General features: G+C 42.3%; 1 long non-coding RNA gene across 4 annotated transcripts; it reads left to right on the top strand.

The window, feature by feature from the left end:
• The first annotated feature begins 64,164 nt into the window (after positions 1-64,164).
• Positions 64,165-141,653, top strand: LOC139160417 (uncharacterized). 4 transcript variants are annotated; one of them, XR_011557940.1, is made up of 11 exons: positions 64,165-64,375; positions 85,555-85,606; positions 86,557-86,679; positions 88,166-88,287; positions 90,097-90,231; positions 92,119-92,243; positions 93,558-95,976; positions 100,004-100,177; positions 115,775-116,004; positions 139,966-140,101; positions 141,447-141,653. It is a non-coding gene; the product is annotated as an uncharacterized lncRNA (long non-coding RNA). The 4 variants fall into 4 exon arrangements; XR_011557939.1 differs by having other exon boundaries at positions 90,097-90,243; XR_011557942.1 differs by having other exon boundaries at positions 90,097-90,243; positions 139,966-140,110.
• Positions 141,654-144,179: the final 2,526 nt, after the last annotated feature.

Raw genomic sequence — 144,179 nt, 5'->3', positions numbered from 1 at the left:
AGAGAACTATGGGGGGGGGGTCAAATCTGAAACATATTCCCAAATTAATTTTACTTTGGGTTCAGATTTCTCTTACTGAAGATTGTCTTCCTTTTTCTTCAAACCAAACACATCATCCCTGTCTCAATGAGCAAACAGCACAAAATGCACCCAGATACGTATGACCCTGGCTATTTGAAAGATCTAGGAGGATTTGGATTCACTAAACCAGTGGCCAAACTAACAGAACAGAGAACTCTTTTATATTTTTCCACTGACTCAAATTCATCTCACATTATGAGACTGAGACCCAGCCACAACAGTTTAATCCTTTTCTTTGTGGTTGATATTGAGAGCTAGTCAGGTGCTCAATTTTAGTTGCCTCTTTATTTTCAAATAATAATGACTTTGTGGTGCAAGTTAAACTATAATAGGCTTCACCCCTTCAACATTTACATTATTTGTTAATATTTGTAATCATAAAGCTGTCTGGCCTGCTGCTGTACATTATTTTGGAATTCATTTAGCATAATTTGTGCTTCTCTTTCAAGTGTGTGTTTCAGAGCATAGACTGATTTTCACATATGACTCATTTAGGTCTATGTAAAAATTAATCTTGCAGCTGATCAAAGTTCTTCTCAAAAGAATGTAGTTATGAAGGTTGAATAATAAATGCAATTTGTCAGCATAAATAAATGTTGACATTTTCCTTCTTTCATATTAATTGCTCTCTCCCATCTGTAGGATCATGTTTCTTTAATAAAAACAAAGAATTCAGCAACTCTTTCAGGTGTAAGTCTGTTAAGTACATATGTTTATGTTCAGTTGAGCTAAAACAGATTGACAATGGAAATAGTTGTGTGTATGTAGTAGGTATCTCTACCTCATTACAATTTAGAAGAGACACTATGAAACAGCTAGAGAGAGATGAAAAGGAAATTTCATGTATTCAAATCATCTTTACACACACACACACACACACACACACATATGAGTGAATTTTTTGTTGAGTCATCATGGTATATTGAAGGATCATCACAGTTCCTTTTTTGCCTCTCGGCCCCACCAGGGGCCATATTCCAAGGCAGATAATTTTTTTTTATAGCCAACGACTATAATCTATAGGTATAACATATTTTTGCTGATAATGAAAAGGAAGGGAGACTACTATAGATCTATTTCAGGCTTATTTGCCTTCATCAGGTAGCCATACCCTTTTTACTGGGATTTGAACCCAGGGCATCTGCCTTGTAAGGCAGAGTCTTAGCCATTAGGCTACAGGGTCAATTCCTGTATCACATTGTACCAGGGAAGGGCTATGAGTGATTTATTTTTTTTTGTCAAGTCACCCTGCTATATTGAAGGAATATCACAGCTCCTTTTTTTTGCCTCTCGGCCCCACTAAGGGCCATATTCCAAGGCAGATAAGTTTTTTATAGCTGACAACTATAATCTATATGTGTAACATAGTTTTGCTGATAATGAAAACCAAAGGGAGCTTTAAATAAAAATAAATAAATAAATGTTGATATTTTTAAAAGTTTTAAATCATAATATTATCTCAATGCAGTATATAAATGTTAATAATGAAACCTAGTTGTGATCATGATCAGGGGTGCATTCTAACCTCACTGCCTCTTCACTTCTTCCTGCCCTCCCACTCCCCCCAAAAATGGCAAAAACAAAATGGTGATGCATTCTCAGTGCCAGAAACTTGGCTTCTGTGCATGCTCAGAAGAAAAAAAAGAAAGAAAAACCAAATAAGAAATAAAAAATAAAAAGATGGCAGTGCCCATGGACTGGCACTGACCAAACAGGTTCCGTGATGTCATTATGAAATCACCGGTGGGTCACTACCTATTCAGGTGAACTGGTCCAAACTGGGAGGAACGTACCTCTGATCATGATTATCATTACAATATATCATTAAAGAAATAAATATCATCAGTTTCACTGTTATAGAAACCACCTTAAAAAAAAAAACATCTCCGGATAGGAACAGGAGCTATTGCTGAAATTACACAGTTGGGTAATAAAACATGTTCAAGTGCACAGAACATCAACAACTTCATTGTTCAACCTCAAGCTATGCAAATTGTCTTATCTTAAGAATAGCTATTCTGTCTAGCATACTTTTATAAGTGTTCATTTCACAAGGAGTAATTTTTTTAGAAATGTTTCTACTGAAATTGATGAAGTTAGGAGTTGTAAAAGTGCTTATTTATAGCTGGACAAGCTAAATACCTGAGATCCGCTATGGAACTATATGACTGGACTTGACAAATTTATTTATTTATTTATTTATTTATTTATTTATTTATTTATTTATTTATTTACTTACTTACTTACTTACTTACTTACTTACTTACTTACTTACTTACTTACTTACTTACTTACTTATTTATTGGATTTGTATACCACCCCTCTCCGTAGACTCGGGATGGCTAACAACAGTAATAAAAAACATCATATAAATCCAATACTAAAACAACTAAAAAACCCTTATTGTAAAACCAAACATCCCTACAAACAAACATAGCATGCATAAATTGTAAAGGCCTAGGGGGAAAGAATATCTCAGTTCCCCCATGCCTGACGGCAGAGGTGGGTTTTAAGGAGCTTACGAAAGGCAAGGAGGGTGGGGGCAATTCTAATCTCCGGGGGGAGTTGGTTCCAGAGGGTGGGGGCCACCAGAGAGAAGGCTTTTCCCCTGGGCCCCGCCAAACGACATTGTTTTGTTGACAGGACCCGGAGAAGGCCCACTCTGTGGGACCTAACCGGTTGCTGGGATTCATGCGGCAGAAGGTGGTCTCTTAGATACCCTGGTCCGGTGCCATGAAGGGCTTTATAGGTGATGGCCAACACTTTGAATTGTGACCAGAAACTGATCAGCAACCAATGCAGACTGCAGAGTGTTGGCGTTACATGGGCATTTTGGGGAAAGCCCATGATAGCTCTCACAGCTGCATTCTGCACGATCTGAAGTTTCCGAACACTTTAAATGGAGACTTATAGCTTGAAAATTAATGAGTAGTTAAGAAAGTGACTGTATCATTTCATTAGAAACCTTATACTAAGCTTCTGTTAGAGACAAAGACATTGTAAGTGTAACAACAATGAAATAGATGGGTCTAAGGCCTTTAGCTGTCATTACAGAAGAAGGAACAGATTCATCTCAACTGAGGAAAATAAAGGGGGGGGAATCTGCCTCTGCCTACCAGCATCAATTGGTATTCATCTGGCTAGTCTCCCTCAGTGTGTGAGAGAGTTGAGGGGTGTTTGCTGTGTGAGGAAGAAAGAGATAGGACGGAGTCTGTGATTGGCGTAGCTCAACAGTTCTGTAGTAAAGCTGTTTGTTGCTGTGAAAGCAAAAGCAAAAGCGAAACTCCTGTGCTTCTGTTTTGCATTGGGATCAGATTTCTTTTCAGGTGAGGAGGGAGAAAGTAGAATTCCTTAGCATCAGAGCTTGTTAATAATAAAATAAGAAAAATAAATTAAGAAATATTCATGCTGTGATGGTCATTTAAAAAAAAAATTCTTAGTGAGCATCTAGATACCAAGAGGAACATACGTGGCAAATTTCAGGTTTATAGACTCTGCGGTTCTGGAGATTTCATAATTAATGCATGAGTGGGTTTCACTTTTATATATATGGATTAGCAGTAGTGGGTTTCACTTACCTTCACTGCCGGTTTGGAAATGTGGATGAACATGTTGCGCTTCTGTGCATGCGCAGAACATTCTGCACATGTGCAGATCATCAGTGATGATTTCCGGGTGAGTGGCAGAGCTTCCTGAACTGGGGTGAACTGGTAGCAACCAACCACTGTGGATTAGGTTTAGTATCACTATAATACAAATACATGCATACATATATACATGCAAATAGACACAGGAAAGGATTATATATCTGGGTCAGTAAACAACATGAAGAACTAATGAAAGAGGGAGATAAATTCATTGCAGTGCTACTAAATGAAGTTATTACTGAACAACACAATCTTTTGCCCCATTAGATAGACTGGGGTGACTACACCTGGAAGCTGATTTGGGATGATGTGAAAGAGATGCATATAGTTATTTGATTAATTTAAATCTTTATTTGTTTCAGCAATTAAATAATTGGGTAATTGAGTATTTGGGGTGGCTTTAGATATTATACATTATTATAGATATTATACACTGTTATATATATTATACACATTCTTATAGACATTATAGATATATTGTTTTGGGAAGATTTGGGTTTCATTTCACTTGTTGCACCTCTAGCAACCAAAAGTTCTGGCTTTACACTCCATAAAGATTCTTAATCTGATTCTTTTAGCTGGTTGCTAATTTTCATAAGTTGAATTTTTTAACCTCTCACTAAACACATTGCCATTGTTTCTAACTGCACAAGCTTTTCAGCTGGCAGTAGCTGGTTATTCTTCTCATAAGAGAAGAATGAGGAGACAAACAAAGAAAAAAAAATGACAGGAGCTCTAAAGTTCACATAATTTTGTTTCAATGTACCACAAGGGAATTCAAAGATACCACTGCCTATTCATCTTTCAGCTAATCAGTTTGGTTTATGAAAGGCCAGGCCAGAGTTTAGAAAAGAAACATACTGCACTTCAATTGGCATGACTATTTATTCAACTAGCCACATATTTAGACTTGAGTCTGTGTATTTATTTTAGACACATAGATACTATTTCTTCCAAGGCTCAGGTTAGATCGCATTATACAATAACAATAAAATAGAAAACTAATAAAGCTGTGCCATGTTTTCTTCAGTCAAATGATTTCTGAGTTTTTAGAGTTCAGTCTCCACAAAATGTCCAAAGCATCATTGTTTTTTTAAAATTCCCCCTGGAAATCATGGACATCATGTAATAATCTGAGACTTGGGGCAAAGGGGAAGTAATCATATTAATTTATTTGATTTATGTAGCTGCCCATCTCAAATATATAACTCTTACAGCAATTAAAATGATATTAAATTATATTAAAAACTTCTTTAGCTGTTCTGAATGTGTAATGTAGAAGATGTAGCCCTGACACTACCAAAGTGAGGAATCAAGGAGAGGTAAAAAGCAATAAAGTTCAGATCAGAGGTTTTCTTTATTAACGCCCCCCCTCCATCTTCTCCAATCCTGAATATTTGTTTTGGCTAAAATATTCAGCACTAACATTTATTGCTTATAAAAGGGCTGCCACAAAGAAGAGGGAGTCAATATATTTTCCAAAGCACCAGAAGGCAAGATAAGAAGCAATGGATAGAAACTAATTAAGGAGAGGAGCAACCTAGAACTAAAGAAAAAAATTCTGACAATTAGAAGAATTTATCAGTGAAATTACTTGCCTTTAGAATAGAATAGAACAGAACAGAATAGAATTCTTTATTGGCCAAGTGTGATTGGACACACAAGGAATTTGTCTTGGTGCATATGCTCTCAGTGTACATAAAATAAAATATAGATTTATTTATTTATTTATTTATTTTATTTATTTGTCAAACAATTATAGGGTGATAATTTGTACATATGAAACATTAGATAAGTAATGATAAAAAGTAGACAATAGGACAGGGATGGTAGGCACAATGGTGCACTTATGCACGCCCCATACCATACATGAATTGTACAGGCCTGGGAGAGATGTCTCAATTCCCCCATGCCTGACGGCAGAGGTAGGTTTTAAGGAGGATATTTATATTGTTCTACATATAGCTATGTAAATGCTATGGATTTTAGAATTTTCCTTGTTTAGACTGGCAAAAGGAAAGTCTTTTCTTTGAGTATATAATATTTAAATGCAACAGCAGTTGGCTGAGCCAGATTTTCATATAAATTAATATCACTATAGTATTTTAATAAATCCACAGTGTTTTTGAAATTATGGAAGCATCAATCACTTAACACAATTATTGACTTCATGCATCATCTGTCTCATTTTCTTGACAAAGTTGTTTGGAATTTCATAAACATAATATATCAACGAGCTATAAAATTCCCTGTGAGCTAGTCCTAAACTTTCCCAGGGACCACTGTTCGAAGACCTCATTGTTTTTCTGATATGCCACAGTGTAATTAAAATGTTGACATATGCAAAGATTTGTAAAGTAGATAAAAACAGTGTGTTGTGCATAGAACTTTAAAGGAGAGGAGCAGATGTCTTCATATCCAAAGATATATGAAAAGTGCCAATAAAGAGCAAGCAGACACCTTACCTATGAAGGATAGACAGGAAGAGACATTGTCAAAAGAAAATGGACAAATTTGGGGAAATGTTCACTCAGAATAGGGCTGAGGAAGATATTGTTGTAGTTCGCATTCTAATGCAAACCTAAATTATTTATTAAGTTATATTTTGAATCCACTAACAGATGTTGTGCAGCTGAAACCTATATGCAACTGGAACATAAAACTCCATCTGACTGAGATATTTAATAAAATGTATATATTTGAAAAAATAGGTAAAAATGTGACTACTGAGATAAGTACAAGTACTCCTTGAGTTATGACTTTAATGGAGCCTGCTCATTACAGCTGCAAGACATGACAGTCATTATGTGAGCACCCATGTGATCTCTCACTTAATGATCCCCAACCACGTTTTCACCAAGGTGGTTATTAAGCAAACATGCAGATCATTAAGTGGAACATGGAGTTTAATCCTAATCCTAGTGCAGTCCTAGACTTGCCTGCCCTGGGCCTCCCCAAGCTTCCCCAGCCATTTCCCAGCCTCTAAGGCATTCTGTATAATATGATTTACCCCTCTCACACTGAATTCATTCAGAGGATCTTCCCAAATTTCTCATATTCATTATTCTTATACTCCAGGTTTTAGTCCATGATAGCAGTATACAGGTACTTGAAGGGTTGCCACAAAGAGGATGGGGTCACACAAGAGGGCCAGATGAGGAACAACAGTTGGAAGCTGACCAAGGAGAGATTCAACCTACATGGCATAGGACCAGATTATCTCCGAGACTGCCTTCTGCCGCATGAATCCCAGCGCCCGGTGAGGTCCCACAAAGTTGGCCTCCTCAGGGTCCTGTCAACCAGACAATGTTGTCTGGCAGGGCCTAGGGGAAGAGCCTTCTCTGTGAAGGGCCCAGCCCACTGGAACCAGCTCCCCCCAGAGATTTGCACCGCCCCCACCCTCCTTGCTTTCCGAAAAAGTTTGAAGACTCATCTTTGCCGCCAGGCCTGGGGTCATTACATCTTTCCCCCTGACCAATGGATGTGTTTAGAATAAATTATTGAACCCTAGGCTATGGTAGATTTGTATATGGTATGACTGAGCTGTATGGTTTTAATAATAGGTTTTTATGTGCTTTTTTAACATATTGGATTTGTGATATTGTATTCTGTTGTGAGCTGCTCTAAAACTAAACTAAACTAAACTAAACTAAACTAAACTAAACTAAACTAAACTAAACTAAACTAAATTATTAAATAATGGTGTCATGAACACTGAATTTGCCAATGCAAGAAATAACTTTAGTCCGTAGTATTTTGTGTTTTTTGTTTAAATCTCCTGGACCACTAAAGGCCTTGTTCTTGGTATAATTTATTTATAATTTGTTTGTTTGTTCAATTTCTAGGCATACTCTGGGCATTCTCTGGGCATGCTATCTCAAGATTCATGGTTCATGCTTTCTGGAAACATTTCCTGCAACAAATTGCAATGGTTTTCTGGCTGGAAGTTGTGCATATTGGTGTCCAATATATCAAGACAACACAAGCAAAAATGGTTTTGAGTGAAACTATTGAAGGCAGCTTTTCCCAAATTAAGTGAGAAAATCTGCCTTCAATCGTTTCACTCAAAATTACTTTGCTTTTATGCATACCTTAAATCATCTCTGATTTCCTTGTGCCATATTTGTTGCAAACAATGTTCTTACCATCTGTGTGGCTTCTCCATGTCTGAATTTTAAATAAGAGATTGAAATGCCACCCACTTCTTTGGATGCTTCTCAAAGTTAACATGCTATGCAAATTCTCTATGGATAATATGAGCTGTTGCGGTGATTGTATTTCTTTGAAAAAAATAGTAAATTACTGTTTGACAAGGAATAAAAATCTAATGTATACAGAAACTGCTACATCATCAACAGGGTGGGGGGGAAATGCTTATAAAGTGCCTGTAATTGTCTGACCTGGAAGATATCTCTGAGCTTAGAGATCTTCTGAAGAATTTGGCAGTTGAGAAGCATGCGATATATTCTTATGGCAAAGATATTAAGATTAGAGATCTTCTGCCCTGGATTTAAGATTTATTGCAATATAAATGAATAATTCAACTTAGTTTTCCTGTTGGAGACAAGCTTCACTTTTGCTTTCCTCTATGTCAGCTGTATGAGTGTGTACAGGGGTGGGTTCCACTTACTTTTGCCACTGATTTGCATTGCAACATTTTGTGAGCACAACCTCTCGTTTAATTCTGCTTCGGCACATGCTCAGTAGCTATAATCAGCCCTAAGCATGGCTGAGGAGCTGATCAGCTGTTCTTCCGGCAAGGGATTAAAGGTAAGTATAAACATTATACTTCCTGGGGAGGGCAGGAGGGCCCTTTTTCAAGCAGCAGCAGAGGAAAAAAACCTTCCAAATAGTAAAACATTCAGAAAAAAATCCACAAAAAAAAAAGGGCGGCATCCCCAGACCAGCACCAACCAAACTGGATCCATGATGCCATCATGACATCACCAATGGGTCACTACCAGTTCAGACGATCTGGTCCGAACTGGGAAGAACCCACACCTGAGTGTGTGTGTGTATGTGGGGAAGAGATATCTGATGGGGACATCAATTTTCTTAGTGGGGAAGAAATGCATCAGATGCTCAATAGTGTAATGATGTAAACTTTCTTCATCCGGCCCTTCAACTATTCTTTCCCACTCAGCATGGTCCTCTTTCCTTCCTCCTCATAACAAAAACAAGATATTAATTGTTCCTTGTCTAGAACCTAAGTAGAAACTGTCATACCTGATTAACCAGGACTACCTACACTGCATCATTAGACTGATGGACAATTGTTTGGTTAATTGATTTTTGCAGGTAGTGTAAGCATTTAAAAAGTGGGCCACTTTGCTGAGCCCTAAATCCTGATGCCCTTCAAAAAAATTTCCAACTCAATATGATCCCTTTTCCTTCCACTCTCAAAACAACAGTAAGATAGTAATTGTTGCTCATGTAGAATTGACTTTTTCAGATAATGTAAGCATTAAATAGTGGGACACTTTGCTGAACCTGGAATCCTGGATGGCAGTTTGTGGCAGTTTGTTGTGCCATTATTCCTGTTACTACTGATTATTAGTGTACTCTCACAACAGTTGCCATTTTCAATCTCACAAAGGCAATTTGAAAGCAACCCATAATTACTTTCAAAACTGCTAGCTCAAAGCACTGAGAAGAATCAAAATCACTGCCTCATCCCAAGATGACACAGGTCAAAAGTCTCTTCACAAATGCTTGTTTGTATATATAAACACAAACACTGTCTTAGAGTGGGGGTGGACTTCAAAAATACCGGTCTAGAAGTTGAACTTAAGCTATCTTTACACTTGAAATTCCTCAAATCCAGAATCTGTTTGAGGCAGTATTTTATGAAGGCAGAGAAATGAACCATCCAAAAGCTCCATAGAGCTAGTTTTAGAGATGCTGCTTTACTGTAGTTAACAAGTACAAGTACAATCAGAATAAATTGGCTCAGCTCTCAAATAGAGCTAATAGCACTGTGTGGTGGAAGTCAGAAACTGAATTTGAACTGATATACGTCATTGTATGGAAGTACTATTACTGAGATGCAAACATCTGGAAAACTTCTAGATTGCAGGGAAAAGGTGACCTCTTATTTGCTATCTACTGATCATCCAGATACAATGATACCTCGTCTTACAAACGCCTCATCATACAAACTTTTCAAGATACAAACCCGGGATTTAAGATTTTTTTGCCTCTTCTTACAAACTATTTTCACCTTAGAAACCCACCGCCGCCGCTGGGATGCCCTGCCTCCGGACTTCCATTGCCAGCAAAGCACCCGTTTTTGCGCTGCTGGGCTTCCCATGAGGCTCCCCTCTATGGGAAACCCCACCTCCGGACTTCTGTGTTTTTTTGATGCTGCAGGGGAACCCCAGCAGGGGAATCCCAGCAGCTGAAAAACGGGTGCTTTGCTGGCAACGGAAGTCCAGAGGTGGAGTTTCCCAGCAAGGGGAGCCTCAGTGAAATCGCAGCATAACAAAAACACAGAGGTCCGGAGGTGGGGTTTCCCATAGAGGGGAGCCTCAGGGAAATCCCAGCAGCCCAAAATGAGCACTTCGGCTGGCAAAAGGGGTAAATTTTGAGCTTGCACGCATTAATTGCTTTTCCATTGATTCCTATGGGAAACATTGTTTCATCTTACAAACGTTTCACCTTAAGAACCTTATCCCAGAACCAATTAAGTTTGTAAGACAAGGTATCACTTTATTCACAGGACAGTTTTGGTAATCGTATCTTAGTTGACTGATGGTGGAATCCTGGGGGAGATATTTTCCTACTGTATAAGACCGCATAATGGCTTAGTAGTTAAATTTATAAATATAATTTTAAGTCCAACTCGTATAAATAAAAGCACTGAGCTTGGGTGGAAACAGACAGCCTGGGTTTGAGACTCAAGTGCCACACAACATGGTGAACTCCCATTACTTTCCCAGCTCTTGGTCACCTAGTAGTTTGAAAGCATGCAAATGTGAGTAGATGAATAGTTTCCACTTCAGTGGGAAGGTAACAGTGTTCCACGTACCACGCATACAGTCATGTTGGCCATATAACCATATAAGAGAAATTTGGACAATGTTGACTCCTTCGACTTAGAAATGGAGATGAGCAGTGCCCCACTGAGTCAAAAAAGGGGGAACTGGACAGGGAAAACCTTTACCCTTATACCACTGTACAATGCATTAACGAACTAAACAAATGCATGTTGCCCACTTTGCTCAGGCCAAATGACCATCTCAATTTGCTTAGGTCACATTCTTCAGTATTGAGCCTGGCACTAAAGGAATATTTTGTGGAAAATATTTCTTATCCCTGAAAAAAATAAATATAGAAATACATATCTTATTCCATATGGTAGCTAAATCAATAAGTAAATATTAGAAATATAAATCATGCTGTGTATTAATAAGCTATGATAAGCTAAACACTTTCTATCTTGCCTTCTTCCTGTAAGGAATAAACAAAGTAATTCCCTCTGCTGTTCCCTTAAAAGGATAGGTTAATTTCTCCATCCTCCATTGCTTCCTAGGAGGATGCAACTTGCCGATAAAAGAATCAATGTTGACGTTTTGTTTTAAAGGACATTGCTTACAGAAACACTTTCTGCCTAAGTCAGTTACAGTAGAATCAATACTTAGTGTGCAGCAAGCGGCACTTTTATGATAGTTTGAATGACACTTTCCCCAGATAAGTGAAAATGAGCAGCACTTGCCTCTGAACATCCCCTTTGACAGATTCACTGAAGCATTCCCCATATGACCTCTTCCAACTTTGAAATGAAAATGAACACCTACTAGAGGTGATCAGACTCACAACTCCCTTTCAAATAGAAAACCTTCAAATTAACCAGCATTAGAAAGTCATCCTGAGTATGTTTGCAATTCTCTAAAAGTTGTTATTTTCCATCATAGAAACAAAGAAACATAGAAACATAGAAACATAGAAGTCTGACGGCAGAAAAAGACCTCCTGGTCCATCTAGTCTGCCCTTATACTATTTTCTGTATTTTATCTTAGGATGGATATGTGTTTATCCCAGGCATGTTTAAATTCAGTTACTGTGGATTTATCTACCACGTCTGCTGGAAGTTTGTTCCAAGGATCTACTACTCTTTCAGTAAAATAATATTTTCTCATGTTGCTTTTGATCCTTCCCCCAACTGACTTCAGATTGTGTCCCCTTGTTCTTGTGTTCACTTTCCTATTAAAAACACTTCCCTCCTGAACCTTATTTAACCCTTTAATATATTTAAATGTTTCGATCATGTCCCCCCTTTTCCTTCTGTCCTCCAGAGTATACAGATTGAGTTCATTAAGTCTTTCTAAAGAAAAATATAAAAAAATGTTTTCTCAAACAATTGTTATTTTAGGAACAGACAAAATCTTGAGTACATGTGATTTTTTTAAGGATCCTGGTTTTCAAGCCTAGGATTTTGTGAGGGATGATGAAAAAAATGAGACTCATTTACTACAATAAACTACTATGATCCTTCTTTGGCCACCTTTTGGAAACAAGGTCACCATTTACCATCCTGTAATTGACATTTTACTGAGTTTCTAGGACTTCTCAAAGATTTCTCAAAGAAACTCATGACAGGGCATTATGAATCAAGATTACAGTTACTACATGAGTATTGTATCATCTGCATGTTCCATTCCCCAATTTGTTTAATGAAACTGGTTCATAAGTATGCCTTATTCAAACCTTTGTCAAAGTAAAGCGTTCCTTCAAAAATCTATATGGTCAAAAATCTATATTCACATTCCCGTTTCATTAAAAAAAATATTTCTAGGGTATAGCTAGATTTTCTGATGTGGCATGAACCAAACATAACTAGCAGCTTTACTACTACTACTCTGCATCAGCATTGAGGTATTCTGACTAATATAATACTGGCATATAAACAATCAAATAAATAATCATAAGATACGGTAGCCGATATGTGCAAAATTGCCAAAGATTTGAGCCTGATTTGTTTAAGTCAGAGGTATTCATATACCCAATGCAATATAGTACCAGTCTTCAAAATATCTCAAATGCACTTCCTCCATACCCCCCCTTCCAAAAATAAAAAATAAAAAAAATACTAGACTTTAGAATAAAGTGTAAAACTATCCATAGAAGAATCCTTGGAAGGCATTACAAAAAACTTTGGTAGTGGTATAAAGAACTTTCTGAGTTAATTGTTTAAAGTCAATTTAAATTGGGCCATATGGTACATTAAGTAGAATGAGACTTTGGTGTATTAAAAACATTTCTAAACCAGTAGTTGTCTATCCGCATTTGTCAAGAAAACAAATTTTAGGCATAGCAGAACATTACTGGCTACAGGGTGGGGGGAAATGGGATACTGCTATCTGGAGGCTATAAAGGACTTACATCTGGACTCTGACACTATACCAAGATGAAAACAAAGTAATTGGGTCTCTGCAATGGCATGAAAAGACATTTTGTCTGAGCACAGTGCTCAGTCTAATCACTGGCCATATGAGTTCATAGAGGTTTGTTCTGAATACATTGATTAGCATAGTGGTATAATTGGAAAATGAATCAGTGGTAAATGGGCTGGCAATGCTTGTTTCTGAATGGCCATAAAGAGCCTAAAATGCTGTTGAAATTGAATTAAAATTATTTTAGTTTCCCTTCCTATTAGAAAACCTTAGACTGTTTTGGCTAAACATGAGTGGCGGGGCTGCAAATGGCAGTCTTCACAACAATTGTGGTCCTCTTCGGATTTGCTGGTTTGAAAGCAAGGTAAGTGATGGAAGGTTGATGGCAGAAAGCCCAGGGTTTTGAAGCCTGGCAGTGAATGTCTGGTCCCCCACCTCCAGCATTGGGGTGGGGTTTTTTTGGCTGCTCTGGTCCCCACTAATTCAATAATACTAGTCTTTTTTAGTATCCCCATGTCAACAATTCAGGTTCTGAAGATCAAGAAGACTAAGTGACAATGCTAGTGTAGCATTATAATAGAAATACCGTCAGTGTTGTAAAATGCATGTAGTCATAAAAATTGGTTAACCTGTGTGTTCTTGGGATGATTTCCCTTCTCCTTTTTACTTTTTTGAATGGATATTCTTGTTGCAAACTGAAGAAAGGTTTCTGATTTTTCTGATTCTCCTTTGCCTTTTTCTATAGAGGGCATTTACCAAGAAAGGATAAATCCATGAAAGGGTAGGTGAATAGCTAATTCAAACAGCATTCTACTAGTTGAAAAAGCATGAATGTATGTTGCCTGGGACTGAGAAAAATTTGGCAGCAAAGTACCTAGAAGGAAGTCATAAAGAGGGTGGAGCTATATTACCTAAGTGGTGCCAATGTGAGGATTTATGCAAGAGATTTTCCAATTATACAACCACAAAATATTAGCAAATTATTTTCATTTCCTGCACTCATTACTGGAGAGTTCTCTGATATATAAACATGTATATGAGTCGTGGTGGCACAGCAGGTAGAGTGCTGTACTGCAGGCCACTGAAACTGACTGTAGATCTGTAGGTCAGCGGTTCAAATCTCATCACCGGCTCAAGGTTGACTCAGTCTTCCATCCTTCTGAGGTGGGTAAAATGAGGATCCAGTTTGTGGGGGCAATATGCTGGCTCTGTTAAAAAGTGCTATTGCTAACATTTTGTAAGCCACCCTGAGTCTAAGGAGAAGGGTGGCATAAAAATCAAATAAATAAATAAAAATAAATAAAATAAATAAATATTTATTCATTCATTGTTTTAACTACTTAATTAGACTGTTAATATCTAAACTTCATTCAACTCTTATAATTTCTCAATTGGTTTTACAATTTTATACTTTAGATCATAATTAGTACACTGTAATACTCCCATATGTTTAAAGTTGAACTATGACATAAATTTGTAGCAATTAAGGAAAAACAAGGTAAAAATAATGAAGATAGTTTAAGCTTCTTTTCAGAAATCTCCTTTCATCTATACATCTCTATCTATATCTGCTTCCTGAATCTAATTTTTGTATCTGCAATGAAATAAACATCTACAAAATGGTAGCTATGCATTTTCAACTCAAAACAGAATTGTCCAGGGCATGATGCTTCCTCCTGTTCCATGAATTAATCCAATGCTACTCAATCTAGTGCTATCTATTCCCATTGGATTTTAACTCCATACTTTTTAGTCAATTTATTTATATTAAAATTGAAAAACTGTGAAAAGAACAGTTAGATCTACTTATATTCATTTCACTATTAATGTGGTGGTGGTGGCAAGTTGAAATGTTTAGACCAGGGCTTCAAACCTGATTTCATTGAGGGTTGCATCATCAGGCTTGTGTTAGACCTTAGCAGGCTAGAGTGGGAATGGCCAGCTCAACATCACTCATGTCAGTAATGGCTGTGCTGACATGAGCACTCTGCCAGCAAAAACAAGTCCCTAAGCTCCATTTTCAGCTGTGATGGCCTCCTGCAACCCTCTGCCAGTCAAACAGAGCTCAGGATGGCTGCCTGGGGCCCTCACAAGCTCCATTTTCACTGGTAGAGGCACTATGGGGCAGTCCTTTGCTTTTTCCAAGGTGGCCAGATCTGAACATCCATGGGCTGGATCTGATCCCTGGGCTTTGAGTTTGACATCCCTGGTTTAGACCGTCATACATGTCATATTTTTTAATCATACTGAAGTTTATTATTCTTTAAATGAGACTATTCCAAAGATTGTTCCATTCCTTAATCTTGGTTAACTTGTACTTCTTGATAAAGAAAACATGCAACTCAATTCAAAGATGAGAAAACTAAGACATCCATTTACACAAATAACAAACAAACAAACAACCCAAAATAAGAAGAAAAACACAATTTAGTTCTTGTGAAGTCCTCATTTTAAAGCACCCTTTCTGTAATACTGTATCTAGGAAAGTGAACACAAGAACAAGGGGACACAATCTGAAGTTAGTTGGGGGGAAGATCAAAAGCAACATGAGAAAATATTACTTTACTGAAAGAGTAGTAGATCCTTGGAACAAACTTCCAGAAGACGTGGTAGATAAATCCACAGTAACTGAATTTAAACATGCCTGGGATAAACGTATATCCATCCTAAGATAAAATACAGAAAAAAGTATAAGGGCAGGCTAGATGGACCATGAGGTCTTTTTCTGCCGTCAGACTTCTATGTTTCTATGTTTCTATCTTTTGTGATTACTTCTTAAAAGATTCAAGCATTGTTTGCAATTCATAAACATTCCTCCGAGTCTACGGAGAGGGCGGCATACAAATCTAATAATAATTAATTATTATTAATTATTATTATTATTATTATTAATTTATAAGCTCTATTTCTTTATATATGAATTTTGCTTTGGGGTCTATAATTGAAAAATGTTTTGAAGGAGGTTTATCTGATTTTTTAGAAATCTTTTATCAAAACCGCAATCTGCTCAAGGTAAACATACCTGAATTCATAATTATATTATAGGGCAGCAATAGAGTCATCCAGCTACTTAGCCCTAAAAAAATATCTACTCAAAATAGGACATATAGAAACATAGAAACATAGAAGTCTGACGGCAGAAAAAGACCTCATGGTCCATCGAGTCTGCCCTTATACTATTTTCTGTATTTTATCTTAGGATGGATATATGTTTATCCCAGGCATGTTTAAATTCAGTTACTGTGGATTTATCTACCACGTCTGCTGGAAGTTTGTTCCAAGGATCTACTACTCTTTCAGTAAAATAATATTTTCTCACGTTGCTTTTGATCTTTCCCCCAACTAACTTCAGATTGTGTCCCCTTGTTCTTGTGTATACTTTCCTATTAAAAGCACTTTCCTCCTGGACCTTATTTAACCCTTTAATATATTTAAATGTTTCGATCATGTCCCCCCTTTTCCTTCTGTCCTCCAGACTATACAGATTGAGTTCATTAAGTCTTTCCTGATACGTTTTATGCTTAAGGCCTTCCACCATTCTTGTAGCCCGTCTTTGGACCCGTTCAATTTTGTCAATATCTTTTTGTAGGTGAGGTCTCCAGAACTGAACACAGTATTCCAAATGTGGTCTCACCAGCATTCTATATAGCGGGATCATAATCTCCCTCTTCCTGCTTGTTATATCTCTAGCTATGCAGCCAAGCATCCTACTTGCTTTCCCTACCGCCTGACTGCACTGTTCACCCATTTTGAGACTGTCAGAAATCACTACCCCTAAATCCTTTTCTTTTGAAGTATTTGCTAACACAGAACTGCCAATACAATACTCAGATTGAGGATTCCTTTCCCCCAAGTGCATTATTTTACATTTGGAAACATTAAACTGCAGTTTCCATTGCTTTGACCATTTATCTAGTAAAGCTAAATCATTTACCATATTACAGACGCCTCCAGGAATATCAACCCTATTGCACACTTTAGAGTCATCGGCAAATAGGCAAACCTTCCCTACCAAACCTTCCCCTATGTCACTCACAAACATATTAAAAAGAATAGGACCCAGAACAGACCCTTGTGGCACACCGCTTGTAACCTGACTCTGCTCAGAATACTCACCATTAACATTAACTCTTTGATGTCTACGCTTCAGCCAGCTGCAAATCCATTGAACTATCCAGGGATTAAGTCCAATCTTCACTAATTTATCTATCAGCTCTTTATGTGGAACCGTATCAAAGGCTTTGCTGAAGTCCAGGTAGGCAATATCCACGGCACCACCTTCATCCAACACCTTTGTGACATAGTCAAAGAAATCAATAAGATTAGTCTGACATGATTTGCCTTCAGTAAAGCCATGCTGATTTGGGTCCAATAAGTTATTGTTTTTTAGGTGCTGATTTATCCTCTTTTTGAGTAGAGTCTCCATCATTTTAACTACAACTGATGTCAAGCTAACTGGCCTGTAGTTACCAGCTTCTTCTCTACTGCCCTTCTTGTGAATAGGCACAACACTGGCCATTCTCCAATCCTCAGGAACTTCTCCTGTTAACAACGATTGGTTAAACAAATCAGTCAGGGGGGTAGTAATGACAGATCTGAGTTCTTTAAGAACTCTGGGGTGGATGCCATCTGGACCCATTGCCTTATTTATCTTTAATTGTTCAAGTTCTTCTAAGACATCGGCTTCTAAGATCACTGGAGCTGAATCCGTACAGCTGGAAGCAATGCTATATCCCTCTATAGTATTATTTTGTAAGGTGTCTTTTGAGAAAACTGAACAGAAGTAGCTATTGAAATGGTCAGCAATCTCCTTATTCCCATTAATGCATGTTTTATTCCCAGTACTAAGCTTCGTGATGCCGCAGTTTTTCTTCTTCTTATCACTAATATATCTGAAGAAGGTTTTATCCCCCTTCTTTACAGATTTTGCAATTTCTTCCTCTTTTGAGGCTTTAGCAGCATATATTATCTGTTTCGCTTCCTTCTGTCTCATTTTATACACCTCCCTATCAGCTATACTTCCAGACTCTTTATACCTCCTATAGGCAGCCTTTTTTTCATTGACTATAGCCCTTACATCATTGCTAAACCATAGCGGTTTCTTCTCCCTTTTACCTTTAGTTATTTGTCTTACATACAGTCCAGTGGCTTTTAAGATGGCCTTTTTTAATACAGTCCACTGGGTGCTCGCTCCTGCCATTTTATCCCTCCCCTTTAATTCATTATCTAAATATTCCCCCATTGCATTAAAATTTGTTTTTCTGAAATCCAGTACTTTGGTTGCATTATAGGATTGCTCACAATGAGTTTTTACATCAAACCACAAACATAGATGGTCACTGCAACCTAAATTTTCTCCCACCTTGACCTCTGAAACCCAATTCCCATTCGTAAAAACTAAATCTAGAATATTCTCCCCTCTAGTTGGTGTCTTAACCAGCTGTGCCAGAGCTGCTCCTGTAAAGGCCTCTACTATATTCTTACTTTTGCATGTAAGGGCACTGGGGATATTCCAGTCAACATCAGGCATGTTGAAATCACCCATAACCACAATATCTCCCTTTACTGCCATTTGGGTAATTTCATCCACCATCTTGTTGTCATATTCCTCGGATTGCCCTGGAGGCCTATAGATCACCCCAATTCTAATGACAGAACCTTCTTTATTTTGCATGCAAATCCAGAGAGTCTCTAGATCTTGACATGTATTTTGAATTAGTGTTGTAATATCTCATCTAAATGCTTCTATTATAATTTCAGGACTCCCAGGTTGTAATATCATATGTCTTGGAGAGGGGCGGCATACAAATCTAATAAATTATTATTATTAAATTATTAATTATTATATGTAATATGTGCATACCATCCTAGAAATCTCATATCTAGTTTGATGAACACTATCAAGTTTATTATTTTCAACCACAATCATTATTGCCTGTGCAAATCAACTGGCTATCATCATTCTTTTGTTACAATGTCTATTGAATAAGTTTCCCTGTTTCTTTTTAAGGAGGGATCATATGAAAGCATAACAACATCCGAACAGTCTAACCAAAAGCCTAAACTGGATTGCAACAATTCAACAATTTCCAGGCTCTAACTTTAAATTTTGTTATTTTGGGGGGGGGGGAGTGTTAGAAAGCAGACATTTTGGGAGGATGTGGGTGACAGGAAAGACAAGCTAAGCATGATGCTAAAGCATAGCTATTAATTGTCCATATGAAGTGAGCAGCTTTGCAATTTCTGTCGCTGGACAATTTTGACCATCCTGGAAGACACTCCCTGATCAGGAGCAAGACTCGACTCTATTAGAAAAACAGTTTGTGGAAATACTAGCCAAGAAGCTGTCAGGCATAATAAAACATAATGGCACAGAGATAGACAGACCATGAGAAAGTGTCTGGCACATAGCAGCAGTATTCATACGTTGCCTATTCCTAAAACAATAAATGATTATGCATCTGGGGGTGGGGGGAGGACTCAAAATGACAAGATGATAATTGTGACCAAGCAGCTGATGCCCAGCCTCTTTATATCTGTGAATGATGCTGACACATGTAAAAAAAGATTAGGCTTCTATCATGCAATCATGATTGCCATCTTGAGTGTTTTGATCTTTACTGCATATGTCCTTGTTATTCAGTCAGTCATTAATTTATGGCAGGGAGACTTATGTCTGCCCAACTTTTTCAAAATTTAAAAGTAAAGTTTGACCCAAGACTGTGTATCAGACTGGTCAGCCTGAGCTATTTCGTACTGCTGAGAACTGAGCTAAAATCTCAGATGGGCTACAACACAGATGTCTGCATCCCATTAGTGCAAGAGGGAGGAAAGTTCAAGTTTATGTCTGGCTATGGTAAGGAAACAGAAAAATGAAACTACAAAAAAGAATGTAAAGATAGCTGAATTTGAAGAAATGGCTAAACTAATTTGGTTGTTAGGGAAAGAACTATTATTACTTCAACAACAACAACCACAGGGTTGTGAGGAACCTTGGAAGTCTTCTAGTCTAACCCTCCCTCCTACTTATGCAGGAAACTGTACACTATTTAAGAAAATAGCGCCGGTGGTCTTTACTCACCGGCGCCTTTTGCTGGAGGCTCGGGGAGACAGGGTCACATGGCGTAGCCGCCATCTTGGTTTCGGCCAAAGTCTTGTGAGATTTTGCGAGATTTCGGCCGATAATCAGGCCAGGGTGGCCTGATCTATGACGTGTCCGGGCGGGGCTTGCCAGCCCTATATAAGGGCGGACAGGCCCGGAGCTCAGCCTTTTCCATTCACAATTTCTGGAGGAAAACTGTTCCACTGATTAATTGTTCTAACTGGCAGGAAAGTTCTCCTTCGTTCTAAGTTACCAGCCCTTTCCCTCTTCAGAATAATGACCTTTGCACAGGGAAATGGTTGGGGCTATATTAAAACTAACTAGGGAGGGAGGGAGGGAGTCAAGCCTGCCTCCTCTCGGCTGCCATCAGTTCAGTGGACCACCTTCATTGCCTTCCGCTCCAGTTTTCCAAACAGCTTCTAACAGTCTGCACAGTTCCCCTTCGCAACCAGTGTGAGCTCAATCTGCTTCCCTTGGGGCACCTGAATCAGTTGCCCTAGGCTGACCTATGTCATCCCCCCCACTTCTCTGGGGCTGCCACAGCTGGACCTCTGCCTGATTGGTGCTCAAGACCCCCCCCACTCTTTTCTCAGCTACTGCAGTGGGAAGATCCCTGGGTTTTTTCACCTGGGCTTTTCTTCCCACAACTTTCATAGGACATGTGATGTTAAAGTAAAAAAAAAAAATCAGCAACTCCTGTTTTCCTATTTCAGGCTATTCTTTCAAGTTTTTGTAGATTTTCACGGGTACAGGTATGACGGTCTGGGTATATTCGGGTTTCTTCCCGTGTAGGATTTGGAAATTTCTGGCGACGTTTCGACGAGGTCTCACTCGTCATCTTCAGGCTGGTGTTTCTGTCCTTGTTCTAAGGCAAACAATGCGAGACCTGAGCTGCCTTCCTTCTATAAATACTGGTGGCTGGGTGTGGTGAGCCATCAAACCACACCCAGCCACCAGTATTTATAGAAGGAAGGCAGCTCAGGTCTCGCAGTGTTCGCCTTAGAACAAGGACAGAAACACCAGCCTGAAGATGACGAGTGAGACCTCGTCGAAACGTCGCCAGAAATTTCCAAATCCTACATGGGAAGAAACCCGAATATACCCAGACCCGTCATTATATATATACAGTGGTACCTCAAGATACGAACCCCTCGTCTTACGAACAACCCGAGATACGAACCCGGGGTTCAGAAAAATTTTGCCTCTTCTTACGAACTTTTTTCGTGTTACGAACGGCAAACCCGAACTTCCGGGTTTGGCATTCCGGAGGCTGCTGGGAAGCCCCGCAGCCCGGCTGTCACCTTTTAAAACAGCCAGGGGGCTTCCCAGTTGCCTCCCGGAGCCAAACCCGGAAGTTCGGGTTTGGCGTTCGGCTTGGAGAGGCTGCTGGGAAGCCACCCGGCTGTTTTAAAATATGACAGCCGGGCTGCGGGGCTTCTCGGCGGCAGCGGCAGGTACGTAAGACGGAAAACGTTCAGGAGGCCGCTTTGGGTTTTTGGTTGGGAGGGAGGGCAGGAGGTCTGACGCTGGGTGAGGGAGTCAGGAAGGTCCTCCTGCTCCCCCCCTCAGCGAAAAACACAAAGACGGTCTGCCATCGCATGACAGGCAGGGCGGAGCAGCGTGGAGCAAAGGGAGTCTGAAACCGCCAGCAGCTTCAGTTTCCCATTGCTCCGCGGAAGGCGGTAGACCGCCTTTGTATTTTTGGCTGGGGGGGAAAGCAGGAGGCGCAGGATCAGGCCGGCGGCGGGCACGGGAGAGGCAGCAGGTCTGCATCCTGGCCGGGTGGGCGGGCCGCGGGCGAGGAGGCGCGACCGAGCGGGCCGGCTCAGGCTCTGGCTAGGACGGGGTGGGCAGCGGCTGGGCGCGGCAGCGAGGGTGCGTCTGACTCGGGGCTTGCGGCGCCTGACGCAGCGGGGAACAACAGCGTGGGAGGCAGGAGAGGACCAGGCAACCGGAGCAGCGTTGCCGCTGCTCCCGACTTGGCTTCCCTGGCCGCCTTGGCTTCCCTGGCCGCCTGGCGCTGCGATCTTCCAATCTTCCCTTTGCGATCTTCTGATCTTCCCTGGCTTCCCTGGTCGCCTGGTGCTGCGATCAGAAGATCGCAGCGCCAGGCGGCCAGGGAAGTGGCCAGGGAAGTGGCCAGGGAAGCGGCCAGGGAAGCCAAGGGAACATCGGAAGATCGCAGCGCCAGGCAGCCAGGGAAGCCAAGGGAAGATCGCCAAGGAAAATGCCCAGCCCAGCCCCCCCCCCCCCCCCGAGGCGTTTTCCTGGAAGGAATGCCATCCACCACCGAGCTTTTCGTAATCTGTTTAAATTTCCTTCACTCCCCCAACATTCCCCGCCTTGCCTCGCTTGACTGGCCAGAGGACATGACATTCACCGCCTCCCGTGCCTCCTTTGGCTTTGCGATTGGACGCGCCTCCCGCCGCTCTGCCCAATCGCAAAGCCAAACGAGGCACGGGAGGCGGTGAATGTCATGTCCTCTGGCCAGTCAAGCGAGGCAAGGCGGGGAATGTTGGGGGAGTGAAGGAAATTTAAACAGATTACGAAAAGCTCGGTGGTGGTGATTGCACTCCTTTTAGAAAAACGCCTCCACGGGGGCTGGGCTGGGCATTTTCCTGGAAGGAATGCCATCCACCACCGAGCTTTTCGTAATCTGTTTAAATTTCCTTCACTCCCCCAACATTCCCCGCCTTGCCTCGCTTGACTGGCCAGAGGACATGACATTCACCGCCTCCCGTGCCTTGTTTGGCTTTGCGATTGGACGCGCCTCCCGCCTCTCTGCCCAATCGCAAAGCCAAACGAGGCACGGGAGGCGGTGAATGTCATGTCCTCTGGCCAGTCAAGCAAGGCAAGGCGGGGAATGTTGGGGGAGTGAAGGAAATTTAAACAGATTACGAAAAGCTCAGTGGTGGATGGCATTCCTTCCAGGAAAACGCCCAGCCCAGCCCCCGTGACTGGCCAGAGGACATGACATTCACCGCCTCCCGTGCCTCCTTTGGCTTTGCGATTGGGCAGAGCGGCAGGAGGTGCGTCCATAGGCTTGGTCGGGTCGCCGCAGCACCCTCCCTTCGCCAACCCTTTGGCGGTCACCGGTGGGCTTAGGGTGCCTCGGCACCGACTTCGCTGCCCCTTCCCGAGCCCAGCCCCGTGACATTCGCTTTCCTCCCACCCGCAGCCGAGACTGATCGTGGGCTCCTTCGCAACCTCGGAGAGCTTCCAGGGCATGAAAGCTCACGAAAACCAGGAAGCTCCCCGAGGTTGCGAAGGAGCCCACGATCAGTCAACTGCGGGCGGGAGGAAAGCAAATGCCAAGGGGCTGGGCTCGGCTCCCCCCTCGGCTCCCCCCCTTACCAGCCCCGCCGCGGAAGGCTCCATTCTGTTCCCTGCCGGCCCGATTGAGCGGCCGGCGGTCTCCATTCAGTGGCATTTGCTTTCCTCCCGCCCGCAGTTGACTGATCGTGGGCTCCTTCGCAACCTCGGAGAGCTTCCTGGTTTTCGTGAGCTTTCATGCCCTGGAAGCTCTCCGAGGTTGCGAAGGAGCCCACGATCAGTCGGCTGCGGGTGGAAGGAAGGCGAATCCCCCGTGGGCTCCGTTACATCTTCCGCTGCCAGCCAGGCCATGCTGGCGGCAGCGGAACAATCGCCTTCCTCCCGCCCGCAGCCGACTGACCATGGGCTCCTTCCCGAGCTCCCTTCCTGAGCCTCCCGTTCTCTCTCCCCCCCCCCTCGCCCCTTCGCCTCCGTGTGTTCCTAGGAGAAGTGCTGGGGATTGAGGCAAGACAGACCTTCTGCTCCTCACCAGCACTTCTCCTAGGAACACAGGGGGGCGAAGGGGCGAGGGGGCAGAGAGAGAATGGGAAGCTCAGCATTCCGTCAGCCGCAGCGCTGGCTGTCAACTTTTCTTTTTAAAACTGGGCAGGAGCTGACTTGCCTCCCCAGTGCTAAAAAGAAAAGTTGACAGCCAGCGCTGCGACTGACGGAATGCTGAGCCTCCTGTTCTCCCCCCCCCACCTTGCCCCTTCCGGTTTCGGCATTCGGGAGACCGCTGGGTTCCCAGCTGTCTCTGAACGCCAAACACCAAAGCCGAACTTCCGCGGGCTTCAGGAGACAGCTGGGAAGCGGCGCGGCTCTTTTAAAAGATGACAGCCGGCCTGGGGGGCTTCCCAGCACCCCCGAACCCTGTGCTGGGAAGCCCCCCAGGCCGGCTGTCATCTTTTAAAAGAGCCGCGCCGCTTCCCAGCAGTCGCGGAAAGCCGTTTTTTTGCGGGGGTTTTTTTGGTTGCACGGATTAATTGACTTTACATTGTTTCCTATGGGAAACAATGTTTCGTCTTATGAACCTTTCGTCTTACGAACCTCCCCCCGGCACCAATTAAGTTCGTATCTTAAGGTACCACTGTATATATATATTGCAGCAGCAGTTATATGATCCCATCATAGAGAAACCTCTGCATCTCCAATTTCAATTTTGCAAACAATAGCCACCACAAACCCATTTGCCTGAGAAAAGTGCCCCAATAAACTTTGCTTATCAATATTAAGGAAAGGACTGAAAGGACATCCCTTTACTAGCTTAAAAGAGAGCCCAGAAATGTAGCTAATTCTATAGCACAATTGTAAGCTCTCTTGTCTTTGAATCTGCGGACTGGGGTTCAAACTGGGAAAGAATCAGTAATCAAAGTCACAGATGTGCACAACTATGTGAGAAGCAAACAATGGTTTTAGGGATAGTAAGAGAATAATAACTGACTCAAATGAATGGGAAAAGTAAAATACAAATCTAGGGAACACCACTAACATTTTAATAAACCATTAAAATGGTGTTTAATGCTCCCTTTGGCTGCGATCTATGTTTTTAGAACTCTTTAGCCTTCCTTCCTTCCTTCCTTCCTTCCTTCCTTCCTTCCTTCCTTCCTTCCTTCCTTCCTTCCTCAGAAACAGATGAAACTATCATCCCTTAATCATTTCCAAATGTTCACTTTTTAAATAATTTTTTACAGAACCCCAAATGCTTATTTAGCCTGAAAATTTGTCTTGCCTAACAAAAACATGAAGCAGCTTACATTAACAAACCAATAATTGCCCTTTTATAAGTCCTCTATGCCATTTCCAATACTTTGGTTGATCATTATCTAATCTCTTTGAAGGAAATGTTCACAAATCCAAGGCCATGTCCAAAACATTTTGTTCATTATACATGTTTTTTTTTTCCTTTTCAGGCCATTGAAAAGCTATTTAATTTCATAACTGACATAAAATCATCCCTCATTTTATACTTCAGCTGCGAAATAGGTGTCAAGGGAGCTAGTTTTAATTCAAGTTTCATGAAGTTACTTGCTAATGTTAAGAATATTATACTGTGAATATTCCCTCTGGAAGCATTCATGAGGCAGAGTTTCAAATAGGAGAGGTTACTGAACTTTGAAAGCTGGAGATTTATAAAATGCCTATCAAGAACTGTTACCAAGGTTCTTGCTGAGTATAATATCTTACTTTGGGTTAAATGGGTTTATTTTTTGAAGAGGATAACCCACAATGATATCATTGAACAGCCAAAGACTTCTTTATCCCTTTTGGATAAAATTCAAGATTACTAATGTCACCTAATTTTTTTAAAGGGTGTTTTTTTTAGGAACCTGGTCTGAGAAGAGGTCAGTATAGGGGTCCATTTCTGATCACAATATTGTCAGAAATATGTGCTTTATGTTTTCACAATTAAAGTTCCATTCTTTGTATGTATGCATTATATAGAAATATAAAACTATCACATAATTCATTATGAAAGCTTATGGGGTGATTCTTTTTTTCAAATCCTTCAAAAAATTTCAGTCCAAAACACTAACTAATGGAGAATTGGCATCAAACAGAAGTAAAAATATGTACTGTACATGGCTGAGTGAGGCTACTGTGGTTAGGGCCCTCTTTTGACATGGGGCCAGGCCAGGTTAATCAAGCTGATGTTTTGGGGTCGCTGGCCTGGCCCATATGTGCCGCCTCTGCCAGGCAATTACAACAAATGGTTTGGAAGGAGGCTTTAGGGTACAGTTTGAAGCTTTTATCCAGCTGCAGAGGATGTTTCTCCTTGTCCAGCAGCAGGTTCACCATGCTGTTTATGGCTACCATGGCACCTGCCAAGAACAACAAGAACCCATGCATCTGCCCTGTCCCCCTGGCCGCCTTCTCTTCCAGGCTCTGAGCATCATGCAACTGAGACAACAATCCCCATCTGGAAGAATTGATAGAGAGGGACCACACATGTTTCCCGGGGTCATACATGCCTCCCCTGGCATCACTCCATGCTGCACCACTATTTGAGAAGGACTAGAGCAAGAAACCCCAGCTTTGAATTTGTTAATTTATGACGAATGTAACTCTGATAATTATGGTGACTTTGGGAAACTAGTCTTGTCATCCTATTTCACAGGTTTGTTGTGAGAGGAAAAATAATCAATGGGTTTTTTAAGCTCCTGAAATAATGATATGCTTTATAAACTGATTTATATCTACAAGGACATATTGCTGCTTTCATAGAGTTTAGAGTCTCATCTTTTTAAAAGAATATTTTTAATCTCTATATGAAAGTTATATTGCTATTAAAATATTGTAATTGTTTATTCAGAAAAATATATTTTGACTACCTTTTCTTTTAGGATTTCTTCTTTTAAGTAAGATTAATAAATAAATATGCCATTTTCATTTTTTTTCTCTCCTGATGTTTCTCCTGATCAAAACTGCAACAGTAATATTTATGTAATCCTTAATCAGAGCAAATTATTCAGTTATGTTTGAGTCCAATGTAATTGCATTTTAGCATAATTACAGTGAGTAACTTCAGGACATGCTTACAGGGCATTACGAAATGATAAATCCTCCTTAATAATATTTGGATTTTGGTACTTCTCCTTTGAAACAACAAAGCTAGGATACATGAATCCCATGCAATATTTCATCTGTCATCAACTTCTGATTGTACATTTTACTGAATTACAGCTTGCCTAAAAATGTTGAACCAAGTCATATTTCACACTTCTGTTAAAAATATATCACTAGTTATTTTGCAGTCCATTAATTCTTCTAAGTTTGTATTGTCAATTTGATTTATAAATGTGTATATCTTATTTTTTGTTTTTACAATCATTTTATCCAATATCCTTTTCAGTGTTTTATTTTGTGATCAATTTATTACAAATTGTAATATTATCACACAAAGTTTGAATTTGTTAATTTTAAAATCCCTCCATCTTTGGAGACAATCCCAAGGGAAAGTTACTGCACATGACCTACCTTAGCCATAACAAGAATTAACACTAGCATCACAAATATATTTGAAAAACTGGACAGAAACATTGTGGAGGTGATGGAGATGCTTCAGTACAGGGAATTTATTATTATTATTATTATTATTATTATTATTATTATTATTATTATTTAGATTTGTATGCCGCCCCTCTCCGTAGACTCGGAGCTTGTATTGTAGAATACAAGCTGTATCTAAGATATGGATTTTGATGCCTGTAATGATTGCAGTTTTATTGTTGTGAGCCAAACATAGTGTGAACTAAAAGAAGAAAAGCAACTCAGTTGTGGCCTTAAATGGTATTTGGAGTTGACCTAACTGTTAGACAGTGTTGGTTTGGGGAGACCTTAAGTGTGTAGTCTCATTGAGAGTGAAGTTGTGATGGTTGCAGCACCTGACAGTGACAGTGATGAGGAGCCAGGGCCTTCAGCACTTCCTGTCAGGAATGACATAGCATTTCCTGTCAGGAATGATACAGCATATCCAAGACTCAGAGAATCGGGGAAGAACACAGCATGTCTAGGGCTCAACCAATCAGAGAATGACACAGCATGTCCAGAGATGGAACCTGTTCTGGGTGTCAGAATGTGAAGACCAAGGAAGAAACATGCCTGATTGGCTAGGAGAAGAGTCACTCATAGATAATGCTGCTGGGTCATTGGGTCAAACCCACACACTATTTAAGGGTGAGGCATGTCCCACCTCTGCAATACATCCTACAACATATTGAATCTCCAAAGACCTACGCTAGGATCCTTTTTGTAGACTTTAGTTCAGTATTCAACACCATCTTACTGGACATTCTTTTAACTAAACTAATTCAGTTAGTGGTACCTAAACACACTTGTAAGTGGATCACAAGCTTCCTAACAGACAGAAGGTGAAGCAGGCAAAATCACATCAGATACCTGTACAATTAGCACAGCCCCCCCCCCAAGACTGTGTACTCTCACAACTTCTCTTCTCTCTATACACCAACGACTGCATCTCAAACGATCCATCTATTAAACTACTAAAGTTTGCACACAACAGTGATAGGTTTCCTTCGAGACAACAGTGAAACCACATACAGAAGGGAGGTTGAAGAACTAGCCTTGTGGTGCGATCAGAACAACCTAGAATTGAACACACTCAAAACAGTAGAAATGTTGGTAGACTTAAGAGAAACCCTCACATCCTACCACCTCTCACAATACTAGATAACACAGTATCAATAGAAAAGACCTTCAAATTTCTAGGCTCTATCACCTAACATTAAAAAACATAATCAAAAACACAAAAAGGAATATTCTTTCTGCGCCAACTCAGGAAACTCAAACTGCCCAAGGAGCTGCTGATACAGTTCTACAGAGGAATCAGTCTATCATCTGCACCTCTATAATGGTTTGGTTCTGAAACCCAACAAGACCGACACGGACTTCAGAGGATAATCAGAACTGCAGAAAGAACAATTGCCACCAATCTACCTTCGACTGAAGACTTGTATACTGCACGAGTAAAAAAGAAGGCTGTGAAAATATTTACTGACCTCTCGCATCCTGGACACAAACTGTTTCAACTCCTACCCTCTAGTAGTCACTACAGAGCACTGCACACCAAGACAATTAGACACAAGAACAGTTTTCCGGAATGCCATCACCCTGCTAAACAAATAATTTCTTCAATACTGTCAAACTATTTACTAAGTTTGAACTACTATTACTACTACTTTTTTCTCATCATTCCTATCACCCATTTGTTCCCACTTATGACAGTATGACTGTAACATATTGCTTGTATCCATAAGATTTTTATTAATATTCATTTCTTTGACCCCTATGACAATCATTAAGTATTGTAACTCATGATTCTTGACAAATGTATCTTTTTAATGTACACTGAGAGCCTTATCTGTGGCAGCCCCAGCCCTCTGGAACCAACTCCCCCCGGATATTAAAACTGCCTTCACCCTCCTTGCCTTTCTTAAGCTATTAAAGACCCACCTATGTTGTCAGGCATGGGGAAGCTGAGCCCCTGGGTTATATTTTTTATGTATGGTATGAGTGTGTTGTATGGTTTTTAAATAAAGATTTCTTGTTTTAGATTTCTTGTAATGTATTAGATTTGTTACATTGTTGTTATTGTTGTGAGCCGCCCTGAGTCTTCTTAGACGGGCGGCATACAAATCTAATAAATAAAATAATAATAATAATAATAATAATAATAATAATAATAATAATAATAATAATGGCTTCAGTCTGCTATTTAAAGTGACAGCCGTATATCTCCATGAAGCAACTTTGAATGAATGATTCACTGGAAGTATTACTGAAGCAACACATTTTTTTAAAGCTTTGCACAGATCCAAAGTACAACTGGTATTAATTTTGTGAATGGGAGTTTCTGTTTTGGAAATTAAAATGGGTAGTAGTATTGGAGAAAATGTTTAAACATCCCTCTATATAAGACTTCTGATTATTCTCCTCTCTGTACCATCTATTACTTTTTCAGACTAATATTTAATATCTTCCATAATACCTAGCCCTAGACCAAAAACTGTTCATGCAGAGAAAATGGGAAAGAAAGGGGAGGGAAGGGGGGAGGGGGAGGGAAGGAGGGAGAGAGAGAAAGTTACCCTCTTTTTCAAGGAGAGTTCCCTCTCTTAAAAAAAGCAACCCTAAGAAAATATGCCTTGCATATTTTAAAGTTTAATCAAGATTATTAATTCATGTAGATTTCCTTTCTGTGTCCTATCATTGCACCTGTGCTAATAATGTTGATCTCCTGCCCTAGAACTGTCTTCTAATTTTAGCTCTCATCTTGATGTAGAGAATCTTGCTGTAGTTTGCCACCTGCTGTCTGGACATTATTTTGGATAAGAAACCATCTGATCTAATAAATGTTGCATATCCAGGTCAAGGATCTTACCTGTACAAGATCAGGCAAAACAGAGAATCAACAGATCCGCCACTCAAGAATTACTGACTCTCCAGCTTTTCTAAATCCTCATAGTCCCATTGTGAGGAATTGAAGACAACAGCATCAAAGGGCTACAACAGAGGTCTTCAAACTTGGCAACTTTAAGACTTGCGTTTGTCAACTCCCAGAATTCTGGGAGATGAAGTCCACAAGTCTTAAAATTGCCAAGTTTGGGGATTCCTGGGTCACAATCTCTCCATTCATCCTGGGAAGTTCTGTCTATGGCTTCCCTTGCCTTGCTATGGATTTGTGCCAGTTTATTGTGACATGGTAGACATCTGCAGGGACATCCAACTTAGATATAACAAGTAAAACTGAATTGCTATGTATATGATTTGTAATCTCTTGTTTGAGCTTGTTTGTATCTCTTCCCCTCCCCATCCACAATATATTTGTACTGTGTTTGGGCTAGTGTTGATAAATATTGTAAAATAAATCAACTTACTAAATCCTTTTGGACTCACACATTGCAAATAAAGACAAGTAAATAATCAATTGAAATAGAATCAACTATCTTTGTTCAGCGTGGATCATCCAAAGGGCTCAATGATCAATTTGGTTATTGGTAATATTTTTTAATCCTTTCATACCATGGTGCTACTATAGTATGTTTTTGAAACTATACCATTACTATAGTGTTTTACAATTTCAAGGGCAGGATGCTTTCTATTTTCCATGTACAGTGATCCCTCGAGTTTCGCGATCTCGATCTTCGCGAAAACGCTATATCGCGATTTTTCAGCAATTGTTACCATCTCGATCTTCGCTAACACTATATCGCGATTTTCCCCACCTTTCTCTTCCTTCCTTTCTCATCTTTCTCTCTCTCTATGTTGCTTCTTCCTCTCTCACACTCTCTTCCTCCCTCTCTCATCTCTTTCTTTCCTTCTCTCTCTTTCTCTCCCCCTCTTGCTCTCGAGCGGCCGCCTAGCAGCTGATCTGCTCGGCAGCGCAGCAGCAGCGAGGAGCCGAAGATCTTCGGCTCCTCGCTGGTGCTGCGCTGCCGAGCAGATCAGCTGCTAGGCGGCCGAAGGAACGTTCCCTGGGTCTTCCCCGCCACCTCAGATCCTCGCTGATGCCCGCCCGCCGTTTGCCGCTCGCCCCGTTCGGCGGCCGCACGTCCCGTTCGCCCGCCGCTCGCCCCGTTCGCCCGCCGCTATCGAACTTGCTATCGAGCCTGCTAATGAAATCCAACCCGCAGCGGCCCTTTCCCTCTCCAGGCTGCGGGAGGGGTCCGGAGAACAATGCCTGGCACCGCGCTCCCGGCTGGGCTTTTTCCCCCATTTCCCCTCGGGTGGAATTTCAGACCCTCCGCCGGTTGGATTTCATTAGCAGGCTCGATAGCAAGTTCTTCCTCCCTTTAGAAAGCCCCGCAGCCTCCTCCGCCCGGCGAGGCCGCCAGCGAGGACCCGCAAAGCCGCCGCCGCCGCAGCGAGGCCAAGCCGCCCGCTCCCACGGCACGGGCTCCCAACACAGCGCCGCTCAGCCCGCCCTCGGCGATGCCTCCGCGGATCTGCAAGCCCAGCCGAGCGACGCCTCTGGTCTGGGCGAAGGCAGTGGGCAGGCCCCGCCGCAGCAGTCCCCGCGGGCACCGCGCGCCAAGGGCCGGCCAGGCCGCCGGCCAACAAAGGGGCTCCCTCGCCTCCCTCGGGCAGGTTTACAAAGGCAGCGTGGCAACTTGGAGCCCGGCACGCCCCGCAGCCCTCGCCTCGCCCGCCCCTGCCTGGCCGGCGCTCCGGCTACCCCCGGCTGAGGAAGAACCGAGTAGCCCCCGCCATCCCCCGCCCGGCTCCCTTCAGCCCCCCGGGGCCAAGCGGGTGGGGGGCGGGCGGGACTTCGCCTGTCTCCGCCGCCCGCATCGCCCCTCCGGCGGGCCGGCCTCCCCCGCCCGCCTCTGCTGCAGCCGCCGCCGCCTCCCCGACTGGCACAAAAGGGCCCCGCCCGCCCCGCCCCGAAGCTTACCTTGCGAGTTTTTGGCTGCGGGGGGAGAAGTAGGACTTTCCTAAGTCCCTCCCCCCAGTCGCCGTTTGCTGCTCGCCCGTTCACCTGCCCGCCATCAGGACCGCCGCGCACTAACTTGATGACGGCCAAGCCGTCCCAGATCGTGGGGAGGGGAGCTCTTCTCCAGCCAGGGGACGGCGAGGCCCTCCCAATGCCCCGCGCTTGGAGCCGGAGTGAGGCCACTTCCGCCTCCGGATGAAGGAATCTCCTCAAACTCAAAGCCTGTATCCTGCCGCCCGGTTTACCCAGGACACGAGCGGCGAAGTGACTTGGAGGAATGGAAAGTCCAAACCGCCCGCCCGGTTTCAGTGGGGTTTCCCCGTTGCCCAGGGATTCCTTCGCCCGAACGGAGGTGGCTGTGGTGGGTTCAGGAAAGAGTGGCTCCTCGTGCTGTGAAGTCAACACAACAGCAATGCACGCTGTGCATCTGGCAGGATGGGGGACTCCCAAAATAGATTGGTCGCTTTCGTTTAATCTGGCATGCTTGAGGGTTATGCGGTGGCCCACAAGAATTTGGGATGACACATCGACTGAGTGCCTCAAGGAAAGGATTTGGGAGGTGTCATTTTCCCCCAAGGGGAGGATATTTTCAGGGTTTTATCTTCCCTCTCTTCTTTCTTTCCTTCCTTCTTTCCTTCCCTCCCTTCCCCTTCCTTCCTATGTACTTTCCCCTTCCCTTCTTTCTCATTCCTCCTTCCTTTCCTCTTCCTTCCTTCCTCTGTTCCTTTCTTTCCTTCCCTCTTTCCCTTTCCTTCCTTCTTTCCCCCCTCCCCTTCCTTTCCTTCCTTCCTCCATTCCTTTCCCCTTCCAGCCCTCCTTTCCTTCCCTCCTTCCCTTATCCCTTCCTTCCTTACTTTGTTCCTCTGTTCCCTTCCCCTCCTTTCTCCTTCCCTTTCTCTTCCTTTCTTCCTCCCTCCCTCTGTTCCTTTCCTTTCCCTCCCTTCCCTTCCTTCCTTCCTCTCTTTTTATTTCCTCCCTCCCTCCCTCAGTTCCTTTCCTTCTCTCCCTTTTCTTTTCCTTCCTTCCTCCCTTCCTTCTTTTCTCTTTCTCCTTTCTCCTGTCTCTCTCCCGTTTCCATCCCCTCCTGAGATAGGACCCTTTCCATTGGGGAAAATCTCTTCCCTGTTATCTGTTGGGTTGATGCTCAGGAGTGACAAAAAATGAGCCTTTGAGTTTCTCCTTCTTCCTCCTTGCCCGGAAGATAGATTTTCACCCTGGGGAGGGCCCCTATATCGGCCTATCTCTGCACACACACCCTCCTCCCCTTCTCCCTATGAATTCCCCTGTGCTGATGGCTGGGCATGCTTCCCTCCCTCCCACCTCTCGGCTGTCTCTCAAAATGACGCCACCTGTTGCGGCTGTCCGTGCTGTGTTACATTCAGATGCCAGGCTTAGTTTCCCTGGTCCTCGCCCACCCCCCACTCCCTCTCTGCTGCTACCCCCAACTAATAAAAACAGGCTTGGGAAGGACGGCTGGGGCTGTGGGAAAATCCGAGGGTGTGGGAAGACGGTGAGGAAGTGGGGAACGGAGGGGAGGGGAAGGGAGGGAGGGAGCGATACATCTTCTGGTTAAATTGTGGTGAGGGAGGGAGTTAGGAAAGTCCTACTTATCCCCCTGCAGCCAAAAACTCAAAGCCTGTATCCTGCCGCCCGGTTTACCCAGGTTTGGACTTTCCATTCCTCCAAGTCACTTCGCCGCTCGTGTCCTGGGTAAACCGGGCGGCAGGATACAGGCTTTGAGTTTGAGGAGATTCCTTCATCCGGAGGTGGAAGTGGCCTCACTCCGGCTCCAAGCGCGGGGCATTGGGAGGGCCTCGCCGTCCCCTGGCTGGAGAAGAGCTCCCCTCCCCACGATCTGGGACGGCTTGGCCGTCATCAAGTTAGTGCGTGGCGGTCCTGATGGCGGGCAGGTGAACGGGCGAGCAGCAAACGGCGACCGGGGGGAGGGACTTAGGAAAGTCCTACTTCTCCCCCCGCAGCCAAAAACTCGCAAGGTAAGCTTCGGGGCGGGGCGGGCGGGGCCCTTTTGTGCCAGTCGGGGAGGCGGCGGCGGCTGCAGCAGAGGCGGGCGGGGGAGGCCGGCCCGCCGGAGGGGCGATGCGGGCGGCGGAGACAGGCGAAGTCCCGCCCGCCCCCCGCCCGCTTGGCCCCGGGGGGCTGAAGGGAGCCGGGCGGGGGATGGCGGGGGCTACTCGGTTCTTCCTCAGCCGGGGGTAGCCGGAGCGCCGGCCAGGCAGGGGCGGGCGAGGCGAGGGCTGCGGGGCGTGCCGGGCTCCAAGTTGCCGCGCTGCCTTTGTAAACCTGCCCGAGGGAGGCGAGGGAGCCCCTTTGTTGGCCGGCGGCCTGGCCGGCCCTTGGCGCGCGGTGCCCGCGGGGACTGCTGCGGCGGGGCCTGCCCACTGCCTTCGCCCAGACCAGAGGCGTCGCTCGGCTGGGCTTGCAGATCCGCGGAGGCATCGCCGAGGGCGGGCTGAGCGGCGCTGTGTTGGGAGCCCGTGCCGTGGGAGCGGGCGGCTTGGCCTCGCTGCGGCGGCGGCGGCTTTGCGGGTCCTCGCTGGCGGCCTCGCCGGGCGGAGGAGGCTGCGGGGCTTTCTAAAGGGAGGAAGAACTTGCTATCGAGCCTGCTAATGAAATCCAACCGGCGGAGGGTCTGAAATTCCACCCGAGGGGAAATGGGGGAAAAAAGCCCAGCCGGGAGCGCGGCGCCAGGCATTGTTCTCCGGACCCCTCCCGCAGCCTGGAGAGGGAAAGGGCCGCTGCGGGTTGGATTTCATTAGCAGGCTCGATAGCAAGTTCGATAGCGGCGGGCGAACGGGGCGAGCGGCGGGCGAACGGGACGTGCGGCCGCCGAACGGGGCGAGCGGCAAACGGCGGGCGGGCATCAGCGAGGATACGAGGCGGCGGGGAAGACCCAGGGAACGTTCCTTTGGCCGCCCAACAGCTGATCTGCTCGGTAGCGCGGCAGCAGCGAGGAGCCGAAGATGAGGTTTCCCCGTTGCCCAGGCAAAGGGGAAACCCCATCTTCGGCTGCTCGCTGCTGCCGCGCTACCGAGCAGATCAGCTGTTGGGCGGCTGAAGGAACCTTCCCTTGGTCTTCCCCACCGCCCACACGCAAACTTCACCATCTGCGCATGTGCGGCCATGAAAAAATGGCCGCACATGCGCAGATGGTGTTTTTACTTCCGCACCGCTATATCGCGAAAAATCGAGTTTCGCGAGGGGTCTTGGAACGGAACCCTCGCGAAACTCGAGGGACCACTGTAATACCTTATTCTGACTGTACTGTTATAAAGCACTTTATACAAAGTTTTGAATAACTTTACTTCAAAGTCCTTTCAAAAGAAAGCAGGATTTTCTTCTGCCTATAGGCAGCTCACAAACAGCACATGTAAGCTATTTTCTGTCTCTGTTATTTGGTATCTCTTATTGAAAAAATCTATAAGCCTTACAACTGAGCATGCTATATAAACATCATAACATGGACCTATTGATAGCTTTATTGTATCTCATATCTACATTTATCTAATTTCAAAGCTATTCCACAAAATACTTTTTGGTACCAAGTTTTGAAGTATCTTCTTCAAACCTTCTTTTTATCTAGCCTTATTATCCCACTTTATTTGGATGAACCTAGCCTTTAATGTTATACAGTACAAGCAGAAGAAAAGCCTTTCATTACAGACTTCTTCCATATGATGTGTTATTGTATATCTCCATGAGGTTTGTGCAGGGGGATATAATTATTATTTTTTAGGCTAGTCATCCGCAAACTTTGTCAGATTTTTGCTTTTAATTTTCTGTACATCCCCTTCATTTTTTTCAAAGGTATTTTGTGAGATGAAGTAACTGGGGTTTGTATCTCTTCCAATTATCAGACTATAACAGGGAAAAGGAAAGAAAAGAGGTCATGACATACCAACCTCTGAATTTTTCCAGACTAGCCTAGCCAGAAGATCAATCTTCAACAGAACTTTCTAATTTTTTTAGTCCCGCAGAAGGTGTCCTTGAATCAGAATTTAACTATAAGTCTCCACCACCTGACATTACATAATTTGATTAGCTACATTAGCTACATTGATTAGGTCTCTCAACATAGTGCAGCCAAATAAGATTTTTTTTTATTGCCATGAAATGGAAAACATATTGAATAGTTGGTTGCCCCTTGTTTCCTCTTATATTCATTTCAGCTTAAGCCCTTTGCTTCTTGTTCTTCTTATCTTATCTTTTTTCCAGAAAATCCCATTGTCTCTTGAAAAAGACCTTTGAGACAACCATTACCTGGATGACTAAGAATCTCCATGGACACCCTTTACTTCTTACTCCCCTATTTGCTACATTTTATTTATCAAATTTAGGTACTGTCCACCTCACTCTCAGAAAAACACTTTTATCTTGTGCTTCACAGCTGTAAAGTTGAGATGTTAGTTATTGATATAATTGACATATTTGTCCTTAGAACTGTTGATTCTCAGTTTTTCTCTTACACTTAAACAACAAAAATAGTAAAGAATCTCTTAAGTATCCAGAAAAACCTCAAACCTTGACAGCCTTTTTAATATTCCTCTGGTTTAAGTGTTGTGCTGAAACAAGAAAAAGATTGACATACAACTAGCATGTTAAAGGCCTACTTAAAGTTATTCAATTTTTTTTTGGGGGGGGGATAAATAGCAATATTTTTAAAACTTCTATGATGTCCAACTCTCAATGATTTTCAGTAACATTAAAGTACCCTAGAAAACTTATACATTTATTTTGCTGACCAAGAATTTATTTTTCTCATGTTTCTATTTCACCTGTTTGAGCTATTGTAATTTAGCCTGTCCTGTCTAGAATTAACTTAATTTGAATTTGACTTCCCTTGTGAACCTCACATATTTACTTCAGGTTCCATAGTTTCCATTCAGTTGGTTATCATAGAAAAGACTTAAATTACAGTCCTTACAACTGATATCATAATAATTAGGAATTGATGCCTTGATATATTCTGTCTTCTTAGATTGCAAGGCTAATAATAACAATTGCCTTCTTTTAACTGATTTTTAAGTCCTTTCCTTCTGAAGGATAGAACACATAGTAGCATTCTGTTCCAATTTTGAGGCTCATTTTCATGTCCTGCACATTGCTGGCATGTCCTCATGATGTTCTTTTTATCTCACTTCCAGCTCGTAGCAGAGACAACTGGAAGTCATAGTTAGTTGTTTTGGGTGTGGAGTTGAAAAAGCATTATGTGACTGTAAACCTTCCCTATCAGTCGGACCAGATGGTCTATGTGTATACTTACTAATAAAGCTCTCTTCTACTATAGTTGGACCACTAAGCATAATTTTCAAAAAATCCTTCAGTACCAGCACACTTCCTAAAGCAATGGTCGTCCCCATCTTCAAAAAAGGAGACCCCTCTCTTGTCGATAACTACAGACCAATATCACTATGATGCATCCCATGTAAAGTTATGGAATCAATTATAGATCAATCAATTACTCTCCACCTAGAAACTAATAATCAGCTCTCTAACAAAAAATTTGGATTCAGAAAAAAAACTATCCTGCAATTTACAGCTCTTTCACTCATCTTGATCAAGGAAAATCTATAGATGCAATTTATATTGACTTCTCCAAAGCCTTAATTCAGTGGTCCATGACAAACTACTTCTAAAACTCAAATCCTATGGCATCTCAGGATCCCCCCCATAGCTGGATTACTGCATTCCTGTCTAACAGGCAAAAAGTGGTCAAAATAGGAAGCTCCATATCAACACCCATCCCTGTTAAAAGTGGTGTTCCCCCAAGGTAGCGTACTGGGACCTACGCTCTTCATTCTCTACATCAACGACCTTTGTGATCTCATCACAAGCAACTGTGTTCTTTTTGCAGACGATGTAAAACTCTTCAACACCACTGAAAGCACAACTACTCTACAAAAAGACGTAGCCTCGGTTTCTGACTGGCCAACACATGGCAACTCCAAATCTCAACCAGCAAATGCTCTGTCTTACACATCAGCAAAAAGAATCAGAACTTCAAATACAAACTGAATAAACAAATTATCACAGATAATCCCCACTTGGTCAATAACCATAGATCTAAGTGCCAAATCCCACTGCAACAACATCGCTAAGAAGGCCTCAAGAGTTGTTAATCTAATCCTACGTAGCTTCTGCTCTGGAAATTCAGTTCAATTCAATTCAATTTATTAGATTTGTATGCTGCCCCTCTCCAAAGACTCTCACACTACTTACCAGAGCTTACAAAACTTTTGCCAGAATCCATCTGTTTGGAATCCATACTTCACCAGAAGAGTCCTTCACTCCTCTACCTGTAACCGAATACCCTACGAAACTAGACTTACAATCCTGGGTCTTGAAAGCTTAGAACTATGACGCCTTAAACATGATCTACGTATTGCCCATAAGATCATGTGCTGCAATGTCCTGCCTGATAAAGACTATTTCAGCTTCAACCAAAACAACACAAGAGCACACAACAGATTCAAGCTTAATATTAACTGCTCCAAACTTGACTGTAAAAAATATGACTTTAGTAATTGGGTTGTCAAAGCGTGGAAATCATTACTGGACTCTGTAGTATTATCCCCTAACCCCCAACATTTTACCCTTAGACTATCCACGGTTGACCTCTCCAGATTCTTAAGAGTTCAGTAAGGGGTGTACATAAGTGCATTAGAGTGCCTTTTTTGGTATTTATTTAAATGAATGAATGAATGGATGGATGGATGAGAAATAATGAATAAACAAACAAACAAACAAACAAACAAACAAACACTTCTCTTGATACTATTTTGATATTTGAAAATGATTCTTCAATAATTTGGGTGATGACATGGTCAGAATAACTCCTGCTGCTTCTGCTGCAGTCACTGCAGTTCATCTTTGTTCATAGGAAACTGATTTCCATGAGCTTTCTGGCTTGGTTTTTCAGGAAAATTGAGACATATGGCATCTGCAGAAGCATCTCCCTGCATAATGTCTGATGGGTACCTCAGAAAGTATCCGTAAGACATTATGTGGGCTACTTATAAAAATAGGTTCATTATAAAGAAGCTATTTAATATAAAAGAAGACTAACTCTCTGGAGTCCTATGTATTAAACAATGACAATTTATGAATGTTTCACACCATTTTGCCCAATTCATAGGTATACCAGGCCCAGGCCCGGTTTAGCAAAGGGGGGAAAAGTCACATTACATTTCATGATGCCATCACAACTATGTCAGTTTGACACCCTTGACATAACCCTACTCAGGTCCTGTTAGATCTTGTTAGTTCCCAGGACATAGATCACAATACACAGAGAAGGAGAATTGTGGTTTGAAGTAGAAGAAAGTCTCCAATTTTCTTCATACTCCCTCCTCCCACATGCTTATGGTTTGTCAAATTGGACTAATTGTGAAAACATATTAGAATTGATGTTTTAAAAATATGTCCAGTAAAAAAACTTCCAACTGACAGTTCACAGGGCTGAAGTTCCTGGGGAAGTAGCCTGACAAAGACTGAACATGCCATTCAAAAGACCAGACTATACTGACTCATCCCTGTCCCCACATGAAGAAGAGCAAGGGGTGAATATTTCTCCCAGTGTCAGGTAATATTCAATGGGGGGGGGGGGGGGCGAAGCCAGACAATTCTACCAGCTGCTGCTTTTCATTTGTCCCACATTAATACTGCAAGGGTATTACCACCTGAGGCAGAATAAGGCTCAGCCATCAATGCAACATAATTTATGGCAGCACAATTTATGGCAGCACAATTTATCCCAGTACATTTTTCTTCCAACTCAAGGACTGGAGGATGGCCTGTTAATAGAATGTAAACTCCAAGCCCCTGTTGAATAGAACTATGCAGGGCCTTCCAATTTTCTGGATAGTTGTAAGAAATGAATATTACATCAAAAATTATGCCAGTTTTATCTGAAGAAAGGGGAAACTGCCTTTCTAAAACACGAATGCTGGATCTTTAAACTTTGACTCAATTAATTCTGGCAAGAGAAAACAAAGCACTACAAAGATTATCAATACAATTTAGGGTTATATATGTATTATAAAGCATGTGCAAAGAGGCACTTGAAAATTTTCAATGTATGCAAAAATTGTTGTGTTTGCTCCAAAGAGCTTGAACTAAAAAAACGTAGAGTTGGTAGAAGGAGCATTATATTGAATCCACTTCTCCTTTCCTCTATACATTGATTGTTCACTGGTTTGTCAATAGGACAGTAAAATAAATGCATAAGGTAAACTAAAATCACAGTGTTAGGAAAAGAAAAATAGATTGTTGAATAATGAAACCAAAATCCCCTTTCAAGTTGTCTAAAGTCAAGAGTCCTTTAGGGAAATAAATAGAAAATTATGACTGCATTGCCGATAATATGTTTAAATATTAGAATCAAAGACGCACCTTTTTACCTCTTTACTTCCCAAAAGAGGGTCAAAAACTGGCTGCTTCTTATATTTCAAATGTAGCCTTATCCACCCGCCAGCTCCCACCTTTGGGGGTTTTCGGCCTCCGCACATCACAGTTTTGTGCGGTTCCAGGCAGCAGGGATCCTCACTTCCACTCATGGCCAGGAAAAGGTGGGAACTCGGTTGGCGAAGTGGGCTCTGTGCAGAAGGCAAGATGGCTCACCACTCGGCCTGGGGAGGAAAGCGTTTTCAGGTGGCAGCGCTGCAGTTCTCTCCCTGAGCATGCAGAGACAAAAAAGAACAGGCAGCAAGAAGTCTTGGCTGGCACTGCTGCCTAAAAACGGGGCATGCAACCAGAGCAGCCTGCCGCCCAAAATGTGATGCTCTTTTTTGGTCTCAGCACACTCTGTGTTTAGAATCGGGGAGGGGATCATGGTATTTGCAACTGAAAACACCTTCCTCCCCGATTCCAAATATGGGGTATCCAACTGTGTGGAAAAAGAAGTTGCAGGGCATGAGATCATGGTTCCCACTGAATCACTGCAAGCAGGTAGAACTGAAAGGTGGCAGAGGTGCCTTTCCCCATGTCACCTTTTTGTGGTGTGCAAACTGGAGAGGGGACACCACTTCTTATCAGATTCACTGGCATCAGATTTATATTGAGCAAATAGCACTGGTATAGTAGGTGTTGTTTTGTTTTCGGCAATGCTGGCATTTTTAAAAGGTATGTGGAAATCTCAAAACCCAAAACCATAAGTTGTCACTTCATCTCGCCATGCCAGGGGAAAAGGGGGGAGAGGAGACCTTTATCTGTTTAATTTATGTCATATAAGCTGTCCATGCTCTTCATTAATTTATCAGAAAAGGAGTGGCCCAGACATTATATAGGCTAACAGGCTGCAGTCAAGCCTTATGGAAGAAATCCCTTTCAGAGAAATCTTTATTTTCATCAATATGTATCCCTGGCTCAATTGTCAGAGCAACTCTCAAGTGACACAAGAGCCACAGAAATTCACGATTCTCCCGCCTGATTCCTCAAATTGGGTTTCTTGACACCTTGATTTGGATATTTTTATTTATTGATTTTGGTGGTGATGTGTACTGAACTGCTGGGCAGTTTGTGCTGAAAGACCCAAGTTATTTCAATACCTTAATTACTATTTCAAGCATTGTGTGCTCACTTTCCTCTCCATTCCAAAAATGGAATGTGTGGAAGCAAAAAAAGAGTATGGTGTTTCAGGCGTTGGGTATCCCAGCTAGCTCTGCAACCCAATAATTTCCTCCGCAATTCCAAAATTGGGGCATGCAGAGATTTAAAAAAGGCATCGCATTTCAGGCGGTGGACATCCCTGGTTGCATGCTCCATTGGGAAAGATTGAAAAGATTAAAACCTTTTCCCAAAATGGGGTGTGCAACTGGCACAAACTGCCCAGCAGTTCAGCACACACATCATATCACCACCAAAATCAATAAATAAAAATCTCCAAATCAAGGTCTCAAGAAATCATGAATCCCTGTGTTCCCCACCCTAGCCACTACAGTTAAAATACCCAGAATTGGGTTTTTTCTTGTTTTGCTCCCCCCAAATTAAGATGCATCTTACACTCTGATGGGTCTTATAATCTGAAATAATACGGTAAACACAGATATGACAAGTATCAAAGCAAAAATTAAATTAAAGGAAGAAAATATAGTATTTTTTTTAGTATTCTTAGGTATCTTCGAGAAAATTAAAGGTATATTTGAAACTGGGGAAAACAAACTATTCAGAAGCAATAAATAAAATAGTGTGACAATGCCGGGTTAGTGTCAGCATCAAGATATGTTTGCCTTAGTTAATTCAGTTAATCTTCATGTATGTTGTGCTGCAAGCAATTGGCTGATTTATCTATAAATCTGCTCATGGTTAATGAAGGCATTGCCACCAAATTAGAATTAAGCCTCTGGATCATTCAAATTTAATTATTTCCTGCTGTGCACTTTCTAGTTCCTTGAAATTGGCATCTTCTGAAACATTGGTTCATTGGCAGTATTGTTCTCCCTTCTGTTTTCCTTTGGTTAAAAAAAATACTTCTTGCAAACCATATATATTGAACAGTTTGAGGGATGGTTACTCTGTTCAGAAGTTTAAAGCAGTATGTTTTGCAATTGTGATAATTTATTACATAATAAAAAGTATGGCTCTTTTCTTCCTAGACAGATATGGCTGAGCATTTCTACAGCTAAAGCGGAGTGAGAACTAGAGTACTTATGTAACTATAGCCCAATTTTTCCCAGTCTCCATATATTCCTGCAAAAGTTCTCAAGGGGTTGGCTTGTAGGCAAATGCAGATCTTCAGGTGATATACAAACCAAATTATGCAAAGTCATGACAATGCCGATTGTTGCATTATTTAGTCATATTTGTTTGGCATGGTTTTATACACTGCTCTTTTCCTTGGAACTCAAAGGAATACATGGAATTACAAGATCAAATAATAGTTAACTATCTAATTAAAAGATCAACTGCACACAGTTAGGCCTCAAGCCTTAGGGAAAAAAGATAAGTCTTTAGCAAGAAAGGAGATATTTTGGGTTATTTTGTGTGTTTTGGGAGCAGGAGCCTAGAGTTTCACAGCATGGGACAGCTTCAGAAAAAGTACAGGAGCCTGTATCATACACAGGATAAAATATACATTTGAACTACTGTATGTTGTCTGAAGGTGTTGTTGAGCAGTATTGCATATATTGGTTTGTATTACCCTGTTTTCTCAAAAATAAGACATCCCTTGATAATAAGCCCAATCAGGCTTTCTAGTGCATGGCAATAAGGCAAATCACTTATTTCAGGGTAATAATAATAATAATAATAATAATAATAATAATAATAATAATGAGGAGGAGGAGGAGGAGGACAAGGAGGAGAAGGAAGAAGAAGAAGAAGAAGAAGAAGAAGAAGAAGAAGAAGAAGAAGAAGAAGAAGAAGAAGAAGAAGAAGAAGAAAGGGTCTTATTTGGGGGGAAATAAGTACCAGTATTGAGGGTACCAGTATGGAGTATCCAAACATTGTTTCAGGCTTTAGTCAAGTGATATAGGCCCTCAAGTCATTGATATAAAAGTTATTTATTTGTTGATATTCAAACAGGCTAAATTACCAAGCTTGATCCTGAGTGATGGACTACATATAAGCCAGCTGATCAATCAAGAATTACTGAGATGCATCTATTAGAGGTAAAAGATCTAGAGGTAAAAGTATATGGAGAGGGGCGGCATACAAATCTAACAAATTATTATTATTATCTGAAAAATACCAAATGAAACTCAGATATCTGATAGATTCAGATATCAAACACCTTTACAAAGAATATCAAACATTTCCCAAGAGATTGTTCTAAATTACATTTCTCTTCTTTATTGATTGTAACAACTACATTTTGGCTTGTTCTATTTTTACTAAAAGAGCAATATTTCAAGACATTTATAACCATCTTACAGTACAATCTATATTGCTTTATGCTTCAATATCAATACCATTGTAAATATATGCTCTGTATACCCTAAAAGGGAGGTAAAAATCCACAATTATTATTGCAAAAATCGATCCATTCAAGGACAGAGGTGGCAGTTCTTTAGTAATTAACCTATGTATTTATGAATGGTTACTCATGCACACACACACACACACACACACACACACTGTTCGCGTTTATCTACCACAATAGACGAAAATTAGCTCAAAATTAGCATTCAATAGATTTTTTTTTTAACTCTAGCTCAAAATAATGTTTTAATGCTATACTGATATCTACATTTAATACCTTGGTGTATAAATTTTAAAAGGGTGAATAAAGGTGCAGTAACACTGTATTAGAGCAAATGTATTTTTGGACTAATAATACTGATTTCTTCCCTGCATATTCCCTATTGTCAAATGGGATGGAATTCAGTGAGGGGCAATTTGCAAGTTCCAAGGATTAAACTGATAGCATTGTAGATGTATTTTGTTATTTCATAGAGTCAGTGAGTAACAGATTCACAGAGGCAGAAACTACTTCATGGGTTATTTGTTACAAACCCTGTTCAGTACAGAATCTGTTAGTTGGTTATCCACCCTTTGGTTTAAAATCTCAAGTAAGAAAGAACATATCACAAAGCAATTTTATTCAGCTAGTTGACAGTTCTTACTATTAGCAATTCCCTCTCAATATCTAACTTGAATCTATTACCCATAAACTCAAGTCGCTGGTTATAGTCTTTCCCTCCAGAGTCACAACCCTTTAAGTATCTGAAGAGTACTGATATATTTCTCCTCAGTCTTTTTCTCCACAAGCTAAACATACATAATTATTTTGACAGTTCTCACACAATTTCTTTTCCAAAAATCTCATCATTTTGGAAGTTTTCCTCCCAACATCCTCCAGTTAATTGATGTCCTTCTAAGATGGCAGTGTGTGTTAACTGCATATAATATTCCAAATGGGGCCTGACAAAGACTGAGTAGACTGGGCCAACTATTTCCCATTAACTGAACTCTAAGTCCCTATTAATATACTCAAAATAGCATTTCCCTTTTTAGCAGCTGAATCTTTTCTCATGTGCTACTATAAAGCCAGGGATTTTCCATGCTATACTGGTTTCTTTGACACTTTTTTCCCACATAAAATGCATGATTTGACATTTTTCTTCTTGTTAAAATTTTATCCAGTTCACTTCAGTCTCTGGGGGAAGGTAGTATAGTTTTTTTCAAAGATCCCTTCTTTCTTTTCTTAAGCGTTAACCACTTGTCTTAATTTTGTGCGTCTGCAAATTTGACAATTATCCTCTCAAACCCATCATCTAGATCATTAATAAAAAATGTTGATTAGCTAGCTGCAGAGCCTGAATCAGTATACACAACACTATTTTCCACTGTGATGGTTATAGCAGGGGTGTCAAAGTTGTGTCGTCATGGCAGCTTCACATGATATTATCAGGACTTTCCCTCCTCCACTAAATCAGGTGGGGGCAAGGCCAGCGCATGAAGCATCCAGCCCATTGCCTGCAAGTTTGTTATCCCTGAGTTAGAATATTCTTGGTGTCTGATTATTCAGCTGGCTATGAATCTATCTAACATTGGATCCTCTAATCCAGATTTTGAGACAGTTAATGAATGACAATATCAATAGAAACTTTGCTGAGATCAAAGTATTTTCCTGATGTGTGTAGTTAGCAACTCAATCCAAAATGGAAATAATGTTAGCTGACATGATTTGCTTGTGATAATCCAATGATAGCTCTTGTTAATTGTTGCATCTTATCAAAGTGATCACATACACACTATTTAATCATCTGGACCCTGTCTAGCATAGATATCAAAGTGACAGGTCTTTGATTTCTCAATTCTTCTTTTTTCCCTTTTTTTTTTAGAAAATAGGGACAACATTTGCTCTTCTTCAATCTTCTGAAACCTTAAATTTTATTTAGTATCCAAATATTATAATTAATGATTCTGCAGTCACCTCTAGTTGTTCCTTCAGTATCCTTGGTTGAAATTTATCTGGCCCTGGAGACTTGAATTCATTTAAATTATCTAAGTGTTCTTTTATCCTCTCCTTGTCTATCCTGAACTGCAACTCCCTCCTTCTACTCCTGACACAATTATTTGCTTCCCTTTTGAAAGAAGATAGACATCAAATATGAATTAAGACATTGTGGCTTGTCACAATCATAAATTACCAAATCATCATTTTCTCCTCTTTGTCTTTCTATGTGCTCTGATATATTTAAAGAACTTGTTGTTTTCTATGTTTTGAGGGGCATTTTCACACATTTTAGATCATTCTGTACTTTAAATATACTTTACTGAGGGTTTCACAGGAATTTCCATTCTTCACAGACCCTATTCTCTTTCACAATTTCAACCCAGTAAATGTGATATATCTTCTGTATGAATTTGTCAAAATCTATTCTTCTTAAATCCAGTGTACATGTTGTATTCCTCCTCCATTTGATATCATGAAGTGAAGGATATTATATACACTTTCTCCCAAAGTTACAGTCATTATCACTTCTTCAAACAGTTCCTTTCTCTTAGTGAAATTCAAATAGCAATACCAATAGACTTATATATTGCTTCATAGTGTGTTACAGCCCTCTGTAAGCAGTTTTACAGAGTCAGCGTATTGCCCCCAACAATCTGGGCCTCATTTTACCCACCTTGGAAGGATGGAAGGTTGAGTCAATTTTGAGTCTGGTGAGATTCAATCAGACAAACTGCTGGCAGCCAGTGATCAGCAGAAGTAGCCTGCAGTATTGAACTCTAACCACTGCACACCATGGCTCAGATAATTAGATCCAGGATAGCAGAACCTTTTCCTTATTGATTCCTTCTTTGTTCATCATTGGACAAATAAAACTATCAGCAAGAGAGGGTAGAAATGTACTGCACTTGCAATTCTTGGCTGAAATAGATTTTTAGCAGTATCAGGATAGCTAAAGTGTCCCATTACCACCATCTTTAAAAGCTTGGTCTTCCATAACTTCTGCCTGATTAGGTGGTCTATATACTGAATTGTATCACTATCACATCAGCAATAACACTATTGTTTCTATATTTTTATTCTTATCCAAATAATTGCAGCAGGAGTTTTATGTTCCAGATAATAAATGTTATTTAAAAGATATGTTTTCTCTACATACAATATAATTTCCTTTTCTTTCTATTGGATTTTATCCTTCTGAATAATTTGTAGCCTTTAAGTTTCATTATTGCCTTTGAATCATACCCCATCTTCTTGCCTTAGGATTTCTGCCAATGTTCCCCCTTATTGTCCCACTGCATGCTCTTCAACCTTAGTCAGCACTTTAGGATCTGGTAAATTATAACAACAAATTTAGACAGACAGAACCTGAAATGACGTAGGTGAGCCCCAAGGGCACCCTTTTCACACCGCTCCAACTGGTTAGGCAGCATGAGTTGTGCAATGAGGGAGCCAATCATCTTACAAAAGTTGCCCAAAGGAGAACACAGCTTCTACTGATACCCTTTCTGCCCTGTTTCTGCCACATAGTGACCAAATATATATACATCCAATTGTTGAATCAAAACCTATTTACAGACAGATGCACCCCGTAACCACAAATCCATTTTTCTCATCCAGAATGGAGTAGGCAAAAAAAAAAATCTGTAACAAATGCTCTATGATTGCAAAAAATTCCTACTCAGCCCCCCACTAGGCAACCTTTAAAAAACACCCTGAATTGAGTGGAAGGTGGGTAGGTGTCTGCAGGGCATCGAGCTTGGAGGGCAAGGGAAGCAAGGGTGGCGAGCAGGCCCTGATATAGGGCGCTAGCCCCATCCATGCTTCTCAGAATGCCTGAGCAGCCGACAAGATTCTCTGGGGTGCTCTCACGCTGCCGCGTGAGATCGCCCCAGCTCGTAGGTTGTGCTGAGTTGCTTCTTGCCTTCAGCAAATGTCGTCCGGGTGTTAGTTTGTCCGGCCTTTCAATTATGGGCAAAAAGGGAATTCTGGTGACCTAGACATGAATGAAAAGTCTGAGTAGATTAGATTAGATTAGATTTATTGGATTTATATGCCGCCCCTCTCCGAAAACTCGGGGCGGCTCACAGCAAGACAAAAACAATACATAATGACAATCCAATACCCACCAATCCAATGACAATTTTAAGCTAAAATTCATAAATTTGCACTGTGACTCCAAAAATAAAATAAAAAGTTGTGAGCCGTCCTGAGTCTACGGAGAGGGGCAGCATACAAATCTAATAAATAAATAAATGAATGAATGAATGAATGAATGAATGAATGAATGAATGAACGAATGAACGAACGAACGAACAAACAAACAAACAAACAAACAAACAAATAAATAAATAAACAAACAAGTTGATAACACTAAAATATATCTACTAGGTTGCACAAGTATAGAAAAGAAGGCAAATGATCAAAACACAAACTACTACTGGTAGAAAATGCATATTCTCATCTGTCCTGTTAATATGAAGAGCAAAAATAACGAAAGGTCCTTGCTAGTCAGAACAAAATCATCATCATCATCAGTTGGTAGAAGTGGCCTATTTTGAAAAGAACTATACATCTTCTATTAGTACTTAATCAGCCTTGTGGAAGGTTGATAAGTATAACTATGAACATGAGTGCGTTTATGTTTAAATGTGGCACATTGTCTAAGCCAGGGGTGTCAAACTCATGTAACAGCAGTGTCACATGGCATATTGGGACTTGCTCCCTTTGCTAAACCAGGCATGGGCATGGCCAGCACATGATGCATGTAGCATGTGGGCCACAAGTTTGACAGCCCTGGTCTAAGCCAATAACATTGCAGTGTTGTTTTGAGATACGTTTTTGTCATACTGCCTATTTGTCACAGCTGACCATGTGTCATCAAGTTGGTGTCAGTTCTTAGTGACCACATAAATAGACCTCTCCAAGAAAATCTGTCTCAAGACCTTCCGATAGTGCATCCTGCACCCATTAGTATTTGCTATAGTTCTGCAAGTAAAGCTGACCCTTTGGAATTTGGCATTCCAGTTTAAAAAGGTATTGTTAGTACAGGAGTACATGTGGGTTAGGGATTGCCATTGTAAACTGCATATTATAAACTGTACCAAACTTGTACTTAAAGGGTTAATGTGCACTCAAAGAGTTAACATGTACTTGAAGAATTAATATTCAAGGCTATTTTGTCACTTCCTCACTGAAGCTATAAAAGCTCATTAATTTCCTCTGTCACTTCCTTTACTTTACTTTTGCCTGAGAGAAGGGGGAGTTGTTTTCTAAGCTCTGTACTTGTATTTTAGCTTTGTGCTTGCTATCTATATTGTATTTTGCTTTGTGCTAATCTTGTAACTGCTCAGTGCGTATTATTCTGTATTTGCTTCGTGCTTATTCTGGATTGTTTATATTTTGTTTATATGTAAATAATACTTATTTAACTAAGTCTGTGTCTTGGCTTTATCACACGTCCACGCTCTGTTAAAAATTCTCTGCTTGGTGTTGTCAAAAGTTTTCATAGCCTAGCTAACCGAGACAAGCCATCCTTCCATCCTTCCGAGGTGGGTAAAATGAGGACCCAGATTGTGGGGGCAATATGCTGGCTCTGTTAAAGAGTGCTAATGCTAACATGTTTTAAGCCGCCCTGAGTCTAAGGAGAAGGGCAGCATAAAAAAGGAATAAATAAATAAATATTTCTTCTGATTCTTTTTCAGAATGCTTCTTTGCATGTAAAATAAATGAGTTGATATATTTTTAAAGTTTCTATTTTCCTGTTTGGGTTTTGCTAATTTAATGTTGGTCAGATTTGAAAACATGACAAAAAAAATAGTAAATAAAGATCAATTAGTAACAAAATAAATATTTCTACCTCTCCTCATTCCTAGAGAGAAGTAAAGGGGGCCATGATACTTGTCATTCTATTTTGGTTCTCAGGCAGATTATTTTGTAACATGAAAGTAACATATATTACTTATAAAAACTCAAGAGTGACAGTGTAATTGATTTCAGTTGGACAATACTTCTCAGTTGATATGGAAGCTAGATATCCACAGGCTTCTGACATATTTATTAAAGATAGAGATAAAATTTCCTTCATAATATTTTCATCATTTATAGGAGAGAAAAGAAGGACTTGGAATCTAAAACAGAAGTGAAAATTGAATAAAGAGAGAGAGAAAAGAGCAGACCTGAAAGAACATTCTTTGAAAATAAGGGCGGTAGCTATCTTTGATTTTCTCTTTAAGGGTGAACAATGGCCTAAGAAGTACAATGGAACTTCCTTGCCTCTTTTTGCAAGCTGATCTTGTGAATACATTCATTTTCTTGTTCTTATAAATACTCTTAAGTCTGTAAAGACACGTGAACACAAAGCAAGGAGAATGAAAGCAAAAAAGGGCGGACACTCACAAATTCTGCTTTTTAAATCCTCGGTTCTTTATAAAGATCTTTAAGAGTTAACTAAAGATGAGAAAGGGGGTTGTAAGCACTGAAACTCTCTGGGAGATTATTTGCAGTTTAATTAATTAGGGAAGGCACATCAACTTACTTAATTATCATTAATAGGCAATAGCGCTCAATAATTATCATCATGGGGCTATTCCAAACATCCATATTGGCATGTTCCTCACAGTTCTTCAACCTACTGAATGCTATTCTGGGATAAACTGTATTGCCACATTTTGGATTTCTAGTCTGTCACAGGAAGAAGACTGAGAAACGGGACTGTCCTTTACTCATATAATGAATGTCATATTAAGAAAAGCAATGGATGGATTTATCTGCATTTGTTTCCCCATCCATTGAATGCCCCCATGCACTCTTTATTTACTTATTTTATTTTATTGATTGATTTGTCAAGATTAACAGATACTATAAACATGATTATGAATTCAGGAAATTGATACAGATAAATGGGGGCAGTAGGACAGGGAGGATAGGCATGTTGATGTGCTTATGCAGACCCCTTGCAGACCTCTTTGGAATGGGGTGAGGTCAACAGTAGACAGTCTGAGTTTAAAGTTGTGGCTGTTTGGGATTGAAACCACAGAGTCAGGTAGTGCATTCCAGTCATTGACCACTCTGTTACTGAAATTGTATTTTTGCAATCCAGTTTGGAGCAGTTTAATTTTTAAGGAGCCTGCACTAGACTTAATAAGCAGTATAGAAAACACCAACATCGTTGAGACAAATATCTGCAAATTCTTCAATATGGCATTTTCTGCCAAAATGGCAATGAGAGGCAATTTTCAGAGCCCAGGTGACATGTCCATAACAGCCTAAAGAAGTCAAGATAAATTTTTTAACCATAGTTATTTATATAAATTATGTAATGAATTAAATATGGGGGGAAAATTTTGTGAAACTATAAAAGAGATTTATAAAGGAAATGAAGCATATATAAGAGTGAATGGACAAAGAACGCAGAGTATTAAAATATTAAACGGCACCAAGCAGGGATGCCCTTTGTCTCCAAAATTATTCGTAATAGCAATAGAGATCTTAGCTAATAAGATAAGTAAAGATAACACTTGGGCAGGATATAGAATAGGGGAATTAGAAATGAAAATAAATTTATTTGCGGATGATGCAATTATATTGACCCAGACCCCGATGGAGATGATTAAAGGTATAATAAATAATTTACAAGAGTTTAACCAGGAATCGGGACTGTCGGTTAATATGGAAAAATCAGAGATTATGTGTTTAAATATAGATCCGAGAGAACAGATAGAAATTAGGAAAGAATCAGGGTTGAAATTAGGACTTAAAAAAATAAAATATTTGGAAATTTGGTTATTGAAAAACCCAGTGAAAATTGAAGAGATTAATTATAGATTAATATGGAGGAAAATGTTGAAACAGATGAGGAGCTGGAAAGATAAAAAGCTAAGGAGACTCTCTAAAATAAGAGCTTTAAAAATGATGATAGCTCCCAAGATGATGTACCTATTTCAGGTGCTGTCGGGGGGGCTATCGGTATGTAAGGTTAAAGAGTGGGACAAAAAACTAAATTATTGGATTGAAGAAGACAAGAGACCAAGAATAAGAAAAAAGTGGTTAATTGCGAATGAAAAAGAGGGGGGATGGGGAGTTCCATGTTTGGAGCTGTATAGGGAAGCTTTTCAAATGGAAAGGTTAATGGAGTTGCAATTAGGTGAAAATAAATGGGCGAAATTGGAAAAACAGATAAACGGGATGAACAATAGAGAATTAATTTTTAGGAAGTGGAATAGGAGTGATATAGGAAAATTAATAGGCCCAATGAAAGGGACTATGGAAATTTGGAAAAAATGGCAAGGGAAAATAGGATTATATAAATCTAAACTTTATGTAATAAATAGAGAAAATGAAATTAATTTAAATAGGATTATAGGAGAGTTGAAGGGAAGAGGGATAACTAAGATAGAACAGTTATACGAGAAGGATGGCAGGCCAAGTAGAAATTGTATAGAATGGTGGTTAGGTAAGGGAAGGTGGCTACAAATAAATGCAATATGTAAATATCTAAATGAAAGGGAGAATAAAGAAGTATTATGGCGGGAGGAGACAGGGTTAGAGAAAATAATAAGAGAAAAAAGTGAGGGGATAAAGGCGCAAGCAACTAATATATACAAACTGCTAGTGCAATCAGATGGGGACACGATTGATGGATTGACTAAATGGTGGCAAAATGAGATATTAGTAGAGGTACAAGAAATGGAAAATATAGTAGAAGATATAAGGAAAATTAAAAATACAAGAATTAGGGAAACGAGAAGGAAAATATTACATAAGTGGTATTTCACTCCCGTTCAATTTGCACATTTTCAGCAGAATGTCAGGGGGAATTGTTGGCATGGTTGTCAAGATAAAGGAGTGTTTATGCATATGTTTTGGGAATGCCCGATAGTGCAGGAATTTTGGCAAAAAGTGAAAGAGGATATCAATAGAATGTTAAATATACAATGGACAATCACTAAGGAAATGGCAGTACTAGTAAAAAGTAATGCGATGGGAGAATTTAGAGAAATAAAAAAAGCAGCAATAGAAAGCGCTCAGGCAGTAATAGTTTTGGGTTGGAAGGATGCGACAAAATGGACAATGCAAAATTGGTATAGGTACATGGTGGACCATATTCAATTTGAAATTATGGAAAAAAGGATAAATTTGGATAATGAAACTGAGTTGGGACAGCTGATGGGACGGTGGGACAAGGTAAGACGATATATGACGAGCAGAATCCGAGACCAAGCTACAAGAAATAAACTGGAATCACTCTATAATATGTAAACAGATATATTGCTCTTGGGTTAAGTGGATTATACAAGAAATACCCCCAATTTGGTGGTGGGGAATGTGTGTATGTCGGGGTGGTGGGCACAATTCACAATTCACTACGCACTGTTTTATGTTGTGTGATTTTAAATTGTTAAAAATCAATAAAAATATCTTTTAAAAAAAAGATATTTTTTTTTAAAAAGGTTTTAATCCCTGACTGTATCTGGAACTTGATTTTTAGTGATGTGTACCAGATTATATTTACACTAAAAAGCAACTGCTTTACAACTGAAATAGCCAAGTACAACTTTAAGCTATGTCAACTTTAAACTGAAGCATAGGCAATGCCACAAGGATATGGCAGAAAAATGCCATTGGCAAAGCATCTTCACGTTGCTCCCAGAATCAAGTGAGGAAGAACCAACAGCCTATAGTTCCAAACTTTGTCATTGCCTTTCCAGAGCAGAAACTCAATGTTTTAGTCCTGCAGTGCAGCAAAGTACATGGTGCCAACAAGAAATTCTCCTTGTACATGGACACTTAGGTCTAGCTTTCATTGCTGTTTGAATGGTATCATAAGCTGCTCCGAGTCTCCGGAGAGGGGTGGCATACAAATCTAATAAAGAAATAAAGAAATAAATCATTCAGTTCTAAATCAATCAATCAGAATCAATTAAGATAGAACTTTTGATTGTCTCAGGATTGAGGAGATTGGATGTGAGGTGTTTTTAATGTAAAAATAAAGTTAAATAAAAATATGTTTTGAACAGATAGAGCTGAAAGGGATCTTGGCAATCTTCTAGCTCCCCCACCCCTCCTCATCAGGAAAGACACCCTATAATAGTGATGGTGAACCTTTTTTCCCTTGGGTGCCGAAAGAGCATGTGTGCGTTCTATCACACATGCATGAGTGCCCACACCCATAATTCAATGCCTGGGGAGGGTGAAAGCAGTTTCCTCCACCCTACGGAGGCGCTCTGGAAGTTTCCCAACTTATGATGGGCCCAGTAGGATCCTGTTTTGCCCTCCCCAGGCTCTAAAGGCTTCCCTGGAGGAAAAGAAGTGTAAAAACGCCTCCCTCCCACCCTGGCCTCCCAGAGCCTCCATGTGAGCCAAAAATCAACTGGCTGGTGTGTACATGCACGTTGGAACTGAGCTAGGGCAATGGCTCGCGTGCCAGCAGAAATGGCTCCACGTGCCACCTGTGGCACCCATGCCATAGGTTCACCATCACTGGCCTATAACATTTCACATAAGTGGCTGTCCAGTCTCTTCTTAAAAACCTGAAGTAATGAAGCATCCAGTACTTCTGAAGGCAAGCCATTCCACTGGTTAATTGTTCTCACTGTTAGTAAATGTCTCCTTAATTCCAGGTTGTTTGTCTCTTTGATTAGTTTCCATCCATTGTTTATTGTCTTGACTTCTGATGCCAATCATCAGTTATTGAATCTCCTGAAATTGCAAAGTTTTATTTTTTCATTTCATACTGATTTGGAATTAACGTGGACCTTTGATTCTGCATTTATCTTTGATTCTATTTCTCAGCTTTAAGAAGATTTACATTTTACACTAATTAATGGTGAAGTTTTACATTTTGGGCTATTACTCTTTATTACTCTTTAATTCAGATCATTCTTTCCCTTCTGGTGTGTTAACATCTCGAATATATTAATGGAGCGCTTTTTCTATTCTTCTAAGGCTAAAGATATGTCGTTCTTACATGTTTTTTAAATTCTGTTACTCATTTTAATTGAACTTTATTTCAGGAGTTTAAAGACAGATTGCCCAATGCTTGCCCTGGTTGAAGAACCAGCTTTTAATAGCAAGTGAGTAGAGTGGAGACAGTGAGTGGAGTTTGCTATTAATGTGACATTTCTGTGACTTCAGGTATAATTGATATGCTATATTTTGTTAATTATGCTGTATAAAATGGAATCTGGAAGATAGACTAATGCTCTCCTTACATATATATACTAATCAGCTTCAACCCTGCTTTTAGCTTTTCAAAATCAGCTAAAGTCAACTAATTATTGGTACCTAGTTAAGATGATTATTTTAAAACTGTCTTTATTTAATTTATTAATTACATTTCTAATCTCCTTTATCATATCATCTCCAAACTGATGGTCTTGGGGGACTTTAAGCTACTGTCACTTGGTGAATCCACACAGGAGTTCATGGCCTCCATGACAACCATGGATCTGACCCAAATAACTGAGGGTCTGAGCCATGGAGGGGGACACACACTCAGATTAGGTTTTTTTTTCTAGGGGCAATGGAAACACAATCTGATGTTGGGGGGTATAGACATATTTTCCTTGTTATGGTCAGAACATTTCCTGTTGAGGCTTGACACCAATCCTTCACTGCACAAAATCTTCCCTGAAAGGTTCATGTTTCAGAATTGGTGCCTTCTGAGCTGAAGTTAGGTAGTTTGGGCTGTTTTTAGAACCAAGGATCACTATAGTATTATTTTAAATATATGCATTATAGGGTTTTTTTTCTAGATTATATTCTGAGATAGAAAAAAAATACACCAAAATATAGTGGTACCTCTACCTAAGAACACCTCTACTTACAAACTTTTCTAGATAAGAACCAGGTATTCAAGATTTTTTTGCCTCTTCTCAAGAACCATTTTTCACTTACAAACCTGAGCCTCCGAAACTATAACCGGAAAAGGTGGGGAGAAGCCTCTGTGGGGTTTCTCTAGGAATCTCCTGGGAGGAAACAGGGCCGGAAAAGGTGGGGAGAAGCTTCTGTGGGGCCTCTCTAGGAATCTCCTGGGAGGAAACAGGGCTGGAAAAGGTGGGGAGAAGCCTCTGTGGGGCCTCTCTAGGAATTTCCTGGGAGGAAACAGAGCAGGAAAAAGCCGGGAGAAGCCATCATGGGGCCTCTCTAGGAATCTCCTGGGAGGAAACAGGGCCTCAACACTCCCTGTGGTTTCCCCAATCACATCCATTATTTGCTTTTATATTGATATGGGGAAAATTGATTTTTCTTACAAACTTTTCTTCTTAAGAACCTGGTCACAGAATGAATTAAGTTTGTAAGTAGAGGTACCACTGTATATTAGGAACCTGGTTGTCTCAACCGTTAAGATCAACTTCATTTTTCTACCCTAAGCCAATGGATGGTGAACCTTTTAGACACTGATTGCCCAAACTGTGTGTGCATGTCCAAACTGAAAGGTACATTCAGACATGTGTGCATGCATGTGCGGACATGTGCACATGTGCAGCAGAGACCCAAAGACCACCTCACCATTGGGAGGCAGGTCATGCCAACACCGGTAGTGTGTCAAGAGGTAATGAACCTTTTCTTTCGTGAGTTTCTGTTTCGTCTTTTGCAGATGAAACAGAAGCTCATGAAAGAAATGTCATGGAGATCTGAACTGAGGCGATGGCAGGCATGCCAGCTAAGAGGCCTCTATGGGCCACCTCTTGCATACATGCCATAGGTTCGCCATCACAGTCCTAAGCAACGAGTTAGTTGCTCTAGTATGAGTGGGTTAATGGCTTTCTAGGGAAACATAAACTCTTACAGTGAACAATTCCTTGTTAAAATTAGAAACGACCTGCATATTTCTGCAAGCTTTGGAAATATTAAACAGTCAGATCAGGTTTTTCCTTGACCAGTAGTTCACCCCTATCAATTGCATTAGCATTTAACTCGTCACTTAAATGATCAAGGTAACAAAGGTTGAAGGATGTTACAATAGATTTGATTGCATAGAAAATGGGGGAGGGGGATAGTATTAAATGATCTACCAAAGGTAGATAAGAATATAAGATGTGTTGCTGATGTTGTTTTTAAATCCTAGAACATATCTTCTTAAAATGTCACTGTTGCTTTATTTTATTCATTTGAGGCCTTATTAGCCAGTTCAGTCAGCTGAAACTGAGTGACATGCAACCCTCAAATATTTGGAATTAAAAACAAACATTAAGCAAATATAAAAAGAAGTGCAGAATAATATATGATTATTGTAATAATAAAATTGTATTATAATAACATATGACCTAGAAATGAATTCAGAATAACAAAACAACTCATCCTCAGGAGGCTACTATCGTTTGACGAATTGGCTGATATAGTTTGATGAAATATTTAAGTTCCCACTAACTTTTTGAAGGCCAGGAAGAAAGGAACTGTTTAAATGTTTGGGGGCAGCAATTGAGAAAGGATGTTTTTTTCGAAACCTTATAATGGAAATATCTGATCAAAGGAATATGTAAAAAGTGCGTCATATTAAATCTCATTTGTGGGACTGAAGAAGGCAGACCTGCAGATATCTGAACTTTGAACTATGTAGGGCAGGATTGTCAAACTCCTGGCCCGTGGACTGGATGCATCATGTGCTGGCCATGCCCACGCCTGGTTTAGCAAAGAGGGAAAAAAGTCCTGATACATCATGTGATGCCACCTTGACAACATGAGATTGATACCTATTGTAGGGGTTTAAAGATGATACCCTGCATCTTGAATTGCATCCAAAAGATAACTGTCAGGCAGTGCAACTTTCAGGATAGAGGTATTATAAGAGTACTGATAACTACTTTGGCCCCTGCAATCTGGACAAGTTGTATCTTTCAAATAATCTTCAAGGACAGTGCAGGAAGAAAAACAGTAATCCAGTCAAGAAGTGACCAAATGTAAAATCCACATTTGGACCAAATGCAAAATCCATATTTTGCAGAGTGAACCGCTGGTTTGAAAGAGGGGTGAAGAAGGCTATTTATGATAGAATTGAACACTCCTCCTTCAACAGAGAGGGAGGAATAAGATATCATTTATCTCCAGTTTACAACACAGCCCTCTTGCAGCATGTTCCAAGAAGATTCCACAAACCAATTGCACCCTGATTCAGATGGCCCTGTGGGCACATATAAACCCCCAAGTGGCATCAACAGTTCCCAAGCAGGGCTAATGGCCCGATGAATGCAAATAAATACAGTCTTTCCATTCTTCCCCACACTATCTTATCAAAACCTATCCTCCAATTTCCCCCCATCTAGTCTCAACTGTCAGTATCTATCTTTCCATCCAAACCCTGCCCCCTTGCCCATTATCATAACTGATGAATATGTTTTCTTTCTCTTCTTTCAAGAAAGAAAACAGTCCAATTGCTTTTGAAGAGAGAGAAAAAAAGCACCTTTGGGACAACTATGGCATAGATGACTGAGAATCTCCACAGATGACTAAATGTAATAGAATGAAGACTGCATTCCCAGGAGGGAAAGGGTGCATTCCAGAACATTAAGAGACAACTTAGTTCAAATAGTGTAGGTGAAAGAAAAGGAAGACATCTCCTCCCCAAATAGTCCTTAAATTACCGTATTTTTGGTGTATAAGATGCACCTTAATTTGGGGGGAGTAAAACAAGAATAAAGCAATTCTGATAGAGGAGCCCAGATCTCCCCATTTTTAAAAAAATGTAGTTGTCCACAAGCTCTTATTGTTTGGCATATCAAGAACAAAGACCATAATAACACATCTGTTTTATCTATTAGTAGAGCAAAGATTTATTAAGTGGTAATGGTGCAATTTTTCTTAATAGCTGTTCTGTACAAAGCAAGCTGGGAGAGAGAGAAAAAAAATCATTGAAATGCCAGTTGTGGAGGAAGAGGGTTTTCCTAAACTGCACTTAAGGATTTTGATTTGGATGCCTATTTTATTTTGCAGTCAGTTGGCACTAAAAAAAATTAAACAAAATGAAACATAAATGTTCGCTTTTTAACAGGAAATGCAATCTTATTCCTTGAATTCCTTGAGTCACTTGGTTGAGTTGGATGGAGGCCTTCTATATCAAAAAGCATGAGGAAATGGAGAGTTCTAAGAGAAAAACTCAACAGCTCATAAATTTTATTTATTTACATTTCACTACAATTCTGCAACACCTGAGATGTGAAAAACTAAAAATATGTAGAATTTAAAACAGCAGTAAACTAAATCATAAAATTAAAAGATTTAACAAAAATAGCAGAACCTGAAAGCAAAAGTAAAAAAGACACAGTGAATAAACATCACTGCAACATTATCTATCTCATTTTAATTGCATGTTAAATGCTGGCATGGCGAGATGAAGTGACAACTGACAGTTTTGTGTTTGAGATTCCTGAGTAGCCTTTGGAGATGGCTGCATTGCCAGGGGAGCCCCGATCTCATGCCCTGCAACCACTCCCCCCAACAGCTGGACATGCTATATTTGGAATCAGGGATGAAAATGTTTTCAGGCAGCAGCACACAATCCCCTCCCCAATTCAAAACAGAGGAGCATCCAGCTGTATGGGGGGAGAAGTTGGGGGATGTGGGATTGTGGCTCTTTTGGCAATGTTGGCATCTTTGAAGGCTTCATGGGAGTCTCAAGCCACAAAGTGGCAGTTGTGTGGAGACCAAAGGTGGCAGCGTGCAATCCCCTCCCCAATTCCAAACAGCAGAGCATCCGGCTGTGTGGAGGAAAGGCTGCAGGGCATGGGATCATGTCTCTTTTGGCAATGCTGGCATCTTTGAAGGCTACATGGGAGTCTTGAGACCAAACTGTCAATTGTGCAGAGACCAAAGGGAAGCATTGCATTCTGGGTGGCGGACAGCTCTGCTTGCACTCCCCATTTTTGGAATATAGGAAAGAGTTTTTGGGCAGCAGCACCGGCTGAAACAGCCCACTGTCCAAAACACAATGCTCCCCCTTGGTTTCCACATGCTCCAATTTTGGAATTGGAGAGGTATGCCACCTGAAAACCTCCCAAGGGTGGGTGCTGGCAAGTGGGTGGGGGCTACATTTGGAGTATATGACACACCCAGTTTTTTACCCTCTTTTGGGGTGTAAAAAGTTGCGTCTTATACACCAAAATACAGCTTTATGCAGATCGTAGAGTGCTTAAGTATGGCAAGATTCTTCTTTATGGGTATAGACAGGGGTGGGCTACTGCCTGGATGGGGGGAAAGCAGTGGGGTAGTAAAAATGGAGCTCCACCTCAGAACACCCAATTTGCACTGAAAGATGTTGAAGGAAAATGCAGGGTGTCCTGCATAAGCCACAGCCACAGTGTGGTAGTAAACATTTTGGTAGCCCTTCACTGGGTATAGATTAGAATAATAAACAACTCTGCTTGCAAGTATCACCATGTGTCTTTTTTGGCTGAGAAAATAGTGACAATGAGCAAAGCATCTATTTGCTTAGATTTATTACCTATATAGCTTGTGCAAAGCTTCTGCGATTGAGGAAATAGTAAAACCAATAACATAATAACATAGCCTGCTTTCTATAATACTAAGCCATAACAACATTTGTTTGACTTTGTCTTCACTCATTGTATAGTCTCCACCATTATAGACTCTGCGAAGAATATTTTCTAACCCCTAAGTCTTTGCAAGGTTTTTTTTATTGCTCTACTTGCTCCGAATGTTTCTTTTCAGCCCTAACTAGTATGCTAATTATTACTATTACTATTGCTATTGCTATTGCTATTACTATTACTATTACTATTACTATTACTATTACTATTACTATTACTATTACTATTACTATTACTATTACTATTACTATTACTATTACTATTACTATTATTATGTCAATACAACTCAGCAAATGAGATCACTATGCTGGATTTCGTATTTCATCACCAGTCAGGCGCTTCCCAAGCACCTAGGACTGCATGATGTAACGGCGAATTATGTTTGCAGATCCCAGTAAAGCAGCCTTTTGCAATTGACAGATGGATATTTTGTCAATTCTGATGGTTTTCAAATATCCGCTGAGATAATAATAATAATAATAATAATAATAATAATAATAATAATAATAATTTATTAGATTTGTATGCCGCCCCTCTCCGAAGACTCTTTGGCACTGCGCCCAGCGTGCCAAGTACCACTGGGACCACTTTCATTGGCTTATGCCAGAGTCGTTGCAGCTCGATTTTTAGATCTTCATATTTCACTAATTTCTCTAGCTGCTTCTCCTCAATTCTGCTGTCCCCTGGGATTGCGATGTTGATGATCCATACTTTCTTTTTCTCCACAATCAGGATGTCTGGTGTGTTATGCTTCAGAATTCTGTCAGTTGGAAGTCCCACATTAGTTTTGCTTGCTATTATTATTATTATTATTATTATTATTATTATTATTATTATTTATTAGATTTGTATGCTGCCCCTCTCTGAGAACTTGGAGCGGCTTGATGTTCCCAGCTCTTACCAGCTTGCAAACCCCTTCATTGTTACTTTCTCCAAATATGGTTTTTTTAAAGCCCTAACCAGGGAATAAAATAATGTGCTGAAGCTGACCAGTCAAAGGACACTAGCCAGATGAATATCTGGTAAGCAGATTATGCATCTAATACTCTAAAAATACGGTAATTGTATTTATACAGCCAATTCATCTTTGGCTTATTTACTATTCTCTTAATTGATAGCTTAAAGGTTCACCTTATCGGAGTCACTAAATTATCATGGTTTGCTCGCAACATAATTTGTCAAGGGCCATGCTCTCCAAAGACCCATCTTCCCTTTGAGAAGCCTTTTTATAAAGAAGAGACACATTGGACTCTTCCAAGCATGACATTTAGCAACGCATGTCTCTTTTATTATTCAATAAGTGAAGAGTAATTATTAGCCTATGGCTAAATTAAAATGAAATATCGTTTCCCAATTGGGGAGAATCTAAAATTTTATGGAAAAAGGAAAAATTCTTATACTGGCATACGCTTGGGGATGAAAACCTATTTGTCTGGGTGTGTTTAGAACAATTATTACACAATGTTGAGATTCTGGTAAAGTCCAGGGGATATAAGAAATTATTAGACCAAGACTTTACCTTTCTCCCACCAAAACTCTTGCCAGTATCTATCCAAACTAGAAAAACCAAGGGGGGAAACTGCATGTCCCATAAAGCCAAGGGTGAAATTCAGTTGGCTCTATCTGACTTGCATGACATGGAAGGACTAACTACATGAAGCCCCGCCCACCCATGCAGATGTCAATACTTCCCTTTTTTGTGATTATTTTCAACATCTGCACATGCGCAGAAAGCTTTGTGCCTGCACAGACGACAGCGTGCACACATTTGCAAGCTGATAGGGAAGGTAAGTGAATTTCACTCACTTACCTTCCAGTAAGTGAGTTCCAGTCTTCCTAGACAGCTGATTTTCTGATCAGATGTACCTGGTAATGGTGACAATCTAGAATAACATTTGTCAAATTATAATCTAGGAAAAAAATGTTTCTAATCTTGTTTGTGGAAATTATAATTTTCCCCGTACCTGTTGTTTTTATTTTATTTTACCAATTCCATGTGGGTAATAATAACAATAACAATAACAATAATAGTAACACCACCGTGGAAAATTTAACAGATACAACTCATTTCAAGTTATTTAAATTGAAAAGTACAGAAAAATGATGGCATCCAAATCAGAATTATGTTCTGCTTGTGGGTATTTTGGTAACCATGTTTGGGTGGATTGTGCAAGTGTGCAATTTGAGGTACACAATATGAATTCCAAAGGCAATCTTCCTACAGTCATTCACAGTATAAGTCCCCACTGGAAGTTAGGCTTTCTGTTTTTCTAACTGGCATTTTATGAACTACTCCAAAAGAAAAACTTCAATTAGTAATTCTGCAGATATACAATGCTTTTCACTTCATAAATAAAATGCTTTCTTTGCATAGGAAATGTTTCTCCACAGTAGTCTGTTCCCAAGTACTTTCAGTACTATGGAGGTCAGAACAGAAATATTGCCGAGGACAGGATCCATTCAAACTCATTGATCTAATCCATGATATTACTGCTGCCAGGTAGAGACCAATTACTCTAACATGCCAGACTTCATTAAAAAGTACAGTTGGAATCATCAAAAGATCCTTGCATCAAACAGGCATTCCTGCTCAGTTCTAAATTATGGCTGGATAAGGAAGGGAACCACAAGGAAAATATTGCATTATAGTTTTTAAAAAAAGAAGATTGCTTTTGTTTACCGTGGTTTGAAACAGCCCTAGATTGGGCATTTGGCTTTGGACTTTCAGCTGGAATGGAAGGGCTGCTGCAGAGAAGTTGCCAAATGCTCAGCAAACACATGCTTTATTACACAATCAGGCAGGATACTTGTACTGGTGGTGTAGGATTAGAAGGCCATTGCTTTTCTACTATCAAGCCATCCTCTGTAATCTCTTACAGCCTGGAGAGAAGCCTCTCAATCCATATGTCGACTTGAAGGCCTGCCAGTCCAGATATACTTAAATTTCTTCCCGAATTGTGAAACTGAATATCCCTACCATTTTTGACGATGCACTTTATTTGATTACACTTAGCTGGTGACAAACTCCCCTGCCTCCTCTCAAACAAGTATTTTCTTCCTGAGGCTTCAGAGAAGATAGAACACACCAGGTGATGATTAACTAGATTACACAAGCACACAGGTTGCTTCTGCATCATTTTATGATAGCTGCAATTGTTTGAAGGCTATCTCACTTTTTTACTCTGATGCTTAAAGTCTTGTTTATGTGCAGGAGGTTTGGAAACAAGGAGAGAGAGAGGCACAAAAATGTTTGTAAGATGGCAAAGTTGGTTTGCTGATCTTTCTGAATTTTCTGCCCAAGGGCAGTATCTATGGAAATTGTCAATCATCCAGATCATGATGGTCCCAAAGGTGCTTTTTCAAGAGGCAACTGGACTTTCTTGTTTTTCTTTGAAGACATTTTCATCCAAGAAGTTTCTTCAGCACTAACTGGATGGTGAGGAATGGAAGGATTTATACTTTTTGTAGACAGCTAGTTAATTGCATTCTTTTATAGAGTTGTTGAGGTCCCTTGGAGGTTTATCTGTGCCCTCAGAGTCACCTGAGTAGTGCAAATGGGTTTGTAGCTTTCTTGAAACTGCTGAAAGGACTGTGTTGTAGACTGGAGATAGTTGATGTCATATCCCTCCCCCTCCTGTTGAGGGAGGGCTGTTCAATTTTGACATAGACTGTCTCTTTGACCCCTCTTTCAAACCAATGGTCCTTCCTGTCCAAAATGTGGACTTTGATGTTTTTAAAACAGTGCCCTTCATCTTTTAAATGCAGATGGGCTGCTGAATTGATTTGTTCTCCTATGTTGTGTCATGCATTTGTGAAGTGGTTGCTTTGTTTCACCAATGTACAGATCTGCACATGTCTCACTGCATTGTACTGCATATACCACATTGCTCTGGGCATTTTAAATTGGACTGGACAAGCTTCTGCCTTAGTATATTCTTGGGTTTCAAGTGAGCACGTATATTGTATTTCCTGAGCTTTTCAGATATTCCTGCAATGTATGTAATGACAACATTGCGTTTTATTTATTTATTTATTTATTCATTCATTCATTTGTCCAATACATAGATACATAGGAAGAAAAATAGACATGTGATAATATAAAAGAGGGTGAAAGTGAACTTAGAGGAGAGGATATATGAAAGGAAGAGAATATGTAAGATAGGTGAAAGAAAGGAGAGACAATTGGACAGGGGATGTTAGCCACATCAGTGCACTTATGTACGCTCCTTACTGGCCTCTTAGGAACCTGGAGAGGTCAATCGTGGAGAGTCTAAGGGAGTAGTGTTGGGGGTAAGGGGTTGACACAATTGAGTCCGGTAATGAATTCTAGCTTTGATAACTCGATTGTTGAAATCATATTTTTTACAGTCAAGTTTGGCGCAGTTCGTATTAAGTTTGAATCTGTTGCGTGCTCTTGTGTTACTGCGGTTGAAGCTGAAGTAGTCATTGACTGGTAGGAAATTGCAGCATATGATCTTGTGGGCAATACTCAAATCGTGTTTTAGGTGCCGTAGTTCTAGGCTTTCTAGGCCCAGGATTGTTAGTCTATTTTTGTAGGGTATTCTGTTTCGAGTGGAGGAGTGAAGGGCTCTTCTGGTGAAATATCTTTGGATATTTGGACATCAAGGATGTTGATGTCTGAGATGTGGTATGGGTTCCAGACAGATGAGCAATAGTCTAGGATGGGTCTGGCAAAAGTTTTGTAGGCTCTTGTGAGTAGAGTGAGATTGCCTGAGCGAAAACTGCGTAGGATCAGGTTAACAACTCTAGAGGCTTTTTTGGCATTGTTTATTGTTTTCTTGTTTGGCTATTATGAGAGCTCCTGCTGGGTCTTTTGGTGGATATGATGAAGGTCCATTTAGGATAACCACACACACTCTGAGAGTTTATTTGGTGTGTTTTAGTTCTTTTTCTTCCTGTTTTTGCTGGTAGGCAGTCCTTCAGCTCGGTAGTGTAATTTTCTGATAACTCCCATTTTGTGCTCCACTGGGTGGTGATAATCAAAATGTAAATACATTTTGATTTCTCCCTGTCCTTTCATCATTTAGGAAATGATTCTAGATAGTCTCCCAGAAAAAGAAAGTCCCTGCAGTCAGTTGATTCCCAACGTTTTTTCAGGATATCAGCAAAGGTAATGCAAGCAAAATCTCTAGGCTGGCAAGACCTATTCAGGCTTTTATGACAGAACACATGCTATTGCTTCTCTTGAGCAAAGACAGATTGCTCCAAAGCTATATGTCACACTTTATTAAAAAGTGCAATGGGAATTGTCAGACTTCTGAAGTTTAATGCGACATCCAAGCCCCAGAAGGCATTTCCTCTTGTTCCAAAGCTCTTAATCTATTCTGTGGAACTGTAGGGGGGGGGGAGAGAGAAAAGGATAAATTCATGTTCACTTTCTGTGAAATATAAACTTGGCTACCACCTTCAGCGAAAGCATACAAAAGATGCATCTGATGCAGCGTGGATGGCAACTTATTGTTTTATTGACCGCATTATGACAGGAAATTCCTGGGGTAATTTTAGGCTGAAGTTACAATACTGGAGGTTTGCTGGACTGGCTGGCTTTGTAATATCTATTTCTCCAGAAACACATTAATTGCCTTGAGTGTCCTCTGAGGAAAAAAGGCAGGCTATAAATCAAATAAAATTAGGTTGTTCTGACCTATCTTTGTCTCCAGTGAGCTTCCTACATTTAACCTAAGTGTTCTGAATTTCAATCAGGTGGTCTGCTTCCATCTAATTCACCTTCTTTTTCTCATTGACTGTAGTTTGCATGGTTGCTGTCAAGGACGGTTGCCTTGTGTACAAATCTTTAAGTAGCTCCCATTAGTTACATACTTTCACAACTCTCCTAATGGTTAGCAGAATTATATACACAGCTCCCTTTTCCTTAAGCTCTGAGAGAGATGTATGCAGATATTTCATAATGCCCTATCCTTTGATTTTATTTATTTATTTTATTTATTTATTTATTAGATTTGTATGCCGCCCCTTTCCGTAGACTCGGGGCAGCTCACAACACAATAAAAACAGTTTATAACAAATCTAATAATTTACAATGTAAAATATTAAAAAACCCCATTATTAAACAGACATACACACAAGCATACCATACATAAATTGTATAGGCCCGGGGGAGATGTCTCAGTTCCCCCATGCCTGACGACAAAGGTGGGTTTTAAGGAGTTTGCGAAAGCCGAGGAAGGTAGGGGCAGTTCTAATCTCTGGGGGGAGCTGGTTCCAGAGAGTCGGGGCCGCCACAGAGAAGGCTCTTCCCCTGGGGCCTGCCAACTGACATTGTTTAGTTGACGGGACCCGGAGAAGGCCCACTCTGTGGGACCTAGTCGGTCGCTGGGATTCGTGCGACAGAAGGCGGTCTCGGAGATATTCTGGTCTGATGCCATGAAGGGCTTTAAAGGTCATAACCAGCACTTTGAATTGTGACCGGAAATTGATCGGCAACCAATGCAGACTGCGGAGTGTTGGTGTGACATGGGCATATCTAGGGAACTTTCCGAACACTTTTCAAAGGTAGCCCCATGTAGAGAGCATTACAGTAGTCGAACCTCGAGGTGATGAGGGCATGAGTGACTGTGAGTAGTGAGTCCCTGTCCAAATAGGGCCGCAACTGGTGCACCAGGCGAACCTGGTGGGGGGAATTTTTTTATTTTTACACTGTTTGTTTTAGTGGTGGAATTCAGCTGTTCCGGACTGGTTCAGGGGAACTGGTAGTGGCAACCTGCGGAGGGGGGGGGGAGGAGGTTGCCCACCTACCTGGGCACAAATTCATCTGCACTTTTGACATCACATACATGTGCAGCTAGTGACTGAGAGCAAATTGCTGTGTTTTGTGATGCCACATGCTTGTGCAGATAGCGCGTGTGTGAGCGAAATGAGCATGTGCACATACATGCTCACATTTCCAGTGTTGGGCAAACCAATAGTTACAGTATATGAAGCCCATCTCTTGTTTGTTTATTTGATCTCTATAATTACTCAACTCAGCCAAGTAACACTGAGTGGCTTGCAATTCTATTGTAAGTAAATTCTATTCTATGAAGTGTTTCTTTGTATATAAACTACCGAGATGCACATGATCACTCTTGTGCAGTCAGGCGGTAGGGAAAGCAAGTAGGATGCTTGGCTGCATAGCTAGAGGTATAACAAGCAGGAAGAGGGAGATTATGATCCCGCTATATAGAATGCTGGTGAGACCACATTTGGAATACTGTGTTCAGTTCTGGAGACCTCACCTACAAAAAGATATTGACAAAATTGAATGGGTCCAAATACGGGCTACAAGAATGGTGGAAGGTCTTAAGCATAAAACATATCAGGAAAGACTTAATGAACTCAATCTGTATAGTCTGGAGGACAGAAGGAAAAGGGGGGACATGATCGAAACATTTAAATATATTAAAGGGTTAAATAAGATCCAGGTGGGAAGTGTTTTTAATAGGAAAGTGAACACAAGAACAAGGGGACACAATCTGAAGTTAGTTGGGGGAAAGATCAAAAGCAACATGAGAAAATATTATTTTACTGAAAGAGTAGTAGATCCTTGGAACAAACTTCTAGCAGACGTGGTAGATAAATCCACAGTAACTGAATTTAAACATGCCTGGGATAAACATATATCCATCCTAAGATAAAATACAGAAAATAGTATAAGGGCAGACTAGATGGACCATAAGGTCTTTTTCTGCCGTCAGACGTCTATGTTTCTATGTTTCTATTTTGGGATTCATCAGATGCTATTTACATCCAAATAGGCTGAAGCCAGTTGCATACTGCCTCCTGATACAGTATACATCTAGGTAGGTAAAGATACAAGTAAGCCTTAACTTATAACTGCAGTTGGAACCACAATTTTCATTGCTAATCAAGATGGTTGTTAAATGAGTTACCTCCAATTTTACAACCTTTTTTCATGGTCATTAAACAAATCACCACACTTAAGTGAATCATGGGGTTGTTAAGTGAATCTAGCCTTAGTCTTTGACTTTACTTTACTTATTGGAAGCCTTGTTGGAAAGACTTCCAATAACAACCATTGCAGTTGATGGTCACATGACCTTCATACACTATGACCATTGTAAATGCCACTTAGAGTTGCCTAAAGGTGGACAATATACAAATTAAATAAATATATGCAAGTGCCCAAATTTTGCTCATGTGACTGGTAATGCTGTGACAATAGAAACATAGAAACATAGAAGATTGATGGTAGAAAAAGACATCTAGTCTGCCCTTATACAATTTCCTGTATTTTATCTTAGGATGGATATACCTTTATCGCAGGCATGTTTAAATTCAGTTACTGTGGATTTACCAACACAATGGTGTGAAGACCTGTTATAGGTCACATTTTTCAGAATATTTATTTATTTATTTTATTTATTTATTAGATTTGTATGCCGCCCCTCTCCGAAGACTCGGGGCGGCTAACAACAATAAAAAAGAAAATGTAAACAAATCTAATATTAAAAATAATCTAAAAAACCCCAATTTAAAGAACCAATCATACATACAAGCATACCATGTATAAATTCTATAAGCCTAGGGGGAAGGGAAATTTTTAATTCCCCCATGCCTGACGACAGAGGTGGGTTTTAAGGAGTTTGCGAAAGGCAAGGAGGGTGGGGGCAACTCTGATATCTGGAAGGAGCTGGTTCCAGAGGGTCGGGGCCGCCACAGAGAAGGCTCTTCTCCTGGGTCCCGCCAAATGACATTGTTTAGTCGTCGGGACCCAGAGAAGGCCAACTCTGTGGGACCTAACCGGTCGCTGGGATTCGTGCGGCATAAGGCGGTCCCGGAGAATAGTTATAATTAAAGGAGTAGTTGTAAGCCAAGGGTCACCTGTATATGTTAATATGGCACACATGAGTCCTGGTGGTGCAGTGGTTAGAATGCAGTACTGCGGGCTACTTCTGCTGACTGCTGGTTACAATTCACCAATTCAAATTTCACCGGCTCGTGGTTGACTCAGCCTTCCATCCTTCTGAAATCAGTAAAATGAGGACCCAGATTATTGGGGGAATATGCTGACTCTGTAAACTGCTTAGAGAGGGCTATAAAGCACTGCAAAGTGGTATATAAGTCTATCGCACTTATTGCTATTGCCTAGTCAAATGCCAGTGCAATCCAGTGCAATTTCAGATGTGCAATCCAATTCAAGAATTCGAGCTGGGGTTCCCACTCACTGAAGTTTGAACATTAAATACATTATAATCCAACTCATAGGATATTAAAATAGATTTTCTCTCCCTTTTGCTGTAATGGGAGACTCAAGCACATTCTAAAACTCAGAATAATTAACAATCTATTGGGTACTGCAGAGGCCTGCCAGATTGTTAAAGGCAGAATAAAAAGTGGGATTATTTTCCCTTGAGAGAGTTGGAAAAGTTAAAGTGCCTACAGGATGCTATTTCTATTTTGCCTGTTCCAAGCACAGAAAACGACAACATAATGACAAAATGCCAGTATGACAAATACAATAAAAGGAAGTATACTTGATACTCTTCTACAAAACAGCTTAGGACTTTCAGAAAGTCCTCCAAAATAATTAATTAGCCCTGTGATCTTGAAAACTCTATGCAGAAGTAGCGGTCCAAAATAGCAAGTAAATTAATGATTAACTATTGTTCTGGTAATGAATACCCAGTTCAAATGTTAGCATTTTGGAAGTGGAATGGCCTCTCCCTCTCCTTCTCTCTTTCTGACTCTCCCCTCTCTCCCTCTCCCCCTCCCCTCCTGCTCCCTTCCCCTCTCTCTGTATGTGGTTTTGTATGGCCATATAATGAATAAGAACCATATTTTAAAAACTGCCTTCAATGGTCTTAAATCAAACCATTATTCCACATGTTTTATGAGAAGAGAGGATACCCAAAGAGCTGAAAGGAAAATAATTTTCCTTCTTGAATTTTTCCTGTACAGTAGGAAGAAATAGCCAAAGGAAAGAACAGAATTCATATGTCAACATCAAAGCAGGCTAATATCTCAGAAGAAGAAAGTACAGTACAGTGGTACCTCGAGATACGAGTTTAATTCGTTCCGGACCTGGGCTCTTAAGTCGAGCAGCTCTTATCTCGAACGACTTTTCCCCATAGGAATTAATGTAAATAATTTTAATTGGTTCCAGCCCTCAAAAAACTCACAAAGTTAGTCTAAATTATGCAGAAAGACATGTTTTTAATGAAGAAATGTACATGTACATATAAATGAATAATGAAGTTTCTTTCACTTAACTTGTAAACTTTCTTAAACTTTTAAATTTACATATGTTCAACTTCTCTGCCACCCAATCCTGTAGGACAGAGGTCCCCAACCCTTTTTGCACCAGGGACCGGCTTTAAGCGATCAAGAGAGGAATGGGTGAATGAATGGACGGAGGGTGGGAAGGAAGGAAGGAAAGAGGGAAGGGACAGGAACAGAGGAAGGAAGCAAGGAAACTTATGAAAGGGGAGAGTAAGAGAGGAATGAGTGAAGGGAGGGAGGGAGGGAAGAAGGTGGAAAGGAGAAAGAAAAGAAGAAATAGAGGAAGGGAAGGTAAAAGAGAGAAAGAAAAAGAGCAAGAAAGAAAGCAAGAAAGAAAGAAAGAAAGGGGGAAGGGACAGGAACAGAGGAAGGAAGCAAGGAAACTTATGAAAGGGGAGAGTAAGAGAGGAATGAGTGAAGGGAGGGAGGGAGGGAAGAAGGTGGGAAGGAGAAAGAAAAGAAGAAATAGAGGAAGGGAAGGTAAAAGAGAGAAAGAAAATGAGCAAGAAAGAAAGCTGCAAGCACCCCCCCGAGCCCCCCAGGCCGGCTGCAACCTTTTAAAACACGCGCGCCGCTTCGCAGCTGTCTCCTGAAGCCGAACGCGGAAGTTAGCGTTTGGCTTCAGGAGACAGCTCCTTGGCGCTTGTATCTCGAATTTGGGCTTGTAAGTAGAACAAAAATATCTCTCCCCTCCCAGCTCTTATCTCGAGTTGCTCTTAAGTAGAGCAGCTCTTATGTCGGGGTTCCACTGTATATAGCTTTGTCCTATAAAGAATGGTATTTCACAGGTGTAGTAGAATGTGTGTTCATGCTTACTTAATTTTTAAAAACATTTCTCCTTAAAAACAGTAGCTATTTAATATTTCCTCTATGACCAATTTTTATCTGTTCTCTCTTCCTCTGCCCCCACCACCTTCTCTCTGTGTATGTATGTATGAGAGTTATCCAGAAAGTAAGGTTACAAGGCACGTAGCTCTTGTGGGGAATGTTCGTGGGGGGAATTTGGTTAGTTGGAAGCTAGCAGAAGAGAATGAGCAGTGCCAGTGGTCAGTGAATCATTAACTGCCATTGTGGTGAAAGTTTGAGATGAGCATCCTCACTCTGTTTCCCTCCAAGTGCGAAGTGCATGCTGTAATATGCTACGTCAATGCTAAGGGCATGAACGCTGCTACGATGAGTACCCAAGATGCTTACTAAAGCACATAAAATCGACAGTCAGTGCCGCCTGAGAATGACCATTTTGAGATTGAAGGCAAGGGTTTTCTCAATGGTATAGTGACCGGAGATGAAATTTGGGCTTATCACCATACTCCAGAGAGCAAACACCATTCAATGTAGTGGCACCATACCCATTGTCCTTCGGCCAAAAAATTCAAAATTCAGCAATCGGCAAGAAAAATCTTAGGCACGCACCACATAAAAATCTTGGGCACCCATCACAGCAGTGTTCATGCCCTTAGCATTCAGGTAGTGTCTAGCAGGTCCGTGCCCAGTTCCAGCAACTTTTCCTCATATAGCCTGGTCTCTAGTCCCTTTATCATTTTAGTTGCTCTTTTCTGCACCATGTCCAGAGTCTCTATATCTCTTTTGAAGTGTGGTGACCAGAACTGGATGCAATACTCCAGGTGCGGTCTGACCAGGGCCTTATAGAGTGGTATTATTACCTCTCTGGTCTTGGACTGTATCCCCCTGTTTATGCAGCTTAGGATTGTGTTGTCTTTTTTAGCCACTGCTGAACATTGCTGGCCCATGGTTAGCTGGTTATCCACCAAGACTCCAAGATCCCTTTCACAGTCACTTATGGTGAGTGTGGTTTCATCCAGTTTGTATGCATGTTTTGGGTTTTTTTGCCTAGGTGCAGGATTTTACTTTTTTTCTACATTGAACTTCATTTTGTTTGTTTCGGCCCACTGTACAAGTCTGTCTAGATCTTTCTGTATCCTGTGCCTATCCTCTGTGGTGTTGGCTAATCCTGCCAGCTTGGTGTCATCTGCAAATTTAATTACCGGTAATCCCCCCTCTATTCCCTTGTCTAGGTCGTTGATAAATATGTTAAAGAATACTGGGCCTAGGACTGATCCCTGTGGTACCCTGCTGCCTACCTCTATCCATGTGGACTTAGTCCCATTGAGGGTTACTCACTGGGTGTGATTGGTCAGCCAGTTTTCAATCCATCTTGTTGTGTTACTGTCGACCCCACTCTTCTTTACTTTGGAGAGTAGAAGGTTGTGGTCCACCTTGTCGAATGCTTTGCTAAAGTCTAGATATATTATGTCCACTGCATTTCTCTGGTCAATTGACTTGATCACAGTGTCAAAGAATGAAATGAGGTTGGTTTGCATGATTTGTTTCTGACGAATCAGTGTAAACTATATTTATGAACAATATCTATATTTTAAAACTTTATTGAATGCTCAAAGCAACATCTCTTAACATTCTCTAAGTAATTCAGGGATCCAACTGAAGTGAATCTTGTTACAATGCTTCAAAGAAAGAAAGCTAACATCTTTGGAGGAACTCTCAGGATGGTCTTTAGATCCTAAAACGAACATACTTTTAATTGGATGCATTTGCATGTTTTATATTTAGTGGCATGCAACATCATCATTTGCTTTCAACCTTTAATAAGTTCCTCAGGGAAAGATGTTGATGTCAATCACAATATTTTAATTTAGATGGGAGTCATGAGCACTGAACTAAACTGAAAATATGCTCTCTTCTCTCCAATGTCACAAAGCAATTCCATGATAGTAATCACCTTTGGGGTGTCTATAAACATGTCAATGATTTATTTGTTTCTCTCCAATATCTAAACTAAAGTGAATGCATGTTCCTTTTATACAGTTGCCACATTACTGCAGCTAAACAAGATAATGAATATAAATAACGGTATGAAGAACTGAAAGTGTGGGCTTGCATAGATACAGTTTCATTACCAATGAAAGGAAACAAAGAATATTCATATTCAGCACTTAATTATACCCTGTCAATGACTATTTCAGGGTTGCTTTCATTTGGAAAGGCATTCATTCACTAAGGGATCATCTATAAGAAACTTATCAGTCCAAAAAGACCATATTGACTTGTGATTTCATGTTGGTTAACTGGTTGTATCAGGGATGGGTTCTGGCTTATCTCACTGCTGGTTTGCTTCCTCATACTTCGCCTATGCTCGCACACATATGCAGTGCTAAAAACACAGCTTCTTGCAAGCACAAGTGTAAAAAAACCTCCCAATTTCTGTAAATGCACAGGAGCATAAAAGAAGAGACCGTTGTGTCCAGCCAGCCATTGCTGCTGGTTTGGCGAGCAGGAGAAATTTTCAGCTATTGATTCTATATAACCAGTCTGGACCAGCAGGAATCCACCTCTGGGTTATATAGTGAATGAAAGCTGGAAATAACTGTTCAAACTCTTGCTCAGACAACTATCGGAGTACTATTGAGAGTAATGGGTCAATTATCCTGTCACAAGCTTTACTGACTTCACTAGTTTGTTGTAAGCTAGTGTCATGATAGGTCACCAAGAGTTCCTTACAGAAAGAGGAAAAAATGAGAATCAATAAATGAAGTCACCAGTGCAGTTCTGTATCACATATATTCATATTGTTAAAAAGATGGAGATTTTAGCCTGATATTTTATTATCCAACAAGAAGAGTGAACCACTTTTGTGTAGCACAGTGATGGCAAACCTATGGCACAGGTGCCACAGGCAGCACGTGGAGCCATATCTTCTGGAACATGTGCTGTTGCCCTAGCTCAGCTACAATGTGCATGTGTGTGCCAGTCAGCTGATTTTGCCCTGTACAGAGGTTCTGGGAGGGTATTTTTTGGCTCCGAGAAAGCCTCTGGGGGGATGGGGGAGGGAATTTTTACCTTCCTTAGACTCCAGGGAAGCCTTAGGAGCTTGGGGAGGGTGAAACACAAGCCTACTGGACCCACCAGAAGTTTGGAAACAGTCTGTTTCCAGCCTCCAGAGGACCTCCAGGGGGTTGGGAAGCTCTTTTCGTCCTCCCCAGGCATTGAATTATGAATGTGGGCACTCGCGCATGCGCGATAGTGCATGCCCATGCTATTTCTGCACCTGAGGGGAAAAAGGTTTGCCATCACTGGTGTAGTAATTAGATGCACCACACTATAAACTATGGGACTGTGAGTTCTAGTCCACCTTAGGCACAAAGCCAGCTGGATGCTTTCAGGTCGGTCACTCTTAGCCCTAAAAGTTTTCTTGCCCTATAAATTACAGGTATGAGGTTACCTAGCTGGTTTGATACCCAAGATAGAACTAGAACTCATGTTTCATGTTTTTTTAACCTACCTTTAACTACTGCACCTTTACTATACTGGCTCTCTATATCTTACTATCTTTAAAAATTGTCAGAAGGTGAAAGGCTTGATTAACAAAAAATGATGGCAGATGGAAATTAACATATATCGGCCAGTTTGATGATGATAATGGCATATGGAATAATGCACATAGGAATAAAAGAGTCAACGAGTAACTAAATTACATGGCAGATAGAAAATTTGACATGGATGTCTATGAAACCAAGGGTCGAATTGATTAACCTGCAGGATAGGTTAATTATGAAGGAAAGGGCTAATGTATTAATCATATTTGAATTGACATTGCAGATGAGTATAAAAGCAGGAATTCAGAAGTTGATTGCAACTACACATTACTCTCAGAAAATAGTAATAATAAAAGTAGTAAAGATGTTTTGAGGTATTTGTGCAACATTTTGAATGAATGTTTCCAATGAAAAAACTTTATATTAGGTAATATAAATGGTTGAGCAGAAATGAAATGAATCAATGTGAGGAGAATATCGCCGGCTCGACTTACCGGCCACGGCGCTTTTGCTGAAGGGCCGGGCAGACACCGGACTCTTCATGGCGGCCGCCATTTTGTTTTCGGCCGAAATCTCGCGAGACGAGATTTCGGCCGGGAAAGCCAGGCCCACGTGGCCTGGAATGACGTGGGGACCGGGCGGGGCTTGCTGGCCCTATTTAAGGGCCGCAGGCCCTGGGCCAAGCCCGTTCTCCCGGACCCAGTCAAAGGAGCAGACACTTGGCTGTCTGCTCCTGGAGCCTTTCGGCGGCCGCGTGGAGGCGCCCGTCGCTTTGGAGGCCTCGTTGGCGGCTGGAGGTGGCCTGCTCGTCATGTGGCAGCAGGCTTCGGCCCATCCGAGGCTGGCGGTCTGCCCATCTTCCGAGGAGCTCTTGGGCAGCAACGGGCTTGCGGAGGAGTCCCGTGTGAGGCCTCCCACCCCCACCCAGATGAAATGCGGCCGCGTGTTGCGGTCGCCATTTTGAGAGCCTCATCGGAGGCTCGGGGGAATGGTTTGGTGGGCCTCGGGTCCGGCGGGAAGGCCAGGCCTGGTGCCGTTTGGCTGTTGCCCCCCCCTAGTTCTGGGGGGGGGATCGTTCTGGATGCCCCCTTGGGGACGTGGGGGGCTCGGGCGGAGGGCTCGCGTGTGCGGCCCCTCCCGTTTCGTGGCCCCCGAAAAACAAGAACATAAATACACATAAAAAATAAAAAAAATGGAGGACAGTTGGGCCCGTGGCGGCAGCTTCTTGCTGCTGCGCTGCCTGTTTGGGCAGAGGCCTTTTGCTGCCCTCTTGGGGCCCGGGTGGCCCCGGTTCCTTCATGGGTAAAATTAAATAAATGTGTTTGTATCATTCGCATTTACTTATTTTGCTGATTTTCATTATTCAACCACTATTCCCTCTTTCACCAAAAAGGGAAACATAAAGACAAGAACCAAAACATAGATTTTGCCATGCTAAAATCAGAATGATTTGCAGACCGAAAGCTTTAATATAAATATACAAGATTATATTAATAATAATGGGACTGATGATGGTTGCAATGATTTCACATATTTATATGGAACCATGGACATGGCAAGAGAGACCCATTGATCCCTCTGGTCTGCCCTTGTTCTGTTCTGTATTTTATCTTGGGATGGATATATGTTTATCACAGGCATGTTTGAATTCTGTTGCTGTGGATTCATCTGCCGGGCCTGCTGGAAGTTTGTTCCAAGCCTTTGCTATTTTAGTGAAGTCCTGGACATACTTCAGTACAGTTATGGTCTAACTTAATTATTTAAATATTGTTGCCACTCGGTCCCAGTTTCTTGGGGTTTTTTGTTTCGGGGGGGGGGGACACCTGTACCCAGGTTTGGCCCCCCCCCCGGCTCCTAGTGCAGGGACACAGGCCCCTGGGGCTGCTTTTGCCAGGGCCTGGTGTGTCGGGGGCGGGGGGTTTGACCCCGCCATGCCAGGCTGTAGGGCCTTCGCCCCTTCTGACGGCTTACCCGTCGGGGCCAGGTTGATTGGACCTGGGGGCCACCACAGTGTGGGACCCGTTCACTGCATGTCATGGGTTTGCTGCAGAGGGGTTTGTTTTCCCCCTTTTGTATGTACAGCCATGCGTGTGGGAAGGCGGGCTCCCGTGCCGCTTCAATGTGCCCCTGCCCCTAAAAGGGGACGGTTAGGAGGGAAGGGGGTCCAGGGTACAAACCCCACCTACTGGGGGGAAAGCTGGGCCCTGCCCAATTAATTTACAAAACAACAACAACAACAACATTGGGGTTGGTTGAGGGACGACCACCCTCGCTCGAGAACGGCCGCTCTCTTGCTAGGTTTCTCCAAGGGATTCAGGATCCCTTACATGGGTTCGAGCAAGCCTTTGGGTTCAACAACCACAGGTTGGTTGTGGGGCATGACGGCATTGTTCGGTCCGGAATAGCATAAGAGGTGGCCATGGGGAGGGGCCTTGGGCCCTTCCCGGAGCCGCCCTTCCCGAATCTTGGGGTCTCCCCAGTAGGGGGGTCCCCTGCAAGGTGGGTGATGAATTTAGGTTGATTCACCACTTGTCTTTTCTTAAAAGGGAGTCAGTGAAGGATTTCGTTCCTGGCGAACTTTATTTAGTCCGGCTCGCATCCTTTGATGCTGTCGTGGCCATGGTAAGGCAGTGTGGGGTTGGAGCCCTTATGGATAAATGCGACATTAAGTCAGCATCCCGGCTCTTCCCCATGCACCCGGACGGCTTCGGGCTTTTGGGCTTCCATTTCATAGGTGTTTTTATGTGGTCGGGGTTTTACCCACGGGTGGCTCCGTCTCATGCTCTCTTTTGGGAGAGCTCGAGCACCTTCTTGGAGTGGGCGCTCAGGAGGCGCAGCGGTCTGGGCTTGGCGTTCACTACCTCGAGGGTTTCTTGGTGGCGGGGACTGCGCGGGCAGAGCACTGCTTTGCTCTGCTGCGGGTCTTCGAAGCCCTTTGGCTCTGTTAGGGGTGCCTTTAGCCCCTGCGGGGACTGAGGGCCCCGCCACCGGGATTACCTTCCTCGGTATTGAATTGGACTCTGAGGTGCAATCTTCTAGATTGCCCCTGGACCAGTTGACTAAAATTAGGGATAACCATGGTATCGGTTCTGGGCTGCAGGAAGGTCACCCTTTGGCAGCTCCAGAAACTAGTTGGGATACTTAATTGCCCGCCGGGTCGTGGTGCCGGGCAGGGGTTTTTTCTAGGTGGTTATATGCTGCGATGAAGGGGCTCCGTTGCCCCATCATCGTAGCCGCTTATGTGCAGGGGTCAGGGCTGACCTCTGCGGGTGGCGGGAGTCTTTGAAAGTTTTAGGGGTTGTCTTTTTGGAGGCAAGAGCTTCTTTTGGAAGCTGTATTGCAGTTGTGTTCTGATGCTGCAGGGACCTGTGTAGGTGCAGGGTTGTGTTCGGTGACCAGCGGTGCTGGTCTGCGTGGCCTCCAGAATGGAGGGCCTCTTCATTGGTAAGGATTTGACCTTTTTTGGGAGCTCTTCCCCTTGATAGTGGCCCTAGAGCTTTGGGGTGAGCAGTTTAGGGCAAGACTGTGCATTTTGGTGTGACAGCCTTGTGGTTGTCCACGTTGTGAACGCCCTGTCCTCTAAGAGTGACAGGGTCATGCGGCTTTTTCGCCATTTTGTGCACAGGTCCTTGTCCCTGAACACATTGTTTTTGTCTAGGCATGTCCCCGGGTTAGATAACGGGGTTGCTGACGCCTTGTCCCGTGGTCAGTTGTCCCGGTTTCGGACCCTGGCCCCGTGGGCACGTGTGTCGCCAGAGGTTTTTCCTGTCCACCTTTGGAGCCTGGGTGGGCTCCTGGGCAGTGGAGAGTAGAGGCTTGCTGGGCTACGGCATTCTCGGGAGTGTCTGGCACCCTGGGGGGCTTAGCAGCAGGCGGGTGAAGAGTTTGGGGATTGCAGGCAGTATACGGGTTACCCCTATAGCTGGCCTGCCCCAGTTGTGTACCCGGCCATATTTGTGTCCAGCTTAGGCAGCGTGGCCTTTCAGTTAGGACGATTATGGTACAGGTTGGCCGGCTTCGCCTTTTGTCTAAGGCGGGGGCAGGGTTATTGATTTACGGTGACTTCCGCATTGTGATGGTGCCAGAAGGTTGGGCCAGGGCCTTGTCGCAGGCCGTCAGGTCATTTTGTACCTTCCACCTCATTACCTCAGTTAGGTGGGGCTAGTATGTAGGGTTTGGCCAGGCCAAGTATGGATCCCGCCATTAGGGAACGTTGTTCTCGAGAGGCGCTGCCACTAGTGCGGTACCGGCGTTCTCGATACGGAGGATTCGGGGAAGTCGACCGCTGGCGGTCAACGGCCTGTTTTAGGGTACGAACGGCCTGTTGAGGGTCCGGGGTAAGATCTTAGGCCAGGTTCCCCTTTGGTCCCTTTCTATTCGGCCCCGCCAGGACGCAACCGAGGGTGTTGCTTTGGGTCATGAGCGCTCCGAGACCACTCAGCAACAAGGTACCATCGGGGGTGGGGACCCTGCCGTCGTGGCGGCTGGGTCCTTGTTGTCTGGCGGGGAGACGGGGTGTGCGGTGGGACGGGCGTTTCTACTGCTATTGCTGGGAGGGCGGCATCCCATTGCTGCGCCCAGGTGGGCCTGGGAGGGCGGCATCCCATTGCTGCGCCCAGGAGGTGCTGGGAGGGCGGCATCCCATTGCTGCGCCCAGGTGGTGTCGGGGGGCGGCATCCCATTGCTGCCCCAGTTGGGCTGGGAGGGCGGCATTTCATTGCTGCGCCCAGTCGGTGGCCAGGGGCGGCATCCCATTGTTGCGCTCAGAGGTGTGCTGGGAGGGCGGCATCCCATTGCTGCGCCCAGTTGGTGCTGGGAGGGCGGCATCCCATTGCTGCGCCCAGTCGGTGCCGGGGGTCGGCATCCCATTGCTGCGCCTGGATGTGTGCTGGGAGGGCGGCATTCCATTGCTGCGCCCAGTTGGTGCTGGGAGGGCGGCATCCCATTGCTGCGCCCAGTTAGTGCCGGGGGCGGCATCCCATTGCTGTGCCTGGATGTGTGCTGGGAGGGCGGCATCCCATTGCTGCGCCCAGTCGGTGCTGGGAGGGCGGCATCCCATTGCTGCGCCCAGTTAGTGCCGGGGGCGGCATCCCATTGCTGTGCCTGGTTGTGTGCTGGGAGGGCGGCATCCCATTGCTGCGCCCAGTTGGTGCTGGGAGGGCGGCATCCCATTGCTGCGCCCAGATGGTACTGGGAGGGCTGCATCCTCTGGCGGCGCCCCGGTGGTGGGTCTTGCACCTTGTGGCAAGGACCTGTGTGGGCCTGGGGGTCTACTTTAGATCTGCCAGGCTCGCGTTGCCTGCGGTGGCTTCGCACTGTGTGCCCCTCCACGCAGGGGGGTGGTCGAGATCCTCACGGGGATCGCCTGGTGGGACGCCATTTCCCTTAGGGCCCTTCACCGGGTTAGGAGGGGAGTTAAGGCCCTGGGTACGGTAGTCAGAGGGTTAGGCGGGGTGGTTGTGGCCCATCCCCGCATCACCATAGATCAGCTGTGGCTTTACCTGGCTGCTGGTCTTCCTCTGTCAGATCTGAGGAACACCACTTTTTTACAGGACCTGCAGTGTCTCTGCGTGAGCTGGCGCAGTTAGAGGGGGGAGTCGGGGGGCCAAGATAGAGATCTGACCCCCGCTCCGTGGCAGGTTAGGGGCGGAAATCTGGGTGGTGGTTCAGCAACTGCGCGTTCTCCCTTGGGCATCTTTGGGGATGATTGACAGGTTCTCTCCAAGCTCATGGTGGGTGCTACCTGCGCACTTGGGGGGAACCTGTCTTTGGGTCCCGCTATTGAAGTCCCAGGGTAGGGGTGAGCCGGCGGGACCCCCCTCATGCGAGTGCATGGCAGGGTCTCAGGTGAGGGAGAGGTCCCTCACCTGGACCAGCATCGACTACGCCCTTAGTTGCCCAGGAATGTTGACCTTTTACGTCATTTCCGCCCCGGAAGTGTTTGTTTGACCCTGCAGGTCCACTGTTTCCGGGTCATAGTTGAATATGTTGATTTATGCAAATTTATGCTAATTCATGCTAATTTAATTAATAAATTATGCAAATTTATTTTAATAAAAATGACCCAAGTTTAAATCCAGCTCTGGTGTCCGTGTCGTTACTCCGTCTCTTCTGCAATATCGCCGGCTCGACTTACCGGCCACGGCGCTTTTGCTGAAGGGCCGGGCAGACACCGGACTCTTCATGGCGGCCGCCATTTTGTTTTCGGCCGAAATCTCGCGAGACGAGATTTCGGCCGGGAAAGCCAGGCCCACGTGGCCTGGAATGACGTGGGGACCGGGCGGGGCTTGCTGGCCCTATTTAAGGGCCGCAGGCCCTGGGCCAAGCCCGTTCGCCCGGACCCAGTCAAAGGAGCAGACACCCACCCGCCCTTCCCTAATTTGCAGTGTGCTATTGGTGGGTCGCCCTCGGGGGCCGAATGGGAATTTTTTGCAGCCTCGCCCATTTGGCATGGCTGTTTTTTCGCCCATTCCACACTGGGGAGATGGATGTGCGGTTAGGGGGTGCTTGCATTCAATAGGTTAATTGGCTTACCTTTGGTCATTTGGGTAGGCAGGTTAGGGGCGGAAATCTGGGTGGTGGTTCAGCAACTGCGCGTTCTCCCTTGGGCATCTTTGGGGATGATTGACAGGTTCTCTCCAAGCTCATGGTGGGTGCTACCTGCGCACTTGGGGGGAACCTGTCTTTGGGTCCCGCTATTGAAGTCCCAGGGTAGGGGTGAGCCGGCGGGACCCCCCTCATGCGAGTGCATGGCAGGGTCTCAGGTGAGGGAGAGGTCCCTCACCTGGACCAGCATCGACTACGCCCTTAGTTGCCCAGGAATGTTGACCTTTTACGTCATTTCCGCCCCGGAAGTGTTTGTTTGACCCTGCAGGTCCACTGTTTCCGGGTCATAGTTGAATATGTTGATTTATGCAAATTTATGCTAATTCATGCTAATTTAATTAATAAATTATGCAAATTTATTTTAATAAAAATGACCCAAGTTTAAATCCAGCTCTGGTGTCCGTGTCGTTACTCCGTCTCTTCTGCAAAAAACATGCTACATAAAAATATTTCCTCTTGTTAGTTTAATTTTATTTTTACTACCTAGGTTTCAGTGCTATGAGAAATTAAAAACAACTTGCCCTTCGTCATCCTTTCTTTGCCATGCATAATTTTTTGAATCTTGATCCTATTTTTTGTAAGGAGTTTCCTAAACAGCTTTACTGATAGTGAGTAGATTTGAATTATGAAACTCTTGTGTGAATATGGAATTGAAGGTTGTTTGCTAAATGTAATTGGAACAATATATAATGAAAGTAAACTTGAATGAGAATAAATGAAATAGCAAATGATTCAACATTGGGCAAAGTGTAAAACAAGAGTGTGTAATGTCTCCTTGAATATTTGACACATTTATGAATACTTGCACTGAGGTTAAATTGATATTGACTTTGGACACAAATATATGTTCACTTTTATACATGATATTGGTTAAGAGCTGAATTATGTACATAAAATGCTAGGTAAAAATTGTATAGCTCAATAAACAGCATGGATCTAAAAATTAATCTGCCAAAGTTCAAGAAAGTAGATTTTGATCAGGGCAGCAGAGTGACTGATTTTACATTATGCATGCATGATTAAAACATATATCAACTAAATGAATTTGCATAACATAGAATGCTCACTAAGGTAGGGGAAATGAATGGAGAAATTTTAAGATATACGATTACTGTAGAAGTATATTGCAGATGTTAGGAAAAATACTTGAAGTGAAAATAGCTATGTATAAAAGTGTGCTGCTATCTTGAAAATCAGGATTAGAAATGTTGGAAGAGCACATTGGACATTCAGAAAGCAAGAACTAGCTGAATCACCGAGAACTCATGTTTGAATAGGATGCAGCCTTTTTGCGGGCATGTGTTTTTTGATGTAGAAAGTTAGCACTCACCCTTCTTCTAGAAAAATAAAATATTTTTGAGAAATTCTAAAAAGGCAGAATATTATATTTTTGTAATGGAGAAACATGCTCTTGGAAAGCAACCCCCAGTCTGTTGTGGTTAGCTCTGGCCCAGCTCCTGCCCCAAGGACTGTGGATGTGGGGGAGACATCCACATGCTGCAGGCCTGTTTTGCCCCCGGTGGAATCTGATGATGAAGGCTCCTCTGACCAAGAAGACATGAGTGACAGGGAGGAGGAGAGTGTGGCAGACAGCTCAGAAGGAGATCAATTATCTAGCTCCTCCTTGGATTCAGAACAAGAGTTAATGATACAGCCACGCATGCGGAGAGCGATGCATAGGCAACAATAACCGAGAGATTATTATCAATGAAAATGAGGCCACCTGTGGTTGGGTGGGGCTGTGGTAATTAGTGAGACTGCTATAAATAGCAGCTGGTGGGTTTGGCCATTGTGGAGGATTATCTGATTGTTATGTTACATGACTGCTTTACTGACTTTGACTTTTTGTGTGCTGATTTTTCCCTGCTTTGAACCTAAACGAGAGCAAAGTGTGTTTCACTTTGTGAAAGAAGGACTTTGAATTGCCTCACAGCTGCAAGCTAAGTATCACAGGACTGATAAGGGACTTGTATAAATTACCAGTTTGTTTGGAAATGAGTGCTCTTTGCTATAACAAAAGAGGGCTTAGTTTAAGTGAATTTTCATTATAAAGAACATTGTTTTGAATTTTCAAACCTGTGTGTGTCTGAAATTTGTACCTGTGAATTTTTGGGAGGATTCTACCAGAGAGCCCGACAGAACACAGTCCTGACAGGACTGGGCCAACCTATCTGCAGGACAAAAGACCTTTAGCCTCAGAGTGATGAGATTAGCCCTCCCTCAGAATCCAAATTACTACAAAGTCATTATGACACAATATGAATTGCCCAACACCCTTTCAGAATACAAGCCTCTTCATTACATCATCATCAGGGGTGGGTTCTAACCAGGGAAGGGCTACCAAAATTTTTACTACCACACTGTGGGCGTGTCTTATGCAGAACGCCCTGCATTTTCTTTCAACATCTTTCAGTGCAAATTGGGTGCTCTGGGGTGGAGCTCCATTTTTGCTACCCCACTACAGCCTCCCCCATCCGGGGAGGACCCCATCTCTGGTTCTAATTTGCTGCTAGTTCGCTTCCTTACATACTGCATGGTCACGCACATATACAGTGCCCAATTTTTTTAAAACCTCCTCCCCAAAAGCCCAAAACAAGATGGTGATGCATGTGCAGTGCCAGACACCCAGGTTCTGTGCATGCGGAGAAGGAAAAAAACCTAAAAAAATTTCCCCTCAATTTTTTTCATTAAAATATCTCAAAAAAATCCCCCCCCCCCGGAAGATGGTGGCATTCACAAACCAGCATCAACAGAACTGGTGCTATGTTGTAATTGGGTCATTTACAGCAGGTTTCTATTGATTCAGGCGAAGCAGTCCAACCGGGAGGAACCCACATCTGATCATCCCAAACTTCAACCAAACCTGGGCATAGAATCATGGAATCACAGAGTTGGAAGGGACCTCCAGGGTCATTGACCTCAGACAACCTGGACATCAGCAGACAACATCAGCTATGACCCTTGCATAGCCCCATGGGAGTCTGACAGCAACCAAGAGAATACATGCTCTTGCCACAGGAACAGGAAGCTCTAGTTCAAAGCCCAGAGAGGGAATAAATAATCCTCACTCTATACTCCATGTGGTCAGCTGCACCAGGACCATGTTCTTGATGGTTCTGCTTCATTAAACCATCTTTCCAATCAGCTTCTATATTTCCAGTGTCTTTCTTCCCACTTGGACCTGAATCAGATAGATATTTCTTCCAACACTAGTGATTATGATGGATTATAATGAATAAAGACAAATATACCTATCCCAGGATAATGTTGAAGCATGCAATCTAGATCAGTCACCAGAAACAGAGGTTTAGTCTTCTGAGCTTTCAGACTCATGCTGAGACCCATCCTCAGGCAACTTCTCTCTAACAGTGTGTGTGCTTTGTGCTTAAATTCTTAGGAGGTGAGTGGTTGGTAGCATGAAACGACGCAATGCACACCGGTAGCGAAAGGTAAGTGGAACCCACTCCTGATATGAATTCAGGCTAATCCAATCTAATTATGACTAATAGTTGTATGAAATAGGAGTCATAGTGCAATGCTTATGGAAGGAATACTGAAGAAGAAACTATAGGTTGAAAATAATGTACGTCATTGATCTACTTTCTATTCTGAAGATACATTGGCTATCATTTTATAGCCATATGAACCAAAGCATGAGAAAAATTACATTTGTTTGAAATTAACTTAAAAATAGTGGCAACCATATTTTACTTTGCTATTTTGATAATCTAATTATCAAATTATTTTATAACAATTTGTACCATGTATATTTTATTGAGATATTCTTATGATCACTACCATTCATGCTGCATTCATTCTACTTTTGCCAAACAAAATATTAATATATCTAATGATTAATACTTTGATTCCTTTATCAGATCTAAAAGCACTAGAGAGGGTCATTATTCTTTAATCTGCAGGAAAAATGGAACAAATTAGCAAAGCTATAGCATTAATATTACATGAGTAGTTACTCCATCAAAACTTAATAGAGCTTATATTAATTACTGTGGGGGGGATCTTGAATACTATATTGAAGACCAAAGCTGATAATGTTTCTTTAAAAAAAAGTTTAAGAGAGACTCAATTATTCTCTTCATTTAATCTAGCTTAAAAAAAAACATCTGTTCATTTAGTATTGCAAAATTAGGGTAAGAAAAAAAAAGGATTTCTGAATGTTTGCATTATCTATCCATGTTTTTGTTTCGTTTATTCAGTTGCTTCCATTGCTTGGTGGCCTAAAGGCATAACCTTGCCACAACTGTCTATCAGTAACTGATTCTTTCTGTTCCTATGACCTTATGTTTGTGTCACCAGCAACAGTATCTAGTGACCTTATCTTCTGTCACTTTCTTTTATGATTGCCCTATGATTGACCTTTTTTTAAAATATATATCAGTTTCTCACAATGACAATGAAATATTCTGGGATTCCATTTTTCTGATGACGTCCCACAATTTGATATGATCAATACAATTGAAGGCCTTACTAAAATAGATGAACCACATACTGACTTTTTTGGGTATGTATATATGTATATATGCATATTTGTATGTATGTATGTATTTATCAAAACGTGTACAAAGATAATAGGTATGGTATAAACATAAACAAAAGCAAGGTAGGTATAGGTAAATTTGGACAATAGGACAGGGATGGTCGGCACGATGATGCACTTATGCACGTCCCTTACAGACCTCTTAGGATGGGGTGAGGTCAACTATAGCAGTCTAAGTTAAAGTTTTTGGGGTTTGGGGAAGAAACCACAGAGCCAGATAGTGCATTCCATACATTGATCACTATGTTGTGGAAGTTGTGTTTTCTGCAGTCGAATTTCAAGCAGTTTACATTGAGTTCAAATCTATTTTGTGCATGTGTGTTGTTGCAGTTGAAGCTGAAGTATTGATTGGCTGGTAGGACATTATGGTAGATGATTTTATAAATTACATTTAGATCAGATTGAAGATGACGTAGCTCTAGGTTTTCTAAGCCCAAAATTTCAAGTCTGGTGGAATAAGGCATTCTGTTGCGAGCAGAGGAGTGGAAGACTCCTCTTATGAAATATTTCTGGACTCTTTCAATTGTGTTAATGTCCAATATGTGATATGTGTTGTGAGTGCTCCTTGTCCACCTCTGGTCATGTCAGATTCTGAGGAGGATGAGCCAGGCCCCTCTGGATACCCTGGGCCGATAGGGTTGCCAGCTGATGCAGAGAGTGGGAGTGTGGGGCAAAGTGACCTAAGTGAACCTGAGGAACCACTAGAGGGGGCTGATAGAGCAATGGGGGAGTGGTCCCAGTCAGAGGATGAGGAAGACATTAGAGTGGATAATCCATGGTTAGATGACAGGCATAGGAGATTTCTGAGAAGGCAAGAGGACTTGCAAAGTGAAAGGAAATAAGCTTACAGCTTTACCTCCTTGGGGTGTGATGTCACTTCCAGGCAGTATAAAAGGAAAGGATTTTGGGTACTTGGGGTTTCAATGCCGTTCATGGAAGAGGTGTTAGAGTAGGGGGGTTGTTTGAACAAGGCTTCAAAAACATGATTCCTGCCTCACTAAAAGACATTCTTTGCTGGAGGATATTTGTCTGGGATTCCAGTGAGCTGGTTTATTCTCTTGAATGATAGACTCTGTTATGTAAGGAATGCCATTAGCTTGAACTGGTGCTTTTCCCAGATGTTGTGTAAGCTTTACTCTGGAGAGGGAGATCACTCTCTTTTCCTTGCCATTCAATCTGCTTTTTGCTGTGTGTTGCTTTCAGAGTGTCCTTGGGTTCACTCTGAGAGGCTATGCACAGAACAGTACGGGGTCCAGATGGGTGAGCTGTATTCGAGGATTGGTCTGGCAAATGTTTTGTATGCTCTGCTTATCAGTTTAATATCACCAGAGAAGAAGCCACACAAGATTAGGTTAACAACTCTTAGTGCTCTTAGAGCTCTTAGAACTTTTAGTTCTTTGCCTATCTCAATTATCCAGCATCATCAGAAATAATGTTTCTCCTTCCTCAGCCTTTTCAAAAATCAGCATGAATATCTGGCATCTCTTTTTCCATGGAGGGCTGAATCTATACTGGATGACCCTCAGTATTAATTTACTGGCATGTAAAATTAATATTATGGGGTATACTCTGGTAAGTCTCTCTTTCTGTTTATTGGAATGTTGATTTATCTCTTCCAATCTGTGGCAGTTATGCCATTGCCCAAACTTGTTGGTATGGCTTAGTTAGAACATTTACTGATTCTTCTTCTGTTGCTTGCCATATTTTCCTGGGTATTCCATCAGTCCTAGTAGCTTCCTGAATTTTGTAATAACAAGATTAATGATCTAACTTCATTTACTAAGATGAAAGATTTTTGTAAGTAGGGTGTACCTTAGATGCTGACATCTCTACTGCACAGCATTTTAATATAGTCCTTCCCTCTTCCCTTGACGGAACTTACACTCTCCTGCTTTCTAGATTGGTGCTTTAATGACTGTCATAAATTGGCTTTCAAATTCTAATAGACAAGGCCAACTACTACCCTCAATTTTATTATTGCAGCAGAGGCGAAATAACGACGCGGACACAGAGCTGGATTTAAAACTGGGTCATTTTTATTAATTAAATTATAATTAATTTAATTCAACCTAACATGGACCCACAGAGGTCAACTGAATTACTTCCGGGGTGGAAATGATGTCATAAAAACTTCCGGGGCAACATTGGGCATAGCTCCATGCAACAGGGGCCGCACCTTCACCTGGATCCCAGCCATGCCATGCATGTGGGAGGTCTCGCCGTCCAATCCCTGAAAGGGGATTGAAATGGGCGAGACTCAAGGGCAGGTTCTCCCCAATTGCTCAGATTGATTTAAAGGCACCATGAGCCCTTGGAGAGAGTCTGCCAATCATCCCCAAAGATGCCCAATGAAGAACACGCAGTTGCTAAACACCTCCCAATTTCCGCCCCTAACCTGCCAACCCAATGACCAGAGGTAAGCCAATTAGAGCTAATCGGGGAGCGAAGCACTCCCTAACCATCCATCCCACACCGCAGTGTGGAATAGGCGAAAAAACGGTCACAGAGACCGCCAAAAATTCCTATTCGGCCCCCTAAGGGTGACCCAAGTAGCACACTGAACGATAGGGAGGGCGGGCAGGTGTTCGCCTGCTCGTTGTCAGGGGCGAAAAAGAGGCCCTGAGCCTGCACAGCCCCTTTTATAGGACTGGCAGGCTCCGCCCCTGGCAACGTCATTGGCCTTGGCCGATGACCAGGCATGGCCGAGATCTCATGAAATCTCATGAGATCCTGGCCATCCAAGATGGCGGCTACACCGGGAGCCGCATCTCCATGGCCCTGCTGCAAATCCGGGCAGGACTAAGTTGCTGGCCGGGCAATTCTGCAACTCAGTTTGCTCATCTTTAAAAATGGGCATAGAATAATGTTCTGAAGCAAGTTTTGATAAAAACCAGTGGAAAAACTTTAACTAAATGCATAAAGCACATGAGCAGATTTTTCCTTTCTACTTCAATTTACCCATGCATGCCTCATTTGGATGATGTCCATGAAGACTGGCAGGATAACACCTGTCTCTTTCTCTCGAATAAGAAGTGCCTGAGGCAACCCATGTGTTCAATTAGAGACAAAAATAGAGTTCTTTGGCTCTGATCTTTGGAATATTTTTAAAACTTCTTACTCTTACTTTCAACACTCTTCAACACTTTTATCACTCGGGGGTGGGGGTGGGTTCAGGACATATTTGTTGCAAACATATTGCCTTGCATGTGGTAGCTGCAAAAGGGAAGGGAAGGCGACAATGTAGTGACAGCTTACAGGTCTTTGGCTGAAAAGAAATCCAGCCAGCAAAACATATTTGCATCAGACAGATGGATGGAGGTCTCTAAGGCTTCTTTTAAGGCCTCAATCAAACAATGCTTCTTGTCTGCGTTTGTTTTACAGATGGTAAGATAGACCTGCAAAAATGTACACCTTCCTGAAGCAGGGTGACAAGCAGATAGATGCCTCTTTATTGCTTCATGTCTCTATCAACCATAACATGGTCCTTTGCTGGCATCTGCATCACAATCCCTTCATGTAATCAGCACGGTATTCTTTGCAACCTTACTTTCCACTTTATAATAACAGTTAGCAAGTGAAAGGTAATTAATCTGAAGCCTTCACTGGCTGCTTTCACTAGAAAAGGAGAGCAGAGACATTCTCCAGTGGTATCTATAGGACTCTATAATTTGTTTTTTGCAGAGAATTGGTATAATGTGGGTATACCTAGGTGCTCCCATTACAGCTCGTGTGACTGCCTTCTGTACCAACTGCAGTCTCCGAGCATTCCCCAAGGGTAGTCCCATGTAGAGCATGTTGCAGTGGTCTAACTGTGAGGTGATAAGGGCATGAGTGACTGTGAAGAGAGCATTGTGGTCCAAATTGGTGTGTGAGGCAACTTTTTCCCCATGGCTACAGCTGTTAGATGTTGTTCTAATTTAAGGACATCCAAATTGTGAACCTGTTCCAAGAGGAATAATTTCTCCCCCTCCCCAATCCAAATATGGATACTCAATATAATCTTTTGGGGGCAAAACCCACAGCCACTCGGTCTTGTCAGGGTTGAGTCTGGGCCTGTTTCCTCCCATCTTGCCCTCACAGCCTCTATGCACTAGCACTGCTTCACTGAACTGACGGGGTGAAGATATACAACTGGGTATCATCAGCATAGTACTTAACCCCATGTCATCGAATGATCTCACCCAGTGGTTTCATGTAGATGTTAAATAGGAGAGGAGAACTGATCCCTGAGAGACCCCACAAATGAGGAGTCTAAGGGTTGATCTCTGTCCTCCTGCCAACACTGACTGTGACTGCCCAGAGAGATAGTAGGAGAACCATCATAGCATGGTACCTTCCACCCCCAACCCCCTCAGTCATCCAAGAAGGATACCATGGTCAATGGTGTTGAAGGCTGCTGAGAGGTCAAGTAGCACCAGGATAGAGGAGTAACCCTCACCTCAGGCTTGCCAGACATCATCCAGCAGTGTGACCAAAGCAGTTTCTGTTCTATAACCTGGTCTGAAGCCAGATTGAAATGGGTCTAGGTAATCCTTTTAATCCAGTGACTGCAGGAGCTGGACTCACATCACTTTGTCCACAACATTTCCCACAAAGGGTAAGTTGGAGACTGACTGAAAGTGCTTTTAAATCTGCTGAATCCAGGGAAGACTTATTGAGAAGAGGTCTCACAATCACTTCCTTTAATGGTTGCAAGAAAGGCCCCTCTCTCAAGAATGAGTTAATTAAAGCCTGTAGCCAGCTTCAAATCACCTCTCTGCTGGCAGAAACTATCCAGGAAGGGCTCAGGTCCAGCAAACAAGCGGAGAAACTCATTGCTCTTACTGCCTTGTCAATTTCCTCAGGGGTCACAGGCTCAAACTCATCCCATTCAATAGGACTAAGACCTGTCCCTGTTAACTCATTTGAAATTGCCCAATCAGAGTCCAGGTCTGTCCGAATCTGAGTGACATTATCCAGCAAGAACTGCACAAATTCCTCAGCTCTACCCTGTAAGGGCTTCTCCACTCCCCCCCACATCAAGGAGGGAACCAGTCATCCTAAACAGGGCAGCTGGGCATGACTCAGTGGATGTGATAAGTGTGGAAAAATACAAATGTTTTGCTGCACATATCACCACTAAATATGATCTAATAAAGGTTCTTAAAAGTGTTTGGTTGCATTTGGAGTTATTGGATCTCCAGCAATGCTCTAGACATCTCTTCTGGCACTTCATCTAAAGACATCCTCAAATTTGGGCTTTTAAACTTGTTTTTTACTCTCTCTATGGTATTTCCAATTGCTAGTCACTCACTCCATTTTAGAATCTCTTTTGTCTCACTTTAAGTTTTATTTTTTAACATTTTTTGTCATTAAATAATACAAGCACTCGCCCAGCTTCAATACTTCTTCACCTCTCTCCAGCACTTTGTCAGGGAATTCATGATCTCTCCATTTCAATCATTCCTATCGTGGCCGTCCCAATTAATGATGACAGAATGGTCTTCCAAAGCTGTTGCGGCGCAGGTGGAGTAACAGTCGGACACAAGGTATGGGTATAATGGGGTCACTTTTATTCAACCAAACTCAAATAAACTATTTAACCAATTAACACCACATGACCTGCAGGGGTGCATAACTCAAATGGGGGCGGAGTTAACTTTTCAAACAACCTCAACTGAGCAACTCTCGGGCGAAAGCTCCTTGCCTGGGTGCAGGGTCATGGTAAAATTACACCTGCCCCTTGCCCCATTACCACTCCCCCCATGGCGTGTGGGATGGCTCGCTACTGGTCTCTGTTAATCCCCAGCCAGCGAGCCACAGGAGCTACTGGTCTCTGTTAATCCCCAGCCAGCGAGCCACAGGAGCGACCCCCTCCCCGAACCCAAGCCGGTCGAGACCTGTAATCCGAGAAGGAGATCGCCCCTCACCTCAGTAGAGGTGCCCTAAAGGAGATCACACAGTTGCTGCTTACGCCCATTTCTGCCCCCTATCGGCCTTCCCCCCCAGTGACCTTGAGGGGGGGCACTAGTTGGTGAGTCCACCCCCTAACCACACTCCTACGCACAGAGTGGAGTAGGCGAAAAAACAATCACAGCTCGGCCAATTTACTGTGACTGCAAAAAATTCCTACTCGGCCCCCTAGGGCGACCCATCATATGCACCCTGTAACAGAGGGAGGGTGGGCGGGTGTCCCACGATGATCCAGGTGAGAGGAACTGCGCCACGAGGCTGCCCCTTTTATAGGGCTGCCTCCCTCCCGCCCGGCCAATCGGTGCCCAGCGCACCCAAACTTCGTCACTGCGGCCCCCTGATGACATGGGGGCCGCAGGCTCTGCCCCCACAATGGCGGCCTCCTTCCCCGACCAACGCCACAACAACCGTCGGCCGGTAAGTCAGCCTCGGGCATTGGCTGAGAGGCTATTGCCAGCTCCCTTGGGGGTTTGTAAGATGCCCCTAACCACTGACTGATGCCTCTCTTCTTCAATGATCCTCCAGGGAAAATCTGACCTGGTTCCAATTTGGTTCCAGGTCTCCAAACAGCTGGGATTCGATGGTTTCCCACAGAGCATGGGAGACATCCATAGTGCTGTGATGTTGGTCATGCCCCCTCCGGCCTAAGAGACACATAGAGAGAGAGAGTTTCAAACTGCCATTTGCAATGATGGGAAAACTCCCATTTACTTCAACACCATTCCATTATATGTAAAAAGCAGTTGGAAAGTCCTAATCAAATCTTAATTGGGTGTGAGTTGCCAAGGGAAAGCTTCAAAAAAGTTAGATGTGTCTGCAGGGTATGGTCAAAAAAGTCAAAATTGTAACTATGACAGTAATTGAAGCACTGGAATTTTTTTGTGTTGCAGATATGAAGCTCATGAAAGCAAGCCAGAGCTTTGATCACATCATCATAGCCATCACCTTGACCCCCCCTTTTTTATCAAACTCTGAAGTCACTCCTGATAAAATGTGTCTCTGATCTCTCCTTGGAAGCACTAGTCTAGGCTGTGGAAGAGGCTTCAGAGGAGTGCAAGCAAAATGTACAACCTCTTCCCTTCAAAAACACGAGGACAAGCATTCTTTGGTTCAAAGGAGTTACTTTGCAAGAACTTTCAACTAAGTGAAACATATTTTCAAAAGGCTTCTCTGGGCTAGTAATGACACACATGGGACACAGATTTAGAAGCACCCATTTTTAATTGGGGATTTGTTTCAATTCACTTCAACTGGCAATGAGAAAATCTAGCTAGTTTCCAATGAAGGAGTTGTTTGGGGGAGTTCTACTAACTAGTAGTTCTGATGATTTTATTTATTTTTAAAAAATAAATTGTTTATTAAATGTATGTTATATGGTCGCCTATGCTCCCACGAGGTGACTCTGGGCACTGTATAATAAAAACTGCAATTAACATAAATTACAAAGACCACCTGGAAAAAATATTGAACATGAATGAGAGTCCAGAGGGTAGGTACCAAATCAGAAAAGGCTGTCTCTGAGCTCCTGTTAAATAGAACTCCCTAGCAAAGATGTCGGCAACCAATAGCTCTGGAGCCACATGCGGCTCTTTTATCCCTCTGCTGCAGCTCCCTGTCGCTCTGTCACTGCAGGTGGAGGAAAGAACAGTTGCCATATCATGGTGGTGGTGATGGGGGGAGCTTTAGTGTAGGAGCATGGGGCAGGGGAAAGACCCAATACCTCCTCCATGCCTTGCAAAGCACCGTGAAAATGTCTTCACAATGTGGGAGATTGGCTCCCCTCCTCCTCCTGGAGTCCATTATGATGCAAAGCCCCAACACAACCCTGCCCCACTCACCCCTGGCAACTCAGGGCAGAGAGCAGGTTCATGCATCCAGCACCAAGCAAAGCTGGAAGTAGCTGCCTGCTGTTTTCTGCTGCAGTCAGGCAGCGAGAGAGAGAAAAACACAGAGAGAAACTGATTTGACTCAATTCAGCTCTGTCTCTCTCCTCTCTTTGCTTTTGCCCAATTTTGCAAGAATTCAACAGATCCTGGCTTGGTGATGTAGGGATCGCCCCATCCTTTCCCTGCCAAGTGTCTTTGGGGGAGCCCAAGGACTATATTCCCTGAATATGTAGGTTGGGAAGTGGAGGTAGGGAGTGGGGAAGAGGGAAGGAGGAGAGAACAAGAGAAAGAAAGGGAAAAAAAGAAGAGAGAGAGAGAGACATAAGAGGGACAGAGGGAGATAGAGAGGGAGATTTTCCAACCTGAAAAGAAATCTGATCCAAATGCAAAACATAAGCAGAGGAGTTTTAGTTTCACTTTTGCTTTAACAAAAGCAAGCACAGTTAGTACAGAACAGTTGATCTAAGCCATGCCCAGGCTCGTTCCTGTCTCCTTGCTCACAAAACAAATACCAAACACCTCTCAACTCTCTCACACACAGAATGACAGAGGCTTCAATATGGCAATGCTGAGGGAGAGAAGGGGATAGGGGAGGCCGATTGTAACTACAGTGTTCCCTCGATTTTTGTGGGTTCGGACTTTGCGAATAGCCTATACCACGATTTTTCAAAAAATATTAATTTAAAAATACTTCGCAGGTTTTTTCCTGTACCATGGTTTTTCCCGCCCGATGACGTCAAACTAATATTTTTTGCAAATAAATAACAAAAAAATAATTATTGTTAATAAATAATTATGTTTATAAATATCAGGATCACTAAGTGTCTTATTCAATGATGAGTACCAGTAATAAGGGTGAGTAAATGGTTGTTAAGGGTATGGGAAATGGTAATTTATGGTTTTAAAGTCTTAAGGGATGGCTTGTGATACTGTCCATAGCCAAAAATGGTGTATTTACTTCCGCATCTCTACTTCGTGGAAATTCGACTTTCGTGAGCGGTCTTGGAACACATCCCCCGCGAAAATCGAGGGAACACTGTACTCATTAATATTCAAGCTGTAAGTATCAATTTATCAAGCCCGATCACATAGTTCCGTAGCAGAATATGGGCATTTAGATAGTTCTTCTATAATTTACATTTTTAAACTTTTTGGCCTTCTTAATTAATGTTCTGATCATTGTATAAAACTCAAAATGCATATAAAGTGGATATTTGTATATTTGTAAATATTGTATATATTATAAAGATATGTATATATTTGTAAAGATTATTTCAATATGAATAGTGGATCTAACATGTACTATATTGGTGTGAAACATTTGCTTTTTCTCATTCTTTTCAAAGGCTAAGGTTGTCATGAACAAATAGAGTTAAATGGAGGTTAAAATAGAAGGAAGTTAAAAGTGATTTTTCTGAAACTGGTTTGTATGCTTCATTTAGCTAATCTGTAGCATTGTTGATACATGACCCATATATGTATGTTCTATCTCCTCATTTGCACACTCAGTATCTCAACATTTTACTACCAGAATTCACTGACAAAATTGCTAACCTGCATAATTCCCCAATATCCCCACCCCTAAAAGGAGACAGGTGTCCTGCAAGGGAAGGGTGGGGGCATAACTGTTCCCCATCTCTACCCTTAAAAGTATAATTTACCCCAAATAGTATAAACCTATACCACTGAAAACCCTAAGGTCAGCCCATTCCAAATAATAATATACTAGAAAAAGAAAAATGGACTGGAAATTTGCATTCCTCTTTTGAATTATGCCATCTGCAAACATCTATCTCACAACCAAAGAAAGTGGTCCATTCCAGTGTAAAATTAATTTATAAAAACATCTCCTGTTAATATGTAATATATTAATGGTAATATATTTGTATATTACCATTGAAACACTTCATTTATTTGATAACACCAGCTACAAACAGAAGGCAGTTAACAGAATAATTTCAAGCAGAATGTACATTACAGCTCATTGAAAAGGTAATGGGCTTTTCCACAAGATTGACAACAAAGAGAAAAATGATCATTAAAAAAATCTATTTATCTGCTAGAGTGCTTTTGACTGCTAACTTTAATTGTGTGCATGTTTTTAAAATAGCATTAATATTAATACTTGTATACTATAACAATAAAAGCAAGAACAGTGGTGGCGCAGAAATCAGAATGCAGTATTGCAGGCTAATTCACTGCTCATTCCAGCAGTTCAATTCTGAATGGCTGAAATTTGACCTACCCTTCCATCCTTTTGAGGTCAATAAAATGAGACCCAGATTGTTGGGGCAATATGCTGACTCTGTAAACTGCTTAGAGAGACCTGTAAAGCACTTGGAAGTGGTCTATGGGTTTAAATGCTATTCCTATTGCTCAATAGCTTGCTAAGATGTCTTCCCTGTTTAATTATGATATTTGTGTCATCAATCCCCAAGCTTCAGAAATTCCCCTTGTTGTTATAGTTCCATTCATAATCTGTCTCTATACTTCTGTAATCCTTGGTAGTTTTTTTTTTTTTAAGATATTCATATGTGCACTTCCCTTACACAAATTTGAATAATATTGTTGAAATGCTTTTTGTACATCTTTTGAGTATATGGCAATAAGGCCAAGTGCTTAGTTGAGGATTCAAAAAAATATAACACAAGGCCTTATTTTCGGGGAAACATGTTATTCTCCCTGAAAATGTTTTGGAAGGAAAATCCATCTGGTTTGGTTCCAAGCTGTTCCAAACTGGCAGAAAGACACTGGAAAAAGTGTTGGAGTGAAAGGTTTATTGATGAAGCAGAACCACTAACCACATGTTAGTGGTTAATTTTGCAGCTGGCAAAATTGAGTTTAGAATGGGTGGATCCTTATAGGTTTTTGTGACTTTGAAGTTTGGACTGCTTTGGGGTGGTGCAATGAGGGGCTTGGGTTCTGAAAGGGGTGCTGGGCAATTCCTTTTGTGGCTAATGGCTTTCATCCTGTGTTGGATCTTGGATGAGGGGCTGCTTTCCATTCCTACCATTCTGCCAAGGAGTCTTGAAATATCCTATCTTGAATGGATTTCTGTCTGCAGTATTTGATTTGTTTATGAATAGAGTCATCTAGATAGCTGGCTTCTTCTTTCAATAAACTCTTTACCTCCTTAAATGTTGGCATCTGCTGTGGACTATTAAGAAAAAGTGTAGGGCTGCTTTCTGCCATTAAGAACACGTTTCTCCATTTCTTTAAAACTTTAAGGAAAAATAATATTCTGCCTTTTTAATACTTCTCAAAATATTTCATTCTTCTAGGAATGTGGCTTCCCACAAAAGTAAAAGAATTGAAAAATAAATACATTAAACAACAACCTGGTGGAAGAGTGCCAACATTTTTCAGGGGAAAGACAGGCACATACTTAAATCTTTCCCAGCAAATTCTATAATCATTTAAAGTGTTTAGATTGGGCACCATCATCTTCTTAGTGCTTCACTCTCCTAGATGAAGAGATTAACTTCTTTTGCAGATACATTCTCAGTCGTTTATCTTTTCCCAGTTCCACAAAGAATCACAACATAAATATTTCTTTTAAATTAACCTTGAAGGATTCCAGCCTCTAGAAAATATTTCTGTTGGGTAACTTATATTATAGGAAATACATCATCAAGATGACACTGCTTTTATTATATATTAGTGGAATACTTCGTCTGTACCGCTGTAATATACTACCCTTCCTGGGTTGGTTTGATGATAGATGGTTTGGTGAAAATAAGGTCAGCTGTCAAACCCTTATTCCAGAGGCTGTATCTGGAAAGTTTTCTTGAGATAAGAGAAACTCTTTTCATTCCCAAATAAAGCATTTTAAAATAAATTGAGTCGCTGTAGAACTGTCTCTTTCTATAATACATGCATGGAAATGCATAAGTGGACTTATTCACATATACACTGTAATCATGCCTTTGAAATAATTGGCAGCACCTTAGGCAATAAAATGTGAAAGTTTGTTCATAGTCCAAATATTAATTTGGACATTCAAGTGTGAGAGAAAAAATAGGTGCTCCAAGCAATGAAACTGTGTCCTTATTAGACCTCAATATCCATATTTTTGGTTAGGGAAAGATCTCAACTTTTTAAATTCTGTAGTATTTCTGTGGCTGTTTTATCTATTTCATATTTTTAGGAGACAGATGTGGGTGTTTGTTTAGCACTTGCTGGCCATAATTGCTATTTTATTTTATTTTTAAGCAATGTACTATTCTTTTCTTTGATTTATATAGCCTTTAGTTGTTTTTATATCATATTTATTAAATAAAAAACTTAATGACTTGAGGATCTGCATTCATTGTGGTGATTCCCAGACAGTCTCACTAATGCAACAATCCGGTGAAAAAAAATGTAAAATATGATAAAAGGATAAAATAATGGATTTTAAAATATTTTCCCAGTTCAACTAAAGTATGTGTTTTCCTGTATCTGAAAGATGCTCAAGCTTCTTTGTTCGCCAATGATGTCTCTCTATAGGCAATAGTTATTCCATGCTGATTTTATGCATTGTTTAATATTTTAGAGAATGACTTATAATAAATGAAGCGAGGGAGAGACTAATGTGAGAAGAAAATTCTTCCTACCAAATGATTGTTTATTATACATGGCTGAAATGTGCCAGACTGCCTTCCAGGATGATCAGGTTATGTATTAATTGAGGCTACCAGATTCCTCTTGGTTGGCCTGAAACACTGCAATGAAACATAATAATATTATTATTAGGTCTATTCATGCTTCAAATATGATCCAAAAATACTTCTAACTTTCTGTAGCTCTGCTGTTCATTAAAGCAGCCTCTTTTTTTCTGTTTTTCATATGTGCTTTGTTAGAGGTATGTCTGATTTAAATAATTAATTTAATGAAGTTCTTAAATCCCTTACCACAAGACCCCAAACACTCCTTTCAAACTAGTTTTGAAATATGCTTAGTTGTGTGTTTGTTTGGTTGGTTGGTTAGTTGGTTTCTCTTTGTATAGTTCAGGGGTCAGCAAGCTGCAACCCTCAAGATGCATGTGACTCTTTCATCTCTCTGCTGTGGCTCCCTGTCACTCAAAATATGTGTCACAACTGCTAATGTGTGACACCCACTGGTATGCGATTTATTGAGCTTTTCGACCCCCTGTAGCTTTTGTGGTTCCCAGTGTTTTCTTTTCTGTGGAAAACAGATTCAAATGGCTCTTTGAGTGTTTAAGGTTGCTGACCCCTGGTATAGATCTTTCATCCATGCAATTAGTCTGCAAATTAGAACAGATGTGAGAGAGTTCCAACTTTTAAGAAATGTTACATAGAATATAAGAACACCTTCTATTTCTTGCTAAAATTGCCAAATTGTTCCAATTTCCAAGGGTGTTTGTGCTCTCATTGGTCCTTTATAATTGGCATCCTGTGGGTTGTAATTTCTAAAAAATAATCAAATTTTGTAATTTAATTTTCTTGCAGCTATTATCACTCCTCACAAGCTAGAAACAGAAGATGTCCCAGTGATTCAACATGATCTAACACAATAAAACATCGATGACAGGTTTGACTGGCAGATCTACATTTTTCACCAGCAGAGTTATGAATGATAGAGCAAAGCCACCAACTCAATCAAACAGAAATGATAGATTATAGGTAGGATAAAAGAATGATTTAAATAACATCCTAAATGTGGTTTGGTTGCCTTCTTTTAAGTAATGTCATTCTGAACCTTTTGAAAGAGTCAAGCAAGTACATAATGGGAATAAAATCAACATGGATATGTCTATAACTTGATTAATTAGACCATTCTGGTCCTAATAGATATTTTTGTACAATGGAAGCAATGCATTGGTATATGGTACTAACTTTGACAATTTAGGGAGATTCTCAGTCATCCAGGTCATGGTTGTCACAAAGATGCTTTTTCAAGAGGCAACTGGACTTCCTTCTTTTTCTTTGAAGATGTTTCACTTCTCATCCAAGAAGCATCTTTATCTCAGACTGATCCATGAAAATGCACCTTTTGGAGAAGTGGGAATGTATATTTTCATAAAATCTTTATGTTATTTTAATTTATTCCTTTCAACCTTGTCCCATGGACGTTAAACCTAACATTTACTTCCTTTATTTGAAGGTATTTCAGAACAAATATTTGGCCTAGGCATATACTCGCTCCAAGTCTCCGGAGAGGGGCGGCATACAAATCTAATAAATAATAATAAATAATACAAATGGAAACAAAAGTATGAAAGCATTTAAAAGCAGATGACAATTTCTGAAATGCACAGTTTGTTATAAATTCATTCATCTGGAAACTGGAGATGATTTATGTCCTTTGTGTAGAATAAAATTAGTCTTACTCACAGAGCAGATTGCAAGACCTACTTAATAACCTTATATTAATGAGACCAGAAGATTTTCTATGACCATATTATTATAAAATTAATCTAGAGTTGAAAATTTGCCTATGAACAATGTTTTGGATGGAGGGATGTTTCCCTGTCCATAATCAGAGTAAGTACTATAAAATTAATCTACAGAATTGAAAATTTACCTCTGAAAAATGTTTTGGTTGGAGGTGTTTCTATCCCTCCCCAATCTTTTAAGATACTATTATTTTGTGAAGAATAAAGAACTTTTAAAAATCTAAAGAAAGAGTTAGAACATTTGTCCATCTCTGAATTGTCTCGACTGATATAGAGGTGTCAGGATTAATCTCACTTGTGTTTAGTTTGATTATGCTCCAGAAAAATGTAAGCATTTAACAATCAATTGGAAAAATTGGTTAATGAAAGAAAAATAAATCTATATACCTTTAGAGAATTGGAGAAAGGTCAGTCAGAAAGTAACCTTTACATCTCATGAAGGTTTTACTGGCATTTAAGCCACCTGTCTAGCATGTTATTCGGAATTCCCTAACACCTTTTCCTTGCAAAATTCTCCCACTATCCTTTTCAAATCCTTTTCCTCTTTACTCTTCATTTTTACCATCACCTTCAGCCAACTGAAGGTTGCAACAAAACTATTTTGATCTCTGTGTACAAAAAATAAAAGTTTGTTGAACAAAATCATGAAATCTCTTCATGCAAGTAAAAGATTATTAATTTTTTAAAGAAAATAATAACAGATTAACAGAGTTGGAAGGGACCTTCTAGGTCATCAAGACCAACCCCCACACAAGCAGAAGACCCCATATCATTTCTGAGAAATGGCAGCCCAATCTCTTCTTGGAAGTCTCAAGTGATGAAGCTCCTACAACCTCCGAAGGCAAGCTGTTCCATTGGTTGATTGTTCTCGCAGGATAGAACAACAGTGGTCTGGTAGGTCCCCAGTATTCCAGGAGAAAGATATGGTGCAGTGGTTCAGAGATGACATCTGCCTGCTCCTTTAATACTCTAAAGTGTAATCTGTCAGGTCCTGGTGATTCATCAAATTCAGACAGGGTTTCTCTTACTAGATTTTTTCTTCTTATTATTTTAACTTTAGTTTCCAGTCTGGTTTTTTTTTTTTTTGCAGTAATATTTCTGGTAGGTTGGGCTATAGTTTCTTTTTCGTGTGAAGATCGATGCAAAAAATGAATTAAGCAGCTCTGCTTTCTCTCTGTTGCCTGTTCTCTTGCTGTCTTCTCTCTTTAGTGGACCAACTGTTTCCTTGACTATTTTGTTGTTATTTATGTGTTGGAAGAAACTTTTTTCATTCTCTTTGACTTTTGTTGCAGGTTTTTGTTCATTCTGGACCTTTGCTTCCGGGGCGGAAAATGACGTATAATAAACTTCCGGGGCAACATATGGGCGTAGCTCCATGCTAATCTAGGTGAGGGACCCCTCCCTCACCTGAGACCATGCCATGCACTTGCATGTGGGAGGTCCCGCTGGCTATCCCCTAAAAGGGGAATTAAATGGGCGGGACCCAAAGACAGGTTCCCTCCAGCTGCTCAGGTCGCCAAAACCACAAGCTTGGAGAGAACCTGTCAATCATCCCCAAAGATGCCCAACGGAGAACACGCAGTTGCTAAACTACCACCCAGTTTTCCGCCCCTAACCTGCCTACCCAAATGACCAAAGGTAAGCCAATCAACCTAAAAAGGGGGCAAGCACCCCTAACCGCTATGTCCGTCACCCCAGTGAGGAATAGGTGAAAAAACGGTCACGGCAAAGGGGCCAGACCGCCAAAAATTCCTATTTGGCCCCATAAGGCGACCCATAATAGCTCACTGTAAGATGGGGAGGGCGGGTGGGTGTCTGCACAAGCGAAGAGTCCAGGCGAACAGGAAGAGCCTTGGGCCTGCACGCCCCTTTATAGGGCAGGCAGGTCCTGCCCGGAAACGTCATAGATCAGGCCACCCTGGCCAGATCATCGGCCGAGATCTCGCGAAGTCTCGCGAGATCTCAGCCGAATCCAAGATGGCGGCCGCCATGTGCCCCTGTCTCCCCGGGCCTCCAGCAAAAGGCACCGGTGAGTAAAGACCACCAGTGCTATTGCTGGACACAATGAGCTGGATTTAAAACTGGGTCATTTTTATTAAAATAAATTTGCATAATTTATTTAAGCAAATTAGCGTAATCACATAATTAGCTAATGACCCTAACTTGGACCTGCAGGGTCAAACAATTGCTTCCGGGGCGGAAAATGACGTATAATAAACTTCCGGGGCAACATATGGTCGTAGCTCCATGCTAATCTAGGTGAGGGACCCCTCCCTCACCTGAGACCATGCCATGCACTTGCATGTGGGAGGTCCCGCTGGCTAACCCCTAAAAGGGGAATTAAATGGGCGGGACCCAAAGACAGGTTCCCCCCAGCTGCTCAGGTCGCCAAAACCACAAGCTTGGAGAGAACCTGTCAATCATCCCCAAAGATGCCCAACGGAGAACATGCAGTTGCTAAACCACCACCCAGTTTTCCGCCCCTAGCCTGCCACGGAGCGGGGGTTAGATCTCTATCTTGGCCCCCCGACTCCCCCCTCTAACTGCGCCAGCTCACGCAGAGACCCCTGCAGGTCCTGTAAGAAAAATGGTGTTCCTCTGTTCTGACAGAGGAAGACCAGCAGCCAGGTAAAGCCACAGCTGATCTATGGTGATGAGGGGATGGGCCACTACCACCCCGCCTAACTCGCTGACTACCGTACCAGGGCCTTAATGACTCCATGTCTAACCCGGTGAAGGGCCCTAAGGGAAACGGCGTCCCACCAAGTGATCCTTGGGAGGATCCAGACCACACCACTTGCGTGGTGGGCCCCACAGTGCGAAGCCATCGTAGGTCTTCGCGAGCCTGACAGATCCAAAGCAGACCCCCAGGCCCACACAGGTCCTTGCCACCGAGGTGCAAGACCCACCACCTGGGCGCAGCAATGGGATGCCGCCCTCCCAGCATCACCTGGGCGCAACAATGGGATGCCGCCCTCCCAGCACTATCTGTGCGCAGCAATGGGATGCCGCCCCCCCAGCACTATCTGTGCGCAGCAATGGGATGCCGCCCTCCCAGCACCAACTGGGCACGGCAATGGGATGCCGCCCTCCCAGTACCAACTGGGTGCAGCAATGGGCTGCCGCCCTCCCAGCACACATCTGGGCGCAGCAATGGGATGCCGCCCCCAACGCCCACTGGGCGCAGCAGTGGGCTGTCGCCCTCCCAGCACCAACTGGGCGCAGCAATGGGATGCCGCCCTCCCAGCACCAACTGGGCGCAGCAATGGGATGCTGCCCTCCCAGCACCAACTGGGCACAGCAATGGAATGCCGCCCTCCCAGCACCATCTGGGCGCAGCAATGGGATGCCGCCCTCCCAGCACTATCTGGGCGCAGCAATGGGATGCCGCCCTCCCAGCACCAACTGGGCGCGGCAATGGGATGCCGCCCTCCCAGAACCACCTGGGCGCAGCAATGGGATGCCGCCCTCCCAGCCATAGCGGCAGAAACACCTTTCCCGCCACACACCCCTTCTCCCCCAGCCAGCCGACAACGACCCATCTGCCAATGACAGTTGGGTCCCCCCCGGCGGTACTTGTTGCTGAGTGGCCATCCCAAAAATGCTCCATGACCCCAAAGCAACACCGTCGGTCTCGTCCTGACGGGGTTGCATAGAAGAGGGCTAAACGGTAAACCTGGCCTAAAACTCACCCCAGACCCTCAGCCGGCCATTTGTACCCTAAAACAGGCTGCTGACCACCAGCGGACGACTTCCCCGAATCCTCCGTATTGAGAAACCGTAATTCCGTGCTAGTGGCAGCGCCAATACAGAACGAGCGTTCCATAGCCGGCGGGATCGATTCTGGCCTGTCCAAAAAACCCTGGAAACTAGAACCCAGCTACGCTAAAGCGATGAACTGGAAGGCACGAAGCGACGTGTCAGCCTGCAAGGAGGCCATAGCCTCGCTGACCCGTAGGGCCCCAAAAAACATGACACAAGTCGCTGCCCTAACAAGACGGGCCTCGTACAGAGAGGCACACAGACTGTCCAAAGCTTGATTAAGAAGCGACAGCTGCTCCACCGCCAGGGCCTGACAAGTACCAGAAGGGGTCCCTGATTGCTCCCTCGCCCAGCCTACCAGCATATTCCGAACGCGGAAGTCACCAGAAAAGTCCCTAAACCCCCCCACCTTGGACAGAAAGGCGAGGCCGGCTAACTTGGACCTCATTGTCCTAACTGAAAGGCCACGCTGCCTAAGCTGGACACAAAACTCTGCCAGGTGCTCCACTGGGGCAGGCCAACTATGGGGGTAACCCCCATCCTGCCTGAAATCCCCAAACTCCTTACCTGCATGCTGGTAAGCCCTCAGAGTGCCTGGAGCCACTGAGAGGGCCATAGCCTTGCAGGCCTCTTCTCTCCACTGCTCGGGAGCCCTCCCAGGCTCCAAAGGTGGTCGGGAAAAGCCTCAGGTGACGCACGGGCCCACGGGGCAAGGGTCCGAAACCTGGACAACTGACCACGGGACAAGGCATCAGCAATCCCGATGTCTAACCCAGGGACATGTTTAGCGAAAAATAAGGCGTTTAGGGACAAAGCCCTGTGCACAAACTTGCGGACAAGCCGCATGACCCTGTGACTCTTAGAGGACAGGGCATTCACAACATGGACAACCGCCAGGTTGTCACACCAAAAGTGCACAGTCTTGTCCCCAAATTGCTCCCCCCCTAAGCTCTAAGGCCACTACCAAGGGAAAGAGCTCTAAAAAAAAGGTCAAGTCCTTAACCAGGGGAGAGGCCCTCCATTCCGGAGGCCAAGCAGACCAGCACCATTGGTCACCTAACACAACCCCAAAGCCACAAGTCCCCACGGTGTCTGAACACAACTGCAACTCAGCTTCCAAGAGAAGCTCGTGCCCAAAATGACAACCCATTAAACCGTTCCAAGAACCCCCGCCATACACACAGGTCAGCCATGACCCCAGAGCATGAGCAGGTACGATGATGGGGCAAACAGAGCCCCTTCATCGCACTATACAACCTCCGTGAAAAAGCCTGGCCATGCACAATGACCTGGCAGGCAAAATTAAGGATCCCCGCTAATTCCTGGAGCTGCCGAAGGGTGACCTTCCTGCAGCCTAGAACTAGATTGAGCTTAGCCCGAATCTTGACCAATTTGTCCAGGGGCAATCTAGAAGATTGCTCCTCCGAGTCCAATTCAATACCAGGAAAGGTAATCTTGGTGGCAGGGCCATTGGTCTTCCCAGGGGCTAGAGGCACCCCCACTGAGCCCAAAGGGCTTCGAAGTCCTGCATTAGAGCAAAACATCACCCTGAATGCGCAGGCCCAGCCATCAAGAAATCATCAAGGTAGTGAACGACCGAACTCAGACCACTGCGCCTCCTGAGCGCCCACTCCAAGGTGCTAAAGCTCTCAAAAGAGAGCACGAGACAGAGCCACCCATAGGCAATGCCCTGTCCACATAAAAACACCCTCAAAGTGGAAGCCCAAGAGCTCAAAGCCGTCTGGGTGTATGGGGAGGAGCCGGAATGCCGACTCAAAGTCGCATTTCCCCATAAGGGCTCCGACCCCACACTTCCTAACCATGGTCACGGTTGCATCAAAAGATGCATACCGGACTGAACAAAGCACGTCAGGAATGAAATCATTCACTGACTCCCCTTTTGGAAAAGACAAGTGGTGAATCCACCAACATTCACCACTCGCCTGTTTGGGCCTCCTTCTTTATTTTATCCCTAACAATGTCTTCATGTCCCACAACCGATCTAAGGTTGTCAAACATGAAGGCCTTCCTAACCCCCCTGTAAGGGATCCTAAAACCCCTCAGGAAACCTAGCAGAAGAGCGTCCGCTCTCTCGCGAGGGTGGTAGTTTTTTAACCAACCCTTAAGAACAACAAGATTAATTGAACTGGGGCCCATTACCCCCAGCAGGCGGGGGCTGCTTCGCCTGACCCCCACCCTTCTTGTCCTTCCCCGTCTTAGGCCTAGGACAAACGAAAGCGGCATGGGAGCCCCAAACTGGGGACGGCCCAAACCGTAAAGGCTTCTAAACTAAACACCCCAGGCCCCGACGGGTAAGCCATCACTGGGGCCAGAGCCATAGCAGCCGAAGCTGGCAGGGTCCAACCTCCCGCCCTAGATACCCCGGGCCTCAACGGAAAAGCTGTCGCAGGGGCCTGAGGGAGGGCAGCCGTAGCCGGTGGGGACCACACCTGATTACAGGTGCCCGCCGGAAACCCTAAACCATTGACCCCACCCCCGAAACCTGGCGGGACAAAGGCCTGCCCGGGCCAAGGAAGGAGTGCAACGGATGTTGAATGTGTTGCGACCTCAACTGCCCCGAAAGGTGTATAAGGCACCCAAGGTATTCCCAGTCCCACGGGGCCTGGCAACGCCGCCACCTGCCCGGGCTGCAGAACCACTAGGATAGATCTATTTCGACGTTCTTGTGGCCTCATCAGCTGGCCATTCCCGCACTGGGACTTGAACCTGCAACCTTTGCCTTGCAAGGCAGAGAATTAACCACCAGGCTACAGTATCCAATCCCGGTTTGGGGTTTTTATTTATTCATTTATTCATTTATTCATTTATTCATTTATTCATTTATTCATTTATTCATTTATTCATTTATTCATTTATTCATTTATTCATTTATTCATTTATTCATTTATTCATTTATTCATTTATTCATTTATTCATTTATTCATTTATTCATTTATTCATTTAGTCATTTATTCATTTAGTCATTTATTCATTTAGTCATTTATTCATTTATTTATGTATGAATTTATTTATTTAATTTCATTGTAGGTGTGTGTCTTTTTCTATTTTTGAACCAGGAGCCAAAGCCAAAAAGGCCCCGGCCAGAAAAGAAAATGAAGACCGCTGCCTAGGAAGACAGGGGAGTAGCAGTAGGGCTGCTACCTATCAAAAGGGAGCCAAAACTGACCCCCGCCGCCCTCCTCGCTCCCGAGGAGAAGCAGGGCCAGCCACTCCCCTCCCCTTACAAGGGCCCTCATTAGCCCTGATCCCAAGGGGAAAAAATGATCACTCCCTCCACCGGGAGCCCTAGCCAGGTCCCGAGGGATAACTGCCACCGGCAGCCAAACCTCCGGCCTCCGATGAGGCAGAAGAGTCCTTTCGCCGGGGGTGGGTGGGGGGTGGCCTCTCCACCGAACCCCAGCTGCTACCGCCACACCAAAAAAGGCCTCCGACAAGGCCGCCGCGCCACGAGGCCACCCAAAATGGCGGCCGCAAGCAGACACCCGACCGGGTGTCTGCACAAGTGACAAGTCCAGGCGAACAGGAAGAGCCTCGGGCCTGCACGCCCCTTTATAGGGCAGGCAGGCCCCGCCCGGAAATGTCATAGATCAGGCCACCCTGGCCAGATCATCGGCCGAGATCTCACGAAGTCTCACGAGATCTCGGCCGAATCCAAGATGGCGGCCGCCATGTGCCCCTGTCTCCCCGGGCCTCCAGCAAAAGGCACCGGTGAGTAAAGACCACCAGTGCTATTTCATTCAATTTGTCAGAGATATATTTGTGCAGCCATGTTGCTTTCTTCTTGGATTTTTTGTTTTTCTTTCTCATCAGTATTGTGCTGGTCTGGACTTTTAGGATCACATTTTTCAGTGTTTCCCATGATTCTTGAGTTGTTTTTCCCTTTGGGACTTTCATCCAAGGAATTTTTCCCAAGTTCTCTCTGAGTTTATCAAAATCAGCTCTTTTAAAATCTAAGACTTTGGTATCATTGTGTTCTATTGTTTGTGTTTGAATTCTAGTATGACATAGTCACTCTCCTCCAAGGTTCCTGCAGTTTCAACTCCCTCCATCACTTTTTATCTGTTTGTAAGTATTCAGTTGGAGTGGCACAGTGATCAGAGTACAGCACTGCAGGTTAATTTAGCTTCCATCCTTCCAAAATGGGTAAAATGAGGATCCAGATTGTAAACTGCTTAGAGAGGGCTGAAAAAGCACTATGAAGTTCCCTCCTCTACTTTTTGGACAATTTAAAGTTGTCAGCTCATTTTATAATGGAGGATTCTAACATAGCAATATCAATAGCACTTAGACTTATAGTCTACAGTGCTTTACAGCATTAAGTGGTTTACTGAGTCAACATATTGCTCCCAACAATCTGGGTCCTCTGATTTACTGACCTTGGAAGGATGGAAGGCTGAGCCAAGGCTTGAGTACTCAAGATTGAACTCCAGCAATGAGCAGAGTTAGCCTGCAATATTGTATTCTAACTAATATGCCACCATGGCTCCTATATAAATACCACTTGTCCATCTCTCTCTTAGGTTGGCTTCTCTATGCATAATCCAGGGGAAATTTTGATCAGATCCTTCCAATTCACTCTGTTTTCCAGTTCTGCCAATCAGCAACTGGACTTTTCTGACCCCGAATCTCTTGACAGCCAAATTGCTGGAAAGAGAGTTCTGGCTAATTTCCTATATAGTTTCAATCTTTTTTTTAAAAGAATGTTGTTTTTTTATATAGCTCAGTTACTATTGTTACTATTCAGTTAACAATACCCAAAGGGGATTCCCTCTTTTGGTTTTGGTTTTAATAGCAAGAGTGGATAATATGTGCAAATAAATATATAGATATTGTGTACAATAACATTCATAATATGGAAAAGAATCTCAATTTTGGGAATACAATCACTCCTAAACACTGGAGATTATTACCACTGGATTGGATCTACATTTAGCAATACTTGAGCTTTCACATTCTTCTCTTCTGTCAGTTTTCTCCCATCTGCTTTTAAAACTGGAATATTAAAGTACATATTCTTCAGTAAAAGTTGCCAAGAGATGTTTAGAAAATAATGTAGGAATTATTGTTCTGGTCCAAGCTTAGGAATGCTTTTCTCAGTCAGATAAAACTCCGCACAAATGGGTAAATCATACAGATTACATTTATTGTCTGGTATCTCCATATCATAGGATAACTAAGAGATGAAATTCCTCAGATTTTATGTCCATCATTTGTCTCATTCCATGTAGCTGAAAAGAGATTAATTTCTCATATCTGCAAGCAGTTGCATTTAAGACTTAAAAATGGCTGTTAGAGACCATGGCACAATTACCCAGCTGCCTAGGTATAGCTCAATGGCCAATAAGAACACACAGATGAGGACACATGTCATGCACTACATTACCCAGAATGCAATCTGTTATTACATTCCTGTAATGCAATCTCTTAAAGAAATAGCTTTTAATATGAGTGAAAAAGGAGGGTTTCCCCGTCTCACCCTCCTGGTGCAGTGTATGGGAGTCTGCCTCGCCAGGTATATGGGAGGCGCGTACTCCTCCACACCGCCTCAGAGTCCCTCTTTTTTTTTAAGCCTTAAAGTTTTGGATTTTTTTTTTATTCACCTCACCTCACCTTCTTCCTTCAGCAGCGACTGTCCTCCTCCTCTTCTTTCTCCTCCTCCTCCTACCCAAATTATGAGCTTTTATTTCTTTCCTAATGGGTTTGCACACATATTTGCTTTTACATTGATTCTTATGGGAAAAATTGTTTCTATTTAAGAACTTTTCTACTTAAGAACCTGGTCACGGAACAAATTAAGTTTTTAAGTAGAGATACCACTGTATTTCCTGTTTTATATAAGCAGGAAAGTGAGCCTAAGAATAATAAGTTACTAAAGGCCACAGAGAAAAAATGATCTGTAAACGAGAGGTTGTTTCAATGATAGCTTTCAAATACACTCATGAAAGAACTTTGGGATGAGGCACTCTTTCATTTATACCACTGATTGACAGTTGTCCATTCTTCTTTCATATAAACAATAGTATAATCTGAATGCTGAAATTTTGAGAGGAAGTCTTGCTTTGACAAATGAAGTGTTAGATTAGATAATGCAGGAGAAGGTCAAGGTTGACAAATCAATGCTTGGCTAATGCCTCAGAAGCATTCCCGATCATGTTAGTCCAGGAAAGATAAAGGAGCAATCTCTCCTTCAGCTTGATTCTAAACAATGGTAACCATTTTAAATAAATGATCATAATCAGACTTAATTTGTTTTGGGAAATTTAGTCACAGCACAATGAATCAATTTCTGGGTAAGCAAGCAGGAATCAAGTAAAAAGTTTAAGGGAAAATATATAAAATAATGTTTCTCTCAATCACTAAACCATGTTTTATTAAAATATTAACCTGCTGGGAAATATTTTCTCTAAGCATGTGAGACAAATTTCCCTCATTATTTCCTGCTTGGTTTACACTCAGGAGATGCTCCATATGGCATGGAAATATCAAAACTTTCTTATTCAAGCTTCCTGTCTGTGTGCCATTTACTGCATTTACTTTCAAGTTGGAAGGATGTGGACCAGTTTGTTGGTTTGAAAGTAGACCCTAAAATCGGACTCGGAGCGGTGTGGCATACAAATCTAATTAATTAAAATAATAATAATAATAATAATAATAATAATAATAATACAATAACAACAATATTAATAATAATAACTATTATTATTATTATTATTATTATTATTATTATTATTATTATTGTGAAAGAAATAAAGTAAAAGCAGAAGAGAAATGATGGAAAGTGACTGAAAGTAGAAAAGGTGAGAAATATATATCAAATGGAAAGAAAATAATTTCTTTCCATTCCATTCCAACCGTCACAAGTACATACTGCTAAAGTGAAGTATGCAAGGCTGATGAAATAATGATTTGGGAGTACATAAAGGAAAAACAAAGAATATGAGGGAACAATTGCTGGGTGTGTCATGCTGTATATTGACAGTCCCTCAGAGACATTTGGTAATGAAACAGCTAATTAGTGTGCTTTATTGGATTCCCCTCTCATGTCGCAATATCCTGCCAACTCACTTCCTTCTTCTTCCTTTTCCCTCCATGAATCTCCATGATGTAAGACATATATGTTATGCTGTCCCTCAAGACAGTCTTTTATTTGTTTATTTCTGTTTTTAAAATAAAAATCTTGTTTAAGAAAATGAGTAAGGCTTCTATCCATCGACCTCCGGGGTTAAGGTCCTAACAGACTTTAATTCTCCCCGCGACAGGGTATGGGGAATGAAAATTAAATAAGTATATTGTACAACCTGTGTTTGTATTTGTGTGTATGTGTGAGGGAGAGAGAAAGAGAGAGAAAGAAAGAAAGAAAGAAAGAAAGTAAAAAAGAAAGAAAGAAAGACAAAGACAAAGAGAAAAGGGGTGGGAGGAAGAGAAAGAGAGGGAGAGAAGGAGAAAAGGGGGGAAAGAAAGAGGGAGGGAGGGAGAGAAGAGAGATCTGACAGTTGCATAGCATGTTGCCAAAGGGAGCAAAGAGCATTTATGATTCAGAGGCACAGAAAACGAAGAGGAATTTTGATAGAAATAAAACATTCTTTTAGAAGTGGTGAGAAGGACTACTTCAATAACACCCAGTAGATTAAGTGGGATTAAAAGTAATAAGAGTGGGAATAATGTGAAATAAAGTGGGAAAAGTGCTGAAAGAAATATTTTAGATATTAGTATGAAAATGAGTGATACTTTATAGAATGAGATTGAATCAAATGCTATAAATAATATTATAAAAAAAAACCAGATGAAAGGGAAATCATGAATATTAGGAAGATATTGACAAATGATAAGGCTCCAGGTATAAAAATAAAAGTCTTTCAGCATTTTTTTCTTTCCCTTCCTAAGAAAAAGTCTCAATCTGAATAATATTTTGTCCTTCCTACTAGCTTCTGAAAGTTTCAGGAAGCTTGAGAGGACTTAGAATCATAGATCTGGAAGGAATTTGGGAGGTCTTCTAATCCAACCCCAGCCCAAAGCAGGATATCTTAATCCATCACAGACAAATTGTTGTCCAACTATTTCTTGAAAAACTCCAGTGATAGAGCATCCATAACTCTAGGAGACAAGCATATCCTTTGATTAATTGTTCTCAACGTTAGGAAAATTACTCTTTGTTCCAGGTTTGGTGTCTCTTTAGTCCATTGCTTCTTGTCCTCTCCTCAGGCTTTGGAGAATAAGTTGACAGTCCTTCAAATACTGGTAGACATCATTCATGTCACCCCAATCATTCTCTTCATTAGGCTAGACCAGAGGTTGGCAACCTTAAGCATTCAAATAGCTCCTTGGATCCATTTCCCACAGAAAAAAACACACCCAAACACCAGGAATCACAAAACCTGGGTGGGCATAGCCAACTCTATTATTATTATTATTATTATTATTATTATTATTATTATTATTATTATTATTATTATTATTTTAATTAGATTTGTATGCCGCCCTTCTCCAAAGACTCGGGGTGGCTCACAAGACACAAACTAACTGTATGTTGCAATGACTCCCGAGTCTGCGGAGAGGGGCGGCATACAAATCTAAATAATAAATAAAATAAATAAATAAAATGAAAGTAAGGACTCCAATGAAGCTTTGATAATAAGAATTGGGGAAAGTCATGTAGAAGCACCTGGAGATGAAGATACAGGTAGTCCTAGACTCACAACCATTTGTTTTGAAACAACATGAACCTTTTGAAATTACAACACTGAAATTATTATTATTATTTATTAGACTTATATGCTGCCCCTCTCCAAGGACACAGGGAGACTCACAACATGCAATACTGTTCTGCCAGCATGTCCCAACCACCCGTAATTACAGGGTAATTAGTCCAAAAAGACACACACCACACGATATAAGGAAAACCTAAAGTCTTTATCAACAGAAAAGCAGAAAAAACTCCTTTTTAAATGTCAAAGGGATTTTCTGGTACACACAAGGTACAGGTTAAATGCAATCCAATTTCTCACCCAGTAACTGGGAAATTGAGTCCAATTCCAAAGTACAGAAAGTCCACACAGTCTTGAACAGGGAAACAACAAAACCACGATCTTGCCGAAACTATGAATCAGATAAACTTCCACAAGGCTAAAGCAGCATGCTGCTCTTTTTATCTGTAGCACTAATTACAGCAGCCCCACCTAACCACAGGTGGCCTCACTTATCTCCTGTAATAATCCTTCAGTTGTTCTCTCCTATGCATCATGCTATGCATGCATGGGTCTGTCATAAGTTCTTGTTCAGAATCCAGGGATGATAAGGATGACTGATCTCCTCCTGGGCTGTCTGCCAAACTCCCCTCTTCCCTGCCACTCACGCTTCCTTCATCAGAGGAGACTTCGTCGGGAGATTCTATTGGGAGCGAAACAGGCCTGTGGCATGTGGATGTTTCCCCCCACATCCACCTTCACATTCCTTGGGGCAGGAGCTGGGCCAGAGCCAACCACAACAAATACAAAACAATATGAATACAAATCTAATGGTTAAAACAGTAATCTAAAATCCCATTTTGTTAAAAAAAAAACCAGTCAGTCTACTCAATCACATTCATACATAAAATTTAATGGTCAGAGAAGGAGGCATGATCTAGCTGTCCCATGCCTGGTGACATAGATGGGTCTTAAGGCTCTTGCAAAAGGCAAGGAGGGTGGGGGCAGTGCGAATCTCTGTAGGGAGCTTATTCCAGAGGGTCGGGGCCGCCACAGAGAAGGCTCTTCCCCTTGGCCCCACCAGACGACATTGTCTGGTCGATGGGACCTGGAGAAGGCCAACTCTGTGGGACCTTATCAGCTGCTGGGATTTGTGTGGCAGAAGGCAGTCCCATAAATAATCTGGTCCGATGCCATGTTGGGCTTTATAAGTCATCACCAATTGTGAATTGTGTCTGGAAGCCAATCGGAAGCCAATGCAGGCCGAGGAGTATTGAGAAAACATAGGTGTATCTGGGAAAACCCATGATGGCTCACGCGGTCACATTCTGCATGATTTGAAGTTTCCAAACACTCTTGAAAGGTAGCCCCATGTAGAGAGTGCTGCAGTAGTCAAACCTCGAGGTGATAAGGGTATGAGTGACTGTGAGCAAGGGATCCCTGTCCAAATAGGGCCGCAACTGGTGCACCAGGCAATCCTGGAAAAACGCCCCCCTCACCACAGCTGAAAGATGGTGTTTTAAAGTCAGCTGTGGATTGAGGAGAATGCCCAAGTTGCGGACCCTCTCTGAGGGGGTCAATGATTTTTTCCCCCAGGGTAATGGATGGACAGATGAGATTGTCCTTGTGGGGCAAAACCCACAGCCACTCAGTCTTGTTAGGGTTGACTTTGAGTCTCTTGGCACTCGTCCAGTCACTAACAGCCTCCAGGCACTGGCACATCACTTCCAGTGCTTCGCCGAGTAGATACAGGGTGAATATGTACAACTAGGTGTCATCAGCGTACTGATGGCACCTCACCTCATGTCCTTGGATGATCTCACCCAACGGTTTCATGTAAATATTAAATAGCAGGGGGGGGGGGACCAACCCCACAAGGGAGAAACCTAGAGGTTGACCTCTGACCCCCCACTAACACTGACTGCGACCAACCAGTCATTCATTCCCACCTAGGCACATGATCCCTTAGTCATGCCTATTCAGGCACAAAACCATTCTCTATGTCTCTCTTCCTCCCATATCCTCCTGTATCTCCTCCCTCTTTCTGTATCAGTTTCTCTGCCCTATCCATATCTTCCCCTCTCTCTCCCACACTGTCTCTCTCTCTCTTTGTGTCTCTCTCTCCCTCCCTCTTGCTTAAGGAGAGTCAGGAGAGTGTATTAGGTAACAGATAAAGATAATGTGGTCTATTTTGTTAAATGCCTTACTGAAATCCAAGTTAAGTATATCCACAACATTCCCTGAGCCACTAATATAACAAGGCAACAAGGTTTGTCTGTCATGATGTGGTTTTAACAAGCTCATATTGGCTTGCTCACAAATCCACTGCTTAATTATCTTTTCCAAGATTTTTTCAGGTATGAATGTCAAGCTGATTGTATGAGAGTTTCCTGGCTCTATTTATTTCACTTTCTTGCAAATTGGAATTGGTTTTAAAAGAAAGAAGCTCTTGAAAGTTCCTTGTCTATGAGCCATAGTGGCAGAGTGGTTAAAGTGCAGGCTACTTCTACTGAGTGTTGGCTGACTGCAATTTGGCAGTTCAAAACTCATCAGGATCAAGGTTGATTCAGCCTTCCATCCTTCCAAGGTGGGTAAAATGAAGATCCAGATTGTTGTGGACAATATGCTGACTCTGTAAAACACTTAGAGAAGGTTGTAAAGCAATGCAAAATGGTACATAGGTTTAAGTGCTATTCATATTTCTATTATCTAAAAGTTCTACTAGCTCAAATCTATTACTGAAAATATCACCAGCATCTTGAGCGGTGCTGGAATGTGAAACAGACCTTCCTTTTTAGGCAAAAGTGTGCGAACAAATGCATGAATGGATATATGCTTTTTGATATCTAGAGCTCATCTCATTTAGAGGCAGTCAGATCTAACCCTTTATACTGGGCCTAACTAATCAAAAGCCATCTGGTTCACTGATCACTAAAATTTGAGGACACTTTAAAACAAATGAAGTAAGTAAGTAACATATTTTATCTAACATGACGTTGACAAGGATATATGAAATTCCGACAAATGACCAGAAAGACTATTACTGGCATTCCTCTTAAACAAGTCTCTAGTTTGGAGTTACTAACAAACTATTTCAAAGTTAAGGAGCATCTATTTCCCATGATCTTCTTATTCTTCACAGATGCTCAACCAAGGACAGGACAAAACAAGATATAATCTGAGTGAAGCACTTTAGTGATTAAATAAGTGATTAAATTAAATCTTCTCTGTTCCTGAACTTCATCCACAGAACTATACAGAGGTGGGTTCCTCCTAGTTTGGACTAGTTTACCCAAACTGGTGGTGACTCACTAGTGACATCATCATGACCTCACAGAACTGGTTGAGTTGGTACCGGTCCGTGGAAGCCACCATCACTTTTTGTTATTATTTTTTCAGATTTGAAAAAAAAATTCTGGGAGGGTTTTCTTCTGCACATGTGCAGAAGATGAGTTTCTGGCACTGTACATGTAGTCACCATCTTGTTTTTGGATTTTTAATTTAATTTAATTTTTTGCCACTGTGTATGCAGCATGGGAGGAAGCGAACCTGCAGCAAAGTAAGTTAGAACCCATCCCTGGAACTATATTAGTGAAACTTGGCTTTTTAAAAAAAGTAGAAAAGGCTATGTAAATCCAATAAATTAAACAAAAATACACCTTGCAAAGGATTTATGATGATGGTGACTACCCCATTCAAACTTTTCTCCTGCATGTGCATGTGTGCCCATGGACATGCAAACATATATTGGGCTTTCTATCTGGCTCAAGTCTATGTAAACAGAAACACGGATAATGAGGACTTATTATCTGTCCCTTTTAGTTCAGTGCTTTAATCAGAATCCTTCCTCTGAAAAGACATGGATGATGACTAGAGGACACTGAGAGTTAATCAGTACAAGTTCCTATATTGATGGAAATAATGTAATGGAAGTGGAGTCAAGTAGAGGATTAAATATTTCATGTTAGTGTACAAGATGAGTTGCTCAGAGTTAGGGATTATACAAGTTGATGGGCTATTGCTGGAGAGACGGAGTAACGACACGGACACAAGAGCTGGATTTAAACTGGGTCATTTTTATTAACATAAATTTGCATAATTTATTCATTAATTTGCATAAATTAGCATAATCAACTATTACCCGGAAATGGACCTGCAGGGTCAAACAAATACTTCCGGGTTGCTAAACCACCCCAGTTTTCCGCCCCTAACCTGCCTACCCAAATGACCAAAGGTAAGCCTACCCGCCCCTAACCTGCCTACCCAAATGACCAAAGGTAAGCCAATAAACCTAATAAATGCAAGCACCCCCTAACCGCACATCCATCTCCTCAGATGGGCGAAAAAACAGCTCGGCTAAGAGGCAGAACTGCAAAAAATTCCCATTCGGCCCCCTAAGGGCGACCCCTAAGCACACTGCAAAATAGGGAGGGCGGGCGGGTGTCTGCTCGTGGCTCTGCTGTCCGGGCGAAAAGGGGGAGCCCCGGGCCTGCTCGCCCTTATATAGGGCAAGCAGGCCCCGCCCGGACCAATCAGCAGCCGGGCCAGTCAGGCCCGAACTCCCGAGTGAAGTCTCGCATCGCGAGACTTCGCTCAGGATTCAAAATGGCGGCCGCCATGAGGGTCCGGTGTCTCCCGGTCCCTCCAGCAAAGCCTGCTGCCGGGTAAGTCCGGCGCCGCAATTGCTGGAGAGACGGAGTAACGACACGGACACAAGAGCTGGATTTAAACTGGGTCATTTTTATTAACATAAATTTGCATAATTTATTAATTAATTTGCATAAATTAGAATAATCAACTATGACCCGGAAATGGACCTGCAGGGTCAAACAAATACTTCCGGGGCGGAAATGACGTTATGACAAAAAACTTCCTGGGCAACTCATGGGCGTATCTCGATGCAAGTCCAGGTGAGGGACCAGACCATCACCTGCGACCCTGCCATGCTTTGCATGAGGGGGGTCCCACCGGCTAACCCGAATCCGGGAATTAAAGGTGCAGGACCCAAAGACAGGTTCCCCCCAGCTGCTCAGGCAGACACTCCCTCCATGAGCTTGCGGAGAACCTGTCAATCATCCCCAAAGATGCCCAAGGGAGAACGCGCGGTTGCTAAACCACCCCAGTTTTCCGCCCCTAACCTGCCACGGAGCGGGGGTCAGATCTCTATCTTGGCCCCCCGACTCCCCCCTCTAGCTGCGCCAGCTCACGCAGAGACCGCTGCAGGTCCTGTAAGAAAATGGCATTCCCCTGTTCTGACAGGTGAACGCCGTCGGCCCAGTAAAGCCATGGCCGGTCTATTGTGATAAGGGGATGGGCCACTACAACCCCACCTAGTTCCCTAACTGTTTTACCCAGGGCCCTATTCACCCTATGTCTCGCCCGGTGAATGGCCCTAAGGGAAGAGGCGTCCCTCCACATGATCCTAGGTAGGATCTCTGACCACACCACTTGCGTGGTGGGCCACACCTCACGAAGCCTTCGCAGGTCTTCGCGTTCCTGGATGATCAGCGCCAGGCCTTCCAGCATGCACAGGTCATTGCCTCCTAAGTGCAATACCAGCCACCTGGGTGCGGCCACAGGACGCTGCCCACCCAAACCCATCTGGGCACGACCCCAAGGAGCCACACCCACCATACTGCTGGGCGCAGCCACAGAATGCTGACCGCCCAGCAACGCCGGTAGGAGACCCTCCCACCGCATACCTCTCCGGCCCATCCAGGCAACCTTGACCCACTGCCCCAGGGACAGCTGGGTCCCGATGGCACTCCTGGCTGCTGAGCGGCCGGCCCAAAATATCATGCTGTGGCCACACAGCAGCGCCGTCGGTTTCGCGTTAGCCTGGGGACCTGCAAGAGGACACACACAGAGAGGTTACCTAGCCTAAGCCCTGCCTGGGATCCTCAGCGGGCCTAACATAACCCAAATATGCTGCTGACCGCCAGCGGCCGATCTCCCGAATCCAATGGGCCGGGAAACCAGAAAGTGCCGCGCTAGTGGCGCCGCCGATGCGGAACGAATGTGTTCCATAACCGGCGGGATCCATGCCTACCCGGGCCATTGCCCTGGACACTAGCACCCAAAATTGGTAACGGGTCAGAGGGGTACCGTCCCAATGCCTAAACAGGTACCCCTGCCCTGACCCCCGCAGACCACAATAAAGCTGTAGGGCGGCCACCGGACACACCGACTGGTCGGCGGCCGCACTAAGCTGGATGGTAACCCCTCTGTGTAGCTGATCTGTCTTAGACTGCCTTACTACAAGGGACACCCCCCCCCCTTGTCTAAAGGCCAGATCAGCATACTGGAAGGCTCGGAGCGAAGTGTCAGCCTGAGACGAAGCCATGGCCTCACTGACCCTGAGGGCCCCAAAAAACATGACACAAGTCGCTGTCCTAAAAAGACGGGCCTCGTACAATGAGGCACACAGACTGTCAAAAACCCCGTAAATTAAAGACAGCTGCTCAACCGTCAGAGCCCGACGAGTGTCACCAGGGGCCCCCGCTTGCTCCCTCAGCCAGCCCTCCAGCATCTTCCGGATGCGAAAGTCACCCGAAAAATCCACAAACCCCCCCGCCTTGGACAGAAAGGCGAGGCCGGCTAACCTGGACCAGATCGTCCTAACTGACAGGCCACGCTGCCTAAGCTGGATGCAGAACTCGGCCAGGTGCTCTACAGGGACAGGCCAACTAAGCTGGTAACCCCTGCCCTGCCTGAACTCCCCAAACTCCTTACCTGCACGCTGGTATGCCCTGAGGGTGCCGGGCGCTACAGACAAGGAGATTGCCCGGGATGCCTCGCCTCTCCACCACTCTGGATCCCCCCCAGACTCCAGAGGTGGTTGGGGAACGCTTCTGGCAACTCTCGGGCCCACGGGGCCAGGGTCCGAAACCTGGACAACTGACCACGGGACAAGGCATCAGCGACCCCGTTATCCAACCTGGGGACGTGCCTATCCAAAAACAATGCGTTTAGAGACAAGGACCTGTGCACGAAATGGCGGACAAGCCACATGACCCTGTCGCTCTTAGAGGACAGGGCATTCTCCACATGGACAACCGCTAGGTTGTCACACCAAAAGTGCACGGTCTTGTCCCTAAACTGCTCCCCCCAAAGCTCTAAGGCCACTATTAAGGGGAAGAGCTCCAAGAACGTCAGGTCCTTAACCAACGAAGAGGCACTCCATTCCGGAGGCCATGCCGACCAGCACCACTGGTCACCTAACACTACCCCGAAACCACAAGTCCCCGCGGCATCAGAGCAGAGCTGCAACTCAGCTTCCAAAAGAAGCTCGTGCCTCCAGAAAGACAAACCATTAAACCTGACCAAGAAATCCCGCCACACGCCGAGGTCAGCCCTGACCCCAGCGCAGAGGCAGATACGATGATGGGGCAAACGAAGCCCCTTCATCGCGTCATACAACCTCCTGGAAAAACCCCTACCAGGAACAACTACCCGACAGGCAAAATTAAGAATGCCTGCCAATTCCTGAAGCTGCCATAGGGTAACCTTCCGGCAGCCCAGTACCTCATCAAGCTTCCGTCTGATCTTGAGCAACTTCTCTAGGGGCAATTTGGAAGATTGCTCCTCTGAGTCCAATTCAATACCCAGAAAGGTAATCCTGGTGGCGGGGCCTTCGGTCTTCTCAGAGGCTAAAGGCACCCCCAAGTGAGCACACAGGGCTTCGAAGTCCCGCATCAGAGCAAAACATTGCTCCGAATGCGCAGGACCCGCCAACAAGAAATCATCAAGGTAGTGAACGACCGTACCCAGACCACTTTGCCTCCTGAGCGCCCATTCCAAAAAGGTGCTAAAACTCTCGAACAGAGAGCACGAGACAGAGCAACCCATAGGTAAAGCTCTGTCCACGTAATAACCACCCTCGAAATGGAAGCCCAACAGCTCAAAGTCGTCTGGGTGTATGGGGAGGAGCCGGAATGCCGACTTAATGTCGCATTTGCCCATAAGGGCTCCTGTCCCACACTTCCTAACCATAGTCACGGCCGCATCAAAGGATGCATACCGGACTGAACACAGCTCGTCAGGAATGAAATCATTCACTGACTCCCCTTTTGGAAAAGACAAATGGTGAATCAACCTAAATTCACCACTCGCCTTTTTGGGGACCACACCCAAGGGAGACACATGAAGATTCGGGAAGGGCGGCTCCAGGAAGGGCCCGAGGACCCTGCCCTCGGCCACCTCCTTCCGAATGTTCTCCTTAACAATGTCTTCATGACCAACAACCGACCTAAGGTTGTCAGACATGAAGGCCCTCCTAACACCCATGTAAGGGATCCGAAATCCTCCGAGAATCCTAGCAAGAGAGCGGCCGCTCTCGAGCGAGGGTGGTAGTCGCCCAACCAACCCTCAAGCAGTTGCAAATTGATTGGACTGGGCCCCTTTACCCCCAACAGGTGGGGGAGGCTTTGGGGGACCCCCGCCCTTCTTTTCCGCCCCCTTCTTGGGGCGGGGCCACACGGCTGCGGAATGGTTCCCCCCACAAGTCCCACATGCGTGACGAAACCTGCAAAAGGGACGAAAACACGCCCCTTTTGCGGCGAACTCGTGGCACACCAGAGAGGCCCCTTTTCCGACTCCACCCGCCGCAGCCTTGGCCGGCGCGGGTGTCACAGGCTCCTCTTCCGTAAAGTGACCGCTGTCGGTCCTATCACATCCTTCCTACCCGGACATATGCGTGGCCTGGAACCAAAGGTCCGGGACCACCATATCCCAGGGTAAGTAGGGGTCATGGGCAATACGCATCCTAAACCCCTTATCGTAGTGCCTCCAGATCGTACCTCCATACTCAAAGTGGGCTCTCGCTATGAGGTCGATGTATTTCAGCAAGGCAGCGGCCCTACCCGGCTGCCTCTGAATTACTACCGACGCGAAGGTCAAAAAAGCGTACAGCCAAGAGCTGAAACACTTTGTGACCTTCGTTTTTTTAACCTTCTCCCCTCCTTGTCCTGCTTGGGGACCTCCCTATTTAAAATGGAGAAAAGGTCGACATATTCCCCCCGCCAGATTGCTTCCTTCACCGACGGGTGGAGATGATAACCTAATGGTGTCGCGGGCAACCCACAAGGGATGGCCCCAGGCTTGATGCTGGCGAACGGGTCCCACACCGTGGTGGCCCCCAACCCCAGCACTCCAAGCCCCGGTGGATACACAAAAGGGGGCGGTGGCATAATGGCCGGCTGAGGAGGGATCCAAACCCCCACCCCTGCCCCAGGTGGGAAAGATACCCCTGGCGCCCCTACTGGCGGGGCCGGCAGGGACCAAACCTGCCCACATGTGCCTGCAGTGGCCCCCAGGAAGCTGTTGCCACTCCCCAATGCAGGCGGGATGAACCCGGGACCCTGCACGGGAAGGAGCGGTGAAGTGCCTGCGTGTGGTGCAACCTCACCTGCCCCGTAAGGTGTGGAAGCCATCCATGGGGGGCCCATCCTTGCTGGGCCCTGGAACGATGACCACTGCCCCGACTGGGCCGTCTGCCCGGTCTGGGCCGTCTGCCCGGTGTGGGCCAGCTGCGCGGTGTGGGCCACCTGCCCCTCCTGGGCTGGCTCCTTTTCGGGGTCGGTACCCCATGCTGCGGAGGCAGTCATGGGAAGCCCCTCCGGGCCTGCACCCGACCGCCACCGCTCCAGTTCATCGAGCCGCTCCAGGACCCTGGCCCAGGAGAGAGAAGGAGAAACCTCGGTTTGAGGGACTGTGGGCATAAATCCCACCCCCCCTGCTGCCGGGACCACCCCCGGGGGCCCCTCTGCCGCAGCCTGAGCCCAGGCAGACGGCCTAGCAGCCCTCCTAGGCCGCACCACTGGTTGGGCCAGGAGGGCCTGAGCTTGCCGCTTTTTAGGGGCCATTAACACTGAATTGTGATTCTAATATTAACAAGAAAGAAGGGGAGAGGGCGGGGCCAACCCCCAAAGGACCCTGCACCCACTAAGCAAGGCCTGCCCTATGCAGCAGGCCTCAGAAGTGCAAAACCTCCAAGAGGCCAATCCTCCACCTCTCCCAACGGTGGCAGCAAGGCCCCACCACCAGGCCTTTTATCACGTGGCCGCACACAAAATGGCCGCCGCGAGCAGACTGACAAATGTCTGCTCGTGGCTCTGCTGTCCGGGCGAAAAGGGGGAGCCCCGGGCCTGCTCGCCCTTATATAGGGCAAGCAGGCCCCGCCCGGACCAATCAGCAGCCGGGCCAGTCAGGCCCGAACTCCCGAGCGAAGTCTCGCATCGCGAGACTTCGCTCGGGATTCAAAATGGCGGCCACCATGAGGGTCCGGTGTCTCCCGGTCCCTCCAGCAAAGCCTGCTGCTGGGTAAGTCCGGCGCCGCAATTTTAATTGTAAAGGCAAAAACAGATTAATAGAATTTGTTGCCGGGTTTAAAAGCTATTAAGGTTGTGCTTTTAAGTTATTTGGCATACAGGTGCAAGATGGTTATAGGAAACTTTCAGGAATTTGTATGGTGATATTATTTATTATATTACTATAGTTACTATTTTAGACTTTCATTTTATGTTGTAAACCACATAGAAGTGTAGATGAGTGACATACAAACAATTGTATAAAGGAAAAAAAGCACACATGTAGTGTATATCTTATAGATCAATCTCCTTTAGGAAATCAGATAGATCAGGGATCCCCAGCCCCCAGTCTGTGGCTGGTACAGATCCATGGCATGCCAGAGACCAGTCTGTGTAAACAAGCAAAGCTCCATCTACAGTATGCAGGCAGCACATGCAGCCATGTCCCCTAAATCCATGGGGGGAAAAGTCTTTCCATGGAACCAGTCCCTGAATGCCCCAAAGATTTGGGGATTCTGAGATAGATGGCTTAACATTACGATGTTCTTAAAAATTGATTGATTGATTGATTGATGCATGCATGCATATTGTCTTTCGCCTTACATTAACAGTTCTGTTCCAAATGAATCTATATACACCAAATTAAACTTAGGATGAATAACAAAATAGCTTTCCTGCTCTTAATGAACAGATAAGATTGTTCTGAAGTCCTCTGGTTGATTGTTTTGGGGTTTTCAAGTTGCAAGCTCTGTTGACAACTTCACCCTTAAAAATATCAGCAAAAATATATTGGATATCTGTCAGGACAAAGGACGGTTTATCTGCTATTTATTTTGTCTTCTTCCTTCAGTATCTGGTGTGGCATCATGGTTCAGCGTAAAATAGAGAAAAAAATGAAATCTTTTTTCCTGGACAATAAGAAAGAATGCCCACTAGATACAATTACACCAAATACCAAGCTAGTTAAAGAATAACCTTTTGGGGCACACACGTTTATTACCTAAGAACTCACATATTAGAGAAGAAGGATCAAACATCTGGCATATTTTAAATACCAAACCAATAGTTCATTAAACACTCTGAACATTACCAGATAAAGTCAGAACCTCAGCTAGAGAACCAATTTGAAACAGGAAACTAAATATTCTTCTTTATGTCTCTTTACGTGATTCCAGTGACATTCCAATCACACGCATGGCATCACTTGGCTCCTATTGCTTTTTGGGGATAAAAATGACTTTTTTCCCCTGATAATAGGATGGTCTAAGTAAAGGTCCCATCTATAAAATAGAGACCAAGCATTCCATTGTCAGCAATATAGGTTTTATATTCCACCCTAAAAAACATGCTAAAGCTAAAAAAAATTCTTCTTCTTTGTTTTAAATTTTAGTGTGCTAAATAATATAACTGAATTTTTGGTTTTCACTATCTCTGACAATAGAACTAAATTTAGGAGTGCCTTTTCTTCTTATTTATTTATTTATTTATTTATTTATTTATTTATTTATTTATTTATTTGTTTATTTGTTTGTTTGTTTATTATTTATTTATTTATTTATTTATTATTTTTATTTATTTTTATTTATTTTTTATTTATTTTTTATTTATTTTTTATTTATTTATTATTTATTATTTATTTATTTATTTGTCAAACATGTATAGGATAGTAGTTTGTATAAGTATAACTTGTGTAAAAAAATATTGACTTAAATAAAAAGTAATGATTAAAAAAGGACAATAGGACAGTAGGATAGGGACGGTAGGCACAATGGTGTGCCCCTTACAGACCTCTTAGAAATGGAGCGAGGTCAACTTTAAACAATCTAAGGTTAATGTTTTTGGGGGTTGGGGAAGAAATCATAGAGTCAGGTAGTGCATTCCCTCACTGTATTGCTGAAGTTGTATTTTCTGCAGTCGAGTTTAGAGCAGTTTACATTTGGTTTTAATCTATTACATGCTCATGTATTGCTGTGGTTGAAGATGAAGTAGTCATTAACAGGAAAGACATTTTGGTATATGATTTTATGAACTACGGTTAGATCAGATTGGAGGTGATGTAGTTGTAATAGTAGTGTTATCTCTTCTGGTTGAAATGGAACAGGAGATGACAATTTGGGAAGAGATCATATATTTATTCTTCAGTGTATCATTGAGAAAAAAATGCATTCCATATTTGTTGAAAGTGTACGAAAAAGAGAATATGCTTGAATTATGGAAATTTAATGCAAATATGGAGTTGACATTTGGTTGCTGAATATGTTAAGTGCAATATAGACTGAATGCTTAATGAATAGTTCAATAGTGAACAGGTTGTAAAACAAGTTTTGAATTTAGATGATGAAGTGTTAAGGATTGAGAAGTTGAACCCTTTGCAAAGTAAATGTTGGAGCAGGTGATAGAATGGGGAGAATAGATATGAAAGTTAATATATCAAAATGTCTGAAAAGAAAGTGAAATAAATGATGGAAAGCATATGGCAAGAAATTAGAATGTGTATGTACATGGATAACATCAGTATATAATCCATATAATTAGAACAGTTTATAAATTTTGAATCTTGATTTGGAGTTGTCCAGATTTGGTTAGAAGATGACTGGCTATATAAACATTTTAAATAATGAAATTACATTTTCCTTAAAGGGAGAAGGTGGAGAACAATTAATATACTGGCTGCTGCTAAGAATTAGTGTTTGTCAACAAAAGCAAAAATACCTGTGTATTTGGAAGTGAGAGGTTTGTCAGCAGAAACACAAAATAAGTTCAACGTAAGAATATTTAAGTGTGCGTGGTAAAGCAAAAGTTACCATTAAAATAAATTACAGTAGTACCTCTAGATGCAAGTTTAATTCATTCCAGAACCGAGCTCGTATGTCGATCAACTCGTATCTTGAACGAATGTCTTTAGCCTTTGTTTTTCCCTGCTGAGATAACCAGAAGCAAGGATTCTTGCGCCACCTAGTGGAAGCTCAGCTCGTATCCTGAATTTGAGCTCGGGTGTCGAACAGAAATTTCGTTCCCATCGTGGTTCGTAACTTGGAATACTCACATGTGGAGCAGCTCGTATCTAGAGGTACTACTGTATTACTGCATAAATGAGGATCAATAAGTGATGGATTCTGAATTGAATCCAGTTCAATACAAAATGATGAGTTGGATTGGGAGTATTCTGTTGGAGATAAAATAAATGGGGATTGAGCTGAAAAAGAAATCTTTGAAGGAAGACTCAATGGGTACATTATGTTGAGAGAAGCGTCTGTATGCTTTTGAAGATTAAGAATTTAACCTGAACAAGGAGTCCTGCAGCAGCTCTTCCTCACTTGAATAGAAAAAAAAATCTATTACAAGAAATTCACCACAGAAGGCAAAGGGAAGCTCTTAGCGAGCTGCATCCTGTCACGCAAGGAGTCAAGCAGTAAATGGGATGAAAAGAGAATGGCAGGAAGAAGGCACCCTAAGATTAACTATCTCAGACAAAAAACCAAAAGAAGATATGAAGAGAAAACTCAGAGGAAATGCTTAACTCTCTATTTACTGCGTAGGTAGGTATTGCTGAATAATCATTTATGTATTTATTTATTTATTCATTTGTCCAATACACAAATACATAGGAAGAAAAATAGACATGTAGTAATATATATAAGGGTAAAGTGAACTTAGAGGAGAGGATATATGAAAGAAAGAAAATATATATGATAAGTGAGAGAAAGGAAAAACAATTGGACAGGGGACGAAAGGCACACCAGTGCACTTATGTAAGCCCCTTACTGGCCTCTTAGGAACCTGGAGAGGTCAATCGTGAAGAGTCTAAGGGAGAAATGTTGGGGGTTAGGGGTTGACACAATTGAGTCCGGGAATGAATTCCATGCTTTGATAACTCGATTGTTGAAATCATATTTTTTACAGTCAAGTTTGGAGCAGTTCGTATTAAGTTTGAATCTGTTGCATGCTCTTGTGTTGTTGCGGTTGAAGCTGAAGTAGTCATTGACCGGTAGGACGTTGCAGCATATGATCTTGTGGGCAATACTCAAATCGTGTTTTAGGCTCCATAGTTCTAGGCTTTCTAGGCCCAGGATTGTTAGTCTATTTGTGTAGGATATTCTGTTTCGAGTGGAGGAGTGAAGGGCTCTTCAGTGCAATTGATACCATGCTTCCAAAATTGAGAAAGAGAAAGATCAAGAAAATCATGGTTGGGAGCTGATGAAGGAGCTGAAAGAAAACACAAGAAATAATCTGAGAGTGGAAGAGACTGAGAGGAGAAAGATAGATTCAAAATGCCCCCATTACATTTTAACTTCCCAGAGACTGGTGGCAGGAGCTACTGCCTTTGAGTGGAAGAAACTGAGAGGGAGTACAGATGATAAAGGTAGCGACCCTTTCATATAACTACAAACCAAAAATAGCAATAATACATTCAGGGTTAGTGCGCTTGAGATTGTAATTTTATTTTATTTCAAAATGACTGGCTTAGTTCAGTGCAATACTTATTTTTCAGTTGTGTTTCGAAGTACTCTTTTCAAATTTGGATACTGTCCTCTTTGTAAACAAATTACTCGTCTATGTGGACAGCTGACCTATCTAGAATCTTTAATTTGTGCTCTCCAAGCAGAAACTAGGGAACCAATTCAGCCATTTAACTCTATTGAGCTGCCACACTATCAGCACCTCTACCATAAAGATCCTGTAGGAGAAGGGCAATATGAACAACCATGGGATCTGGCAAGGTGAGAGCTGTGAACTATAAACACAAAGCTTTTGCTGTCTCCCAGCATAATAGATACAGTGCCCTTGCTGACCTTAATAAGGACACTAAAGTGACAGGTCAAGGTATTTGTGATAATGATAACTCAAATTAGCAGGGGATCGTGGTCCGAGATGAAGAACTTACTTTGGAGAGGGGAAAGTGTGAATCAGGTATTACACAACAGTCACACAAGAGCAGCAAGGTATCCAAAAAGAAATACCTTGCTGCTTCTGATTGGTGATTCAATTCTAAGGGATGTAAATTTAGGAAAGGATATGGAGATTTTGAAAGAGGTCAGGTGTCTGCCAGGTGCTATTGCCAGCAGAGACAATTAAGATAGTCAAGAATGTCAGTGAAGATTGTGAAGTTGATGCTATTATACATCTTAGCACAAATGATCTTGTTGGGGCCCGCCAGTGGTCTGTGTAGCTAACAACTGATTCTGACAGAGATGAGGTTGTTGTGGAGATTTTAGCACAGTAGGAAGCCAATGCCTAAAAAGGTCTCCATCAAGGAACTGAATGACTACAGACTAGTTGCTCTAACATCTATAGTTATGAAAACCTTTGAAAGGCTAGTGATGTCCTACTTGAAAACCATCATAGATCCACTGTCAGACCCTCTGCAATTTGTACACCAAGCAAATCTTGAATCACCAAAGGCCTATGCAAGGGTCCACTTTGTAGACTTTAGTTCAGCATTCGACAGCAGGTGAAGCTAGGCAAAAGATACCTGTACAATTAGCACAGGGCCCCCACAAGGCTGTGTACTCTTACTACTTCTCTTCTCTCCATATACCAATGACTGCCTCTCCAACAATCCATTTGTTAAACTACTGCAATTTGCAGATTATACAACAGTGATTGGTCTCATTCAAGACAATGATGAAACCGCATACAGATGGGAGGTGGATCAATTAGCCTCATGGTGCAACTGGAACAATCTAGGACTGAGCACACACAAAACCGTAAAAGTGGATGTGTTGGGCATGTCCGTTGGAGTGGTTCTACTCCAGGCTTATGTGTCTGATGGTACTCTTTTCCCTTGCACATATTATTCCTGAAAGTTGAATCCTTCTGAGCGCAATCACACTATCTGGGAAAAAGAGCTATTGGCCATTTGAGACCTGGAGACATCACCTCAAAGAGGCCTGACATCAGATAAAAGTCAGGATGGATCACAAGAATCTGGAGTTTCTGCAGACTGCACGGAAACACAACCAATGTCAGATTTGGTGGTCTTTCTTTTTTCCCCGCTTCAACTTCAAAGTGACTTACATCCCTAGAGGGTGCAACCAACAATTGGATGTGCTCTCCAAAAATCCTGAGTATGTCCAAGTCAAGGACCCACTTCCACCTTGGACTATTTGGCCCGTTGAGCCATTTGCTGTCATCCAGGAACCTGTTGACTTACGGACTCAGATATGGGAGGCAGAATGGCAGGGCACATATGTCAATCAGTAGAAGCATGAGATAGCCATGATTCTCCCTGGACATTTACTGATGACTTCCTGAGGTATTGAGAGAGACTTTATCTCCAGGTCCTCAGAAAGGGGCAGCATACAAGTCTAATAAATAATAATAATAATGTACCATTGGGGTCGCTTCGGGGTCTTATCCTGTCTCAGTGTGAAAACAACCCCACGGAGGGACATTTCAGTCTTTTTAAGGCCCTCAATTTAGTGTCGTGGACCTTCTGGTGGCCTCGACTCCACCACAATGTCTAGATTTATGTGACGTACTGCATACACTGCCAGCAGGGCTAGTCAGCCATGGGAGCTTCCCTGGACTGCTTCAGCCCTTGCCAACACCCCAAAGACCATGGGGTGCCATCTCTATGAACGTTCTAATGGATTTATCCCCATTGTCTGGCTTCATGACAATTTTTGTGGTGGTGGTGGACATATTAACCAAGATGGCACATTTCATCCCCTGTCAAAGATTGCTGACAGCTTGCGCCACCACCCACATGTTCATCCAACATGTCTTTTGGCTAATGGCCTACTGGATAGGGTCCTGTCAGGCAGAGAGGCCCAGTTTTGGAAAGGGCTGATGACAGCCTTAGACATCAAGATCTGTTTATCATCACCCTGAACCTGACAGTGAGACTGAGAACGTAATTGGAATATTAGAGCAATATCTGTGCTGCTTTGTCAATCAGCAACAGGGAGAATTGGTGGAGTACTTAGCAGTTGTGGAGTTTGTCTTTAATAATTCCCAGCACAAATTTCCCTCCACTCAAATGACCCATTTACTAGCCAATATTGGCTATCACCCTCAGTTTTTTCCACTCATGCCCCTTGGACTTCTAGTCCAACTCCCGTCTTAGGCAGGAAACCAAACACCACTTCAGACAAGTGGTTATCCAACCTCTTCCTAAAAACTTCCAGTGTTGGAGCATTCACAACTTCTGGAGGCAAGCTGTTCCACTGATTAATTGTTCTAAGTGTCAGGAAATTTCTCCTTAGTTCTTGGCAAATTTTTTCAGAAGTGGTTAGAGTTATTGCATGCTTCTTATGGTTGAGAGTGTCAGGCCAAAACCATTTTACTTGGGATCCTTGGGTTTATACTATTCTACTATGCATTTTCTACTGTGGGAAAATGGGAGGGAATTGTATGAGGCTGTCAATATGTAGCCATACCAAATTCTTTTTAGAAAGCCAAGGTCATCCTTTGTCTCTGCACCTCTGCACCTGCACAGAAGGAGATGGGTGGATTTGTGGGTGTGAGGGCAAGGACTTGAACTTCAACTGGGTGGTGAAACCCGGAGGACTACAGATTTGGGTTTCATTCAGATGTATCAACATGGCTCTAACAATAAATTGGGACTTTGAGGAATACTTTTACTCGAAATGACTGGCCCAAGGTCACCCAACTGGCTTTGTGTCCATGACAGGTCTAGAACTCACTGTGTCCTGATTTGTAGTCTAATACATTGTCTGAAATAAATATTGAAAGCCTTTGAAAATTGGATGCTTGTTATTAATAATCTATAGAAAAACAATGGTGTCTGTTTCTGTCATTTCTATGAAGAGATAGGAAGAGCAAATGACTGATTTTTACAGGTTAGTATATGATTGGCCAGGGCAATCCATGAAAGAAACTGGAACTGAGGGACTTTCATTCCATATTGAAACAGTGACCTCTACTGCTTATTTCTCATACTCAGCTTCTGAAGCACTGAATTTTCTGATGCACCTAAACAAAACTCACTTATGTTTTAAAAAAATGTTGCTTATTGTATTGTCACAATCCTTTGCTTTTATAAATCCCCATGCAATATATTTTCAGAAAGAAAACATGTGGTTTTTTTCTTTTTGTTTAGATTATAATTTTTGTTTAGAAATTATAACTACCTGGTCTGTTAATTTTCCACTTGTACATAGTGTAGGAAGTTAGCACCCACTCCTCTCGTAGAAGAATGAAATATTCTAGGAAATATTAAAAAGGTAGGATATTCTCTGCATGGAGAAACGTGATTTTTTTTTAGGCAGGAAGCAGACTCACAATAGCCCCCACCCTCCACATTAGCCCATAGCAGATGTCAGCACTTAAGAGATAAAAAGATAGCTAGGTCTGTTCATAAGTAAATGCCCTCACCCAAGATCCAATGAAGGTAGGATTAGCCCTCTACCCATCTAGCAACAGAAATCACCACATGGCACCCGAGGATTGCATCACCCAGGAAGGCTCAACCAATCCTGGGACTAAAAAGACAACCTACAAAGTTACTGCATGGTCCCATGGGAGTCTGGCAACCAATCAGAATACAAGCTTAAATTCTAAGCCAATCAGAGGGTATAAATCTCTCTCTCCCTCTCCCTTTCCCTCTCCCTATCCCCCCCTCTCTCTGTTTCACACACACACCATGAGGTCCCATCCACCATTAAAAACCATATTTCCTATCAGCCATCATGTTTCCAGTGTCTTTCTCCCCACTTGGAATTGAATCCAGATGGACATTTCTTCCAACAATAGTTAAAAATACATTTAAGTTTAAATAAGATGGATGTCAATCTGGGGCATAATGTATCAAGTCAAGCCATTTCTTTTAAGTTTCTTTTTATTTAGACTATACAGAGTTAAATTTTGGAAAAGAAAGGATGCCTTTTTTAAAAAGGGCTTCTCATTGCTGGAACAAATTAAGTTAAGTTTGTATACCCTTGACCAAAAAATGGTACATTCCTTCTGTGTGCCACATTCAACATAGCTTTTATCATAAGTTCAGGAGGGACACATACAGTATATGACATCCGTCCTGTCAATCAGTTCAGCATAATCAATCCTGGGTATCAATGGGCAGCACATGTCACAACTAGATCATTCTCATATCACGCTTTAGAAGTATATTGAAACTGTATTAGTCTATGTATGATTTCAATATTCATGTAATTAATTTTAAACTCATGGTTTTTAATTTAGATCTTAGCACTATTGGTGTTTTTATTATCATTATTGTTATTGTTATCATTATCATTTTTATTTCAACTATACAACACAGCAAACGAGATCACTATGCTGGATTTCGTGTTTCATCACCAGTCGAGTGCTTCCCAAGCACCTAGGACTGTGTGATGTAGCAGCAAATTATGTGTGTCGATTTCGGTAAAATGGCCTTTTGCAATTGATAGATGGAGATTTTGTCAATTTCAATGGTTTTCAAATGTCCACTGAGATCCTTTGGCACTGCGCCCAGCATGCCAAGGATCACTGGCACCACTTTCACTGGCTTATGCCAGAGTCGTTGCAGCTTGATTTTTAGATCTTCATATTTCACAATTTTCTCTAGCCACTTCTCCTCAATTCTGCTGTCCCCTGGGATTGCGATACCAATTATCCATACTTTCTTTTTCTCCACAATCATGATGTTTGTGGTATTATGTTTCAAAATTCAGTCAGTCTGAAGTCATAAGTCCCACAGTAGTTTTACTTGCTCATTTTCGACCACTTTTTCGGGCTTATGATCCCACCAGTTCTTTGCCACTGGTAGATTATAGTTCTGGCACAAGTTCAAGTGGATCATCTGTGCCACAGCATCAATGATGATGATGATAATGATGATGATTATGATTATGATTATGATAATAACAACAACAATAATAATAATAGTTGTCGTTGTTTGTTGTCTGTTGTTTGTTGTTATATTATTATTATTATTATTATTATTATTATTATTATTATTATTATTATTATTATGTCAATACAACACAGCAAACAAGATCAGTATGCTGGATTTTGTGTTTCATCACCAGTTGGGCACTTTCCAAGCACCAAGACTGCGTGATGTAGCGGCGAATTATGTTTGCCGATCCAAGTAAAGCGGCCTTTTGCAATTGGCAGATGGAGATTTTGTCAATTCCGATGGTTTTCAAATGTCTGCTGAGATCCTTTGGCACTGCGCCCAGCGTGCCAAGTACCACTGGGACCATTTTCATTGGCTTATGCCAGAGTCGTTGCAGCTCAATTTTTAGATCTTCATATTTCGCTAATTTCTCTAGTGCTTCTCCTCAATTCTGCTGTCCCCTGGAATTGTGATGTCGATGATCCATACTTTCTTTTTCTCCACAATCAGGATGTCTGGTGTGTTATGCTTCAGAATTCGGTCCGTTGTTGTTGTTGTTGTTGTTGTTGTTGTTGTTGTTATTATTATTATTATTATTATTATGTTGGTCCTAGAGAGCAATAAATATTTGATTTGAACTGAATTTTATGTTTCTTTTCATCTCTCAACTTGTTAACCTAAATATTTAGGACAATTGGCAAGGATGATGTTTATATACAACTGTTTCCCTGAACTCTAGCTAGGGATTTCAGGTGGATATATCTTGCTTCATGAAATATGTACCACAAAGCATCAAAACCCATGTTTTTTCTGAAAACATAGTGCTTTGTACTGTTGAAAGATAAGCCTATTGAAAGATAGACTTGTTACCACACATCACCAAATATCTTTCTCAATTCCCAGAAATAGTGAATTTTTAAAGGCAGAAACAATTGAGTGAGCATTGAAGCCAGGTATGGATGTATTTCTATTCTCCATGACTATGCTTTTATGGTGCTCTCTTAAAAAATCAGATTATTTGAAAGTTTTTCTCATTCAGAATATCTCAAAAGTATTTTTATGATTATTTTTATGATTTATGATTAAATTTTAAGTGCAACTCTTTTGTGTTAAAAGTTTTAATATTATTGCATGTAATGTTTCATGACAATTCTTTAGCCATAGCTACATTTATATACTTGTGTGTCTCTCTATCTCACCATAAACCAAATCAAAACAAAACAAAAAATAATCTTCCCCAAACCACAAAAGATTTAACCTTAAGACTGTCTACAGTTGAACTCACCCCATATTTAAGAGATATGTAAGGGGGATGCATAAGTGTTATTGTCCTAATTTCCAAATTTACCTGTACCTATTTTGCTTATTTTATGTTTATATTTATATTATCTTGTACATGTTTTGACAAATAAATAAATACATACATACATACATACATACATACATACATACATACATACATACAATAATAAATAAATAAATATGTAAATCTGGGACGAAAGGACAGAAATCTGGAAATTACATATACAATATAATTAGCTGCACATTGAATTATTAAAATTAGTTCCAAGATCTATAGAGTACATCAGAAATGTATATATATTATCTACTTTCCCTAACCTCACAGATAGACAGATACAGATGTTATGCTCCCATCTACAGGAATTTAAATAATTTCCACTACTTCCACCACTAGCAATTGGGGCTGGGTGAGATGGGCACTGCTCTTTTTTATTAATTCTACACTCTGTGTAATATTTTCAGTTAGACTGACTACCAGGAGAGAGGCACTATTTGGGAATCATCAAATATAGGTTGCCAGATATTATTGTGTGTTATACAACAGTATATTGCAATTAGAAAATTAAAAGATTAAAACATTAGGCATTGAAAACTAAAACTTTTAAAATTAACAACAAAATGTAGGAAAAGAACCAATACATAGATGGGGCGGAGATTATATATTTTGCTAATCTACTAGCTATCTCCATTTCTCCTATTACTAAAAAGAAATTTCCTGACAGTGAGGACAATGAACAAATGGAATGGCTTGCTCCAGAAATTGTGGGTGCTTCAACACTAGACGTTTTAAAAAAAGAGATCGGAAAGCCACTTGTCTGAAATGGTGTAAGATCCCCTGCTTGACCAGGGGTTGGATTAAAGGACCACCAATGTCCCTTCCAACACTGTTATTTTTGCTAAGAATAAAACTACCCCATTGAGACCCAAGTCAATTAGCAGAACCAAGTTTTCAGGGTCTTTCAAAAGCCCAAGAGGATGGGGGACAGGGATGGGCTATGGGTTGGAACAGTGGGAACGCCATTCCAGTGGCAGCAATGGAGTGTGTAGCTTCACTTCATTGCCGCCAGGTGTGCATGCACTGTGCATGCGTGATTCTGGTAAAAAAATACTATTTTTTGTGGGGGCAGCAGCAGCGAACAGGGAAGCGGTGGTGAGTGGGGGAAGCGGCAGTGAGCGGGGAAGCAGCAGTGAGAGAGGGAAGCAGTGGCAAACAGGGAAAGTGGCAGCGAGAGAGGGAAGTGATGGTGAGAGGGGGAAACAGCGGCGAGAGGAAGAAGCAGTGGCAAGAGTGGGAAGCGGAAGCAGTGATCACTTACCTTATTTTGTCCTACTTTCGGGTCTTTTTGCACACGTGCAGAAGCGGAAAACCCCAGAAATCTCACACATGCACGTTCTCGTGCGAGATTTGGCTTCTGCGCATGTGCAAAAGCTGAATCTTACACCGGGCAAATGTGCATGTGTGTGTGTGCACTCCTGGCCCATTTCAGTAGTGCCCGGAATGGTGGCCCACCCCTGGTGGGGACATATCTCACCTTGAGGTGAACAATCTTCCAAAGGGTGGGAGCCACAGCAGAAAAGGATTTTCTTCTGGACAACAGCTACCACAATTCTTGGGCTGTCTCAAAGGTGCTTTTTGAAGAGGCAACTGAACTTTTGGGTTTTTTTCTTTGAAGACATTTTGCTTCTCATCCAAGAAGCTTCTTCAGCTCTGACTGGATGATAGGGAAGGGAAGGACTTATACTCCTTGCAGACAGCTGATAATTCTTTCAGAGCAGGGGTCACCAACCTTTTGGAATTCAGGGACCACTAAATTCATAATTTTAAATCCCATGGACCACTAATATGCATTTTTTAAAGATAAAACGTATTTAGTGCAATATAAAAATGCAAATAATTGTTCTGTGACCACTCTTTAAGAGAGTCATTGAGGCCACCTGGAGGTTATCTATATTGTCACAGTCACCTGAGTAGTACAACTGAGCATGCAGCCTTCTTGGAACTGCTGTGTTGTAGATTGGAGATAAATGATGCCGTATCCTTCCTCCCCTATTGAGAGAGGATTGTTCAATTTTGACACAGAGGCCATCTAATTTTTTTAAAAAAACAACAACCAGGAAGTCAAGTTGCCTCTTGAAAACACTTTTTGGGATAACCATGATCTGGATGACTGAGAATCTGCATAGGCAATACTTTGGCTGATGGGATCTGTACCAGCATGCCCCTCCTGATGGAATGAGTGGGGAAGCCCAATTCAGATCTATTTGTAAAATCTGGAGGCATTAAAGGACAGAAATTAATAGGACACCTGTTGTTCTGTCTTAGCCCCGAATCCCAGAAGTCAGATGCACATTAGAAGTAGCAAATAAAATAATTTCATATGTACAACAATCTCAATCTTTTAAGAGTCTTTCATAAAGTATTTTCAAAAGGAGAAACAGTTCTAGCAAAGTCTTATCAGTTGGTCCGCGTCCCAGACATACGATAAACACAGCTATAATTACTCAGTGAAGCAAAATTTCAGAACCGTCGAAGACAGACACTAAATGCAAAGCTGGAGCTCATTAGCAAAGGCAAGAATGTGTTCTTTTAAAACACAAGCTGAATCCAGTATCTGATACAAGATCTTTCCATGATGAATTTTTGTTTGTTTGTTTGTTTGTTTGTTTGTTTGTTTGTTAGACATTTATGCCGCCCTTCTCGAAGCGACTCTACATTGTTCTCTGCAATGAGGCAGAACATGCCTTACACTTAAATAGGGTGAGGGTGTGACCCAATAGTGAACAGTACTACTCATGGGTAAATCTCCTCTTAGCAAACCATTCGTGTCTCTTAGATGCCCTGTACACGTTCGCATCCAGAAGAGGCTCCTCCTCTTCTCCTGAGGCACTCATCCCAGGAAGTGCAAAGTCATTCCTCACAGGAATTGCTGAGTCACTCATCCCAGGAAGTTCAGAGGCCCTGGTTGTTGTTCAACCTCTGACCCCATATCTTCTTCACTATCACTCTCAGGTGCCAGGAACATGCCTGAACTGTGCCTATACAGTCTCTACATCCTCTGAGTCCATAACTATTTGTGCAGGATGCAAGCGAACCATAATACGTGTGCACATTTAATCTAGAAATTTAGGGAATTCTGCCATACTGAATAGCAGTCATAGTACAGCTTCATGCTGCTTTGCTGGGTCCTATTTTTGTTCCTCCTGCTCAGAGAAATACACCAACAAAGCCCAGAAACAGGGATGCAGTCAATGTGTCTGATTAAGGCAGGATCCTTTAGTATGTCCATTGTTGCATCACACTCTTGTCCCAAAGTGGCAGAGTATTTGATGCAAAGATGCAGCACTGCTTCTGTCATTTTGATGAATGGAGCAGAACATTGCAGACACAGAAGCTTTCCCACTCTCCTTCATCCAAATAGAGACTCCTGGCTTTTCCATTCTTTAAATTATTTTACGTAGTTCAACTTCTATTTCCTAGATTTTCTGAAATTAAAAAGAAAAGAAAAGATCCCAGTGCAGTAAATATAAGAAATAACCCAAAGAAGATAATAATGAATGATGTAATTGATATATACATCATGTCACCTCACGAAGCATTCCTGATCTGGTCTCGGGTTGCGATATGCAGAGAGGTGGGAAATTGAGCCTCGCAGCTACATCAAGGAACTTGCATTTCAGTCTAAACAAAGCACATTCCAACCAGCCACCTCAAGGTCATCTCTAGGGTGATCCACAGTGACTGGAAGGAGTGACTTCTACAATCCACGAAATTGCTTTGTCGGGGAATGTGACGGATGACACACCTTGGGGGGAGGTGAAAATAGGGTCAGAGCCAATTAAGTGAGGTCAGAGTTGGCTTCATTTGGTTCTTGCCAAAATTTATTTATTATTTTATTTTATTTTATTTTTATTTATTTTTATTATTTTATTTTATTTTATTTTTTTATTTTATTTTATATTTATTTTATTTTATTTTATTTTATTTATTTTTTTATTATTTTATTTTATTATTTTATTTTATTTTATTTTATTTTACTTTACTTTACTTTACTTTACTTTACTTTACTTCTTTACTTTACTTTATTTTATTTTATTTTATTTTATTTTATTTTATTTTATTTTATTTGTATGCCGCCCCTCTCCGGAGACTCGGGGCAGCTAACAGCAATAATAAGACAGCATATAACAATAATCCAATACTAAAAACAATTAAAACCCATTATAATAAAAAAATCAAACATACATACAGATATACCATGCATAAAATTGTAAAGGCCTAGGGGGAAAGCGTATCTCAATTCCCCCATGCCTGGCGGCAGAGGTGGGTTTTAAGTAGCTTACGAAAGGCAAGGAGGATGTGGGCAATTCTAATCTCTGGGGGGAGTTGGTTCCAGAGGGCCGGGGCCGCCACAGAGAAGGCTCTTCCCCTGGGTCCCACCAAGCAGCATTGTTTAGTTGACGGGACCCGGAGAAGACCCATTCTGTGGGACCTAACTGGTCGCTGGGATTCGTGCAGCAGAAGGCGGTCCCTGAGATAATCCGGTGCCATGAAGGGCTTTATATGGATTTATTTTGAAACTTGGCTTGAGGCTCATGATTTAATTAGAGCATTGGTCAGAACCCTGGCACACTTCCATTGGCAGCTTATGTTAAGGACCCTCAAGAGTGCAGGACACATTAGGATGCTGCTCATTTACCTAATATACATATTTCAATACAGTAGAATATTAATGCATAAAAAAGAAACATGTAAGTATTGGTTCTTCTTTTTCTTTTTTGCATTTTGAACTATTAGATTTTGAACTTTTTTGCATTTTGAACTCATGTCTCAGAATTCATTATCAGGAAATACTGTGATTGTGTCTCAGAACAAGAGGAAATTGAAGTTTCTCTGCAATCTTGGCACCCTAGGTTGCCACTTAGGATTTATATCCAAAATACAGACTTGAATATCCAATAGGAGTTCATCCTTTTCACTGAATTAAGTGGGATATATTTCCAATCAACCTGTCTTAAGTTCAGGCAGAAAACATTATTCTTAAGTGTAGATAAGAATGTCTTCTTGTCTTGAATGCTGACAGCGCATAGGGTATTAGGATGAACCTCACTTCTGAATATGTCCTTCTCTTTTTCTTAGAGGTCAGTGAATATGAGTGCTGAATCAGTTCCAGTGGACACATATTTTGCTCACCTTTCACATCTGGAGAGTAATATTTAAAAATAAGTTTCAGCTGACAGACTAGGTCTCAGCAGAAAAAGAAGAGATCGGTTTGGTAAGGAAGGTTAAGTATAATCTTTTTGTCTGTATGTCTTGGCCTGATTTTAATTGTAGAAAGAAAGCAGCGGCTTCAAGAAATGTAGCTGCTGTGATTCAAATATTGGGTTACACATTAATTTTTTTTGTTTTGTAGCTGATCAGTTACTGTTGAGTGCTATAGTCATAATGTCCAGTTTTCTTATATTTCTAGATTTCTTTTGGAAAGACATTTCCTTATTGTTTATCTCACTGAGAAAGGGGAAAGATATTAGAAAGGAAATACACAGAAGCAAAAGGATATTCTAGAAAATTATGTTTGTATCTGGCTCATTTATAACAGAGTGGGCAGGAGTCAAAGCCCCCATATGCCCCAGAGTCCTGGGAATGTGCCATTACAGTTGCTTTACAAAATGACCAGATGCAATAAAAATGGGAGACATTGGCAATGTAATTGTTGTTTTCAAAACTAAAAGTTAAAATGGACATCGTTTTGCATCTCAGTAATCTCCTTTTCTCAATTCCACCCATACCCTTTCCTTTCGGGTGAAATGTTCCTGGTTCAGGTATACCTGCCAGAAGTGAAGGGCTACCAAAACGTTTACTACCACACTGTGGGCATGGCTTATGCAGAATTCACAGCATTTTCTTTCAACATTTTTCAGTGCAAATTGGGTGCTCTCGGGTGGAGCTCCATTTTCGCTACCTCACTGTCCAGGCAATAGCCCACCCCTGCCTGCCAGTCATTGTCGAGCCGGTAATGATCATAGTGCAAGGCTTCACCCACCCACCCAGACACCACCATTTGGGTTCTTTTACCATCTGCACATGTGCAGAATACTTTGTGCATACACAGAGGGTAAAAGAACCCAAATGGCGGCATCCAGTGGGTGAAGGCTCACACTGTGATCACTACTGGCTCTATGATGACTGGCAGGCATGCCCAGACTGTGAGCCCTGCTTTCCCTACAACCATAAAATATATTTTGAAATTGCTACTGTGGAGAGCTGAGATCAGAGGTAATGTGTGCTCATTGGAAGGATCTAGTTAGGAACAGATTGTTATAGACAATATGTGTTTATATATTTGCTAAGAATCTATACTAATTTGATAGCATACCATCATTCAATCTACAATGCAGAGTCCAAAGTTTTCTACATATAGATTGGTTATATTTTATATTTGTTTTTTAGATAGTTTGTTTCACTCATTCACTCACTCACTCACTCAATGTACATGCTGCCCATCTCCTCAATAGGGCGTATACACTGGGGATCCCATAAATACTACAACTTTATAGTAAATAAAATAACAGAATAACAATATTTGAGGATATTTGAAATGTTTCTCTTTTTTTATTTAGGTACCAAGCCTCGTTACTGCTATTTCAAAGTAGGCTTGTAGGACTTGATGTGCTTCCACTGCATGCTACTTGATCTTTTAGCATCACTCAAAAGATAATCACCTAGGAATATCTCCAGTTCTGTTTCTAGGCTCATTGCTTTCTACAAGAAAGAGTGTTCTTTCTACAAGAAAGAGTCTTCGGAGAGGGGCGGCATACAAATCTAAGTAATAAATAATAAATAAATAAATAAATTCTACACAAGTGTCTCTCTTCCTTGCTGAGGACAAATGTCTTCTTTTGCTGCTAAGGAAGAGAATGCCTGACTGACTACTTAATGGTTATTCATTTACTTAAGCAGTTTATTTTTTTCTCACATTTCCATTATATCCAGGAGTGAGCTGCTGGGGGTTTGCAGGGGTTTGGGAGAACCTCTAGCTAAGATTCTGTGAAGTTCGGAGAACAAATCCCACATCACCTCTCACATTTTTTAAAACAGGGGATCAATTCAGGGTCATTCAGACTGTGAGGAGGGGGTGGTGGTGGACCGACTGGGAGGGTGTGACTAGGTGGCCATGTGACTAGGCGGGTATGGCCAACTTAACAGTCCATTGAACAATGCACACAATGCTTTATTTTGTTTTTCTCCAGGGGTTTTTACTTGCTTTTGTTTGCATATAGTTCTTTTGGTTGCCTTTCTTTTTATGGGATCATTTTTTATTTACCTCTTGTAAATTAATTTAATTCACCTACTAAGGCATTAGTCCTTCAAGGAATTAACTTCAATACAGACTTTATCAGTTACTTGTGATAATTTCAAGGCCTCAAGCTCCTGGACGAAAGGCTGAAAAATAAGTTCTGGCTAGCAGTCTTTGTGGTACTATACACAATGAGCCAAAATCTTCAGAAAAACGAACTGTTATCTCCTACAACAATCATTTATTCCTTAATGAGGGAGGAACCATTCAGCATCCATGTGAGCCTTGCTTCCCAAGTCAACTCTATGTCCTCATTTGTTCTCTCCTAACAGCTCTGTGTATATGGAACAGACCCCAGCTGTTCTTCCTCCTTACTTATCTCAGCCTCCAAAGGCAGCTGTCTATCTGGTGGCTGGGAAATGTCTGATGATCCTGGTTCTAGCTCTGTGTCCGACACAATGCATCCTTCAGAGCCTTCTCCATATTCCAGAGCTGGCCCAAGTTCTTCTCCAACTTCCTCATTATCTGAGTCTGCCGCTGGCTTAACTGGCAGCAGGTGAGCCACAACAAGTACCCATGGGACCCTAAGAAATTACAACCATTATAACTACATACTAGTTTCCAGGCACCCTAATTGTGATCATATGATGATGGGAATGCTCTGATGGTCATAACTGTAAGGATTAGTTGTAAGTCACTTTTTTTGGTGGTGGTATAAGTTCAAGTTGTTTCAAAACAAATGGTTGTGAGTCTAGGACTACCTGAATCTTCATCTCCAGGTGCTTCTACTCGACTTTCCACAATTCTTATTATCAAAGCTTCAATGGAGTCCTTACTTTCATTGCAACATACATTTAGTTTGTAACTTTTTAATTAATTAGATTTGTTGTTGCATTGTTTTATATTGTGTCTTGTGAGCCATCCCGAGTCTTCGGAGAAGGGTGGCATACAAATCTAATCAATAACAATAACAGTAACAGTAACAGTAACAGTAACAGTAACAATAACAATAGTGTTGTGGTTCAGCCTGAGTCAGATCAAAGACCAGCTGCGTCTCTGCTGGCTCCATGCCCGGGGGAGGCTGAGAACGAAGAGGAGAGTTCTTGGCAGCCAGACAGGGGAGATTACAGTCAGGAATGTGACGAGGAAGAAAGGCATGGGAGCCCTGGGGAAGGGCTCTTGGATTTTTTGGAGTCCTTGGAGGCATTGGATGACGACGCACAAGCTATCATTAGTATGCGACAGAGATGCATAGATCAAAGGAGGCAGCAACTGAAGAGATATTATCAGCATTGAATGAGGAACACCAGGGGGTTGGGTGTGGTCCTCATTAGCAGGGAAGGGTTTATAAGGCAGGCAAACTCTTTCGGCAGCGTGGAGTGTTATCACAGTGGAGTTGCTGTTATCTGCATTTTCTCTCAGCGTTTTTGTTCCTGGCTCGTGGCCCAGCAGTCTTGAAGACTCGTGGGAGGTTGGTGTATGTTAGCAACAGCCTCATTTGGCATTGAGGATCCTGTGTTTATGTATGAACAATTGCCTTTGTGTATCTCTTTGGAGTTCCAGTGCTTTCCTGATTTGTAAGGACATTTTCTGTTGGCTTCTTTTCTCTTTACCATTATAAAACTGTGTTTGGATTCAATAATAATAATAATAATAATAATAATAATAATAATAATAATAATACTCATTCCACGTTTTTCATGTTTTCCTCTGTTATCACATATGAGTTGGTCTCCAAGATCAGGATATGGCTCGATATTGTCTGTCTCTCTTTCTCAATCACACAATTATAATGGGAAAAACTGCATAGATATAGTTTGCATAACAATTTCCTGCTCTCAAACAGCTGACAAATTTGCACTTTGCTCTCAGTTAGCAAAGATGCTAAAAATACATACTGTAGAATTGAAAGAAAGAGTAAGTTGTGTGATGCAAGCCAGCTCATTTAGAGCATGAATTTTGCTTTCCTGCGGGAATAATTAAGGTGAGCCTCTCAGCAGGAGTGGCAGTAATCAGATTCCAAACTAAAAATACAAAAGGTGTTGAGTGAATGAAA

Source organism: Erythrolamprus reginae, chromosome 2, assembly GCF_031021105.1.
Source record: "Erythrolamprus reginae isolate rEryReg1 chromosome 2, rEryReg1.hap1, whole genome shotgun sequence".
Lineage (NCBI taxonomy): Eukaryota > Metazoa > Chordata > Lepidosauria > Squamata > Dipsadidae > Erythrolamprus > Erythrolamprus reginae.
The sequence above is the reverse complement of the archived record's forward strand: the minus strand, read 5'-3'. Positions and strand labels throughout refer to the sequence as shown.